This window comes from Euprymna scolopes, chromosome 13 (genome assembly GCF_053919585.1).
Source record: "Euprymna scolopes isolate OS-2025 chromosome 13, ASM5391958v1, whole genome shotgun sequence".
Taxonomy (NCBI): domain Eukaryota; kingdom Metazoa; phylum Mollusca; class Cephalopoda; order Sepiida; family Sepiolidae; genus Euprymna; species Euprymna scolopes.
In genome coordinates, this window is record NC_136494.1 from 135,754,003 (window position 1) to 135,898,181 (window position 144,179).

General features: G+C 34.2%; 2 protein-coding genes across 4 annotated transcripts; one reads left to right on the forward strand and one right to left on the reverse strand.

The window, feature by feature from the left end:
- The first annotated feature begins 395 nt into the window (after positions 1 to 395).
- Positions 396 to 1,619, forward strand: LOC145292336 (uncharacterized). The gene has a single exon (XM_080138667.1). The coding sequence runs from the start codon at positions 396 to 398 to the stop codon at positions 1,617 to 1,619; it is 1,224 nt and encodes a 407-aa protein (XP_079994793.1).
- A 29,115-nt stretch (positions 1,620 to 30,734) lies between these two features.
- LOC145292196 (lysosomal cholesterol signaling protein-like) lies at positions 30,735 to 121,261 on the reverse strand. Of its 3 annotated transcripts, none has more exons than XM_080138500.1 (15): positions 121,124 to 121,261; positions 85,234 to 85,613; positions 82,531 to 82,818; positions 75,860 to 75,974; positions 68,700 to 68,865; positions 60,763 to 60,918; positions 57,189 to 57,272; positions 46,700 to 46,908; positions 45,952 to 46,045; positions 42,594 to 42,870; positions 42,261 to 42,490; positions 36,703 to 36,801; positions 36,342 to 36,406; positions 31,768 to 31,914; positions 30,735 to 31,027 (listed from the first exon to the last, which is right to left on the reverse strand). In XM_080138500.1, exons 2-15 carry the CDS (start codon positions 85,607 to 85,609, stop codon positions 30,835 to 30,837), a joined length of 2,499 nt encoding a protein of 832 aa, XP_079994626.1. In that variant the 5' UTR covers positions 85,610 to 85,613; positions 121,124 to 121,261; the 3' UTR covers positions 30,735 to 30,834. The 3 variants fall into 3 exon arrangements, with proteins under 3 accessions (XP_079994626.1, XP_079994629.1, XP_079994630.1); XM_080138503.1 differs by lacking the exon at positions 121,124 to 121,261 and adding an exon at positions 120,896 to 121,017; XM_080138504.1 differs by lacking the exons at positions 85,234 to 85,613; positions 121,124 to 121,261 and adding an exon at positions 84,634 to 84,652.
- Between the last annotated feature and the right edge of the window lie 22,918 nt (positions 121,262 to 144,179).

Here is a 144,179-nt window from a genome sequence, read left to right on the forward strand (position 1 = left end):
TAGCAGTCTGGTCGGGCTCGTTCCTTCAACTGGCTATCATCCGTTCAATGGCTCCTATAAATCCGGCAGTATCAGAGCTAAATACATTTGATGTTTTACTGTTACATAAGCACGAGTTATCTCCCTTTGACTTAGTGACTGCCACCGTCACTCTTGACTGCAACCTCCCACTACTTGTATTAGTGGTAAACTGCTATCTATTCAGTGTTAATAAATTCTTTGTTACGTTACCATGTGAGTCTCGCCTCTGTTCATAAATGCTTCACTAACAAGTTACTAACATGGTTTTATTTGATACTCACCTGTATCAACACGTAATATAAAATGGTGTCAGAATAAAACATCGAACCGTCAAGATTCACAGCCATATATTAATATTTTCACGAAAAAAAAAAATGGAATTTTTACCACATGCAAAAGAATTGAACTTCTCTTCGGATAATCTCGGACAGGAATGGGAAACGTGGAAAAACCAATTTCAATTGTTCCTGCAAGCTACAGAGTCGAACAAGAAACCGGAGAAGGTGAAAACTTCAATATTGCTGACCTGTATAGGAAACGAGGGAAGGAAAATATATTATACGTTTAACTTTGAAAATGACGAAGAGAAGCTAAACTTAAAAAAAGTTATAGAAAAATTTGACACGCACTGCCAACCAAGAAAAAACCTGACGTTTCTCACATATCAATTTCTCACGTGCAAACAGAAAGAAGCACAGAGATTTGATGAGTACGTCACAGAATTACGGCAAAAGGCGAACAAATGTGAATTCGGCGACCTCACTGAAAGACTAATAAAAGACATTCTAATTTGTGGCGCCCATGACGGCATGTTAAGAGAAAGAATGCTTAGAGAACCTTCACTGGATCTACAAAAGGCAATACAAGCAGGCCTGAGTGCTGAAGAAACGAAGAGACACTCTAAGATAATGGCTGCATGCGAGACAGAAAGTATCTCAACAATCCGAAACCCAAAGAAAAACAAGATGTTGTCCAAAGTCATGCTCAAACGAGAATGGATTGAGACATGCACATACTGCGCTGGGTCACATCAAAAAGGAAACTGTCCAGCATATAATAAAAATTGCACAAATTGTGGCAAAAAAGGACACTTCGCTCGAGTGTGTCGAACGAAAAAGAAGAAGCTATACAATGTCGGACACAATTCAGACCACGTGGAGCAAAATCAGTTCAACATGGACGCCATATTGAAAAAAAATGTAGACGCACTACAAACTGAGAAATGGAAAGTAAAGATTCGAGGCAACGAAACACTCATCAACTTCAAAATCGATACAGCTGCTGAAGTAAACGTATTACCAACAAAAATATATAGAAATATTGAACCAAAGCCAAAATTGAATAAAACGTCTATAAAATTAACCGTCTACAACTGTACGCAAATTCCCAAGATAGGGAGCTGTGTTACACAATTACAAAATAAAAATATAAAAGTACGTTCGCATTTCATTGTGGCAAACACAAATGCAAACGCAGTAATCGGCGCGGAAACAGCGGAAGAGTTAGGACTGATAAAAAGAACTTATGAAATAAACAAGACGGACATAGAAGCATTAAAAGAAAAATATAAAGATTGCTTTGGTGACATTGGAAAATAACCAGTCACAAATCATATAACCATAAATCCGGACATAAAACCTGTCATAAATCCTCCAAGGAACATACCGTTTGGGATGAAACCAAAATTAAAAAAGGAGTTAAAAAAAATGACAAAAATGGGAATAATAAAACCCGTTGAAGAAACGACAGATTGGGTAAATTCTCTGGTAATAGTGGAGAAACCGAACGGAAAATTAAGACTATGTTTGGACCCTAGAGACCTAAACAAGGCCATAAAAAGAGAACACTACAAATTACCCACCGCCGAAGAAATATTTGCAGAAATGGAAAATCCAAAATATTTCACGAAATTAGACGCTTCAAATGGATATTGGCAAATACCCGTTGATGAAGAAAGCTCTAAGCTATTAACATTTAATTCGCCATTTGGTCGTTATTCGTTCACACGCCTGCCATATGGAATACATAGTGCCTCTGAAATTTTTCAAGCACAAGTTGCAAAAATAATAGAAGGCATACCTGGAACGAAGAACTCACAGGATGACATAATAATATGGTCAGAAACATTAGAGGACCATATAAAAACATTAGACAAGGTATTCAGTCAACTACGCAAAGCTGGATTAAAACTAAACAAAAATAAATGTGAATTTGCAACAAAGCAATTAACATATTTAGGTCATTTGATCACTGATGAAGGAATAAAACCAGACCCTTCTAAAATAAAGGCAATAACACACATGCCTCTACCCGAAAATAAAAAAGATATCCAACGATTTTTGGGAATGACCAACTACCTGTGCAAGTTCATAGCAGAGTACTCAGAGGTAACTACACCGTTGAGAGTACTGCTACACAACGATACGCTGTGGTCGTTTGACAAACCTCAAATAGAGGCTATAGAAAAACTAAAACGGATAATAACTAGCCTACCAGTTTGAAAATTTTATGATCCCAGCAAAGAAATTAAAATCACCACCGATGCCAGCAAACATGGATTGGGTGCGGTGTTACAACAGAAACATGATGAAAAATGGTTACCCGTGTCATACGCGTCACGATCGACAACCCCAGCAGAACAAAATTACTGCCCGATAGAATTGGAAACACTCAGCATAGTGTTCGCCTGCAACAAATTCCACCAATTTATCTATGGAAGAAACTTTCTCATAGAAAATGATCACAAACCATTAAGGCAAATTTTTAAAAAATCCATTACAAAGAGCCCTCCGAGAATACAAAGATTCTTACTCGCGCTTCAGAAATACGAATTTGAAGCTGATGCATTATCACGTGCATATATAACAGACAGCGAACAAGAAATATCGGATACAGAAATGGACAAATATATCCATACCATTATAAAACAATATCCAATGAGCGACCAAAAACTAAACATATACCGTGAGGAGACTGGGAAAGACCCAACACTAAAAATGCTCATGAAATATGCGACATAAACTTGGCCAGAAAAAATGGACGTGCCACCCACAATAGCACCATATATGCCAGTCCGCGATGACATATCGGTTGTGAAAGGACTAGTATTGAAAGGTACACGAATAGTGGTCCCAACCTCCCTAAGGAAGGAAGCCCTACAAAAAATCCACACTGGACATTTGGGCATAGAAAAGTGCGTTGCAAGAGCAAAAGAGGTCGTATATTGGCCTAACATAAATAATCAAATAAAAGAAATGGTTAGCACATGCACACATTGTCTAGATCACAGAAACCGACAACCGTCAGAATCACTAATACACCATGAAATACCCGTAACACCATGAACCAAAGTTGCGACAGACGTATTTTTCTTATATAGTAAAGCATATGTAGTGATAATAGACTACACGACTAGATATTTTGATATCCACAAACTTGATGACTGCAAATCAAGTACGGTAATCAATAAAATAAAAAACACCTTCACAAAATTTGGCATTCCACAAATAGTGATTAGTGACAATGGACCCGAGTACCGATCATCAGAATTTAGACAATTTGCTAAAGATTGGGATTTCAGACATATCACGACAAGTCCGAACTATCCACAGTCCAATGGCTTAGCAGAAAGAAACATTCAAACAATTAAAAGAACATTAAAGAAATCGTTTGAAAGTAGACAAGACCCATACCTAGCAATGTTAGCGTTACGGACTTCACCATTAAAAGATAAAACCCCGTCACCAGCCCAACAGTTGATGAAAAGAACGCTAAGGACAAATCTTCCAAATATCATGCACAACAAAACAATGAAAAAGCATGAAATAAATAAAAAGTCCAAAGAACTATCAGAACTAAAGAAAGACGATACTGTTCGTATTCTTTCACAAGACAAATGGAACCTAAAAGGTAAGATTGTGGAAAAATTAAAAGAGCCTCATTCATATCTAATAAAAACAGAACAAGGAAAATATGTACGGCGCAACAGACGTCATATTTTAAAAACAAAAGAAAATCAAAAGTTCAAAATCAAACACGACTATGAAAACATATTTAACCAAGAAAATAGTCAAAAACAAGTCGTATCAAAAACAAGCTCGGAAAACAAAATAATACCAAACTCCACAAAGAAAGGGAGACCAATTAAATGTCCAGTCCGATACAGAGACTAAATGAGAAAACTCTAAAAATAGAAATACTTTTATTTTTCAGTTAAAACAAAAGAAAAAAAACCGATGTTACATAAGCACGAGTTATCTCCCTTTGACTTAGTGACTGCCACTGTCACTCTTGACTGCAACCTCCTACTACTTGTATTAGTAGTAAACTGCTATCTATTCAGTGTTAATAAATTCTTTGTTACGTTACCATGTGCGTCTCGCCTCTGTTCATGGATGCTTCACTAATTCATTTTTATTTGAGGCATTTCGTGTACATTAAAAATTATGTTATCAATACACAACTTATACGTTATGATTATCGTTATTAAATATATTTCTTATTATTTCTCACAATAAAGCTGTTTTCCAAAGGAGAATTAAATATCAAAATTAAAATATAAGTGTGTGTGTGTGTGTGTGTGTGTGTGTGTGTGTGTGTGTGTTATTTCTCTTTATTCTTATTTATAAAGGATTACGTTTTCTTTTGTTTGTTTGAGTTTTTTTTTTAAGATTAAAGGGAGATTATATTTTTATGTGAGTAATCTCCCTTGGAATTCTGTTGGGGTTCGTGCCTACAGCTGACCTCGCGTAAATCCGACAATATCAGGCCTGAAGGCACTTGATGTTTGACTGTGATATGCTTTGTACAGATTATGGCTGGCCGTATATTCAAGTGTTATGTGTTATTTTTATTTGAAGTATTTCATGTTAGAAATTATGTTGTTATAGAAATATGCAAACAACGTGTCCAAATATTTACAATAAAAATTTAGAACAGAACAACACAACTGAGACGTTAGTAAGCATCGTTATTAAATATATTTCTTATTTTCTCTCAAAATAAAAGCCGTCTCTCACAAGAGAATTAAATATTGTTTGTTTGTTTGTTTGTTTGCTTGTTTGTTGTTGTTGTTGTTGTTGTTGTTGTTGTTGTTGTTCTTTTTCTTTTTCTTTTTTGAGATTATGTCCCTTTCATCTAAAATTAAGAATTACGTTTTTTATCTTTAAATATTGTAATATTAAAGATAGATAACCTTTGTATGTGGGAGTAATTTCCCTTAGCTTTTGTTTTATATTTTGTCTTATAGGGTTTTGAGGTTTGCTAAAAAAAATAATTTCAGTACTTATTTATATTGCGCCGCTACGTAAAAAATATGGCAGTTCAAAATAAAGTAACAGGAATATTTGTATATATACTTATTTATCATTAAAAAAAAAAAAAGGTAAATATAAGGACACGCTACAACAGAACACCAAGCGCTCTAATTTGGGGTTTTAATCGAGGTCGCTGACAACGAATCTGTTAATCAAACCCGTTTGTATGGTATTAACCCCTGAACCCAGGGACTATTTTCCGCCATTTTACAGTTTCCGTTTACGCTACGTGCGAACGTGCGCGGTAGCATAAACGACGGCAGTTGAGTGTGCCTTCACGTAGGAAACTGCCTTTTCACATGGTGTACGAATCTTTGTGGAACATTTAATATTACCCCCGTCTCCTCGCCTCCTCCCCCAATGTAAACAGTAAAATCTCCTAAAAATGTTAAATGGTGTTCTAATCGGTAAGTGTTGCCGTGTTACTTACGAAAAAACGGTTAATTAAACTACAGAAGCAGGAAGCACCTTTTTCTGTTTACATTGGGGGAGGAGGCGGGGATGGTGTTGGGGCGCGCACGCGCCCCAACACCACCCCCGCTTCCTTTCCAATGTAAATGGACACAGCGTCTCTATTTACTAGAGTCCCCACGGTAAATGGACACAGCGTCTCTATTTACTAGGCTCCCACGAGGGTATAGTTAGATAAAAGTCGTTTCTTAAAGTGGGGAAAATCCAGCTTCCAAAAAAATATCGAACACGCTGGATTAGGACGAAAAATAAATTACCTCAGTCTAGCAGGATCTCTTATCGTTGACTAGGGACAAAGAATGCTTTAGTTTCTCCCAACGTAAATCGCAATACCCGTGGAAATTCAACTAATGCAAGTAAAATGTAAATTATATTTTGAAAGAGGGTTATGAAAGTTACAACTTCAATTTTAAAGGGGGGGGAAATGGAAAGTATATATGTATCGCTTAATCTCTTTTTATTAAGAAAAATATATGTGAAAAACTGTGCGCTACACTAGGTGTATGTAAAATATATTAGACAGATATAAATAAAGACATTAGACGTACATAAAAATGCTAAATTCAGGAATATACTAAATATAACATTCCAATCCCTGTACAGACGTACTATGTTAAATTCGGGAATTTTTGTTAAGCGAATGTCGAATGTTCGAGACACACACAGAATTACCAGTTACCTTAACTCCTTGGTGATAGTAGTCGTCGCATCTTCTAGGTGGACGCTAAGTTACAAGTTAATCATGTGGGAAGGGAGGTAACAGAAAGAGTCAACAAGTGAGCCAGTAATATGAGTGTATTTAACCTTAACTAAGTACCGCATTGACAGAATGAGAATAAAACGGGTCTCGACATAGGAAAGGGGAAAGCATGCGTATCGTATTGTACAAAGTGAATAGTAACTTAATTTGAAAAATGTTCTGAAATGAAGGACATGAATTTGCTAAACAACGGAAGAAAATTTACAAAATGCCTTCAAATAAAAGCAGTAAACTTACAAAATGCTTCTAAATAAGGGAAAATAAATTTGGAAAATGCTTTTAAATAAAGGGGAAAAACATTCCAAACTACTTTTAATTGAAGGGGCGAAAATTTGGAAAATGACTTTAAATAACGGAAGAAATTCACAGTAGTTGAACGAATCTAAGAGACAAGTTGATAGTGTAAGGCAGCGGAGGTAACAAAGATTTCAAGAGGTTAAATTTAATTCTAACTTGAAAGAAAAAGAATTAAAACGTATCTCAATTAGAAAAGGTTACACCTAATTTTCAAAGTGTTCCAAAAAAGGGAACAAAAATTTGCTAAATGTATTTAATAGGGGAAAATAATTTGCAAAATGCTTTCAAATAAAAGTAGAAATTTCCCAAACTACTTTTACATAAAGGGACAAAAATTTGCAAAATGTTGGTAATTTACCTTGCTTCCAGATAAAATTCGACACGAAAGTAACTAGCCTGAAAAAAAGATGAAAGCATGAAATTAAAAAGGGGGGGTAAAGAATAAAACATAAAGGCCTTGTTTCACAACGAAGAAGAGATTTTATTTACAATAAAATTAGTTGCAAATGTTTCCCTTTGCATTAAATTCAAAGAACGCCAAGTAGCATATAATGAAAAAAAAATAACACTGGTTCTTATATTAAAATGTCATATCCATGAACGAACACAATATTATAATTCAAAATAGTAGTTTCTAATCACACTCTCATATGTAACAAATTTTAGGAGCGTACTCACAAATTGAAAGCCAGTCAGGTGCGTGCCTTTTTCATTTTTTCTTGATTTAAAGTCATTTTAAAAAAATATACTCCTTCCAATTACGTGCAGACTATAGCAACGTAATATAAGGTCTTTTTTTAATTACACTCCTTCCAAATACGTGCAGACCGTAGCCACGTAGATAGTTTTCAGAAGGATGCCTCGTCGCATGTCTGGGGTATTCTTGCTGGGTTTTTTTCTTTGAAGGAGGCTCCAAAATTCCTTGTCTGCGCCGGGCAATGAATCTGCATCCACTCTCCACATCGTTGGAACCAGAAAAAGAGACCGAAATTCGCGCTGGGCTCCTGACGTCATCAAGGAGCTAGCATTTCCCTTTTCTTCAAATTAAAGGGAGTTTCGTACAAACCCAAAATATACAAAACTAAGAATCATAAAAGATACAAAATACAAAAAATCAAATACAAGAACCAGAATATAAATAAATGTAAACGGGGCGGGGGGTGCACTATTATTGGTACAAAAAAATTCTAACATTAATTTACTGTTCGAAGTCAACGAACTCCGAACAACAAAACCGTGTTGACATTTTAAAAAAAGGGGGATAGGAAATCTACGAGGTGGGTTTAATTTAAGAATTAAAGTTGATTTTTTACTTCCAGCTATCATGGGATGAGATTTCATTTATAGGATGAACATCGGGAAGCATTTCGTGTACATTAAAAATTAATGATAATAAAAAAAATTATGTACGCGTTGGTCTTCCAATCTTCCATACAATGAAATCTTATACCATGACAACCGGAAATAAACAATAAACCTTGATTCTTAAATTAAACCACGAGGCACTGGCTTGACGTGAATGTCGTTCGGAGTTTGTTGATTCTTAATACTAATCCTACTTTATTTTTTGTTAAACTTTTATTCGCTTGTATTCTGCTATTGTTCATATGCACTAATATTTTCCCTGATAAATAAGTACATCCATAAGTTTTCCTGTTATTTTATTCGGAACTGTCATATTTCGCTTGTAGCTTCATATAAATCGACATTGTAATTTCTTAGCTAAATAGATTCATTTCGAATTTAACAATTTAGAATCTGTATTAATTCCCTCAAGGTTCCGTTCAAGACCCAACTCTCTTTCTAATTTTCATCAATGAAGTCCCAAATCATTCTTAGGTCATTTGTAGACATTTATGCAAATGATGTCACGATCTATGGCAACATTTTAAAGCCAGCAATGACCAATATCTTTCTGATTCTTTCTCTTCTGATCTTGAGAACGTCGTGCAATGGAGAAAAGGGTGGCTGGTTAATTTTAATGCATCAAAAACCAAGCTTCTCTCTTTTCATCATAATTGCTCTGACTCCCCTTAGGCCCCAATTAAAATGAATGGCTCTCATCTTGGAGAAGCTCCATTTCTTGGGGAAGCTCCATTTCTTGGAGAAGCTCCATTTCTTGGGGAAGCTCCATTTCTTGGAGAAGCTCCATTTCTTAGGGAAGCTCCATTTCTTGGGGAAGCTCCATTTCTTAGGGAAGCTCCATTTCTTGGAGAAGCTCCATTTCTTGGGGAAGCTCCATTTCTTGGGGAAGCTCCATTTCTTGGAGAAGCTCCATTTTTTGGGGAAGCTCCATTTCTTGGGGAAGCTCCATTTCTTAGGGAAGCTCCATTTCTTGGGGAAGCTCTATGTCTTAACAAGCTTCTGGGACTGACCTTCACTGAAATGGAACACATACATCAAATATATTGCCACGATCGCTGGAAAAATAGTTGGATCACTCTACTGTTCCAGGAGGTATCTCACTGCTGATGCAATCCTCTATCTGTATAAAAGCCAGGTACGCCCTAAAATGGACTACTGTTGACACATTTGGGCAGGAGTTGCTTAGTGCACCTTATCCAGACTTGATAGAGTTCAAAACTGGCTTCAAAACCTAATAGGTGATGCCCTTTTCTGTTCCCTGCAACTTCTTTCCTACAGAAAACACGTTGCAAGCCTGTCTATTTTATTACAAGTGCTCGACTGAACTCCAATCTATGTCCCTCCTCTTGCCGAACTTTCACAAAATAACACTTGACTATCTATAACCACTATATATGATTTCCCCCATTCTCTATCTGTGCTAGAATCTAAATGCAGATTCTATGAATAAAGCTTCTTTCCCAGAACTGCCTGTCTGTAGAACACCTGTTCCACTGACTTGCTTCCCAATTAAATACAACATAGTAGCCTTCAAATCAAACTGTAAAAAAGTTCTTGTTGAACTGTCCCCATAAATAATCAAATTCTACCCAATTCACATCATTAACGATTACTAAACTACCATCTTACATTCAGTAACCCTTATCCTCGAGTAGCCTTCAGGCCTTGATAAGTGATGACTTCTAAGTAAAAAAAAACGAAATGAAGATGCTAAATTTTGTTACATTTTGAAATTATTGTTTGTTCCTGTCTGACATTCATCCCAGATTAGTTGTATTTACTATGGAGTGGAAGGGAAGTGGATAAAAACATACTTTTTTCATGGAAATCGTTCCAGACAAGGCATGAAGCCACTTGATGTAAGGAGCTAACAAGAACTAAAGATGATTATCACAGATACCTGTTGGCCTTAGCTTTGAAAAGACTAAGGTTATAGGTACCATACTGAACCAACACTTGGTTGAACTAGCTTTCTCCAAAGGAGGAAGTTTCATGGGAATATGAAATTCACAAGCGGTCCCCATTTGCATGTATATTTCCATCAAGGGAGATGACAATACTAACTTATTGCACTTCTTGCAGTGAGACGTCGATATCAGCACTTGGTATTCATGAATAGTCTCCCACCTGGTACTGACCAGACTCAACATTGCTTAACTTTGCTGATCTAATGAGAACCGGTGTCAACGTGATTATGTCATATCAAGGCTATATATAGGAGGAAAACAGTTAACAGTTTTTGGAAAGAAGCTGCTGGAATAAAAAGTTGTTACAAAAAATAATTTCCGAACAAGAATTCAGTATCATAAGACAACATTCTCATAAACAAAATACAAATAAAAATCGAAACTCCAGTATTTTCCGAACATTCGAATGGGAAAATTAGTTAATAAAATTCCTCAAATCATTCTAACCTGCGTTTGATTTTATTTTGCTATATTTTATGTTTTCATTTCTTTTTTCTACCTTCAAACTATGAAAATAAAATTTGTTAATGAAACAGGTTTTATAAAAAAATTGCATATAACAATTTTTTCATTATTTTCGGTTGCGGATATTTTAATTCGTTCAATCCATGAATGAATTATCAAAATATTCCAGGTGTTAAACTTTTGGATCTCATAAAAAATGGCGAAAATTAGAAAAACATGTTTTGTATATTGAAAATTGTGTCTAAGAGATTTTCTTATGGGAACAGTTCTTTAACTGATGTTACCATAGCAGTGAAAAATCCATCAAGATTATGTATGAATTGTGTGATAAAAAGCCACAGATCACAGAGAGGGCATTCAGTTATGTCACGCTGGTCTGATTAAACCCTACTTTGAATGAAGGAAGGATTAACCCACTTTGCCTGTTGACATTTCATATCGTGAGGAGATAGTGGACGAAGTCAGGGATTTTATTGATTAGAATTTTCATTCGCGGAAACCTAAAAATTCTGTGATCTCCATTGCAAGCTAGAACACTTACCCTCTAAGTAAAAGTTAGAATGCTTATGTCCTGATGTTCCAAATGAAACCACCCTCATCCGTCATGATGTAGTTATGAGAAGTGCTGAACTCAGTAAGCAACATTCGAGTGAACCTGAAAAAGGTCCTAATTTGGTGGGAAGAAATAAGGTATATGATTGCGAACGGGATTACGGAACAAAGTTACAGAAATTGGACTTTGCCATGTGTGTTAGTATTCAAACTGTATGGGCCTGTAAGATTTTGCACAAATTATTATGCATGATCCTTAGAGTGGAAAACTGTATGGATCAAATCGGGAGGGTCAAATACGTCACTAAACCCGGCCTTCTAAAAGGCTTTTGTGTGCCACTAATCAACAGAGCATAGAAAATATCTGTTTTGTAACTCCCTCCCCAGGGGTAACTATCAATATAGAGTCATGGAGTTCAGGATGAAAAATTTACATTCATGTTGCTAATGAACTAATACTTACCCAGCATTGATGTCTTTTGCCGACCTTGCAATATTTAACAAAAACTGGAAAAACCACATCCTCTTTGTGGAGACTGTTTAACAGAATTAAAATTAACAACTTCACGATTTAGTGCAATATGAGTTTGGCCAGACCTTAGTAAAATACTTAACAAACGCGGTGGGATATGGTCAGGTATCGTCAGTTAATGAAATTCAAGATATTGTGCAATATCCCGTTGCATAAAATTGAACAAAAATTTCTGGAAAAATTGTCTGTATTTTTGATTTTATAGCAGAATATTATTGAAAATTCTGCCATTGTTTCCTGGGAAATAAATTATAGTGCTCATGGTCCTCAAATTGCCAAAACTTTTTCGAGATTAATTAATTTTGGATCCGGTGTTATAGACTCCAGATTTGAACCAACTATTTTCCTTTGCAATTAATGTAAGTGAGCAAGGAATTGGTGCAGTATTAACACAAGTGGATGAGAAGGGTGATCTGCACCAGGTCAGCTATTACTCATTGAAGTTCAATAAAGAAAGGAATTACACCATAATAAATAAAAATGAAGCTTTAACACTCTTATCTGGTCTACAGCACTTTGAGATGTATATCTCATCTTTAATGCGATCTACTATTAGGTATACCGACCACAACCCTGGTCTTTGTAAAGAGAAGGCCATTCCCTTGAGTCCCGTTTTCTTATGTTGATGTCACAGTGGTTAGTACTGACCAAAAGTCCTGGTATGAACTATCTTCATGAGATTTATAAAAGTTTTCTAATATTTATTTATTTATTTGAGGACTGTTATCCTCATCTTCATAGTTGTTGTTTCACCACATTTCATCCAACTCATCCTCTGGCCTTCTTCAGGTGATTAACTGTGACAGGATAGGAATCCTGAGTCTTGGAATTATCCCCAGTAATTACTGCCTTCCATAGTTGTTGTCTCACCACTTTTTGACTAACTAAACCTCTACCGCAGTGGATAGAGGTGTTGAGTCTCTACAGTTCCAGGTGAAGATAGTGTCTGAAGATAGTGGTTTCAATTTTACCCAAAGCAGGCCAGAGGTTTACTTGGCCAAAACGTGGTGAGACAACAACAACTATGGAAGGCAGTAATTACTGGGGATACAGTTATTTAAATATGGTAAAAAAAAAAGAAAGGAAGTCTCGTTTTTGACATTTAAAAAACAACTTTATTTGCGTGTATATGAAAGAAACAGGTTAGTAGCTTAAAGTGTTCTTGTGTGTAAGGATAGATTGAATATTATATCGTCTTGTTGAAGGAGAGAATAGTTCAGTGTACACGTGTTGTAGTCAATAGAAACGGGACAAAGGATTAGACAGTCCTAAGACATAGATTAGATAGGCTGGTTAACTGAGAAAGAAAGAGAAAACTATACCATGTGTTTACATGTTGCAGTGAGTAGTAGGAGTGTTCGTCTAGTCCATGTATCGATGTGAACAGTCCTGTAGCATGATAAAGAAATTGTGCGTGTACTGCATTTGGACAAAGGATTAAAGAGTACCGCAGCATGAGAAAGAAAGCCGTGTGGGAAGATAGCCATGTTGGCTTGTGGTACTCAAGTTAGTCTACGGCCAAAGGGCCCAGACAGTGTCTACTGCCAGTCAGCAGGGAGAAAGAGAGAGAACTTGTTGCCGGTTTCACGTTTTATACATTCTGTCACGTGGCTGTGAGCTGGCTTGTGACTGGACAAGCCAGGAAGATGGTAGATTTAAATCTCGGGCTGCGAGATTTCGCCCCTGCCTGTTATTGTAGTAATTTTTGACTGCTACATATAGTTACGAGACTCAGCATTTCTATCCTGTTGTGGTTACTTGCCTGAAGAAGGCCAGAGGATGAGTTGGCCAAAACATGGTGAAACAACAACTATGGAGATGAGGATAACAGTCCACAAATAAATAAATAAATACATATCTCAAAGGATTCCAATAAAAAAATAATACATAAAGTTCTCTTATGTTTTTTCCTATTGATTCTCGTGATCTGGATTATAATATTGGATTATAATAGAAATAATATCTGGAGTACTTCAAATTCTCTGTTAAATAATGCTCGTCATAAGAAAAACGATAAAATTACTAAGAAAAAATTAAAGCATTCAACAAAATTATCCAACAATGTTTTTATAAATTTGATGTTTTCTTTCTGCTTCTTTTTTAATTCATCTGTTTGAATTTCATTTATTGTATTTTTAATTTTACACTGTTTCTATTTTAAAGTAACTTATTTACCAATTTTTAAAATTTTAAACGGTTATATTAAAATGGTTAGCTCTCCAAACAGCTCCCAAATTTTATCCACAAGTTTTGTCTCATTTGCCAAGAGACGACACGGAAATTAATCCACGATTTTTAAATTGTTTCATTTTTGAGGATTTAATTTTTTGTTTTAATTTTTATTTGGCAAATAGTAATAACCAAATAATGAAATCAAATTCTTTATTAAAATTTTTGCCACTCAAACTAAGGGTTATTGGAAGAGTTAACGGAATGTATGATTTTTTTGTAAGAAAGAAATTAGTAAAAGTTTATTAATAATGGAATTTAAATATATTTCAAATTTAATAAAATAGTGATGTATCAAATTTAGAATATTGACAAAGGAATTAAATATTACAATTTAATAAAAGAAAAACAGAAAACAAATTAATATTTTCAAAATAAAAATATAAGAAATCCACAAAAATCAGACAGAAAATTCATTTATCCTGTCGCTGCTTAGTAATTCAGAAAAAAAAAAACTAGTCAATAAAATATAGCAGGAAAAACATTTCAAGATAAACTTTAAAATTTATTTTTTGTTTTCATTTTATTTTTGTAATTATTTATCGTTTGTTTTAAATTTGTTTATTTAATCACTAGCAGGAAGCACCCAATCTTGCTCGTCGTAAAATACACTTAAATATATTTTAATTCAGGTAGATTTCATATTTACTAAAACAGAACCGATTTTCTATTAAATATTACATAGATTATATAGTACTGACTTCAAAAGTTTTTTTTTAATGACTTGGATGCCATCAGCTAGAATCGAAACCAAAACATTTAGTACCCCAGCCGTATTCCTTACTATTTGAGCTAATCCGACAGATAGAAAAGAGACATTTTAAATTAAACGAATCCTAGCCATGACTAAGATTGAATTTGCAAAAGCATAAAATTAATAAAAATGTCAGCAAGTGGAAATGAAAATTTTTCATTTCAACTTACTGACATTTCAAAAAGTTATTCATATATAGAGAGAAGGATGTATACTTCCCTTCCCCAAGAAGGGTGATCTAAGCATACCAAGTAATTACAGAGGAATAACACTCACCCCAATTGTAGCAAAAATCTACAATGCCATGCTTCTCAACCGTATCCAACCAAAGATCCAAGAAGTGCTCAGGAAGAACCAGAATGGATTTAGAAAGAATCGCTCTACTACTAATCAATTTCTTACTGTAAGGGACTAATCGAAGGAGTCAACGCCAAAAACATTGAGGCAGTCATACTCTTTGTAGATTTCTCCAAAACATTCGACTCTGTACATAGAGGAAAAATGGCCAGCATATGGCATTCCAAATAAAATCATTAATGCTATTATGATGCTATATATACGAGCACATTCGAGCAATGGTCAGTTGCCAGATGGGGACACTGAATTTTTTGACATCCACATTGGGGTTGTACAAGGAGATACTCTTGCCCCTTTTCTTTTCATGCTCTGTCTTGACTGGACTTCGCACCTCTGTTGATATACACAACACGCTAGTCTTCATCCTAAATGAATCCAGAAACAGACGGCATCAATCAGCACACATAACTGATGCAGATTACGCAGACGATATTGCTTTGTTCGTGAACAATGCTGCTGATGCGCAAACACTGTTACGTCAGCTAGAAAAGTGCGCAAATAACATTGGTCTCCACATTAATGCGGATAAGACAAAGTTTATGACTTTCAATGTGACAGGAGAGATCAGGGCTCTGGTTTGAACAACACTGAAAAAAGTTGCTGAGTTTATGTATCTAGGCAGCAACATAGTTTCCACAGAGAGAGATATCGAAATTCGCATCTCAAAATCATGGGCCGCATTGGATGGACAACGTTCAGTATGGACTTCAAGGCTTACTGACAAACTGAAATGGCAGTTCTTCAGGGCAGTGGTAGAGTCTGTCTTTGTATATGTTGTTATAGCTTGGACACTTACTAAAAGATTGAAAAGAAAACACATACACCTGTATGCTATGAACAGTATTAAATATATCTTGGCAAAATCATCCCACGAAGCAGCAACTTTATGGCAACCTACCTGCCATATCTAATACCATCAGGAAGAGAGGCCTACGATTTGCCAGTCTGTCTGAGAAGCAAGCATGAATTAGTGATGTATTGCTATGGACTCTATGATACGGACGCGCAAGCAAAGGACGACCTAGATCCATGTACTTCCAGCAAATAGCACACAAACGCCAATTGTGAACCTGAAGATCTGAGGCAGCTGATGGAAACTCTGGAGAGGAAGAGTCACATTGGTCCGGGCAAGGAGCCTGTCCTGATGATGATGATGATGATGATGATACTGACATTTCTGTACGCAGTATTCATCCATCCAAACAAAGATTTTATTTGTTATAAACCATCTTTGGTATACGATTACTATTTCCTGTTAATTTCAGCGTTATATAACCAGTAGTTTAAGAGTTTATCGTAAAATAAGCACACATACATCTACTGTTTTATTTACATAGATCTCTAAATATATAATTGCTAGGTACGGGCAAAAATAGGGGGACCTAGTTTTGAAAGCCAATTTATCATAATTTTTTTGTAGGTTTCCGACTACTTTTTGATTGTATTTGAAAGATTAGAAACTAAAGTTAATTTCCAAAAGGAAAAAATATTTGTACACATGAAAAAAAAAAAGTTATGAAAATGTTTTGACGGTGAGCTAACCAATTCAGCCAAATTTTGAAGTTAAATAAATTCATTATGAAAATTCTTTAAAAGATAAATATTAGTTTTCTGTGTCTATTTCAAAAATAATTAGTAAAGTAAAGTCCTAAGATATTGAATTAAATTTAAAAAACAAAAAAAAATACCTTCTTTGTGAAAAAATAACATAATTAGCCCTCAAAAAGCAAGTAATTTACCATTCGCCAAAAACGCAACAAACTAAAATTTTGTAAACACGATTATAAGGAGGCTCAAAATTTCAGCCAATCGAAACGCTGTTTCAAAATGAAGTCATGATAGTAAAAGGAGGTAGGGGTGTCAGATTTCTTCTTTTTTTCCCCAAACGTGCATCCATACATTCCTATTCTGAACGTTTGTATCAATTTTTACCATTTTTTAATTTAATTATTTTTTATGTTCCTGTTTTTAAATTACTATTTTTTTTAATTATTGTTCGAGATCATATAAAAATTATGTTACGCCGAAAGTTTCACATTCTTGCAAGCAAGGAAATTATTAAAATCTTGCATATAAAAATTATGCAAAATCTATAATTTAAAAAAAAAAAGTAGAAATATTTTTGCTATTATATTTTTTTTTGTGTGAAAATATTAAATAAACAATGCTTATTTCAATGGCAATATCGGTAGTTCGAGAAATTCATTTTTCTTTGAGTTATATCAAATTCATTAATACGGACTTTAGGGGCTTTTTTCGTAATGTTCCTGTAAATTTTTTTTTTTTTGTTACAAATTACGATGCTTTATTTATATAAAAAAGCAAAAATAAATTCTTGCATTTTTTATTTAATACTGAAAACCATAACTTTAATAAAGGTATTTTTTATTTAAACAAAATAATACATTTTTACTCAGATTTAAATAAAAATAATTAGTTCACTATATTCCGCGATCATTATTTGATAAATACTGAAAATTTCATTAAAATTGGTTAATTTCCTGATTTTTGGTGAATTTTTAAGTAAAGAGAGGAGTCAAAATGTTTATACATTTTGAGCATCGGCATTCATTTTGTCCGTACCTAAAAATTGCAGTATTTGACTGTATTCTGTTTAAAAAGTTAAAACACATTGTAGACAACAATACTTTTTAAAAGGCTGATATTGAAACTTTAAAAAATTATAATTATCATCGCTTAACTTTGAATATTTTTATTTTAATCTAATATATAAAAGGCTATATGTCGGTCTGTCTGCCTTCATATTTTCAAACTCTATCTCCTCCGAAACTAAAAGTCACAGAGCAGCGCTAGGGGCCTCAAATGATTGGATTTTTTATGGACAATTCTTTTATGGGTCTTTAGCCGGTTAAAATAGTTTTAAAGAGGTTAAAATGGGTCTAAATTGAAAAATCATTATAGATTTTATACATTCATCTTAGTTTATTTTTAATCAGTTCATATGAGTGTCACGTTGGTACAGTGGTAACGTCACCAGCTTTGAATGCTGCAGTTTTGGTTTTGATTCTAGCTGATGGCACCCAAATGCTTTTTTTTTTACTTTTGAAATCACGACTATAATAATATATATACGAAATCTGGACAAATTAAAATATCATATTTAAGCATATTTTACGACCGGGAAAGGTCGGGCACCCCTCCTCCACCGCTAATAGTTTCTAAAAATAAATTAATTTCAGGTTGTTGATAATCAAAATAAATGAATTTTACTCTTGAAAATTGATGAAACCACATTATGTTTATGTAGTTTATATAGCAACAGCACCCAACCTATGTAGTCATTTTGAATGAATTGTTTTTTAAATGAATAATGAATAAAGTTTAGAAAATGACCTCCTGACCGTAGTTGAATGGGGACATAAATGGATGATAACATTTGATGCTAGTAGGACTAAGCTGTTCTCCTTTAAAAATTACAAGAAGCCTCTCCAACCACCGATATCCATGACAAATAACACCTTACCTGAGAATTCTTCCTTCAAACTTCTCGGCTTAACATTCACAAGCAATATGAACTGGAACAAATACATTGAGGACATTGCAAAGGCTGCTGCAAAGAAGGTGGGTTCCCTCTATTGTACTAAAAGACTACTCACACCTGAGAGTATCCTTTACCTCTACAAAACCACATTCGTCCATGCATGGAGTATTGTAGCCACATTTGGGTTAGTGCCTCTACCATTAGTCTCTCCCTCTTGGATAGGGTCTAAAAAAGAGTTTTCAATCTAATAGATCTCACTTTGTCAACTAAGCTCCAACCCCTGTTCCATCATCGCAATATTGCATCTCTGTGCCTGTTTTACAAGTATTTTTATGGAATGTGCTCTGATGAACCCATTACACTTGTGCCCCCTTGACGTACATATCGCCGACAAACCTGCTTAGTAACAAAATCACACCCCTTCATTGTTGAGGTCCCTAAATACCAGACATCTTTCTATTCTAGTAGCTTCTTCTATCGAACAATTAGACTTTGGAATTCAACTCTTGCTACCTGATTCCCTGACTGTACTGGTATGCAGTGGTTTAAATGTAAGGTAAACCAACATCTTGTTAATCTTTCCTAAGCATGGTCCCAAATGTCTAAGTGGCAATATACCTTGTTAGAGGTGAACGTGAGTAAAAAAAATGAAAAAAAAAGAAAAAAACAGAAGTAAATCAGATTGTGTTTCTTTTTTTTGATGCAATTTTAAAATCGTAGAAAACAAAAAAAAAAAAAACAAGTGAAGCATGCATGGTCCCCCGTGAGTGCACAGTGAACGAGGCATAAAAACAAAATGACAGTTCAGCATTACCCCCCCACCCACCCACCTTCACTTAGCCCCAAAAGTTCCCAGGGGATGTCAATTCCTGGTGAAAATGAACAAACGTTGCAGTTTTAGGCCTTAACATATGTAAATTTAAGTTCTGCACCATAAAAAAAAGAAATGATCAAGTCCAATTTGAGTTCTGCACCATAAAAAAAAGAAATGATCAAGTCCAATTTGAGTTCTGCACCATAAAAAAAAAGAAATGATCAAGTCCAATTTGAGTTCTGCACCATAAAAAAAAAGAAATGATCAAGTCCAATTTGAGTTCTGCACCATAAAAAAAAGAAATGATCAAGTCCAATTTGAGTTCTGCACCATAAAAAAAAGAAATGATCAAGTCCAATTTGAGTTCTGCACCATAAAAAAAAAGAAATGATCAAGTCCAATTTGAGTTCTGCACCATAAAAAAAAGAAATGATCAAGTCCAATTTGAGTTCTGCACCATAAAAAAAAAGAAATGATCAAGTCCAATTTGAGTTCTGCACCATAAAAAAAAGAAATGATCAAGTCCAATTTGAGTTCTGCACCATAAAAAAAAAGAAATGATCAAGTCCAATTTGAGTTCTGCACCATAAAAAAAAAAAGAAATGATCAAGTCCAATTTGAGTTCTGCACCATAAAAAAAAAAGAAATGATCAAGTCCAATTTCTCAAAACAGCCCCAACTGTACTCACCAAATTTAATTCTGAAGCTATTTTCCTGTAACTCTTTCCATCTTTATGTCTTGCTATGATTTCCTGGTGCATATCATTAGTCAATTCTTTTGTTTTAACCATTTTAAAACAGTAATGAAAGAGGCAACTTGTGCAGTGTCTGACAGCTGTTATCAACTGACCTGTAAGGGGACAGAACCCTGGGACACCTTCTGATTAGGTGAAATATTGTAGTAAGATTAAATGACAGCTTAAGAATGAAATTTGACGGTGTTAAATACTTTTGCATGTGAGAAATTTGATTTTTTGTTAAAAATATTTGTCAACTAAGCATATCTTCATTTCCGTTTCATTTTTAAAAAGATAATATCTGTTCAAAGATTGAGTGTAAATTTCATTTAAATTAATTTTTCTTGAGAAATACAAAAAAAAATGTACCAAATATTTTTGCTACCCACTGTATATACAATTTAGATATATGAAAGAGAGGGAGGGGGTAGATTGCACAAATTCAAAATTATAATTTATTTTTAATGGATTGTCATAGTGGAATATATTATTTCAAATGATGAAATTGGAGATTCATTTGATTGAGACTGAAGGCCTATTGTTGCGGGGCCGGTCGTCCGGGAACAATCGACTCAACGACTAATAAAGTAGACACGGGCAAAAAGTAAACAGCAAAAAGGCAAAGAAGAATGACAGACATAGGTTGTTTGGTTAAAGACAAGGGTTCGCCTTTTATTTGCGAAGGAAGTGAAAAATCGTATGATTTGGATGCTGGTTGTCCGAAAGGTAGAACATCACCGGAGGCTAAGATCTGGAGGTCTGGAACAGGACTCTAGATGTAGCGTGGTTTAAGGTTGCTCGCTGGGTCTGGACGATCGGCTGGCCATCAGGGCGATCAGGAATGGACAGTGGACACTGAGAACACAGGGGTCAGTGTTAAGGATTGGACGACACTGAGAACATAGGGTCAGTGTTAAGGAATGGACGATCGGTAAGAAGCCAGGTGCAGGTCAGGTTGAAGACCAGAGGAGCAAGGTGCATGTGAGGTTGCAGGCCGGAGGAGCGAGGTGCAGGAGTGAGCTGGAGGCACCAAGGGCTGGAAAGGCTGCAGTGCTGAGCAGGAAACTGCTGGAGTTAACTGGAAGGCTGCAGGAGTGAGCGGGAAGTTGCTGGCGTGAGCTAGAGGTGAAGTTCGCTGCTGGTGAGTCTCAGGAAGCAAGCAGTAGTGAATCGCATTAGTAGAAAAACTTATAAGCCCTGATAAGGGCTGGTTGTTTAGCCCTGATAAGGGCTGTTTGAACTGCTGCTGCTGGGAATCCTCTGACTGGTGGATTCGGTCAACATTACGTAGCGTCAGTCGTCGCACTTCAGGAGCCTTCTCCTACTCCCCAGTCCGGTCTGCCGACTGAGCTGCCTAACTGGGCTGAAACGAGCTACATTCATTTGGGAGGAGTGATATTAGTGCTGTCGCTCCCCACAAGACAAACAAACGACTCTAATTAATTCTAGAACGAAATTTATGCAATCAAAAGTAGCTTGGGAGTTTGTTGATTCCGTTTAAATTAATTTCGTCTAAAATTAAAAAGTCAATTGTTTGAATTATTGATGTTTTTGGATTCCAACGTGCATAGAGAAGCTGAGGACGGAAAGAAAGGGAAGGTTGATGTATTCGCTGAACCCGGATATGTTCATACGTTTAGCTTGCGTTAGCCTATTGTGTCCTTTGTTGAAGGGAAGGGTAGGCATAGAGAAACAGCGAGGGTGAAGAAAGAAAGAAAAATGGAGGCAGTGATTTTGAAACCACAACACTATTTTAGTGTGTGTGGGGGGGGGGTGATAGTAGTGATGTAGTTCCTAGCATGGAACATTGACCTTAATATATCTTTTTAGTTTCATAGCATCATTTTAACTATTAATGTTCGCAACTATCACGCGGGTTCTCTAAATACTTCTTTCTATTAAGAACTAGAAAAAGACTAACAACAGACTTAAACCATTCAAAAGTTTTGCCATGCTGATCTGCATGGATTTTGTTTTCTTTTCAAAAAGGAAACGCTGCATTTTTATTTCAAGCAAAATCAATTCTCATTTGCAGTCACGAAGGACGTATTTAGCAGTTAAGTTATGAATTTGTAATATTTTTCTTTTCTAGATACAAGTGCTAATATTATATTTTTTTCAGTTTTTAATCTTTATCTTTATTTCATTGTTTTATTAATTGTGTAATTGCTTTTCTTGTACAAAAATGTGTCAATTCTATCTGGCAAGTTTATTTGCAATATATATTGTTTTAATGTTTATAATAGATTTTTCTTGTCCATAAATGTTGTTTATATGTTCCAAGTTGATAGCCTAAACAGATTAGTCAATTGTATTTATTTTCAGTTTGTGAGAGGGGAATCTTTCACCATACCTTCCCTTAAACACGCCAAATGGACTCTTAGTATAATACTTTTTTTTCTTTTTAATGGAGAGTAGAAAATGCATTGTGGATGCATTATCGGCAGCGCCAGTTACTCTTGCTTCTCTTTATTTGTCACTCAGTCTTCATATTTTAATAAGTGTTTTTCTGACAAAGGGAGAAGAAAAAGCTGTATTCTAGGTTGGCAGTATTTTGTGTGAACAGCTGCCAGAGAATTCACCAAAAATCAGGAAATTAACCAATTATAATGAAATTTTCAGTATTTATCAAATAGTGATCGCGGAATATAATGAACTAATTATTTTTATTTACATCTGAGTAAAAATGTATTATTTTGTTTAAATAAAAAATACCTTTATTAAAGTTATGGTTTTCAGTATTAAATAAAAAATGCAAGAATTTATTTTTGCTTTTTTATATAAATAAAGCATCGTAATTTGTAACAAAAAAAAAAAAATTTACAGGAACATTACGAAAAAAGCCCCTAAAGTCTGTATCAATAAATTCGATATAACTCAAAGAAAAATGAAATTTCTCGAACTACCGATATTACCATTGAAATAAGCATTGTTTATTTAATATTTTCACACAAAAAAAATTATAATAGCAAAAATATTTCTACTTTTTTTTTTTCAATTACAGATTTCGCATAATTTTTATATGCAAGATTTTAATAATTTAGGGAAATAGTCTGTCCAATGCCAGTTTCGCTTAGAAATAAAATGTCTGGTTTAATCTCCTGTAATTGGGTTTCAATCTCTGGAAGGTGAGAATGTAGACCCCTGATGTTCAAGAAGGAGACATGGTAGTGGGGGTATACATTAAAAATTGCTTTCCAGGTCGGTAGTACTTTGTGAACAGTAGTCTGAGATGTTGGAAATTTTCCGTTTCTATGTCTATCCTTGTAGCCATGTCACTAGTAAGGGTGCTGGAGGTAAACGTTTTATCTGGGCTGACATTATCCACCTGATAGTCAGGAACCCGAACCTATCCTATTAGCAGGTGCAAAGTACTGGGGCTGGTGTATTACCATTTGGTGAATGGATTCTGGACCATGAAGTAGCTTCTGGTGGGGCCTCTCGATGCCATATTAGTGGGTAATTGTTACGGCTTTACCTTTCCATGATCTACAAATTCTATTTCTATTTCTCTCTTACTTTCCCTCTTTGCCCTGCTCCAGGCAAATCTGTCAACCTAGTCCACAAATCCCAAAAGTCCATCATAAAAAGTTTCAATAAAAATTACACAATTAAACCCGGATCTCCAACTTCTAATGTATACCCCCACTACCATGTCTCCTTCTTGAACATCAGGGGTCTACATTCTAACCTTCCAGAGATTGAAACCCAATTACAGGAGATTAAACCAGACATTTTATTTCTAAGCGAAACTGGCATTGGACAGACTATTTCCCTAGATGAGTTCGTAATTAAAAGATACTCTAATTTAACTTCCAAATCTGACCCCCAAGATCGCCATGGGCATGGAATATGTGCCTATATAAAAGATGGCTTCCATGTGGTAGAGACATCTCCAGAGAAGATCCTAACTTACCCTATACATGCTTCCGGGTTGCACTTGCTCAAACTACTGCGCTTATGTTTGCTCTCTATTGCCCCCACAACGGCGGAGTTACTATCTTTAAAAGTATATCTGAGAAAATTAACCACGTCGTATCTGCTTATCCTTCAACTAATATTCATGTCTGTAGAGACTTCAATGTTCACAATGTGGAATGGTTAACTAACTCTAACAAGACCGATGATGAGGAGAGGTTCTGTCATGATTTCTCCATTGCTTATGACCTCACTCAGATTGTTCACGAACCCACCCATGTGCCCGATACTAACGGCCAGTATGCAAGTCTCCTAGACCTTTTTCTCATAACTTGCCCTGAACTATGTTCAGTTTCCGTTCTATCTCCACTTGGGTTTTCTGATCACTCTGTTGTATCAATTAAGATAAAAATGAAATGTAATAAGTCCTCAGATGTACCTCTCCATCGTCCAGTATATCGATACTCTATGGCTGACTGGGATAGCTTCTGCACATTTATATCAGATCTACCTCTGCATTCCATGTTTAAAAAGGATGTGTCCTCTATAGTATCAGACCTGATGGAATGGTTAATTGTAGGTATAGACCGATTCATACCCTAAAAAAAAATTCCAGCAAAAATCTACCAGCCAGCCGTGGTGCTCTCCAGAATGTGCTTCTGCCATTGCGCACAGAAATCACTTTTTCCATTGCTCCCAACGTAATAGATGTACTGAGACTGAAGCCGCTTTCAGGACTGCCAGCAACTACTGTAAAAAAGTAATAAAGAACGCAAGAGAGTTGTATGCTCAGTCTGTCAAGTACAAAGTAGGTGAGCAGCGGCTTGGTACCCACCAGTTTTGGCAAATAGTAAACAGAATCCTGAACAGAAGCGTGTGCTCTGTCCCAACTCTCATAAATGGACCTGAGGTAATCTTGTCAGCATCAGACAAAGCCAAACTCTTTTCCAAGAACTTTGCAGCTAATTCTACCCTTTGCGACCAAGGACACCAATTCCCAATATTTCCTCCTATATCAGAAAACATGCTATGTGATATACAAATATCTGTACGTGATGTTGCCAAACTAATCAAAAACCTGGATTCCAGTAAAGCAACCGGCTCTGACGGTATTCCAATTATAGTACTCAAAAGACTCCAACTAGAACTCGCGCCCATCCTCACTAAACTGTTTAAACGTTGTCTTAAGAATTGCTTCCCATCAACCTGGAAAATCTCATCAAGATGCCCTGTATTTAAGAATTCAGGTGATCGCTCATCTCCCTCTCAGTACAGGCCAATAAGTCTCCTGTGTGTCATGAGTAAGTTGCTGGAATCGGTGTTAAATAGAGAAGTAATCAACCATCTCAGCAAAAATAACCTTCTTAGTGACACGCAATATGGTTTCTGTTCTTCTAGATCTACAGCAGATGTGCTTACAGTTATATCTCATAGGATTAGCGAATCTCTCGACAGAGGCTACCTTTCTAGAGCAATTGCTCTTGACATATAAAAGACCTTTGATAGAGTATAGCATAATGGTTTACTTCACAAGATCTCCAGCTACGGTATAGCTGGAAATGTCTTCTCAATTATTCAATTATTTCTCTCTGATAGGTTCATAAGAGTAGTGGTTGATGGGCAGAAATCCGAAGGTCACATATTAATGCTGGAGTCTCAGGGGTCCATCCTGGGCCCAACTCTCTTCCTGATCTACATTAATGATCTCCCAAATCACATCCTTACATCATTTGTAGACATTTATGCTGATGATACTACTATATATGGTAGCACATCTAAGACAGTAAACGACCAAGTTCTCTGATTCTCTCTACTCTGATCTTGAGCAAGTGGAACAATGGGGAAAGAGGTTGCTTGTTACTTTTAATGCATCTAAAACCAAGCTTTTATCTTTACATCATCAACGCTCTGATCCCCATCTGGCATCAATTGAAATGAATGGCTCTCGTCTAGGGGAGGCCTCATGTTTTGACAAGCTTCTGGGCTTGACCTTTACTCCTGATCTTAAATGGAACACATTAACTCTGTTGCCAAGGCCGCTTGAAAAATGGTGGGATCCTTTTATCGATCCAGTAAATACCTCACTGCTGATGCAATTCTTTATCTATATAAGAGTCAGGTACGTCTAAGGATGGAGTACTGTTGCCGCATCTGGGTAGGAGCTGCTAGAAAGGACTTATTCTGCCTTGATAGAGTTCAAAATAGACTTCATAGCTTCGTAGGGGATGTCCTTTTATTTTCCCTGCAACCTTTTTCTCACAGAAGAGATGTTGCGAGTTTGTCTTATTATTTTCATGGCAAGTGCTCGACTGAGCTCCAATCTATGGTCCCCCTCGCCAAACTTTCACAAGAAACACCCGTCTCGCAGAAACACTATTAATAATTTCCCCCATTTTTTATCTGTGCCTAAACCTAAACGTAGATTCCATGAATAAAGCTTCTTTCTTAGAACTGCACACCTGTGGAATTGTCTTCCGTTTTCCTGCTTTCCAGCTGACTACAATATGATTGTCTTCAAGTCTAACACAAACAAGTTTTTAATGAGCCGTTCCATATAAGTTAACAAATTTACCGAATTTCCATTATTAACGATTAGTATATTGTCCAATTTCTACGGTACAATCTTTAACCCTTATCCTCGAGTGGCCTCTTGGCCTTGATAAGTGGTGATGTCTATGTTAAAAAAAAAAAAAAAAAAAAAAGAGAAGAAAAGAAAATGAAAAGACAATATTCTTTGAGGTCAATATTTGACTCCATTGTATGTTTAAAACAAAATCCCTATTGGTAAAATTTAACCTCTTGGTAACGTTTGTTTAAAACTGTTGTAATCTTTTGAGGAGTCAGACACTTAAAAATATGGATTCAATTAAAAAAAAAAAAAAAAAACTTTCTGGATTTCATTAAAACAATTTGGATTTGAGATCATCCTGAAATTTCCAAAATGCTTTGTCAGCTGAAAGCAGCCTTTGAATTTTCTCATAAAAATAAAAGTTTGGATATATTGTTGCATTTAATGTTTTATCCCAGTTTTCAGTGATTTTTTTAAATAGATTTTCTAATAATAAAAATGGTAGCCATTGTATTTGAAAAAAAAACAACCTAAAAAATTACACTGGAAGAAAAATAGTCAACAGATTGGAAAGAAAAAAACAAGAAAAACAAACAAAATAGTGAAATTTTAAACAATTTTCTTGTTTCATTTCATATCAAGAATAAAATAAAATAATTCATTTTCCCTTTGTGGAATAAAATTTTTTGTATTATTAAATGTTTCAAGAGCAACAGAAAAGAAATGCACAAAAACTTTGAACAAAATATCATTTCCTACAGAAAAGTCTTTCCTTTGTTCGCAGTTTCAATTTCAAAAATGTTTTTGCTTCATTCATTGAATAAAGAGAAATATTTACTTTTCTTTATTTTTGTTTTCAACAAAATAAATAAACAAAAAACAATGTTCTCTTTGGCAATCTCCTCTCCAACTACTTTCTGATACATCAGAAATTTCCGACCATAAGTTTAGAGTCTTGTGAAAGTTGACTTGAAATAAAAACTGCAAACAAATGTAACTTCATAAAATTCCCAGCTCAGAAAACAGTTTTTTCTGATTGGCTCAGACACTCTACTCCTTGGCTTTCTCTCCTAAATTTTTGCTGTTGAATACCTACTCAACGTGATTAGTTGAATACATATCACTATTTTATCCAACCTGAATGGAATTTTGAGTTCATGCCTTTACCCATGGTATTAACATGAATGCTGGAAAGAAAATTCCATATGATGAACGTAAAGAAAATTTTGTACACTAAAAATTACAAATTGATCGAATAGTTTTATTTTTATAAAAAAAATAAAATTTTATGGTTAAAGTACGAGCAACGCTCCCACCATGCTATCTTTAAAACAGTCTGAAAAAAAAAACAAGGGAGATAATTGCAAATCGAGATTTTTGAATGCCATTCATAACATGAGGAGTACATTGTAAACATTCAAACTAACTTTTAAATTATTTTCTGTATAAAACTGTTCAATTAACATGATTTTTGGCATACAATATTTTCTATCTTTTTTTTTTTCACAGGTATGTACATATCATACAATTGTTTTTGCTTTTTTAAAGGGAGGGGGAGAATGTCTACTAGACACTATCCTCGAGTGTCTAAGGTCTCTCTCTATACAGGGGTTTGTCAGAATAACCTGCCATGAAAATACTTTCCCCCTCAAATAAATCCTGACTAAATATTCAAAATTACGTCGTATTCTTGGCCCATATAAGACCTCCTCAGCATAGTTAAGCCACACTGGCTAACTTACGAGGAATCGTGCATCTTCTCCAAGTGATATTATCTCAAGTAATAACACAAAGCTGGATACTCCATCAGACAAGATGAATTCTTGTTCTAAAATCCAGTAAGACCAAAAGACCACAAGAAATATATACTGTAACATATTTAAAAAGTCAATCGAGAAAAGGAAAATTAGGTTCTTAACTTCTTTACTAAGTGTTTGAGAGATATAGGAGGATTTTAATGGAATTATCTATGCATCTTATACAGAGATCAAGTGTTAAGTCCAAAAAAATGATTTCTGAGAATTTTAACTGAAGTAAAATGAAATGAAAAGAATGTGAGTGAATTCATCATGACAATGGAGCAGCCACAATGTCAACAGCCTTCATTATTTGACATTTTTTATTCAATACTTAAAAGCAATGATAAACAACTGTTTTTATTTTTAAATTCTTATTCGAGTTTATCAGCTTTTAGTTGAGTAAAAATTAGACTATTTACAAGTATCACATGCATATGTATATATACATATATATACATATATTTCAGATTCATATTTTCCAGAGGTGAAGCAAGCAATTAATTTTTAACAGTTCATACAAGAGTGCTCAATACCAAAGTAGGACATTATTTGTTTTACATAAACAATTATATATCACTACACATTCAAGTAACTAGAGACCTCTTCCTCTTCAGGTGATACTGCTAATACAAAAGTATAGTCCGTGTAGAGTCACGGACCCTACTTTAATATAAGCAGTATTACACGGAGAGGTCCCTAGTTACTTGTAACTGGCTGACCGAAACATGCTCAAGAATGCGTAGCAACATGTAAATACTTATGTAACACAAATAAAAAGTGTGTGCGTGTGTGTGTATATATATATATATATATATAAATATATATATATATATATATATATATATATATATATATGGAAAAATGAATATGGAAAGAAAAAAATTATTCATATATTCATCAAAGTTTTGTCTTTATTTCAAGACTTCCTCAGGATGATTGATTTAAAGAAATAGTATACAAGTATAACATTTGAAAATATTTGGTGCGTTTGTCTATTTCCAAATATTGAACTTATATTCTATTTTGCCAAATCAATCATCCCAAGGAAGTCTTGAAATAAAGACAAAATGTTAATGAATATATAAATAATTTTGGATTTTTTTTCTTTTTCATCACATTGGAATATTATTCCAAAATTCTTATCACCATATATTAGCCAAAAAACCTGATGTACATTAACCATTTACAAGAAATAAGATACAAAGAAAAATATCCATTGCTCACAATACAGAAGCACCCCAGCAGCATTCCTTACCGATGTAGCTATCAATAAGGCAAGAATATTAAACGACTTTAAGAAATGAATTGAATTTAGGCAGGTGCAGAAAGAAGTAAAAATATCTCAGCAAGTTGAAATCAACATTTAGGATTTCAACTTACCAATATATTTCTGTACATGTTCTTCATCCATCTTTGGTTTATGATTATTATTTCTTTGTGTTTTCAGTGTTATATGACTAGTGGTTTAAGAGTTTATTGGTTAAATATTTACATACAGACAGACAGACTCATGTATCTATATATATATATTATATACATATTATGTGTTACATTTATTATATATTATTAAAACAAACTTCTGAATAATATACTCAGTCAAAGATATGTAAACAACTTCATGAAGATTAACTAATTTGCACATTTCTTTGATAAACCAGGTTTATGGTTTCTTATTAGATATTGATTTTATTTAACTTAATTCTATTTATCCAGTTTCATTGTGCATAATTGTATAGAATTTAGGATGAAAACGTTCTAGAACATGGACCCATATATATAACTATTTAAATAAAAAAAATAGGCTTTTAATATCAATGTCAGTGAGAAAAAAAATCAATTATGTAAGTATATAGATACACACACACATATATACATATATATATAGTTGATTTTCTTTTCTCGCTCATATTGATATTAAAAACCTGATTTTTTATTTAAAAATTATTAAAACAAACTCCTTAATATACTCAGTCATGGATATGTGAACAACTATATGATGGTTAACTAATTTCCATTTCATTAATTGAGCACTCTGTTTTCATCCCTTTCTACTATATGTAAGTTTATATATATTAAAAATATGATACATAAAAAGCAAACTTTACACAGTTATCATTGATTTGAACAGGAATTTCAAATGCAAAATTAAAGCTCAATATTTATGATATTAGAGCTAAGAATGCATAAAATATCAAATACAAAATCATTTGATAATTTAATAATTTCTAATATTTTTTAGAAATATTTGTAAAAATATTTTTGTCCCCAATCTGTTATTTAATTATGAAATGAAAATATTTTGTATTTAATATTTTATATATATATATGTGTGTGTGTGTGTGTGTGCGTTATTAATGTCACAAGAAAGACACGGAAAAAATAAACCTTGTAGATATAAGTTAATATAGAATCAGGAGAAAATATACAAAGATCCTAAACTGAAATTCTTGCTGTCACAGTGGACATTCTTGATGATTTTCCCTTGAAGTAACTTTTGTCCATAATCTGACGAGTCGTCACTGTCTTCAGCCAAACCCGCATTGATAAGCCATTTACATAGTGTTTTCCCCATGAAAGCTGAATGGTAAACATTGGAACTGCACCTGAAACGATAAGAAATTATTTACTTAAAAAAATTTTTTTTTTTAATATCGAATGTAAAAATAAGTTTCGTATCATGTTTTGGAATTTTTGAGAGGAGGATTGATGATGCGGATTATCTGAATTATTTATACTACCGTTCATTTATTTGCAATGCCCCTCCACACCCTAACCACATCATCAATGATTGGTTTGCTTTTCTTTTAGAGTTTTTTCTACATAAGAGAACCGATTTGAGCTTCCTACCTGCACCTTTGTCGGCAGAGAATGCATGCAACACTTTGTATGCCATTTATTTATTACCAGAAAATAATTTGTTACAGTTTTGTCAAGAGATTATAACAAGAATTCATTAAAATTACCTGAAACAAATTGTTGCAATATTTTTGATATAACTAGAGCGTATGATTAAAGAAAATTGTATATAGACATGGGTGATAGGAACTGATCAATCAAATGGAGCCGCATTCTGCTAGTAACCAATCAGAAACCGGAATCACTCTATAAAAATATTAGATCTTTTAGAATTCCCGCACATAATTTTTCACGTCCACATAAGAAAGACCTTTGGTCTTTGCCTGCAAAATTTTAAAGTCCAAGGCTTAAACAGATCAGCTACCAACCAAAAATGCTTTTTCATCTCCAGGACTTGTACAAATTAGCTACCCATTATAAACTCCTCTGAAATTAAATACGGCTTTCAATTGAAAAGAAATAGAAAAAAAAAAAAAAAGAGACTTACCGAATATCCTTGGCGATTTCAGTCTGGCAATTGCTTTTGTGATATTTAGTAAACTGGTCGCATTTTTTATGCAAATTTTCGTTCTCTTTATTTCTCGTGTCGGTAAAAAGTGCATAACAACAGCTTATGCAACGCAATCGACGAAATCTAACAGAAAAAAGAATAAAAACACATCCATAAGTTAAACAAACATGAGGAATCTTTTAAAATGAGAGAGCAGAGACCACTAACACTTAACAATATTTTGTGCAGCTATTTGAGTAAAAGTCATAATTTTGAGATGTTTTTATGGCATATCAACCCTTTTTTTTTCATTTGGTAATGATAATTGCAATTAAAATAATAAAATGGTAAAAGGTTATATGGTTGAAAAATAAGTCATTAACTATTTTTTTACTTTCAAAAGATAAATTGTTAACTATTCTGTATTTTCATCCTACAATTTTGGTGTCATTAAGGGTCGTCACACTTCCGTCCAAACTCCCAACTACAAACTACCTACCATTTCTGAAAACAGGCTTTTTATCCAAGCCAGCACCATCTCATTTGCATATGAGTATTGAGATTTTACGTTACTTCATGAAACTTACCAGTAAATGTGGAAGCCATTGTTTTTCTTTTTTTATGCCTGTAACCAAACCTTATACCCAGGGTTTGTACCGACTTTTAAGTATTATTTACTATGTGCAGCGACCAGGTATTTTATCATGGAATTACATGCTTATTGATTATCATGGCCGACAGCACACGTTCCAATAAGCCAACCTTTAACATTCTCAAGCAGCATGAAATGGAATAAATGCATAAAAAATGAAAAATATGACTTGAGTGCCATAAGCTAGCATCGAAACCAAAACATTTAGTAATCCAGCCTTATTCATTATATATTATTATTATATATGCAATAGAGATGTATTGTATATATAAAAATGGTCTTGTCTGTGCCCGAAACAGTCGCTACCAAACTATTGTCAATTTGTGGTTTACAGATTTGAAACTTGATACATATATACTGAATTTGAACCTGTGATACAAATTCGATTTGGTTTTTAGCAGGTAAAAATAGCTGCTAAGGTATAAAAATGGAAAATTGAAACTTCACAGGCGTAATTCTACTTAAACTGCTCCTATACACATGTGCAAACATACATTTATATGTATAAGTATGTTAATTTATAAAGTTTTGATATCCATCTGTCATTAGGTCAGATGGTAACAAATAATGCTGGAGCACTAAATGTTTTGGTCTCGATTCTAGCTGATGGTACTAGTTATATTTTTTTTCATTTTTGAAACCATAACTATATATTAGGTACAATATAATAATCAATAGAATATTGATTCTATAAAAATAAATATTAAATCTGCAAAAAATTTGAATATCATATTTAAGTGTATTTTACAAACGTGTAATGCTGGGCAGGATCCTAATCTATATATATATATATATATAAATTTGTATTCCTGTCTGTTTGTTTGTTCAGAATTTGATTAATATATATAAAAGGACGGCTACTTACTCTTTCATTTATTTCTATATATAGTATGATTCTTGCAAAATATACAATTAAGAGGCCACCTAATTTGCATATTGCATTAAGGAAAATCGATTTTACTAAATAACGGTATGTTAGTTAATGTTTCTAGTGAGAGAATTGTTTTAAGTTTTCTATTTAAAATTGTTATTTAATAGACTTTAAATAACAATTTAATTGATAATATATTTAATTTAATTTGGAATTATTTCCAACATCGACTTTTTTAAAGACATAGTTATCTCCCCCTAAAATAATTTGGTAATCTCAATAAGTTTCTAGCTTGAAAAAATAATTCTGTGTAGACAGAAAAATGTTTCCGTTTTTTTTCTTTTAAACATTAAAAAAAAAAAAAAAAAAAAAAGAAACCACTTAAGAATAAACTGAAAAAATTTAATTTGTTTGTTTTTAATATTCTTGAAACCACAATACAGAAACTTTGACCACTTCGAATTCACACTTCAGCCACACTTTTAGAAACAAAAAAAGCCCCGTCCCCTCAAAAAAGCAAACTGAGAAGCCCCCACCCCCTAAAAAATAAAAAAAGCAAATCGCAAATTTCCTTTATTTACAAAATAGAAAAAAGTGAAAAAGTGCCTTTACACAAAACAAAAAAAATTATTAAATTGCCCATTATGCACGCGTTTGGCTAATTTTTTTTTTTTTTTTTTTTTTCGATCGTTCGGGCACTCACTGCTATTTTTATTGAAACAAAAGTTGTTTTGATTTATTTTTTTTAGGGGGGGGGGTTCACACGGACAACAAAAAGTGCTCAATATCCAGAGAATAGTTTCTTCTCTTTGTATCCCTTCTGCGGAAACAGGGTATCACATACTTTTGGACGATTACATTTACATGTTTTTATCCGTTCTTTTATTTTTGAAATAGTTGCCCATGATGAACATGATTAATATCCTTAGGTGTTGTTGAACGGAACTTCATGTCAACTCAGGCAATGCCGGGTATCCATGCTAGTATCCTATAAAGCTACCAGTTATTGTGTACAGAGTATTGTTGCCACATCTGGAGTGGTGCACCAACTCCCTCTTGAACAGATGCAAAAAAATAGCTGTCATATTGCCACAGTGTTGCGACTGATGAAGCAACTATACTTGTTGCTCTCCCAACATAAATAATGATGGCTCATCTGAATAGCAGCAAAATCACACCCCTCCTCCTCTATAGAGGTCCCAGATACCAGAAGATAGCTTCTTTCCCCAAACCACTTACCTTTGGAATCCCTTTCTGCTCCATTTCCTCATCTGTACCAATGTACACAAATTTAATGTAATGTGAACAAACATCTTGTTACTTAACCACACCCGAGTTGCCCCCTATCACAGTAGCTCTTGACATTGCAGTAGCAATATGCCTTGTTTGAGGTGAAAAAAAAAAACAGTGCAGAAAACAATTTCTAGTCTGCTCTGCACTAGATACCAGACTCCAACTCTGTTGCAATGTTGCACCCAATGAATTAGCAATACTTGTACTCCTCCCAAGACAAATACCCCTGACTGCTCAACTAGCAACAAAATCCCACCTCTTCTCTGTAAAGGTCCTAGATACCAGAAGATTTTCTACTTTTCTACTCTAACCACTAGCCTTTGGAATTCCCTCCCTGCTTCCTCGACCAAATGAACATGCAGAAATGTAAGTGTAATGTGAACAAAGATATTGATGCCCATCACAGTAGCCATTTAAACTCCAGTAGCAACATTTCTTGTTAGCATAAAAAAGAAAAATATTTGGTTTAACTTTTGTCTATGAATGTTTTTACGATTAATTTTACTTGTAAGCATAAATTTTGTAGAAAAACATTCTTTAAATGATGGATTCTACAGATGAAACACGGTCATGCACAATCATTCTGCCTCCGAATTAAACTGAGAGTAATAGTGACTAAGGTTACTTTGAATATCTTACACTTTTAATGAGTTCAGATTTACCTTGTCTATACAGGTGGTCAACATTTTATACACAATGTTATCATGAATAACACACTCAAGAGTTGGAAGAAATTGAATATTATAAAATGTAAAAATTAATAAAAGCTATGTATTGGTGCCATGACCAGGATAAATAGCATATGTAACATTATGGAACCTAGCTTATTTAAGGGGTTTCATGTGAATTTATAATATAGATGTAACAAACTCTTTGTAGTGTATAATGTCAATTTCATGTATGATGTTGCCCTTTATGATTATGTGTCATTGAGCATCTAGGTATACCTTTATTTTATTTTTTTTTTTTATTCATTTTCACCAAAGACCAAGTGTATCATCACTTGGAATGTAAACGGCTACTATTTGGGACCATGTCTAACAAGGGACTGAGGAAAGTTGAGCAGTAAGATATCTGTTCACATTACATTTAAGCTTCTGCAGGTTAATACAATCAGGGAAGCAGGAAACAAGGAAGAAATTGCAACATCTAACAATCTGAGGAAAGAAACTATTAGAGTAAAAGGCTTTCCTGCATCTAGTGAAGGAGTGGAATTTTGCTGCTATTTAGATTAGTCAGGAGTATGTACATTGAGGGCGCACAGATACTATACATTCATCAGAGCACATTCTATTAAAATACTTGTAAAACAGATACAGGGATGTGACATAGCAGCCATGAGACAGATGCTGTAGTTTAGCCAATAGTGTAGGACTTATTAGATTAGAGACTCTTTTTTGGACTGTCTACGAGCAGTAGTTTAGAACAGAAACAAAACTCAAAGCAAAGTTTTTTTTGCCATTTAACTTTTTCACTCATTTCTCTTTGTAGAGTGAGCTCCTCATTAGAGACCACTAGGGGACCAAAGCATAATACATACACACTTATGGAAACCAAAGAAGCTGATTTGCTGATCAACTCGGTGTATTTATAAAAACATTAATGTTTATTCTAATAATTCACTTACCAAATTCTGTAAATCAAAAACTTTTTGTTTATTATTTCATAGATTTTATTTTTATTTTTCAAAAAAAAAAAAAAAAAAAGTGGATATTAATTGGTTCTTTTAGACAAAGGGACAGTTACAAATCTTACCTTGCTACAAAAGGGCCAATCACAAATATTGCATCTAAACCAAAAATGAGGAAGAGAAGAAACCCCTGAAAAAGTTAAAAAAAAATATATATATATTAAAAAATTATAATTTAACAAAAAATAATAAGGAACACTACATGGAAACCAAAAAAACAAAAAACAAACTGCAAAAATATAAATTAATACTCCCCCCCCCCAAAGTGTTGGTATTGTTTAGTACCACACCAAACTTGGGAACTTGTATGGAATTTCAAACTTAAACTTGAAAAAGGTTGGTGATCATATCAGCCAAAACATTCAATATAACAATGAAGATGAGAATAAGATTCAAAAAGATATTTTGAATTGCAATCTGACTGACCTGTCCATTAGTTAGCACACAGTTTAAGAACACAACTTCCACATAAGCTCCAGATTTTTCTGTATCACCAGAAACTCGCCACAATGATATAAAAAAATTCTATAACAAAAAAAAAATAAATAAAAAAATAAAAAATAAATAAGAAAATTATTTGTTTTTAAAAGATACAACCATTTAGTTATGTATGCAAACAAATTTTTGGTTTGGTTTAAATAAAAAAAAAATGTTTTCAATTATTTGTTAAGCAGTGTTTTTTTTTAACAGATTTCAAATTAACATTGTTGATAGAATCTATATTATAACATTCATTATTTTTTTTTTAGATACAACTTACAAAAGAGACATAAATTTGAATTATGATGAAAATGTGAAAACAAGAAATTAGTCAAAATAAAAAAAAAATAAAAAAATGAAATGAAAGGAATTTTTTTTTCTGTCAAAAGTTACAAAACAGCAATGAAAACGTTTTACTTTCATTTATAACTTGAAAATTTATAGTTACAGAAAGTAAAACAAGAATAAAAATGGTTTTATGGTGCTCAGTAATAGGAGCACAAGTTTCTTAGGTTACTTAATTTTACTGGGCAACACAAAGACAACGGTTTGGTTGGAAAGTTTGTTTTTTTATTTTTTTTTTTAGTAAATTTGTCTTCTAAGATCTTTTAACAAAAGTGGAAAAAAAATGAAAAATTAAAAGGAGGAACACTAATCTTTGTCAGTGGGTTCTGAACAGACACCAACCTTTGCGGATTTTGACCAAAGTTAAATTAGTTATGCCATTTTGCATTATCTTCCAATCCTAAATTAACTTGACATTCTTTTTTTGTCCTCTCATATCATTTCAGAAAACTATGTCTTAAAGATTTATTACTTGGATCTTTGTTGAACCCTATAACATGCCTAATTTGACAACACTCTCTCTCTGTGAATATAAATCTTTAAATGAGTACTAGTTGATCTACTTACACTATTTTTTTTTTACTTGGGGATCACCACTCGATGATAAGGGTTAATGGCTGTAAGGTGGTAGTGGAGTTTACATGAGATTTGAAGGCTACTATGGTTTATTTAGCAAGGAAGCATACCAGCGGAACAGTGTTCCAAAGGCGGGCAGTTCTGGGAAAGAAACTTTGTTCATAGAATCTACTTTAACATTTAGGCACAGATAGAGAGTGGGGAAAATCATATATAGTGGTTTTGGGTAGTCGAATCTTTTTTGTGAAAGTTTGGCAAGGTGAGGGGGGGGGTCATAACTTGGAGTTCAGACAAGCACTTAACATGAAAATAGTCAGATCAGAGACAGGCTTGTGACATCTCTTAACACAAATTAATCTATTCACGTTTTGTTTAGTAAACTTTCTTTCCAATTCTTAAAACAGGTTGAAGTTTATTCGTATTATTTTATCAGTTAACTTTAATATTCATCGTAAGCTCCTTAAAACGTTACTAGCTTAAGTTCAGAATAAAATCACGATTTTCTTTTAACGGCTAATTTAAAAAAAAAATGTTTTGAACGCTACTAACTGAATTTCTTTCAATGCAGTTTGCAATTTGGAGACGGAATTGTTTTTGTTGAGATAAGTGATTTCAATCATGCTTTTTATTTTAGATTTAAAATATTAACAACTCCATTTTATTTCAGTATTTAATTTGTGTATTTCTGTTTTATTAAATGCTAGCTTTTTTTTTTTTTTTTTTTTTTCCTAGTACATATGTTTATTTATCTACCGAGTTGATAGCAAAAATTACGAATTATACTCATTTTTAGTTCGTGTGAGGGGAATCTAACACCATACTTTCCCTTAAACACGTCCGTTGGACTTTTAAGTACAATACTTAATAGTTTTTTTTTTTTTTTTTTTTTTAATGGAGAGTAGAAAACGCATTGTGGATGCGTTATCGGCAGCTCCTGTTACTCTCGCTTCTTCTTATTTGTCCCTCAGTCCTCATTTTTTAAATGAGTGATTTTTCGGACAAAGGGAGAAGAAAAAGCTGTTTTCTAGGTTGGCAGTATTTTTGCGAACAGTTGGCTGAGATGGCGGAAATTTTCTGTTTCTATGTCTATCCTTGTAGCCATGTCACTAGTAAGGGTGCTGAAGGTAAACGTTTTGTCTGGGCTGACGTTATCCGCCTGATAGTCAGGGACCCGAACCTTGGATTAACCACTAAGGAGGCTGTCCTATCAGCAGGTGTAAAGTACTGGGGCTGCTGTATTGCCATTTGGTGAATGGATTCTGGACCATGCAGTAGCTTCTGGTGGGGCCTCTCGATGCCATACTAGTGGGTAATTGTTACAGCTTTACCTTATCATTAGCTACAAATAAAAAAAAAAAAAAAAATTCTTCGTTTCTTTTTCTCTCTAAATTTCCCCTCTCTGTCCTGCTCTAAGTAAATCTGTCGACCTAGTCCACAAATTCCAAAATTTCATCATGACAAGTTTCAAGAAAAAATACACGATTAAACCCGGTTCTCCAACTTCCAACGTAGACCCCTACTACCATGTCTCCTTCTCCAACATCAGGGGTCTTCGTTCTAACCTTCCAGAGGTTGAAACCCAATTACAGGAGACTAAACCAGACCTTTTATTTTTAAGTGAAACTGGCATTGGACAGGCTATTTCCCTAGATGAGTTTGCAATTTCAGGATACTCTAACTTAACTTCTAAATCTGACCCCCAAGATCGCCATGGGCATGGAATATGTGCCTATATTAAAGATAGCTTTCCATGTGGGAGGGACATCTCCAGGGAAGATCCTAACTTACCCTATATGTGCTTCCGGGTTGCTTTAGCTCACACTACTGCATTTATATTTACTCTCTATCGCCCCCACAACAGCGGAGTTACTATCTTTCAAAGCATATCTGAGAAAATTGACCAAGTCCTTTCTACTTATCCTTCAGCTAACATTCACGTATGTGGAGACTTCAATGTTCACAACGTCGAATGGTTGACCCACTCAAACAAGACCGATGATGAGGGGAGGTTCTGTCATGATTTCTCCATTGCCTATGACCTCACTCAGATTGTTCAGGAACCTACCCGTGTGCCCGATAATGACGGCCAGTATGCGAGCCTACTAGACCTTTTTCTCACAACTTGCCCTGAACTATGTTCAGTTTCTGTTCTGTCGCCTCTTGGATCTTCCGACCACTCTGTTGTATCAATTAAGATAAAAATGAAATGTAATAAGTCCCCAGACGTACCTCTTCATCGTACAGTATATCGATACACTAAGGCTGACTGGGATAGCTTCCGTACATTTATATCTGATCTACCTCTGCATTCCATGTTTAAAAAGAATGTGTCCTCTATAGTATTAGACCTAACTGAATGGTTAATTGTAGGTATTGACCATTTCATACCCTCTAAAAAGTTTCAGCAAAAACCTAACAGCCAGCCATGGTTCTCTCCAGAATGTGCTGCTGCCATTGCGCACAAAAATCACTTTTTCCACTGCTTCCAACGTAATAGATGTATGGAAACTAAAGCCGTTTTCAGGACTGCCAGCAACCATTGTAAGAAAGTAATAAGGAACGCAAGAGTGTTGTATGCTCAATCTGTTAAGTCCAAAGTAGCTGAGCAGCGGCTTGGTTCCCACCAGTTTTGGCAAATAGCAAACAGAATCCTGAACAGAAGCGTGTGCTCCATCCCAACTATTATCAATGGACCTGAGGTAATCTCGTCAGCATCAGACAAAGCCAAACTCTTTGTCAAGAACTTTGCAGCTAATTCTACCCTTTGCGACCAAGACCGCCAACCCCCAATATTTCCTCCTGTATCAGAAAACACGCTATGTGATATACGTATATCTGTACGTGATGTTGCGAAGCTAATCAAAAACCTTGATTCGAGTAAAGCAACTGGCCCTGATGGTATTCCAATTATAGTACTCAAAAAACTTCAACCTGAATTAGCGCCCATACTTACAAAACTGTTTAAACGTTGTCTTAAGGAGAATAGTTTCCCATCTCCCTGGAAAATCTCATCAGTATGCCCTGTATTTAAGAATTCAGGTGATCGCTCATCCCCCTCTCAGTACAGGCCAATAAGTCTCCTATGCGTCATGAGTAAGTTGCTAGAATCTGTGTTAAATACAGAAGTAATCAAACATCTCAACAAAAATAACCTTCTTAGTGACACTCAATATGGTTTCCGTTCTGCTAGATCTACAGCAGATGTCCTTACAGTTATATCGCATAGGATTAGCAAATCTCTCGACGGTGGCAATCTTTCTAGGGCAATTGCTCTTGACATATCTAAAGCCTTTGATAGGGTATGGCATAAAGGTTTACTTCATAAGATCGCTAGCTATGGTATAGCTGGAAAAGTCTTCTCAATTATTAAATCATTTCTTTCTGATAGGTTCATAAGAGTAGTAGTTGAGAGGCAAAAATCAGAAGCTCACAGTATTAATGCTGGTGTCCCTCAGGGATCCATCCTGGGCCCAACTCTTTTCCTGATCTACATTAATGATCTTCCAAATCATATCCTTACATCATTTGTAGACATTTATGCTGACGACACTACCATTTATGGTACCACATCTAAGACAGTAAACGACCAAGTTCTCTCCAATTCTCTCTCCTCTGATCTTGAGCACGTAGTACAATGGGGAAAGAAGTGGCTGGTTACTTTTAATGCATCTAAAACCAAGCTTCTCTCTTTACATCATCAACATTCTAATCCACATTTGTCATCAATTGAAATGAATGGCTCTCGTCTTCAGGAGGCCTCAAGTTTTGACAAGCTTCTGGGCTTGACCATTACTCCTGATCTTAAATGGAACACGTATATCAAATCTGTTGCCAAGGCCGCTGGAAAAATGGTGGGATCTTTCTATCGATCCAGTAGATATCTCACTGCTGATGCTATTCTCTACCTATATAAGAGCCAGGTACGTCCAAGGATGGAATACTGTTGCCACATCTGGGCAGGAGCTGCTAGAAAGGACTTGTCCTGCCTTGATAGAGTTCAAAATAGACTTCGTAGCCTCGTAGGAGATGTCCTTTTCTCCTCCTTGCAAACTCTATCTCACAGAAGAGATGTTGCGAGTTTGTCTCTGATGTATCGTTATTTTCATAGAAAGTGTTCAACTGAGCTTCAATCTATGGTCCCCCCTCGCCAAACTTTCACAAGAAACACTCGTCTAGCTGTAAACACTATCAATGGTTTCCCCCACTCTTTATCTATGCCTAAACCTAAACGTAGATTCCATGAACAAAGCTTCTTTTTTAGAACTGCACGCCTGTGGAATTGTCTTCCGTTTTCCTGCTTTCCGGCTGACTACAATATGGTTGTGTTCAAGTCTAAAGTAAATAAGTTCTTGATGAGCCGTTCCATATAAGTTATTAAATTTACCAAATTTTCATTACTAATGATTACTATATTGACCAATTTCTACTGTACACTCTTTAACCCTTATCCTTGAGTGGCCTCTGGGCCTTGATAATGTGGTGATGCCTTTGTAAAAAAAAAAAAAAAAAAAAAAAAAAAAATGTTACTATGAAAAAACAAATGTCGAACTATGCACACAATAATGGATAACAAATGGACTCACCATACAAACAGTGAATAAAAGACAGATTATAAGGATGAGGTGTTTGGAGATTTGAGATTGTCGTGAGGTTTCATTATCAAATGGTGCATCAGTGTCTAATCCGTTTGGAGTCAAATCAGTATTGGCAAACAAAGTATCAGACTCTTCAGTATTGAGCAAATGCGCTTCACATTCGTTCAGCTGTTGTAACGTTGCATGAGAGTTTTCTAACTCTGTTCGCAAGTTCAAATCTGGAAAAATAAATTGTGTCAAATTACTATAAGGTCAAACATGCATCTGAAGGAGGGAAATTGTCTTCCTGAAATATCATGTTATGCAAACTATTTCACATACCATCGTCACTTTGATTTACATTCACAAGATTGTTTGGACTGTTGACACTGAATCCTGCAGTCGAAGCCGATTCATTCAAAGATGGAATATTCTCAGTGTCAGAATCAATGGCGACAGAGTTTGTTAAAAATCCATTATTTATCGAGGGGTTGTCTCTTGGAAGATGGCGATTTGGTGAAGATTGCGGAAACTGATCTGCCACATAACGTTGACTATAGACCAAAGAGGTTACAGTTATTATGATTGACAGGATCGTTAAAAAGAGATGTACACTAGCCTGAAAAGAGAGGTGAATAAAATATTAATTACAATATATTTTTCATGAAAACTTAGAATTGATATCAGAAAAATTATGTAACTTAAATTATATTGAAATTGCATTTCTTAAAAAACGTTTTTAAAATATTAAATTTGCAAGACATGAAAAATGTTTGAAAATTAAAATTTAAGAAATTCGATGTTCAACAAAAATAAAAATATATTAGCAAACATGTTGGTTAATATATGTTGCAGCTGAATTGAAAAGTGATTCCAACAAACACTAAAAAGCAAGTGGCTCTAATTGCTACACTCTTTCTTTGCTTCATTGGAATTTGCTTTCTCCTTCATTCTCAAAAGCAAATAAGTTTTCATAGGAACATGTTAACTCCAAGTATTTTTAACAAATGAAAATTGTTTCAAATCCCAAAAAGTAACAAGTCTATGCCAAAAGAATCAGCAGATGCATGTTTAGAAATTCCTTTAAAAACAAGGAAAAAAAAAGTCAAAAACTAAGCTTTATGGTGCTGTCTTGTAGGTTATGAGGTTAAATCACCTAAATATTGGAAATAAATTACACCATCAGAAGGAAGAAACTGTTGCTAATGGTAACCGCATCAACAGTTTGCGTTTGCATAACTATGGTAGAAGAGTACCTAGAATCCACTAGTGCAGCAAAAGTCTTACAATTGTTTAAGGATGTGCTGTCTGGCAAGGTATGAGGTTAAATCCGCTAAACATGGGAAATTAATTACATCAGACAAGGAAAAAAGAGCCTACTAATAAAAGATCTCTCATGATGTCCTTTCCTTTTTTGTGGCAGCTGAATGTGACCCTCAGAACAAAACAAAAATACTAAAAATATGGGATTTTAACAGAATAAATAAATGGATCAAATATGGTCAAAAATCCAACCCCAAGATGTAAGGGAGGACACTTGTTTTCCCAGTTTACTCCACTTACCTTTGATTCATTCTTTTTTATACAAATTGTTTAACAAGCAAGTATCAAGTATCATTTTTGAGTTTTTGGTATGGCTTAACTGAGCACTGAACCCTAGCTTTCAGACCCGTTAGACAGATGGGTTGAATTCTTAGAGTTTTTCTTAGTTTCATTTGTTTACCACCAATTATCCCTACCCAGTGCTTGTCACGAAATAGACAACAAGAAATTGAAGTGTGATGTCTTGGATCTATAAGACCACGTGCCAAAATTCTAAGTAGTTAACTGGTTATTACAATGCTGGCTTAAAGTCATCCTTTCCTAAGCACAGGTTCAAAATTCTGTTTGAGTCTTGTTTTTCTCTTCGTGGACTTTTCTATGTTTCAGCCTCATAAATAATTATAATCTGTTTATATAACATAGAAAAAAAAAAAGAAAAAGTTGTTTATAAAGTAACACTTACTCATGATGATGATGATGATGATTCTGCTTAACAGATGATTATCATCGCATCATGTTTCTTCATTGTCATGTTTCATCTCAGATTTCATAGGTGGCTTTTTAGACCAGCTGCAGATATGCATGGCATGTAGCACAAGTAACAGTTAAACATATTTTCAATTCCTGCCGATTATGTGCCGAATTGTGACCAAGTGCTTCCCACAGGATATATCTGAACACTTCATCACTGCCATCAGCATAGAACTGATGAGATCACAGAGTCACATCAGTATGTCCTTGGAATGACAAACACTTCTGAGCTTCCACATTATAGCCCAGTGACATACAATAGCAAAAGTGCCAGTAACAACTTCAGCCTCAGGTTTTATATCAGTTTCCTTTTCCTAAATGGGTTTAAGTAGACCTTATATCCCAGTTTTGAAATCAAAATGATTGTTTCTATCATAGACAATCATTCAACTCAAATGAGCCACCTGATATCTAACTGTAAGATTCTGCTGAGGGACAGCCACTATACAATGCAACACAATAGAGTGTGTACATATCTTTACCGGATCATCTGTAAAAAGTTGAGTATTTAGTGTAGCAACAAATCTTGGGAACATGTTTATCAGAAAAAACAGTTGGAAATAAGTCATACACCATTCACTATAACTATGTAATTCCTACAGCTACGTACCTAGAAAACGGAGCAATTAAACCTGACATAGTGATATGGGACAAACGGGAGAAAGCTGAAGTCAGTTTCCCTAATGATGCTGGCTTGGAGAGAGCTGAGTGGGAGGAGATAATGAAATACTAAGGTCCTCATTGTGACAAGAAAATATACTGGACTTTTAGGAAGATCTACATATGTAGAGCTTTCATAAGTAAAATTATATAAACATCAGAAAGGATCCACGTAGATCGATCTAAGTTCCAATGTTAACTGTTAAAAGGCTATTATTTAATCCCTGACAAGACATTTAACATCAAAATGTAGATCAGTCTGCTTTTTTCTGGTGTTTATATAATTTTACATGTTTGTGAAAATGTATGCCACTGTGTATATTTTATCTTTATGTATGTCAATCTTTTTTAAAACAGAAGCTCGATGTTTAAGATATAACAGCAGAGCCTATATAAATTAATAACAATTTTGCTAAAATCCAAAGTCTAATATTTTATTGATCTTACCAATCATTTATTTTTTTATAAAAAAATTCACAAATTTGTTTTATTCATGAGGTAACAACCAGAATGACAAAATAATTTGTTTTTGTTTTTTTAATATATATATATATATATATTTATATATATATATATATATATATATATATATATATATATATATTCAACTATTGGCACAAACATTAAAATGGCTTGCTTATTTATAAATACCCAAAATGCATTCTAATGGATTTAATTTTTAAAATATTTTTAAATAGGATGTTGTTTATTTTATAATGAATAGTAAATGAATTTAAAAAATATTAAGTCAATGTATTGGTAATGTGGCAGCAAGAAAAGACACGTTCAAGCTGTCTTATAATTTTATTATTTTATAGAAATAAATTATTTCATATGTACTAAATTATTTTGAGAAGAGTTTAAGAATCAAATGCCAGCATTAAGTCATATCACCCCATATATCATTAAAAAACACTAGAAATTATGTAATCGATGCATTTATAAAACACAGCGGTTCACTATTTACCTGAATTGTTCCATATTGAAAAGCCGGATCAAACACAGACAAATGGTTATCCCAGTCAAAGAAAAAGAGGATTCCGGTAAGGATTAAAGGAAACCTGAATTGAATAGAAAAAACAAAGTTTATTTAATTCATAGATTGTATTCTTTCAAATAATGTCCGCAATAAACGAAACGCCTTTGTAAGCTTCAGTCAGATTTAATTGATTCATATTCCAACTTACACCAGCTCATGTGCATAATTTTTTCAAAGGATTCCTTCTGTCTTAAGAAACAATGGATAACCTCTGAAAGGATATTTACATAAGAAGATTGTAGGCAAAAAGTGAATATAAAAGACCGCAATCAAAACATGCGATCATTAATTTTTTTTAATCACTCAGTTGTTTGAAAACTATTTACATGGCTCAGTCAGATGCTTCGTAAATAGAAACAAGCTAAGCACCCCTCTCCCACAAGTAAAAAATTTACTTTCACCATGACTAATATTTGTGCAAAATTTCAAACAAATTCAAAAATTTTTATTGAGAAAAGAACAAATGAACGATTTGGGGGTAATTTCATCCTACAGGGGGTAACCAGAGTTATCCCAAAAATCCGTTCTGACAAAATTTTACTTTCACCATAACTAATGTTTGTGCAAAATTTCAAAAAAATTTGAGTGGTTATTGAGAAAAATGTGAACAGACGAACAGGAGTGAATTACTAGGTCCAATCCCTCCTTTATCAAAGAAAGAAAATATTTCACTCACCCAATTCCAGTCAAAAGAATAGGAAAGGATTTCCTCAAAATGTCCATTCTTCTCCGTGTACGAATGACACAAATAACAAGACTGAGGAGCGAAGTCCAGCAAATGACACTCAAATTTCCAATACTGATTAAGGCAAATTCAACGCGTGATGACCAGATGAAGCTATTGTTGTTTAAATGAAAAGAAATTACTCCAACTGCACCAATCATCTGGAAAAATAAAAGAATTTTATTCATCTTTATTATATTCCAATACTGCATTCAACAATGATTGTTGCCGGGTTTTTTTTATATTTATATATTGACTATATACATTAATGACACAAATTGTATGTATAAATATTCCTAATTAATGAGATTGGATTATGTTTGAAAAAATTAAATTCTAAATGAAACTGAAAAAACAAAATCATCCAGCTCTCATCTAACTACATATTTTTCTCGCTCACTCTCAATGTTTTGAAATTGTTTTTCATGTCTTTGTGAATATAAAGAAAATGTGACTCTCTAATTTACATAGTGTTGTATACGTGTGTTTTAAAGTTTATTTCTCGTGTTTGCAAAATTGATTACCACTGCTACTGCTGATAATACAAGCGTATGTTGTCACTGTTGTTGGTGAAAGGAAATTACCACTGATACTGTAAACAAATCTAAAAGTCCTTTGTTTGTTCCTGGGCTTTCAACACTATAACCACACCTTTCAGCTTGTGCACACCGTAAGCACATATGTGAATTAAACAACAAAATAATATCAAAATATTATTACTTCTATTCTATTCACAAGGAAAATACAGAACTAAATAGATTTATTATTTTTAGTTATGCAAGAAGAATTTAATATATCACATTTCATGAATTTTCAAATGTAAATCAACATGGAACAATGAATGTTAGTGCTTGTGACAAAACATATAGGCTAGTGTTATATAGTAGTACTGCCAGGCATTGCCAAGTGACCAAGGCGATTATTATTGTTATAAAAATCTTGAGGTTATGAAATCGGACACATTCAGATGAAAATGTTTTGATAAAGAAGAATATTAGAAAATAAAACAGTTTGAGATGTTCGGAATTTGGGAAAATAGAATGCCAGCTTAATATGTATCAGGAATTTTAACTTGGTAAAATAAAATTTAGATCAAAACAACGACCGTGTTAGTGGCCTGAGTGGTGAGGGGTGCATTATAACAAACATAAAAATCAACTCAAAATCAGAATTCATCCAAATCAAGACAAGCTTTATACATGTAAAGGATATTTTCAGATAAAGTTTCATGACAATAATAAATGTTCTGGATGCTACAATAACTAAGTTTAAACTTAAGATTATAATGGGCAATTCTATTGATTAAACAGAAGCTTAGAGTTATTCCCCTTACATTATTGTTATAGTACCTATTTACAATGCCTCCCCACAGGACAGAGTTAGACACCAGGGTAGTTTCTGACGTGGAGAAAAGGTACAAAAATAAACATTGTCTCAGTCATGAAGGATTTCTCCTCCACTGAAAGAGAACAATAAATGGAAGTGCCGCATCTGAACAGATACCACACTTTGATCTTGGCCAAAAGGCCAAAGTAATGACACAAAATAATATTATATACTAGTAGCAATACACATGGCTGTTAAAACGCTTTGGATAATCACAGATTTCAAGGGGTTTCTGCTAAAATAGTCATATTTTAAAAACCAAAGCACTTTAAGTCTTCAAAATACCACCGTTTTGTTCAGAAATGGATTTACTTTCAAATGAATTAGTAAATAACATACATTATATATTTTTAGAGTTTTAAGCAAATAAAGTGATGAAAATGTGAACATCATAAAACAGCATTTTCGGTAAGTTTTTGTAACGACCCCCACCCCCTGATTTTTAAACATTCGTACCGTGCTTCTGTAAAGAATTTTTTAATGAAATTTGGAAATTAGCCAAAAGAGATGTAATTTTTAATAATTTTGAGTGTCCTAAATTCATTTGACCACTCGTTTTTTTGTTGCGTTAAAAAAAAGATTTCAAAATGGTGAGTATTGAAAATTTTGAAAAAAAATTTCTTCGGACACTCACTATTAAATAAAACAATCTTTTTACTATGTTTATTCGTTAAAAAGATGATTGGACAGTGTTTTCTCTAGTGGTATGTAGCAATTTAAAAACATAATATCCGAAAAAATCGTTATGAATTTGAATCAAGACTTCTGTAGTATTAGTGATAGTAGCTGTATCAGTAGTAGCAGCGATAACATGGTATAAACAGACGTTTTGTTTTTTTTGTTTATTTTTATTCCAAATCGATTTTTTTTTTAATTGAAAATCTTGTTATAAAAAAAATTCTTACATGTTAGAGCTATTTTGTTGTCAACCATACAAATATTTTTAAAAATTAGGTAGTAGTAAATTTTTAAATATTTTAACGAGCGAAAATGTGAAATATGATGTTTTGGTCCACGTGTATGAACGGTACACACACTTCTAATTTTCGTCCCTTAAAAAATGTTTTCAGTGAATTATTATCGAATAGAAACTAATCTACCTGATTATTAAAAAAACAAAAATAAAAAAATTAATCAATATTTAAATATTTGTAGGAGGTGCTTAGTTAAAAAAAATAACAACGGTAGGAAAGGACATGAAATGTAATTAAAAATCAAAATAACATTAATTCAATTTTTAACAATTTGTCAATTTTAGCAAAAACTTGTTTCTTTTTTTATATTTAAATAGAATTTAAATACTTGATATTTTTCCAAGCATCATGTTTTCTGTTAGAGGGACGTCACTTTTTTAAATAACATTTATTTTTTTCTGTTTGTCATAATTCTTGTAAAGTTTCACAATGGTATCAAACACCCTTAAAAAAAAAAAAACGCTTAACTCTATGTCTAATCCTAGGTACGAGTGGCAAGACTCCTCCTAAAACCTTTAGCCTTAACAATAACGCTAAGTACAAGTGGCAGAGCTCCCCACTAAACAAACTTCCCCTGTGAGCTCATATAAACGTAAAAAAAAAGCATAAAAACGTTTGAAGAAAAGTGCACATGATTAATCCCCCCCCCAAAAAAAAAAATAAATTGGTCAACTGTCCTAAAAACGCTAGGATCGTCTTGAAATGGTGAATTATTTTACATTTATGTGAAACCAACCCCCACTCTAAATTCTAAAATTGTTTTTGTTTTGTTTCTATCAAGTCTTCAGGATGTTCACACATAATTTTCCTTAGCTCTATCATTAACCTAAAGTCAGAGTGGCAACCTCCCTACCTTCTCATAATTGCACAAAGACCCTCTTAAAACCATGCATAATCGCCTTTTAGAAAAAAAAAACAAAAAAAAAAAACACCCAGGATTTATCTATCATAGGAAAAGGGGGGAGGGTAACTGCCCTAAAACGCTTGAAGGATTCAAAATGAGAAATCATTTTACATTAAATTCTAAAATAATTTTTGTTTATCTTTTATTAAAGTTTTTCAAGTTGTTCACATGCAATTGTCTATAAAGGTAGAATCACATATTTTGGAGAGGTGGTCAGATGGGGAGGGGTAACAGAAGGTATTAATCCACAATAATACCAAAGAAATATTGCAATATACTCATTTTTAACCAATCTTAGATTTCGATTTCAGTTTTTGCACATAAAAGGCACTACAACTAAACTTTGAGTTCTCTAACTTCTTTTCTTTTAATGAATATATGGCATTTTTAAGCAATCGCAGCATATTTATGTGAATTTACTGCAGATTATTTGGAAACCATTCATTTCTGGAGATTTTCAGTAACATATTCAGATTCCTTGCACAAAAATACACTTATATGGCAAATTTCATTGCTTAGTCTTGCGTTTTAACAAAGATATAGCATTTTTACTGAAAAAGTAGTGCAAAAAATGTGATAAAACGCATATGGTCTTAAAGAAGGAAAAATATCCAAACATGCAGGGCATAAAAATAGTCATAACTTCCTTGATTTTAATTGGATTTTAAAAATTTAAAAAGATTCTTTCTTAGCTTATCAAGCTCTTTCTATATATACCAATATTGAAATATTTTAAGCCATTTAAATTTTTTCATGTGTATTGCTAATACTAGCAAAACTCGTTAACCGGCGTTGCCTGGTGGGAGCATGACAGACCCAGAACAGAATTGTTAACGGACCTGCTCGAAAAAAAAATTAAACTACAGTTGTTGGTGGCCACTGGTGTCCCTGCAAATTGGCGGCCATGGCCCAAATGAAATAATATGGCTTCCACTGTCAGGCATTATTTTCCAGTGGCAGATATTGAAAGCCACTGTCTGTTATTGTCGGCACTGTTGGTTACTGGCGATTTGTGTTGGTTTGGGGTGATAACCTGCAGGTATTGACCGATTCTAAAGAAAGCATTTATTAACTATTTAGATTCAGCAAAACAGAGGAAGGTAACTGCCTTCTACCAATGACAGAATCTTTAAAGTCAGACATCGTTTTTCTTCTCGGTATACTGCATGCATATTTTTCTAAAAGCAGCTTAAGCCAATCTAAATAATAAAATACTCTACAGAAAGTAAAAGTGATAAGAAAACAAATATATGACAAATAAGTGTTTCAATAACCAATAAAATGTACGTTGAAACCTACCTGCATAATATTATTATGTTTTAACTTATTTCAAAGTATTTAATCAGTTCTAAAAAGAAAGTGTTGACATGAAAGTCACAGTTTTGTAACAGGTAATCGGTCAAGAATATAAAATTAAATTTAATCGTTAACAGGAATAAAAAATGCAAAACATAAATATAGCATCATTAAATCTTGATAATCACTCAAAAATCGAAAATTAAATATTGGTACCTGTAAAAGAAAATTTTTTTAAGGTCATTTTGGGGTGGGATGGGTGGGGGTAGTGGCGTATCTGCATTGTGTGCCTATTTACATCCCCAAACCAATGCTGTGTTTACATTTTTAGAGTGTTTAGTCCGAGCAAGGAAAGAGCAATATTTATTTAATTACATTTCCATGTGGAAGGAAAGAGCTAGCAATGCGTGCTAAAATGCCAATAATTCTGAAACCTTTTGTTAGAGCTCACTGTAGCAAAATTTGAAGGGTTCCAGTATTTAATTTTAATAATTTTGAGCGATTATTAAGACTTCAAAGGTTGGTTGGTTGTTTTTGTTTTACGACGTATCAACCTTTTTCAGGTTATTTAATGCCGAATCTAGTTATTTTGAGGAACGATTTTTAATGGAGGAGATTTGTTTTTTAAGTCGGATTCTATTTAACCCATAGTTGGGACCCTAACAGGTACTACCACTCCGGGTCAGAGTGGACCTGGGAGCAATGTTAATTAAAGTGTGGCTCCACACTCCCCGAGGCCCGCAAGGTGGGGCCTCACCATCGGATATAGTTTTAGGTCATCTCCAGGACCAAGACTTCAAAGGGGGTGTCTATGTTTTTTAGCAAAATTGCATCATGTGTACAAGTTGATTTAATGTCATATGTTTGTGCGATTATTGAGTCTTAAAAGACGTTATGTATATATTTTCTTTTACTTGTGCATTTATGTTAACATGCCGAATTGTTCAAAATAGGTTGCCAGTATTTATGTAACATTAGGATAATGTTAAGGTTACTAGTAGTTTAATTTCTGTTTTTGAGCGATTATTATGGTTGTATTTGTTTGTTTGTTGTATTTTACCATTATTGCATTCTGTATAGAAGTGGTTTTTTCTTTACAGAATCCGTTAATAATTTGTTAGGTGAAAGTATGCAATAGTTGCAAAACCGTGTCCCCTCCTCACGTTTGTAATGGATTTATTTCAGTTCGCTTCAGTAAATGCGTAAGTCCAAAAAGAATATAATGAATGTCCAAAGAGGAAAAGTATGAAGATATAAATAAAAAAATAAGTGAACATTATTCATCAAACTGCGCCATATATGTTTTATGCAAACATCATCCCCCGCTTGTAGGCAATCAGAATGAGAAAAGATAATTTTATCCTAATAAATTAGTTAATGGGTACTTCTGCAGTTTAAATCCCATCAAAACATATTAGGCAAAGGAAAAAAGTTATGTCGGGTTATGTCGTAAAAAAAATATCAAACTAACTTTCCATTCAAAAACAAAACAAAAACTATATTTGTTCACTAATTCAAAGAAACGTAAATTTTATAACCTAGAAAAAAAATAAAAAACAAAATAACAGTTGTCAATAAAAAGAAATAAAGGAAAATAGTAAAATTTAAGAATTTAATACATTAGGTTGTTTGTTTTGACAAACTTCTACAAAAAAAAAAAATAGATAAAAACAGATTCCAATAAAAAGTAACAAATAAAAACAGTAAAATGTATGAATTTATTATGGTAGGTTGTTTGTTTTGACGAACACAAAGAAAGAAGAATGTAGAAGGAACATTTCCTACTATGTTTGTGTATGTTTTAGCCTTAGCAGAGAATTCATTCACTGTTGTTATATACTGGAAATTAATTTTCTATTAACTGAAATTGATGTTGTGCAAATCATTATTTTTCATAATGACGTCACATTGTAATGTTCTGAAGTGTTCGTTTGAATGATCTAATTCTGGAATAAGAGAATTAACAGTCAACTACAGGCAACGGACTTTCACGAGGGAGACTTTATTATTTCTTGATTTTACTATGGGAAAGATAATGATATATTTATGTTTGTATGAGCCAGTTACGGGCGGTGTAAACATAGAATCTGTGGAACATGTAGACTTCCTTCTGGTGTTGATTGGTAGCGGTGGTAAGACTAAATATTTAAATGGAAAAATAGGTACCCCTTCTTTTAAAGATGTTGCGATTGTGATGGTGTTGCTCCTAGAATGTAATGTAGTATTTTATTATCATGATTGAACGTGTCTGCAAAGATGTTTGAAAGTTACATAAGATAATGGCTATTAGCCAAGCTGTATTGAATTTGTATGTGGCATCTGTTGTTGCAACCCTACAATACTTTGGTTCAGAGGGGAATTTCTGCATTCATTCTATTATATATGGAGATATAATATTTAATGCAGAAGTTCAAGTGTAATGTTAACAAGCATCTTTCTACTCATCTCCCTTCATAATGACCCTGCTAATTAAGTCCCTGATAGTAGCCCCCTGCTTCAAAGTGGCACTGTGTCTTGTTTGGATTGAAAATTGAATATAAAAAAAATAAATTAAAAAAAAAAAAATAATTGATAAACATATATTCATAGTAGGCAATTATTTTTTTTTCCACAATTACATAAGTTGGTATTATTATCAGTAATAGTAGCATTAGTACTACTATTACTGCTACTAATAATTTTTAGTGTTTATATAATTGTATAATTATTTTTAGTGTTTATGTATATAATTGTATAATTATTTTTAGTGTTTATATAATTGTATAATTATTTTTAGTGTTTATGTATATAATTGTATAATTATTTTTAGTGTTTATATAATTGTATAATTATTTTTAGTGTTTATGTATATAATTGCATAATCATTTTTAGTGTTTATGTATATAATTGCATAATTATTTTTAGTGTTTATGTATACAATTGCATAATTATTTTTAGTGTTTATGTATATAATTGCATAATTATTTTTAGTGTTTATGTATATAATTGTATAATCATTTTTAGTGTTTATGTATATAATTGCATAATTATTTTTAGTGTTTATGTATATAATTGTATAATCATTTTTAGTGTTTATGTATATAATTGCATAATTATTTTTAGTGTTTATGTATATAATTGCATAATTATTTTTAGTGTTTATGTATACAATTGCATAATTATTTTTAGTGTTTATGTATACAATTGCATAATTATTTTTAGTGTTTATGTATATAATTGTATAATCATTTTTAGTGTTTATGTATATAATTGCATAATTATTTTTAGTGTTTATGTATATAATTGCATAATTATTTTTAGTGTTTATGTATATAATTGCATAATCATTTTTAGTGTTTATGTATATAATTGCATAATTATTTTTACTGTTTATGTATATAATTGCATAATTATTTTTAGTGTTTATGTATATAATTGCATAATTATTTTTAGTGTTTATGTATATAATTGCATAATTATTTTTAGTGTTTATGTATATAATTGTATAATTATTTTTAGTGTTTATGTATATAATTGTATAATCATTTTTAGTGTTTATGTATATAATTGCATAATCATTTTTAGTGTTTATGTATATAATTGTACAATTATTGAGACTATCATCTTTTTTAATACCAATATTTTCCTGGTTGATTATAGATAAAAGCTTACTAATATATATATATATAAATTCGTATTTGTGTCTGTTTGTTTGATTGTTTGTTTGTTCACAATTTGATTAATATATACAAAACTATCCTTTCTTTACTCATTTATTTCTATATATACTGTGATTCTTGCAGACTATATAGAGTTGAGAGATCATCTCATCTGTATATTACATTAAGAAAAATCGATTTTATTAAATAGCGGTATCTTAGTTAATGTTTCTAGCAAGAGAATTGTTATAAGTGTTCTATTTAAAATTGTTATTTAATAAATTTTAAACAACAATTATATTGATAACACATTTCATTAAATTTATTTGCACTTATTATTTCAACATCGATTTTTTTTAAATCTTTTTAAGAGTTATTTGCCCTTCAGAACATAAAAAAAAATTATCACCAAATAAAATTTGGTAATCTCAATAAATTTCTAGTTTGAAAAAATAATTCCGAGTAGATAGAAAAATGTTTGGCTTTTATTGTTTTTTTAAATATTCAAACAAACAAAAGAAACACTTACGAAAAGCTGAAAAGATTTCATTCGTTTCTCTTATTCTTTAAATGGCTATACAGAAATCGGTAAATTTTTACGATGTGACCAAGCGTAAAAAAAAAATAAAGATCTGCTGCCCTCCTCTAAATACCACAATTTACACTTTTTTTTTTTCCGCGTTAATCTCATCAATTACAAACTTAACTTTCTAATCAAAAACAAGGTAAATTTTTACGTGACCCAGTGTCATTTAACCCCTAAAAAAATTGAAGACCTACTTTTTTTTTGGTCTAATACTTTTAGGCAGCCTTTATAAATAATATGAAAGAAATTTTGAAAAAAAAAGAAAATTAACATTTTAGAATGGGGGATCACTTTTCCATATATATTTAACGTAAAATGAGCACCCACTTTTTGGCCACTAAGCATTCAACAAGACATGTCACCTGTAGCATTTTTTTAAGTTTGGCGAACGAGGGGAGGGGGCAAAACATGACAAATACAATTTGTTTTTTTTTGGGGGGGGGGATTGCATTTGAAACATAAAATAACGATAAATTTAATTAATTTTTATGAGACTACTCTGTACTTTCACCTAACAATTTCATAAACAAAACGAAATATGACAAATTATATTTTTTGGAGGGGGGGGGGTTAGATTACATTAGAAACATAAAATGACGAAAAATTTCATTTAATTGTTTTTGGAATTAATTTTTGATAGATCTTCATTTTTTTTTAGGGGTTCTGCCTACTTGGCTAATTTTTTTTTGTTATCACACGGGCATCCACTGCTATTTTATTGAAACAAAAGTTGTAATGATTTATTTTTAATTATTTTTTTTAGGGGGGGAGGGCGGGGGTTCTTTCCAGTGCTCAATATCCGGAGAATAGTTTCTTCTCTTTGTATCCCTTCTGCAAAATATCTGGTGGAGAGAGTATCACATATTTCTTCTTTTTTGGGGCGATTACATTTTCATGTTTTTATCCGTTCTTTTATTTTTGGAATTGTTGTGGGGGCATCCACGTTGCCCATGATGAAAATTATTAGTATAGCAGGTGTGTTCCAAACAGAACTTCATGTCAACTCAGGCAACGCCGGGTACCCTTCCTAGTTATATATAATTTTTTTATCGAAAGCCAAAATTATATATATATATGTTTTTTTAAATCAATATTTAAAGATATTAAGCAAGCTGTTGGCTTGAGTGAGCCCTTTTCAAGTGATTTCTTTTTGTTTATCATTTTTTCCCCCTTGGAAATGTAAAATCTCCCTTTGTGGTAGTCCATCAGGATGTTAACTAGATAGTTTTAAAGTCTCCAAATACCCAATTAACGATATTTCAAAAAGTGCCATCTTTATTCTTATTACATTATCACGTAAGCCGTGTGCTTGCACTTGAAGACTTTCTATAACAAAATTTAAATACTCAATTAACGATATTTTTAAAAGTGCCATGTTTATTCTTATTATATATATTTCTTTGTCAGTCTGTGTGTCAATTCCACTTTTTCTTGGAAACTACTGTGCTGATCTGGGTGAAATTTTGTATGGATCTGTATTATTAATAGACTATTTTTTATCCTGCAATTTTTATTAGCTTTGTTTTCATATATTAATGAAGCTAATAATGAAATGATTATTTTGTGATAACATTGCGCTATGCTTGTTTTTTTTTTAAAACAACCCGGTTATCTAACAAGCACAATATTTGTAAACATTTAAAAAAGGCTTCTTAACCTGAGAAATTGTAAGGCACAAAGTCAGCTGATGTGGCATTTTTTTCCAACGACTGCTAATAATTAATACAGCAAGTACCCACACCTGAAAAAAATAAATAAAATAAATAAATAAACAAAAACAGAAAATAAATAACCATAAAAACAAAATATCAAGTTGGAACAAATGTTCTGTCCATTTTTAAAATTTTAAAATAATGAAAACTACAATATCAAATTTATGTTCCTAATTTTTTAGATGAGGATAATTTGTATTATTTGGACTCCTATTCTCATCTTGAATGTTATTCTCACAACATTTCGACTAATGTAACCTCCGACCTTTTTCAAGTGTATTTTGTCAAACTTGGGAATCTGTAAAAAATTTGGAATGAAAACTTGTATTTTACCCATGACAGTAGTTTTCTTTCAATCTGTCAGCCATTGTAAGAACTCATAGCATAACAAATAAAGGACTAAGTAATAATGGATTAAATAAAGGGTTCCATTCTAGTTTTAATGCAGGTCATATACAGATTCCTGAGTTCAACAAGACACCTGAAGAAGGTCAGAGGTTAAATCGGATGAAACATGAAAATAAGATGAGAACATTTGAATAATCCAAATAACAGAAAATATCAGATTTGTTCAATCGTTGATGCAATCCCAATTCTTCTCTTATTTCCATTTGCCAATAAGATTTTTAATTTCCCATTTATGAAAGTCCTTAACTTACATTTTCAATTCAGACTATAATTCGTTTTTTTTTCTTTTAACAATAGCAACAACAAAATGTTTGAAAAGTTATTCAAACAACAGGCAAAGACGTAAAAAAAAATCTTTGAGAAGACCTATTATCTAGAATCACAAAATTACGAGGTTCAAGGATATTCAAATTCAATATTAGAATTTAAGTATGACTCTCGCAATGGTTCTACATTTCCAGCTTATTTTTGTAGGTTTGAAACAATATTTTATGAAAAGCTGAGAACAATATTTACTGCCAAACTGATAAGTCATAAATAATGAAACAGCTGTCTGTGGATGATCATATTTATATACTAGAATATCTTTCCGGGATGAGTAAAATTAATGTTTGAAACAATACAGTTTTGCACCACCTATGTTACCTTTTTTTTTACATGGAGGTCACCACTTATCAAGGCCTGGAGGCCACTCAGGGATAAGGGTTATTGCATGTACGGTAATCAATGGGACAATATCGTAGTAATCGTTAGTAATGGAGATCTGATAAAGTGTCTTACTTAAGGGGGTGGTTCATCAGGAATTTGTTTATGTTGGACTTGAAGACATCCAAGTTGTAGTCAGGTGGGAAACAGGCAAAAAGAAGAGAGTTCCACAATCGTGCATTTCTGAGAAAGAAGCTTTGTTCATGGAATCTAAGCACAGATAAAGAGTGGGGAAAATTATTGACTAGTTTCAGCCAGACGGGTGTTTCTCATGAAAGATTGGCGAGGGGGGGACGAGAGATTGGAGCTCAGACGAGCACTTGCCATGGAAATAATGATAAAACAAAGACAGGTTCACAACGTCTCTTCTGTGGGAGAGAGAGGTTACAGGGAAGAGAAAAGGGCATCCCTCCACTAAGCTACGAAGTCTATTTTGTACTCTGTCAAGGCAAGATAGGCTGTTTTTAGCAACTCCTGCCCATATGTAGCAGCAGTACTCCATCCTTGGACGTAATTGGCTTTTATACAGATAGAGAATTGCATCAGTAGTGAGATATCTTCTGGAGTGGTAGAAGGATCCCACCATTTTCCCAGAGTCCTTGGCAACAGACCTGATGTACGTGTTCCACTTCAGATCAGGAGTAAAGATCAAACCCAAAAGCTGGTCAAAACATGGAGCCTCCCTTATGAAAATTAAAATCAAGGTAAAAATTAAAATAAAATGCTGATCTTTATGTCTAGAATCCTTATTCTAATTTCTGCCAAAATCCATTACAGGATTTTAATTCTAGAAAGTGTTTAAAATTCAAGAAGAAATTGAAATCCAGAGATTCTTGATTAATTTGTGTCTACTAAACATAAATAAAATTTAATGCATATATGCAATATTTGAAATTTTAAATAAGAAGTTATGCTCATATTATGCTCAATAAATCTATCTATATCTGGTCGGGCTTCTTGCTAGGACCAATGTGACTTTCTCTCTCGCTCTCCAGATTTCCCAGTCTTCCAACAGTTGCTTAAAATCTTCAGGATCACAGTTGACATCATTGCAATTTTTACATGGATCTAGGTTGTCCTATGCTCATGCAGCCATGCCATGAAATCCACAGCAATACATTTCTCACCAGCTCTTGCTTGCTCCTCTGGCAATGACTGGCAAATCGTAGACGTTGCTTCCTGATGGTAGTAGATATGGTAGGTAGGCTGCCATAAAGTTGCTGCTTTATGGAATGATCTTGCCAAGATATATTTAACACTGTTCATAGCATACAGGTGTATGTGCTGTCTAACTTTCTTTCCAATCTTTTGGTAAGTGTGCAGGTTGTAGCACTGTAAACAAGGACAACTTGCAGCACTGCTCAGTTTGTCAGTTAGCCTTAAAAAGTCCATACTGATCACAGCTTATCGAATGCAGCTCATGTTTTTCAAAAAGATATCTCAAAGCCAAGTAGGTCCAAGGATGGAGTACTGCTGCCATATCTGGGCAGGAGCTGCTAAAAATAGCCTATCCTGCCTTGACAGAGTACAAAATAGACTTTGTAGCCTAGTGGGGGATGCCCTTTTCTCTTCCCTGCAACCTCTCTCCCACAGAAGGGACGTTGTGAGCCTGTCTTTGTTTTATCATTACTTCCATGGGAAGTGCTCATCTGAGCTCCAATCTCTGCACCCCCCCCCCCCGCTAATCTTTCACAAAAAACACCCGTCTAGCTGAAACCACTGTCAGTAATTTTCCCCACTCTTTATCTGTGCCTAAATTAAAACGTAGATTCCATGAACAAAGCTTCTTTCTTCGAAGTGCACACCTGTGGAACTCTCTTCCATTTGCCTGTTTCCCACCTGACTACAACTTGGATGTCTTCAAGTCCAACATAAACAAGTTCCTGATGAATCGCCCCCTTAAGTAAGACACTTTATCAGATCTCCATTACTAACGATTATTACGATATTATCCCATTGATTACTGTACACGCAATAACCCTTATCCCCGAGTGGCCTCCAGGCCTTTGTAAGTGGTGACTACCATGTAAAAAAAAAAAAAAAGAATGCTCAATAAAAACATTTTCAAATATTCAAAAGAAAATGAAATTTAGGAAATATTTATTAATGTCTAATTCCTATTAATATTCCACAAGGATCGGAAATATCTGAATTTTCACAAAGACCTTAATTTGTCTTTGCAGGGAACTAATTTAAACTAATTATAGCCCACAGTATTAATCCTTATACCTAGCAGTTATGTTCCAAAATTCATAGTTATCAGTAAATTAGTTTAGCAATAAATCCTCTGCATAGAAATACATAAAAAGTTTACATACCTAACTTTATATAGAGATTAAGCTCCCTAATTATGGGTGGAGCACTCTTGTAGGTGAAACTGATAAAAATAGATGTGTAAAAACTCACACAAGCAATCAATGAAAGGATGCTGATATCAAACATGGTATCATGGATGAAATGGGTGTAATCAACAGAATGGTGACACATCATCGTTCTCATTTTCGCCGAGATGAACATGAGTGGGGCAGATAAGATGGTGCATAAAACCAATGAACTGGCAATCTGAAAGGAGGAAAAGATAAACCGCATTTGAAACTAAGCATTCAGCATAAAAAGGAGTCAATATTTAAAAACAATGTGCAGCATTCACATTCAAAAATGTTATTTCTACAGAAAAGAATCTTTTTTCTTTTATTTTTTACATAGGCATCACCACTTATGAAGGCCAAGAAGCCACTCGAGGATAAGGGTTAAAGAGTGTACAGTAGACATTGGACAATATAGTAACCGTTAGTAATGGAGATTCCATAAATTTGTTAACTTATATGGAACGGCTCATCAAAAACTTGTTTCCGTTAGACTTGAAGACAACCATATTGTAGTCAGCTGGAAAGCAGAAAAGCGGAAGACAACTCCATAGGCGTGCAGTTCTAAGAAAGAAGCTTTGTTCATGGAATCTACGTTTAGGTTTAGGTACAGATAAAGAGTGGGGGAAATTAGTGATAGTGTTTTCTGCTAGACGGGTGTTTCTTGTGAAAGTTTTCCGAGAGGGGGGGGGGGGGCATAGAACGCAGCTCAGCCGAGCACTTGCCATGAAAATAACGATAAAGCAGAGACAAACTCGCAACATCTCTTCTGTGAGAAAGAGGTTGCAGGGAAGAGAAAAGGACATCCCCCACAAGGCTACGAAGTCTATTTTGAACTCTATCAAGGAAGGATAAGTACTTTTTAGCAGCTCCTGCCCAGATGTGGCAACAGTACTCCATCCTTGGACGTACCTGGCTCTTATATAGATAGAGAATTGCATCAGCAGTGAGATATTTACTGGATTGATAGAAGGATCCCACCATTTTTCTAGCGTCTTTGGCAACGGATTTAATGTATGTGTTTCATTTAAGATCACAAGTAAAGGTCAAGCCCAAAAGCTTGTCAAAACATGAGGTCTTCCCAAGGCAGCCATTCATTTCAATTGATGCCAGATGGGGGATCAGAGCATTGATGATGTAAAGATAAAAGCTTGGTTTTAGATGCATTAAAAGTAACAAGCCACTTCTTCCCCCATTGTACCACTTGCTCAAGATCAGAGGAGAGAGAATCAGAGAGAACTTGGTCATTTACGGTCTTAGATGTGCTACCATATATAGTAGTGTCATCAGCATAGATGTCTACGAATGATGTAAGGATGTGATTTGGAAGATCATTAATATAGATCAGGAAGAGAGTTGGGCCCAGGATGGACCCCTGAGAGACTCCAGCATTAATACTGTGACCTTCTGATTTCTGCCCATCAACCACTACTCTTATGAACCTATCAGAGAGAAACGATTTAATAATTGAGAAGATATTTCCAGCTATACCGTAGCTGGAGATCTTGTGAAGTAAACCTTTATGCTATACTCTATCAAAGGTCTTTGATATGTCAAGAGCAATTGCTCTAGAAAGGTAGCCTCTGTCGAGAGATTCGCTAATCCTATGAGATATAACTGTAAGCACATCTGCTGTAGATCTAGCAGAACGGAAACCATATTGCATGTCACTAAGAAGGTTATTTTTGCCGAGATGGTTGATTACTTCTCTATTTAACACAGATTCCAGCAACTTACTCATGATGCACAGGAGACTTATTGGCCTGTAATGTGAAGGAGATGAGCGATCACCTGAATTCTTAAATACTGGGCATACTGATGAGATTTTTCAGGGTGACGGGAAGCAATTCTCCTTAAGACAACGTTTAAACAGTTTTGTAAGGATGGGTCCAAATTCTGGTTGAAGTCTTTTGAGTACTATAATTGGAATACCGTCGGGGCCGGTTGCTTTACTGGAATCAAGGTTTTTAATTAGTTTGGCAACAACACATACAGATATTTGTATATCACATAGCATGTTTTCTGATTCAGGAGGAAATATTGGAGGTTGGCAGCCTTGGTTGCAAAGGTTAGAATTAGCTGCAAAGTTCTTGGCAAAGAGTTTGGCTTTGTCTGATGCTGACGAGATTACCTCAGGTCCATTTATGAGAGTTGGGACAGAGCACACGCTTCTGTTCAGGATTCTGTTTACTATTTGCCAAAACTGGTGGGAACCAAGCCTCTGCTCAGCTACTTTAGACTTGATGGACTGAGCATATAACTCTCTTGCATTCTTTATTACTTTTTTACAGTGGTTGCTGGCAGTTCTGAAAATGGCTTTAGTCTCAGTACATCTATTACGTTGGAAGCAATGGAAAAAGTGATTTCTATGTGCAATGGCAGCAGCACATTCCAGAGAGAACCCCGGCTGGCTGTTAGGGTTTTGCTGGAATTTTTTCGAGGGTATGAAACGGTCTATACCTACAATTAACCATTCTGTCAGGTCTGATACTATAGAGGACATATCCTTTTTAAACATGGAACGCAGAAGTAGATCTGATATAAATGTGCAGAAGCCATAGAGTATCGATATACTGTACGATGGAGAGGTACATCTGGGGACTTATTACATTTCAGTTTTATCTTAACTGATACAACTGAGTGGTTGGAAGATCCAAGTGGAGACAGAACAGAAGCTGAACACAGTTCAGGGCAAGTTGTGAGAAAGAGGTCTAGGAGACTTGCATACTGCCCGTAAACAATCTGAGTGAGGTCATAAGCAATGGAGAAATCATGACAGAACCTCCCCTCATCATCGGTCTTGTTTGAGTGAGTTAACCATTCCAAATTGTGAACATTGAAGTCTCCACAGACATGAATATTAGCTGAAGAATAAGCAGATAGGATGTAGTCAATTTTCTCAGATATGCTTTTAAAGATAGTAACTTTGCTGTTGTGGGGGCGATAGAGAGCAAATATAAATGCAGTAGTTTGAGTAAGTGCAACCCGGAAGTACATATAGGGTAAATAAGGATCTTCTCTGGAGATGTCCCTACCACATGGAAAGCCGTCTTTTATATAGGCACATATTCCATGGCAATGGCGATCTTGGGGGTCGGATTTGGAAGTTAAATTAGAGTATCCTTTAATTACGAACTCATCTAGGGAAATAGTCTGTCCAATGCCAGTTTCACTTAGAAATAAAAGGTCTGGTTTAGTCTCCTGTAATTGGGTTTCAACCTCTGGAAGGTTAGAACGTAGACCCCTGATGTTAGAGAAGGAGACCTGGTAGTGGGGGGTCTACATTAGAAGTAGGAGATCCGGGTTTAATCGTATTGAGACTTTTCATGATGGTGTTTTGGGATTTGTGGACTAGGTCGACAGACATGCCTGAAGCAGGGCAGAGAGGGAAAGTAAGAGAGAAATAGAAATGAATAATTATTTTTTTTTTTTGTAGCACATGAAAAGGTAAAGCCGTAACAATTACCCACTAATATGGCATCGAGAGGCCCCACTAGAAGCTACTGCATGGTCCAAAATCCATTCACCAAATGGCAATACAGCAGCCCCAGTACTTTGCACCTGCTGATAGGACAGCCTCCTTAGTGGTTAATCCAAGGTTCGGGTTCCTGACTATCAGGTAGATAACTTCAACCCAGATAAAACATTTACCTCCAGCACCCTTACTAGTGACATGGCTACAAGGATAGACATAGAAACAGAAAATTTCCGACATCCTTGGCGGCTGTTCACGCAAAATACTGCCAACCTAGAAAATAGCTTTTTCTTCTCCCTTTGTCAGAAAAATCACTCATTAAAAATGAGGGACAAATAAAGAGAAGCGAGAGTAACGGGAGCTGCCGATAACGGATCCACAATGCATTGTCTACTCTCCATTAAAAAAAAAAAAAAAATTAAGTATTGTACTTAAAGTCCATTAGGTGTGTTTAAGAGGGGGTTAGGTGAAAGATTCGCCTCTCACCAACTGAAAATGAAAACAATTGCAAAATCTGTTATGCTATCAACTTGGAAAATATAAACATTTATAGACAAGAAAAATCTATGATAAAAGAATAAATAAATAAAATATATATTTCAAATGAAACTTGCCAGATAGATTCGGCACATCTTTCCATCAGAAAACCATTTACACAATTAATAAAACAATGAAATAAAAATAAAGATTAAAAACTGAAATAAATATAACATTAACACATGCATCTAGAAAAGAAATATTACAAAATTCCTAACTTAACTGCTATAATAAAACGTCCTTCGCGCCTGCAAATAGAAATTGATTTTGCTTGAAATAAAAATGCAGCGTTTTCATTTTTGGAAAGAAAACGGTCATCACGTGGCATAGTTCACTACTTCGATAAGCATGTTCTTTTATAAGTAGTAACGTGTCGACGGAGAGGGGGGGGGTAGAAAAAAATAAAATATCTGAAGTTAAAAAGCTTTACTATCAGTTTGTTAATTTCTGTTACATTTGAAGACTGCATATTTGGAAGCAAAATATGAAAACTGAGGTTACAAACATAAGTTTTTTTTTTAATAAAAAATATTACATTTTGTTTTCCATTTGTAAAAAAAAAAAAAAAAGAAAATGGAAATTTGTTTTATAGTTTTCGAGTAAGGGAAAATAATGAATCTGTTTATATATTTATAAAAGTGAAAATGTCTGCGTGCATACATTTCCCTACCAAAGTACTTTGTCAATTTTCGGTCTACAGACTCGAGATTTGACATAAGGGGTATTGAGATTTGGGAAAATCTTTTTAATCAGTTTTCGGCAAAAATTTGGCTGTCAAGGGGGCAAAGTTCAATGATTTGACCTTTGAAAACTCTACCAAACTCCTCTGCCAATTTTGGGTCTAAACACTTGAAATTTTAAATGTAGGTTACTTGGACATGGGTCAAACTTTTTAATTTGATTTGAGACCAAAACAATTAATGTTAAGGGTTCAAAATTAGGGTCAAAGGTTAAAAAATTGACCTCTACAGTCTCTACCAAATTACTCAGCCAATTTCTGGTCTAGACATTTGAAATTTTACTTAAAGTGTATTCAGAGATAGGGCAAGCTTTTTAATCGGTTTGGGTCGAAAATTTGATCTGTCAGGGGTCAAAGTTAAAAGATTTAACCTTTGCAGTCTCTAGCAAACTAATCCGCCAATTTTTAGTCTAAACATTTGAAATTTTACATAATGGGTATTCAGACATGCAGCAAGCATTTTAATCAGTTTTGAGGCGAAAATCTTGCTACCAAAAGATCAAAGTTGAAAGAGCTGACCTTTGCAGATTCTACCAGATTCCTCCAACAATTTTTGGTCTAAACGGACATGAGTCAAACTTTTTAATATATAAGTACATAAAGTTATGAACAGTACATGGAGATCCGAACAAAGCCGAGTTGAACTGCTAGTATATATGATATCCATTTGTATTGTTAGATTTAGACAGATTAGTATTTAATGTGAAAATGAGCACAAATTTAATCATATTCAACAATCAATTTCACATAAAGCACTCATTTTAAGTCAACAGGCTATAACTTTTGGCTGTTTTTAACAGATTAAAAGTATATATATATATATATATATATATATATAATATAAAGTTGAACGTCTGTGTGCGTCTGGTCACAAATAGGCTCCTATATGGTTGACTATTATAGAAAACTGATCACATATAATAATAGATGTATCGAGACATAGGAATGGGTATGTTTGATCTGGCATAATGATGATTCATTAAAATTGTGGGGTCTGCGTACACGCCTGGTCCACAAAGTATGGAAATAAAAATTTAAAAAAAAACGTTTACAAGTGTTTTTGATATAGATTTACAAAATAATACTTTGATAAGTATGTTTTAACTTAAATAAGGATGGTATAATAAAATTGTGGGGTCTGCGTTCACGCCTGACCTCCATAGAATGGAAATAGGCACAAACTTTAATAAAGACTTTTCATATCTATCTGTGTAAGTATACTTTGATAATTATGTTTCAGTTCGAAGAAATATGGTATAATAAAATTATGAGGTGTTTATTCGTGCCTGACCTCCATAGAATGGAAATATGTCACAAAGTTTAACAAGGTTTTTTAATGTAGATCCACAGAATATTGTGATAAGTGTTTCAGTGTGAACAGGTATGGTATAATAAATTACGGGGTTTATCTATTTTATTTTTACTTTCATCATATTTTGCTTTGATTTTGATACCCCTAAATTCAAAGCTATCTATTTACAACCCTTCTTTTTCATAACCTATCATACTTTCATAAATCAGAGTCCATTTTCTGTAGACTGTTTTTGAACCCAGTCAATGACTGATACTTTTGCTAGTATATATATATATATGGAGATAATGACGAACATATAACTTGGTTGTTCCTTATTCATCTCTCCATCTCATTGGAATATCATTTCAATTATTCTCATCATATACATATATGTATATATATACATACTAGCAGGCTGCCCACATTGACCGATAGTAAAATACACTTAAATATGATATTTTAATTTATGTAGATTTCATATTTATCATCATTACAGAGTAAATTCTCTATTTATTACTGTATATACAAGATATTACTGTATATACAAGATATTACTGTATATACAAGATATAGTGATGCCACGCACCAGATGTGGCTCAGTCATACAACATAAATATTATATTTTAATTCATGCAAATTTTGTATTTATTATGAGAGTTAATACTCTATTCATTATTACATTGTATCCAATATATAGTAGTGATTCTAAAAGTTAACAAAAAAAAAAATGACTTGGATGGCATTAGCTAAAATCAAAACCAAAACATTCAGCACTCAGGCCTTGGTCATTACCGTTCGAGCTATCATCACATGGATAAGAAAACATTAAAATTTAATGGACTTTAATATATAAATCTATGCATGTGCACAAAAGCATTTTAATCGACTGCCAATTTCCCATTTTTTTTTGCGTTTAACCCCTTAGCCACTATTTTTACTGACTGAAAAACAAATTGAAATTATTCCACATGTCCAAATCCTCTATATATCAAGTTTTAAGTCTGTAGCCCAAAAAAATGACAGATGAGTTTTGTAGAGACCATTCTTCAAACAGATAAGGTCACTTTTATATATATATATATATATATATACTAACAGGGAGACCCGACGTTACCTGGGATTCAATGATGATCAACGAATATTTCACACTCCTATATTTTTATTGTCATTGAAATCCATAAAATCGCCCAGGAGGAAGCTTCACATGCCTCCATCATGCAGTAACTTAGTCCAAAATATGTTATTCTACATTGCACTCTAAGGAACCTACTGTTTCTTTTATAAAATTATTTTATATAAACTTCTTTACAGTTAACAAAAAAAAAAAAATTAAGAAATTTACATGCAGGTTTGAACCTACAAACCACGTCATGCAAAAAAAAACAAAAAAACATAAATTCCCAAGCCTTATAAAATTCTTTGCAGGTAATGAAAAAAAATTAAGAAATTTATGTGCAGAGTTTGAACCTATAAACCATGTCATGCAAAAAAAAAAAAAAAAAAAACACACTATCAACTTACCCACAGTAGAATTTTCACGGCCAGTTGTTCTATCATTGTTGCTAAGCAACAACATGGAAAAAAATGGTTTTACTGATGATAAATAAATTAAAATAATGGTTTTGATTATCGGTAATTATCAAGGATATTCCGAGACAAAACTTAACTAGGATCACTCCCACACTTATACACTAAAGTTTGGTAAATTTTAAAGAAAATCTGTTCAGCTGTTTCGGAGTTTATAAGGAACGAACTCACACACAAAGTTGCATTTATATAATTGTAGAGATTTTCGTTGAATGCTAAAATCAGTGTATTTTATGAGTGAAGTTTGTCATAATTTTTCCTTAATAAAAAAAATAGGTTTGATATGCCAGTTATAATTCTAGGAAACTTATTCAGTACAATAACCAAAAAAGAAAAAAAACTTACAATATTTTCAACCACTGAATATTGACTTGCAAAAATAAAAACCGAAGGAGCTGTTGGAAACGTGCCGTATAGAAAACCATACATTCCAAAGGATTGCGTCTCATTAAAGGTTGAACCTGGCTGAATAGCACTGACAACTTCCCAAATTATCAACGGCAAGAAAAGACTGCAACAAGAACAAAAATTAAAGAAACACAAGAAATTAATATCTCAAACCAAAAAATTTTATTTTCATTAAATCTAAAAAGCAGCCTAGATGGGGAGTTGAGCAGCAAGAGGTTTCTTCACATTACTTTTAAATTTGACATGTTGACAGAGTCAGAGGAACAATATGCAGGAGGAAAATTCCAAGGCAAGCAGTGCAAGGAAAGAAGTTATGAGAGTAAAACATTTTCTGGCATTTAGAGATTTGTGTAGTAAAGGGGTGGAATTTTGCTGATTGTCAGATGATACAGGTGTATTTCTGTTGAAAGGGTACAAGTGCATTAAGTCTAGGGTACATTCCATGGCAGTAGTTGTAAAACAAGCATAAGGATGCAACACTGCAATGATGCAACAGGGGCTGGAGTTTGGCAGACAGTACGGGACTTATTAGCTTAGAGAACAGAGATCTTTTTTCACACTGTGTCCAAGAAGGAGAATCTTGTGATCGATGCACTGAACCATATTTAGTAACAATATTCCACGCAGGGATAAATGGTGCTTTTATAGACATATAGTATATTAGCATGCAAGAAGATTTCTAGCCCAATAAAGGGAGCCTATCTTCTTTTCAACAGATTTGTCAACATGTATGATGTAATTATTCTACTTCATATTGCTTGAGAATACCAGATTGATGAGTTTGAAGGAGTTTCTCAAGAAGGGTAACTACCAGCCATGATAATCAGTGGTTGGAAAGATTTCTTATAGTTGTTAAAGGAAAGCAGTTTTGCCTTAGTAGTATTAACTGTGGCCATCTATTTTTACCTCATTCTGCAACAGACTAGAGATAATGTCAAAACACAAAATCTAATTTTTTTAAATTGAAATGAGTTTTTTAATTTTATCTAGCAATCTTCTGTGGTCAGTTTACAGTAAAATAAATAAAAAACACATTTATGTTCTTGTGGTAGCAAAAAATAAATTCCATCACTTTGCTATCATGGTAACATTAAGTGAAATTGACACATGTATTCACATATAAAACAAAATTAAAAACTTTTCCTAGGAGCTGATTAGTAATTAAAAGAAAAATCTAAATTTTTTTTGCTTTACTTAACAAAAATTGATAAAACTTTATTAAAATTAAATTTATGGATTTTTCTGGATTATTTTTTGTTCTGTGAAACAATTTAAAATATCAAGTTGAAAAATAATGAAAATGAGAAAACAGCAAAGGGAAAAAATTTCCTCTTTGTGTCATGAGTTATCTTCCCTTGTCGAACATTATGGTACAATCTCTTGGCCTTCGAGACAAGATCAAAGTGTAGTATCTGTTCTTCAGATGCTGCACTTCTATTTCTTGTTCTCTTTCGGTGGAGGAGAAATCCTTCACGACTGAGACAATTTTTATTTTTGTACCTTTTCTCCACGTTAAAAAACGACCCTGGTGTCTAACTCTGTCCCGTGGGGAGGCATTGTAAATAGGTACTTTCACCTTCACCTGCCCCATGGCTGTTGCCAATTTGTTCATTAAATTTCCTTTTATTCATGAAATAAAGAGTTACTTCCCTTGAACTGCTATAAATTTGACATTATAGTTAGAGATGTTTTTTCTTGATATAAGCGTTGTGTGAATTTCGATTAGAATTTATAAGAAATCAACACTACAGAGAATTTTTTAAAAATAAACATTAATTTATTTAAAAATTTAAAACAACTCATAATTTGTGCATTGTATAAGAAGCCACTACAAGAGTGAGCAATAAGACATTGGGATGATGAGACAGTCGAATATGTTAAATATAATTAAAAAAAAATTATATATTTTGAAATGTATAAATTTGTGAAGTTAATCCAAATAATAAAATTATTATGCACAGTGCTTAAATGCAGTAGAACTCATCAAAAATGCATATGTATGAAAGATTGAAGTAACACATGCAGTTTGGGTGAATTCCAAAAAGCAGGAAGTTTTTAAAAGGATGCTGTGTCTCAGCAGCGTATGATTGATGCAAAGAGTTTGCTTTCCCAATTCAACAATTCTAAGCATAGAAAAAATATTTCCGAAAATCATGGGAGAGGTGTTGTTTTTTTTTACTTTCTAGACTTGTCCACACGTGTAGGACACATGGACATCAAAAAGGTGTTCTCAGTTGTTTTTATTTTTGAGATTATTAATAATTTTTGAGTGATTATTACATCAGTTGTTAGATGTCAGAGTTTTAGGAAAGCAAGACATTCAAAGTATGGAAGGTGTCCAATGGAAGGTATTCACTTGATTGCTCATCTTTGAGAAGTTTTCATGTTGTCAATTTTCTTAGCAAGATGAAATCTTCAGACTGATAATGCAAATTCCGAATGCAGTCAATACCATAGCTGCATCTAGTTTAAAATGGATAGTTGTAAGGATGATGATCAAGAATAACAAGATGAAGGTTTACGAAACCTGCATGCTCAACATCATGGGTCCTCTATTGCCACCAAGAGAAAAGAGTCAACACCTTCCACCTACACAATCTCCTAGAATCCTAGGAATCCCATCTCAAACAAGACCATCTTTGATCAGGCAGGCATTTTGCTCATCCAATAACAACTCTAATGGTTTGATTATGCCAGGTGATTGGATGGTGGGAGATCCCAAAGGATATTCTTTATGGTAAGCTTGCAATCGGCTCCAAACCTGATGGAAGACTTGTCCTATGCAAGAAGGACGTCTAGAAGCAAGACATGAGGACAGGTGACATCGATCCAACAGGCTAGGAGATCGTGGTTGAAAATGGCAGCCACATGAGCAGAGCTGTAAAAGCTTTAAGAGAATGTTATATTATGAACCTTTTTTTTTTAGAATTCAAATACACAACACATTTGGTAAGCAACAGTCCGTTTTTATTCCTCGTTGTTTCTTGGTTATGGTGGATAGAGAGAGAGTGGGAGGGCAACAGAGAGAGGGATATCGTTGTGTCCGCTTGGTTGACAAATCAAATCTCCATCTGCCAAAACCTTTTTGTGTCACCTTTTCTGTTAACTTATAAAACATCCACATAACCAGATTCCGTTTAATTGCTACATTCCTTCTCAAACAATAACAATTTTTGTTTACATTCATGAGAAATATTGAAACAATTCTGGTTTAGCTGTCATGTTTCTACATTCGCGTGCCACATTTTTATCCATATAAATACATATATGTATATACACCTATAGACATATATACACTAGCATGGCCTACTATAATAATACGGCTGTATATGTCAGACTGAGAGGCAATTTTCTAAGAGGCCATTGAAAGTAAGACAAAGGGAGGTAACTCAGAAATTGTTTTCTATTCAAACATTATTTCTGATGTTAATGCTTAGATAATTAAATAATTATTTCAAGTTTTAATATTTGAAATAATGCTTAAATGAATTCTACTTACATATTTTACTGTTATCCTGTCCAAAGTAAAATGTTCCCATTAATTAGATGCATTTTTCCCTTTTATTTCTTTATAATACACAACAAAACAAAAACAAATTCATTTTGAGTTGTCTCCCCTGACCTTTCCAATAATTTTGAATATGAAAAAAATATTTTGCTTTGACTACAACAGGTTATTTGTTTTTTAAAGATTTTATTAGAATATTTTTTTTTAAGAATATCAAAATATTTACAAAGCACATGAATATAAAGATTGGAAAGGAAATAAATTGTTTTTCACTGTTACAAAATTATCATATCCATCATTCAGCAGTTCTTTCATAAGCATTGCTTGTGCTCTCAAAGTTGTGACGAATGCTTTGCTAGTCTGTGCAGTGAAGCAAAAGTCAGAAATTTTTGACCAAGACTCGACCCAGTTAGAAAATGTTTGGTAAAAGTTGATTTTATCATCATTTGCAGTAACAGCATTATTCAAAAAATTAGGGGTAAATCTTTGTTTAGAATTAATTGGCTATAGTCCACCAGCACCATATAAATTTAAGAAAATTTGCAATGTCGGTCCGTTCTTGAAAGTAGCTTTTACAAGCAGCAGTTGTCGTCTCATGGAATACAGCAATAGCCAAATTGACACTTTGCTTATTGTCACCGGGATGTAATGCCTTGAAAGTTAGTTTTGGCGCTTTTCGTAATGTAGCATCCAAAACCCTGTCCTTGTCATATATTTTATGTATATCAGACCAAGATAAAACTCCTGACTGGGAACACAAATGAAGGTCCAAAATATTGAAATCGAAAGAAGGAAACACAAACTTGCTTTTGTTTAGTAAACTGTTTCAAATATTCTTCAACAAATGAACAATGTCAAAAAAGAAAAAAACATTTTGTTTGGAGAATCTGGATAAGTAATAAAATGTTTTTTATCTCCAAATTTGTTTAATAAAATTTTAAAGGCATTTACATTTGCAAAATTGTTGTCTGCAACAACAGTCCTTATATTAAATCCTGCATTTAAAAGCTGTACAATGCATGCAATTTTCTCCTGAGAGAGCCAGTCACCAGTAACAGTCACTTCAGGACAGACTTTAACTACAGTTGGCACTGTCTTCTTCAACCCTGAAATCATAAATATCATGATACCTTTATATAAGTTGCCAGTTTTATCAGCACCAACATACTTCCCACCATGAAACTGAGTTCCCTTTTGAAGGGACAGTTCATCCAACATCAAGATACAATCCTGAGAAAGTTTACCTTTTCCCTAGAGAGATTTTGCAGCAGTTATACATTCTATATCACCTTTTTGTATTTTTTCTAATGAAGAAAATGAAGGAAATGGTAATTGCTCAACCAGTAGTTTATATGCTTGAGAAGTATAGCGCAATAATCTGATTAGTTCAACAGAAAATGAAGGGCAACACTTCGGTTTAAAATGTTGAAATTTGTATAGTTCTTTTAGAATGGAATTTGGAGGTTCTGCTACAATGTTTTGAATATAAGAGGGGAAATTTTCCAACATGCTATACCTTGTAAGTTTTGCATTGTGACCCTTCACAAACCAATGTGGTAATGGTATTGGATTTCCATAATACTGAAGTTGAACGTGTAAATTGTTGTCAATCAAAATGCACTCTTTCAGTAATGGAAAATTTGTCTCAAAATCTATCCGAAAAATCCATACATATTTTTCGTTTTTTTTTTAAACTGAAACCAGTGGGGCAACACTTTGTTTCTTCCAAATCTTCGAAACTCATAATATCTGCTGAAAGAAAATGTGGTAGTTCATCATCTTGGTAATTTCGATCCTTTGGGGCTTTCCTCATTGTGTTTGATGTAGGTAGAAGAGATGGCTTAATATTCACTAACGGTGAATGAATTGTTGGTATTGGATGTAGGGACCAATTTAACTTATTTCTTTTCCATTTTAAAATAAATTTTTCCTCAAAATGTTTTATACATAAAACTGATTTTTTATTTGCAATCCAATCAGCACGATTTACAAATTTTGTCCATTTTTCAAACAGGTCGGGTTTGCTATGAGGAAAATGAAAAGTTGGTAGATTTTCGTGGTTTTTATAACCAGTTTTGCAGTCAAATGCAACGCATTTGTTCACCGTTTTGTTAAGCAAATTATAACAAAACTTAAATATTTAAAAAAAGATAATATATATTTTTTACCATATTTAAAACGGGTAGAAAAAATTCAACAATAGAGATCGTAAAAATGGTTGTAAGCATAAAGATCGCTTACGTCTTTGAAACAAAAAATCAAGGGAGATTACTCTATTGTACTTTTGTTCTGTAAATTAACATGAATAAAAGCGATGAAAAACATTTTATATGGATAAAAACATGTATTTTAAGAATGAAATAATATAAAAAATATTTAAATAAAAGTTTATTATTCATTATTTCAAGAATTAATATAAACTACTTTTGAGGGAAGCCTTTGAAATTTTCAACGTTGTATGCGGCTCGAGCTTACACAGTTTTCCATAATAAGAACAATGGCCTCTTAGAAATGTGGCCTCTCATGTAACATATCGGGCCGTATGTATAGTAGGCCATGATACTAGCATATTAACCTGGCTTAGACCGGACCCTTTGTGTAACAAGAAGAGGAAAAATCAGCAGTGGAGGGAGAGGATACAGAACAGATGGCAGAGAGTGCAACAAAGCTCTAGCAATCAGACACCACCTACATCTGTAGCATCTGCAACAGAGCTTATCGATACAGAATAGACTTGCTGTCACAGAAAATGCTGCAATGCACCAACTGACTAATCTAAGGCACAAAAATCCATTGTCTCCTAAGACAGGTGGATGCCACAGAAAAAGTAGAGATGCTAATAAAAGTTTTGCTCCATGATACCAAGGCATGCTTCTTAGTCTTAACAATTTTAGAGATGTGTTTTGTCCAACACAAATCACTGTTGACAGTAATACCCAGGTCGCTTTTACAAAAACTGTGGAGAAAGAAGTGGCTTACCGTTAAAGCGGCTGTGCGTTTGTGCCTGCAGAGCACAAATTGAGAATCAAGATGGCACCCGCATGCTTTTATGTGGAAAAAAGTCTCGGGGAATCTCGGAGAATCTCGTACCCTGGTTCCATAAATAACGAGGAAAGGAAAGCGGGAGGAGAGACGATTTTTAGTCACTAAAGCGAACAGATGTGTGTAAAAAAAGAGGTAGAAGTGTGATGAACGAAACAAACAACGACTCGGTTGAAAGTAGAGTTGTAACGAACACAAAAACACTGCATTATATTAATATTGTGATAGGAATATGTAGACACTAAATTTTTCTTCCCAAAATACATGAAGGTATATGAAACTGAAGATCCAATAGATGATAAAAAAAAACTAAAAAAAAAAACTCACCAAACAAGAAATGTAGACCAAAAGAAATGTCTGCCACAACAAATAAATGTAATTACATTATTTACATAAAATGCAAATAAAATTGGTAAACAAAATAGTTTTTTTAAATTTAGAACTGATAATTTTCTGGATTTCTGGAATACAGCACTCAGACAATCTAAAGTTACAAGATGCTATTGTAAGTAACGCAAAACAAAATAAACATAATAAACATACATACGTTTTAGCAAATATTAGAAGACAAGGCACAACTAATCCAAATCCATGTTGGCTTTTCGCTTTACCAACCAGATTCAAACCAAGGTAAAACAAAGCTGTAGCACTGAACGCATTACCTAAAAGAAGAAAATATGAATTAAAAAGGTCAATTCTGTAGATAATTATATAACCATACAGTATTATTCCTTTGCATACGTGTTAAAATATGGTTGGTCCTTAGGACAGACCTGGACTGAATATAAGAACGAAGGACAAGAAAATTGAATATGGTTTGAATTAGGTTTCGGAATTTTTGAGATGAGGATTCCGTGCAGATTTCAGAGTTCAACATGGCAACATACACACATGAAGAAGGTCAAAGGTTACACCAACTGAAATGTTGTGCAAATAATACAGAAGATGAGAATATTGGTCTGATTAATACAAATAATACAAAAGAATATCTCTCATCTAAAAAAATTCAGAACTGTAACGCCAGAAGATCGGAGTTTACATTAGCCAAAACATTGTGAAAATAACACAAATAAGATGAGAACGGCAATTCAAATAAGTATCAAGTATTGAAGTTAAGGAAAAGATTATGAAAATGATTCATAATAAATCATACTTCCGTATTTTGACAACAATTCAACAGTTGCGTGAGAAATTGATAGTAAGGTTAAAAGCGGGTGTGTAAGAGGATGTCAAAAACAGTATTTCTTGATATGATACATATCATAATTCTAAGATTAGAGTAATGGAAAATTGCATTAGATATTAACAGACTGGAGTTATGACTGTTACAGGAAGTTGCATTATGGGAGTAAATCCGAAGTGACACAGAGTAATGAAAAGAGAAAAGTCTTTCATTTCAACATGTTAACTGATTTCTTTTTTTTTTACAAGTTGTCACGATTTATCAAAGTTATCACTCAAGAATAAGGGTCAAAGAGTGGATGGCGGTCAGCAGTACCACAGCATAGTAATCGTTAGTGGTGAAAATTGGGTATAATTTGATTCTTTAAGGGGACGGTTCTACAGCTAGCTTGTTTACATTGGGCTTGCAGACGACCACGTTGTAATCAGCTAGAAAGCAAGCCAACAGAACAGAGTTCACCAGGTTGCCAGATCTAAGAAAGAAGCTTTGTTCATGGAATATGTGTTTAGATTTAGGTACAGTTAGAGAGTGAGAGAAATTGTTGATAGTCGTTGTAGCTAGTCGAGTGTTTTTTGTGAAAGATTAGCAAGGGTTGGGTGAAGGGCCATAGATTGGAGCTCAGATGACTTGGTTGCCTTTTTCAAAGCTTTGTTTTTTTTGTTTATCTTCCCTGCAAGCAGCATCGATAGGAATTTTATGTATAACATTGCAATGCTGCAAAAGAATAAAGGTTGTTGGAGATTTTCCTTTTACATTACAGCTAGCAGGGAAAAAAATACAGTGGCTGCAAGATCACCATACAACTTCAACGAGACAACCAGCTGGTTTTGTCATTGAAGTAGACTACAGACAAACCGTGTGGATCGAAGAACACTTCACACTATGTTACAAGAATAGGCAACAGATGGTGTCCAAATGACGGTTTTTAACTGCTTTTCACTTGCAGGAAGCTTAGACATGAAGATAGAAATAGTCCTCGTGGAGACTAAGGGCAGACTGAACATTACCTCATTCAGACTGCTTATAATTAAAAATATTAAAAAACAAAACTAAATATTGAAAAATGTTCAAGTTTAATAGTATTTATTGTATTATTTAATTAGCTTTAATATTTAAATAATTTTTATTTTTAATATATTATGTTATTTTATATAAGAATTAATTGGATTTTTCAAAATTGTATTTTTAGATTCATCTTAGTCAACTATAAAATAAGTTTCATAAACATAAAAATAATTCACACCTAAACTTTACTAATAAATGTGCATTATGAATAACATAAGCGAAATGCAATTGTTTTACGATTTAGTATTAAAAATTCTAAGTACAACATCAATAGAAAAATATTATAGAAAAAATAAGAAACAATTATAATAAAAAATGTATAGAAACAATTTCTGACATTATTTTACCTTCTTAGTAAATATAATAAATAATAGTCTTATTTTAATTATTTCTCTTGGTGGTTGTAAAAATGTGAATTAATTACAACTCAGAATATATAAATTTTTTTATTGAGTCTAAAAATATGATTGTTGCACAGTAAAATGCAATGTTTGTTATGCTGATGTTCATCAAACATAGAAAAAGAGAGGAGGGGGTTCATTAGTTCTGACTATTAAGAAACAGACCGGAGAGGATGGAGGATGATACTGTACAAAGAGAAATGAAGAAGAGGGTTAAAAACAATATACAGTAAGAGGAGATGATAGTGATGGATAGAAACTCAGTAAAAGATACGCCACTTATTAACTTAATAATATGTGGCAGATAATAGATACGCCACTTATTAACCTAATAATATGTGGCAGATGAAAAGAAAACTGGAAGAAGGAAGGGGAGTTGTGATGTGATAAACAGTGATTATTGAAAATTTTTCCCCTGTTGATAAAGGGGAGAGGAGGAGTACATCTGAATTAGTGAGTACAGAGTTCTCCCATTTCCTTTATTCATGACCAAAACAAATAAAATATGGATCAGGACTATATATTTGCCCTATCTGACTTGTTTCATTGAACAGATTTATCTTTTGCTATAAACAATTAATATTAATCAGAAATATGGCGAAGGGAGAATCTTTACTTTAAACAACAAGGCTAGTATATATGTTTGCTTTTCGGAACCCTAAACTAAAGACTTCACAGGAACTTGTATCATTCCATTTTTATTTTATTTCATATGATATTATATGATATTATATTTTATTAACAATATTTTGAACAATTCCTAATCTCATTTTTTTCACTTTCAAATTGTTTTATTTCTATTTTCATCTATTTATATATGTATTGCCATATCTCCTATTTACTGTTTCTATCTCCTTCCCTTCTTTCTCCATGTTCTTTTCTATATTTTTTCCTTTCTTCTTTTATTATTGGCTCTCTAATGATTCCCATTATTTCATAGTAGCATATATTAAAAAAAAAATAAATAAATAAATATATATATATATATATCTTATACCCCCTGTATCTACACAACTACTGAGCGAATATTACTCAATTTCCTTTACTTTCATTATTACTATTATTTTTATCTTTATCATTCTATTATTATTATTATTACTTTCTGTTACTACTATTACTATTATTATCATTATTACTATTATTATTATTACTATTATCATTCTTACTATTACTATTATTATCATTATTACTATTACTATTATCTCCCGACATGCATATTTTTATGATTTTATACCTATTCAATCTATGCCCTGTAATTCTTAACTTACTTTATTTCTTAGAGATCTTTTATAGCAAGACACATCTTAGTTACTGTGAACAACGCCCCCCCCCAATCCTCATAAAGCGTTGACATGTCAAATTCCATATGACAGCCAATAGTGATCGCTACCTTGTCTGCTTGTACTTCCCTTTTTCCATTCAGCCCTTATCTCTCTATTTCTCTTCCCCTACCGCCGCCTCCAAAGTCTTACACCCTTCCATCTTTTCTTCTTTTCCACACACTTCCTCCCTCTCTCTCTCTCCCCCCCTACTCCGATCCATGTCTGGCTGAAGTTTTTAAACTACATTTCACCCCTTTTCGATGTTTATTTAATTATTAAATCTTAAAACTTAAATGTTGTCAAATCAGAATTGAAACTCCCCACCCCTTTTTTCCCTTCTTCTAATATTGTTTTTTCAAATTCTAATAACCATTTCTGTTAAAGTATGACAAAGTTACTGGATCATAGATACGATTCGCTAACAGAAACATGTGTAACTAAGCAGATAAAATGGTAATAAAATAAAATTTATATATATATGTACACACACACATTATATATATATATATATATATATATATATATATATCAATAAAGAAAATGACGATATAAAAATATATAAAGATTTATTCATTTATTAAAAAAAAAAAAAAAAGTGATACATAAATTAGGGGTGTAGGGTAAGATCTCACTTATCCTATGCTCCTAATTGATGTACCATCCTTTTTTGAAGACTAAACTGCTTTTAAAAATGGCTAAATTTGCAGAATTTGGCTTAAAAACATTGAATAGTTCTAAAATGGATGACCAATTTACTAGAATATTACATTAGAAACTGAGCACCCTCTACAAATATTTAGATATTGACTTTTCCAACCTATTTTTTTATAATCTGGTAGACTAGTGTCCATTCGATAATCCATTGAAAAAATTGAAAAAAAGATGAAAATAAAAAAATACACAGGGTGTACCATTTCCATATGTGTCCTTTTTTTTTTTTACTATTACCTACGTATATACTACCCTTTCAATTTAACCTTATATGTTCTACCTACTTTTAATTATTATTTACCATTTGATCCTATTCCTTCATTCTTATTTCATACTAGACTACCGTGACCCGTTGGGTCAGTATGTTATATTAGCTATGGACTTAATGTATGAGCGTGACACTTGTGACGCAAAGAAAATACTTTTTGTGACATAACAGAAACATTTCTATGAAAGTATATTAAAAATGAAAAAAGAATAGAGATAGATTTCTATGAGTCGTTCTGGTTATAATTGTTTATTTAAAAAAAAAAAAAAAAAAAAAAAACTTACAGCCATTGAATTATAAGTGGTTTGCCATACTTATAGATAAATTTGCACTATTCAAATTTTGATATATCGTTTAATTTAAACGCAAAAAAAACAAAAACAATTGGGACGCTGAAAACGTACACAGTAAAACAATACGTTGTAAAATGCTCTTATGGTTGTCAAAGGTTAAAGTAGATTTATTTGTAAGAAAATTGTGTTAAAATAACTTAAACGTAATACGGAAATGAACAATGTAAAAAAAAGCAGAAAGTATTAACAATTATTTAGATAATTTTAACGTGAAAAAAAAAACAATTGGGACGCTAAAAATGTACACAGTAAAACAATACGTTGTCAAGTTGATTTATTTGTAAGAAAATTGCGACAGTATACTTGTAATACAGAATAGTTGCAAAAAATCCTCACCCTTCCCATATTTAATAATAATTTTGAAATAATAACGTTAATATTTCAGTGCGCAGATCAAATTCTGCAAAAGTAGCGATTTGTGTTTATTTGTTTACATTATTATGGGTTAATGTTTATGCACGCATGTGCAACCAGATGTCATAAACCGGAAAGTAGGTTACATCACTCATTACAAGGTCATTTGAGTTTTATAATTATATAGATTTAAATGCCATTAAGGAAGTTTTTCTATAATTTGCACTTTGAATAATTCTAGCCCTACTCTTCTGATGAGAAGCTTCAAAATGCCATGGCCTAAAGAGGGTTTTTTTTTCTTAATTTTCCCCGTCAACTTTTCCTTATTGTTCTGATGATTTAATAAAGTTATGTATAAATTTATTTCCTGATCTTTCATTTTATATTATTGTTTGCTCCTCTTAATAGTATTGAGCTTTTTTTATCTTGATAAGTTTTGCTTCGATAACAATTATATTATATATTAAGTTATGAAAATATGTTTGTAAAAATCAATACATAATATATAGCTTCTAATGAGACCTTATGTGGATACATGAAATGAGATACACACACACACACACATATATATATATAAAATGAATGAATGACAAAAGTCTATATTCCAAAGTTCATGATGTTCACCATCTTATAATTTTATTCCTTTAATTTAGTTGACATTTACAATTCTTGACAGTATCTGTTTCATCACACAAAATCAATCCCTTAATTATTATATCAATTGGTGAATCTATTTCGGACCATGTCTACAAGGGACTATGTGGGAGTGAAGAAGCAAGATGTATATTTGCATTACATTTAAACTTTTTCATGTTAGAAGTCAAGGAAGCAGGCAACAGGGAGGGAATTCCAAAGTCTAGCAGTCCAAGGGAAGAAACTATTGGAGTAGAAAGCTTTCTGGCATCTAGAAACCTCACCAGTGAAGAATGGGAATATTGTGTCTTGCCAAGTTAGCCGGGGTATGTATGTCAAAGGGGCACAAGTGCTGTGAGCTTATCCAAGCACATTCTATTAAAATATTTGTAAAACAGACACAGGGATGGGGCAAGAGTATGACCTTTGTTATTTGTGCTGCACCTATGAGATTGGAGACTCTCTTTTGGACAGAGGGACTAGTAATAGATGCACCAGCCCAGATGTGACAACAATACTCCATGCATGGCTGAATAGTAGCTTTATAGAGATATAAGATACTCTCAGATGTGAGTAATTTACTAGCATGTTATATGGAGCCCACTTTCTTTGCAGCAATGAAAAATGTGAACACATGGTTATCTACATTTTTATGATTTAACATGAGATTTCTTTTGGTTTTAAAATTTGCAACAAAATTGCACCCCTTCACTGTTGAGGTCCCTAAATGCCAGAAAGCTTTCTACCCTCGAACAGCTAAACTTTGAAATTCTCTTCCTACTGTCTGCTTCCCTGACTGTACCGATATGCAGAAGTTTAAATGTAATGTAAACCTAACATCTAGGCATCGTCTCAAATAGTAGCCTCTTATGTCTAAGAGTTTGGAGTGAATGTGAAAAAAAAAAATTTTAAATAGAACAGAACTTACCCAATTCTGTAAGGATATATTTTAATATTCCTGGCACTTTTTGGTCAAATAAAAGATTGCAAGCTATCCCCAAAATTGTCATAATCACAATGGGGTTGCGGATGACGTCTACAAGAATATGAAGACATGCCATGAATTTGCTTCGTCTTTGAGGAAGATTTTTCAAAGTTCGGGCATTGTGAACTTCCATTAGGATGAAACCAATAGGATTGAGGAATGTCAACGATATTGGAGCAAATAAATAGATGTACTTCAGATAAAGGGAATCTGGTCCATAGAGGGCCTTCACTGCAAAAGAAATAAGCTGAAATTAATTACAGAGGAAAAGAAAAATAAATACAAAATTGAACACTTATAAATATCAAGAGAGAAATATGGGACTTGTTGCGTCACCCATCGAGCTTCGGTTAGATTGTTTAAATCAGATAAAAGTGAGTTTGCAAAGCTAGTTAAATATTAAAATATTTAGACAAAAAAAGTAATTTTCTGCTCACTAAATCTCCTACCCCTTCTATCATTAGCTACGGTTAAATAGTATTACTATTTATGATGATATTCTCTTTTGATTATTCCGATCCGTTTATGTTTCGCATTTTGGAGATGAGGATTGATAATTCTGATTATTCTGATTATTCGAACTACTGTTCTCATTTGTGTCATCTGATTTCATCGAACTACTGTTCTTATCTTGAGTGTCATTTTTACAATGTTTAGGTTGATGTAACCTCTGATCTTCTACAGGTGTATCTGCAAGGACCTGAGGTGCAGTGGTTAGAGTACTTGGAAAAAAAATCAATATTAAAAGTGATATTCTCCTGAAGGTTGAAGGTTCAATTCTCATTGTAGGCGACTAAAAAATACAAATGCAAATTACTTAGCACCTCTGTCTAGTCATGGCTGAGGGAACAAGAACATGCTACCCCCGTGAAGTAAATTCGAAATTCCATCCAAATTCCAGAGTTCAACAGAAACATTTCCAAGTTCGATAAGATATACATTTAGAAGGTTGGAGGTTACATCGACCGAAACGTTGTGAAAATGACATTCAAGATGAGAACAGTAGTCCAATAAATCGAAATGATACGAATAATGAATCCCTATCTCAAAAATTCAGATATGTTTTCATATTGAGTGTTATTTTCACAACGTTTCATCAATATAATATCCAGCCTTCTTCAAGTGTATCTTCTCATCAATCAAACTCTGGAATTTGCATGAAATTTTGAACAAAACATTTTATTTAATCCACGGGGGTAGCATGCTCTCATTCCATCAGCCATGACTGGGTAGAAGTTCTAAGGAATACACAATTGTATTTTTGAGTGTCACCCACGGGCCCATGGCATATTTGATAAAGTACTTGATAATAATCAACTGTAAATTATACTGTTCTAGATGTTGAAGGTTCAATATTCAGTGCGGGCGACAAGTAAGAGATTGGCTGAATTATGATACTTAATAAAAAAGACTAAACTTTAGGTTAAAATTAAATATATTAATCTTTAAAATTTACACAGGTGTGATGTGTATACATGTCCATATACAAGGTGCCTTAAATAAAATTCCAGATTTTTTTTTGTATGAGCACTTAATAGCACACACATGAAACTTTAGTCCCCTTCGAAGTAATCTCCTCCAGCTGCAATTCACTTGTACGATTCCAACAACTTCTAGAAGGCCCCATGGAAGTTCTCTTGTATGAGCACATCAATGACCCTCGTCAGTCTCTTTCATCTCCTCAATTTTCTCATAAAGACAGCCTGTAAGGTTTTAAGCTTAGGGAATAACCAAAAGTCAAAGTGGGTGAAGTCTGGACTATAAAGAACAGGAGGAATTGTCTTGGTCAAATAGTCTGTGATAAGGATGGAGGACCCTTGGGACAAACTTTGCACAAATTGTGTGTACAGTTCCCACACTGACATCAAACTGTATTATCTCTATACACACAATGGTCCTTATCCATGAAATTCTTTATTTGGCCAATCAACTCTCATGTTCGGACTTCCCTACTCATCCCACGCCTCTCATCATCCTTTACAGACTCCCTGCTTTCCTTGAATCTCTTATGCCACTCAAAAACTAATGAAACGTTTGAATATTTACATATATCATCTGGAGATCAAGTGTTAGTGCCTAGGAAGCCCCCCCCCCACCTTGATTTCTGAGAACTTTGACTGAAAGAAAATGAGACAAAAAGGAAGATTTTATTTAAAAATTTTTTTATTTTCTGATTGTGAGATTTATTTGGAGTCCTGACGACAACATAAAAATGTCAAAGCATTGATCGATCTACCTAAACTCTTTAAAATGTTTTTATTTATTTATGTATACACACACACACACACACACACACACGCTTCAATGACATTATGAAAAATGCAGTATTAAAGTGTCAAACGGCATCAAACTAGGAAAAGAAATAAAGTATCGTCTGCTGTCCAAGCCATATACTCCAACAATCCACACTTTTGCACAATTTGTCATTTGCAACCCACACAAATAGATAATAAACAAATAAATAGACAAAGTTGTAAGAACCTCATATGTCAAATTGACAGGAGAGTCTATGATGATACACACACACACACACACACACACACACACACACACACACACACACACACACATTATTAATTTTTATTATTTCACATTAAATTTTATTGTTAAAAGAAAAAATGCAGTTAAGCACATCTGATTACTTACACATAGGATAACCGAGAGCAAAATCATTGCTTGCAGTGGTAAAAATTCCATAAATTCCAGCCGCTCCAAAGTTTATTGGTCGATAAGTGAGGAATGTGATGGTTAAAACCAAACAAAAGACAATAACTTTGGCAATTAAAATGCACGTGAGAAACTTCCAATTTACTTCAGCAAAATTAAGTTCCCACATTCCAAGAAGAACCATGGACGGCAAACATAGATTCCAAACAAACACTTTGATTCCCTCGCCATATTTGGGCTTGATCATGCCAAAACAGCCTACCAGGTAACCAGCCAGTATCACAGCAAAGCATTCGATCAACGCAGAATATAATTTATTGAGGGAACCATATTCTACAATGGTTGAGTTATTCATTGTTCTAGAAAAGAAAAAGAAAAAAAAAGATTTTTATTTTTTCACAAAAAACATAAAATCATGAAATACATTCTTATGAATGTCAAGGAGAATCTTCAGTGATGCACTACTCTCATTGCCCATTTCACATTTTATATCATATCAACTCAAGCAGCAACCATGACTTGCATCCAGATGTGTTAGACCATCTCTCTTGTGACGACACTGAAAAAAATAAATAAATGAAATACTGTGCTCGGACAATCTTCAACTTTTTATTTTAACATATCAGCAAGCATCAACCAGTGAACAAAAAAAAAAAAATAGAAAAATAGAACCTAAGTAAATGAACAGTCAGATGGGAAAAAATATGAAATAAGTATAGCCATAAAAGAAGTACAAAATATAATGATCTAGCAGGGTAATCCGGAGTTGCCCGGGTGAAGGAACAACATATAATTCATTTATTTACTTCTTTTCCAGGTTAAACCCAAAATCAAACAGTATCATACAGGTTAGACTGCTATACCTCTATTTTTTTAGCCAGTCTGAGAAATTGTCTTCAGATGGATAGGCTGTTGCATAGTCTCTTTCCATTCCAGTCAAGTGACTGGACAGTGTATGATTAGGTGGTGTGTGTCCTTAAGGGGAGGTCACTATATTTTGGGCTTGATTGGGAAGTCTATTTGTCTCCATCTGTGTTCGTTTACTGCAATCCTGCAGTGTTTTGTTCTGATCTAGTTTGCAGCTATCCACTGCTTCCTACTATTTGTAGCAAAACCTGGGAGGCACAAAGTTGGGCCTCCAATGATGTCCTCCTTTGAGAGTATTGTTTCTCCATTCCTATTTCCATATCTCAACTGGGTTGAAATTTTTTATTTTGGAGTTGTGGAAGGGCTTTCGGGACTTGAGTCTGGAAATATCTGGGACATCTTTTAAAATTTGTTAAATTGGTAAGTCCCTGGTGTCCTCCTCGACAAAATCAGATGAAGTTTTGAAAAACCAGTGAGCAAGATGAAGTGCAGTATGGTTTACAAAATATGTCTAAGCAGCCATCAGCATTGCTCAGTAGGGGTTCTTCAGATGATTAGAAATAAACTAACCCTATCGTCAGAAAAATTGTCAAGTCTGGGAAGGTGGATTTCTTGAAATTAAACAGGACCATCATCGTCATTTTGCAAGCACAGTCGAAATAATGGAGCTTGGTAAACTCCATCTTTTCATATGACTGTTAATGTGCGCACCCTACCACTACATACATCGGAAAGTAGGAAAACTGCCCTGACTTTCCATATACATACAGCACCTTGATAGTTCCAAATGGTTACCCATATGGTACTGGCCAGGCTCAATGTTACGTAACTTTGATGATCTGACAAGAACCAGTGTGTCAATCTGATTGTACCATAGAGAACCATGACAGCCCAAGAGCAACAAAGCCAATATCAGCTCGATTGTTGAGGACGTCTCAACTGGTAGAAACAACACCTACTCAAATTAAATGTTTGGGTATAATGTTATATACAAAGAGGGAAAAGGTGAAAGAAAAAATCTGTAATGTTAGGCATGATGGGATTCACTTAATGGCAGATGTACAAATAGTTGCTAGTGCGGGATATCCTTTAGCAACCGTACTACAAGCAACAGCAATGACAACAACGATTTTCAGACTATGCTTTATTTCTAAGCACTCATTGGTGCAAGCATTTAACTTTCTTTCTAGTTTGCCCAATCAAAAGCCACCTCTTAGGTGAGCCAAATACACAACCAAACTTAATAAAAGAGAGCACTAACTAGCTCCTTTCTCTTTTTGACCAAGAACCGACACAGTGAGCTAATCCATCTACATTGTTTCTCTCAACCCTCGAACTTATCTCTTTCTTGAGATACAACCAAAACACTCCCAGGTCTTTTGGGCTCTGAGCTGGACTTTGACAAAATCTAAAATTCCAACATGGCTACAGCCGACACACATGAACTAAATAACGTAACACATGTATGGTAGCTTCGTTCAGTCTTAACAGACTGGATACCCACTATAAGTTGTGCAATCTCCAACCACGTCTCCTGCATTGGCATTGTTCGATACCAGTGGCAAGTGAAGGTTCAGGATGACTTGAAACAATGTCAAGATAAATGGAGAGCATATAGAGCACCTAGAATTCCTAAATGGTCACCCATCTGGTACTAGCCAGGCTCATTGTTGCTTAACTTCAGTGATCTGATGAGAACCAGTGTGTCAATGCGATTATACTGTACATACATACGCATGCATACGTGCCTGCAGACACATGCAAACATATACACAGGCCTACATAGACACAGCTAGACTTCCACACCTGTGTACATAAAAAAAACATTCTTATATATAAACTCCTTTCCTTACAAGCAGGAAATTCATCCTAGCCTTCATATATTAACCTTTCTCTTTTCCCTACTAATCGGACATTTATTTAACACCACGTGGACTTTCTAACCTTTTGCCTTTGTCCATACTCACGAACATATTTCATTATGAACATCTTTCTCTTTCATTCTTCTTTTATTTATGTTCACAAAGACGCCTCAATAAAATTGCTTTAAACATTAGAATGAGATTTTGTTCTTTTATTCTACAACGCCACTCCCACCTGGTAGGGTACAATTAAATGGATGATGTAAGCTACTATTCTGATTCATTTCTCTAAGCACCCCCCCCTCTTCAGAGGAAAATTAAATGAAAAGGAAATAGAATCAACATGTGTCATCATATCAATTACATAGCCAGATGACTAGTATGCATCACTAAGGAAATATGACAGACAATAAGAGAAATAAGAAAAAATAATGCAACATGGAATATATCTGTCATCATGTCAGCTTTGTTTATATCATGTTGCAAAAACGTCATTCCAAGAATTTTTTATATGAACAAATGGTTTTGATTATAGTCAGCTAATGTACTTCCTAACTTACGGTGTGTCTGCTACCGGAAGCGATGACAAGGCAAATCAGTTCCTCCATTTGAAGTGATTTTATGTAAATCAAATATAAAAAAAAGACATTGAAAAATATACAATAAAAATTAACAAAATAACAAAAAGATAAAAAGGATCGAGTAAAGATTAGATACCCCGTAGCAGACGACAAAAATAAGCGAACAATTCAAGAGGCACCGTTTGTTCGACCTTGACATTGCCGTTAGTTGTTTCTAAACTTGTAAACAGGTCAAATAGCAGACATATTCGAATGTTCGCGAGCAAGATTTTTTAAAAATATATTTACAAAACTTTTTAAGATTTAGAAGTAAAAAAAATATTTACAAAACATTTTCTTTAATATTAAATATTTACAAACCTTTTAAGGATAAAAAAGAAACTTTTTTCTATTTACACAAAACTTTTTAATGTAAGTAATATAACAAACGTATTTAAACAAAATATATTTAAAGAGACCTGAGCTCCCTAAATTATATTTAAAAATATTGAAATTTATTTTCTTTTGGAAGGGGGAATTCTTTTGAAAACTATATCTCCCTCAGTATTTTCTTTTTTCTATTTTTGGGCAATTATTAAGACTCCCAAGATGTAATCCTCTCATGTTGGATATTTTTTCTTGTTCTCACATAACACTCGACACTTGTTCTTTTGAACTGAATAAACGTTTTAAAATAAGTTAAATCACTGAAAACTTAGCCAGCTAGATGGAAAATGAACACTTAGAAAAATCAATTTTGTTTTTTTAAAACCACAGTTTTCTGTAGACAATTTTTCCATGAATGAGTTTTCCAGGCATCTAAACAAAACTAATCCATTGTATTTACAATTCTTCAAAAATGAAAACAACAAAAATGGCCATAAAATCAAAATTGTGCATTTTTTTATTTACAACTTCATGTAAAATGGTTTTCTATACAGACATAAGAAAATAAATATTTTTAAAAGTTAAACCCTTCAGCTTTATAAAATGTTGCAATTTTTATCAACCTAAATTTATTTATACTTTTCATAACATGAAATATGGGGGGGGGCACCAAAAAAATATTTACTCTCATATATTTATAGAAAACTGCTTTTAAAATATAAGTTAATTTATAAATAAATAAGTGCAGCGGCCATTACATACGGCTGGAACAAATCTCTGGCAGAGACACTTTCATAGCAATCACGGTTTCAATGCCCAAGTATATTAGAACGCACAGGATTATGTCACAATTTGCCCAGCTGCACAAATGCGATAAGGAACTATGTTGCGCACCACACACAGTGATACAACAGACAGACTGGAATGTTCCAGAACACCCATATATAAGGTTTTGCCTGTAAAAATCAAATTAGTCCAGTTTTATTCCAGTTTCTTTTTTTTTTTCCTCAGAGATTGGAGCTAAAGTAACTGCCTTAGAAGGCGTTAAAATACTGTCTTGAATTTGCACGCCAAGCAAATGAATCTTAATTCTCATCATAGAAAATTACCACAGCAGACAAGAATTACTTCTTTTCGACAATGTTATTTCGAACTATTGTTTTCTTATGTGATAAACACACACACACACACACACATAATACTTACATGGTTTAATGATATTTTCCCCTCCAAAAAATAACGTGTCCTTCTGTCATAAAAATCAGTAATCTTAAACTTCATACCCTTTTCACGAGACACCCATTTAGCTAAACCCGCCTAATGAACATTCGTTACAAAAAACCTTAACGTTGGAACGATTTGAATCAATGTTTCTTAAACACAAATTATTTTATTTCAATACAGCGATCTCGAGTTCTTTGTCAAATGTCATTATTTTTCCAAAGTTGTTCACGCTTTTATTTTATATGCGTAAGGATATGGTTTGGTGGAAGCAAATCAATCATGTTAAATTTACCCTTAACAGTCCAGTGGATACTCTACTACTTTCGACTTTTAGAAATTCCTCAGTCTTAAAAATTGATTGATCCTGATTATGAATTGGTGAACGCAGACTCACCCCCTTTACCTATATATAAAAATCTGATCATTTGTTGATTTGTGCTAGATTTTTTAAACATGTATTTATGCTTCCCAAATGATCCCTACATAGGAATGTTGTTTTAAGGCATCGATAATATAAACACAAATTTAATCTCACATTTTCATTATATTCGTACGCTGAAAGAAAAAAAAAGAAAAAAAGAAAAAAGAAAAAAGAAAGAAAGAAAGAAAAAAGAAAGAAAAAAGAAAAAAGAAAGAAAAAAGAAAAAAGAAAGAAAAAAGAAAGAAAAAAGAAAGAAAAAAGAAAAAAAAGAAAAAAAAGAAAAAAAAAAGGAAAAAGAAGGAAAAAAGAAAAAAAGGAAAAAAACTTTGGTAAATTTTTACTTACTTTTCATCTTAATCACCTTTAAAATGTCAGCTTTTAAAGGTTTTCGGGTATGCTGAAACGAATATCGCATTTAAATTCTTCGCAAACAAGTAGTTTTCCAGAAATTAAGCAATCTAAGTCCTATATGTTATAAGTGATGGTCATTGTTTTATCCGTTGTTTGCTGAAAATTTAAATGCGATATTTGTTTGCAGCATACCCGAAAACATAAGCCATTTTAAAGATGATTGTTAAGGTGAAAAGTAAAAATTTACCTGACCAATTTTTTTCTTTTTAATATTACTAGTTTATTTGAAACTTCTTTTAACTGGTACAAAAGTTATGATAATATTAAATTAGCTTACAGTTATATCGTGTTGCTTATGGGTGGGGGTAAATGTTACAGTAATCTTCAATGGATTTATTTACAAAAATGCCGGCTTTATTTTTTTCCGGTCTGGGTTTTTGTATCGGTGTTGCATGTGTATGATGAAATTAGTTATAGTATTCTATTTTTAATGTTTGTTTTGCATTTATTAAAACAGTTTGACCTTCTGACAGGTTAGATAAACCAAAATATAAGGAAAATACGGGGACATATTTGGGGCTTCACCGCCTGTAAGAATGTAATTTGATTGGCTATTGAAATTGACGTAATTATTGTAAAAGAATTTAAAAAAATAAATTATTGTTAAAAAATTTAATTATTGTCTAACTGTTAATTATTTAATTATTATAAAAATATAATTATTGTAAAAGAATTTTTTAAAAGTCATTTAAGTAAAGCAATTTTAAGTAAAGCAATTCGATTAGCAATTGAAAGTTAAAAATTTTACTTTTTTTTTTAAATTAGAAAAATTCAGTAAAATCTCATTAAATCATTACTAAGCAAAAAACAATCGAAAATGCATAAGGAGGCTTAGAACAAATTGTTGATCATGTATTGTGAGAAATTCTGCAGAAATAAGCAGGCTCCTCATTGGTCGGTTTGTCCACCCACGATTTTGTTTAAACCATTCAAATTGCTTGATATGACTAACTGCCGAGGATGTACTCCTGGCGCCAAATTCATCCTTTCAGATCGCCAGATTCGACAAAGACACAGGTTGAAATGGATGTTCGAATTCTCAGTTGAGGCTTGTAGCCTTAAATCACTTTGTCTCATTGAGACGTTTTAATGCCCTAATGTGGGGCGAAATGTTATCATTTTCAAACACCAATGCCCTTATGGTGGGTGAATTATTATATTATCACACCCTGTTGTGCTCTGTGAATCAATTGGCTTTCGTCATTACAATATAATGTCTGTCAGAGATAAAATTAAGGTCTACTTTGACCTGTCATTTTTCCGCCATTTGGACAGTTATCTACAGCGGACTCCTCGACGCTACTGGACTCACACAAAAACATGTTCACATTTCAAGCTATATTACTTGCCGCATACATACGCGGCCACGTCCACACACGTACATATATTCACGTTCGCATATATACACTCACATTCACATGTAGATAAAGACACGCTAACTTCTGCGCACACGTAGCACACAAGGACGACGTCACTTCCTTTCAAAGGAAATCCACACATGCGCAAAAGACACACCTATAAAAGGAAGAGGCAAGCTGTTTCCAATCCTTTTCAAACCTGCCTTCAGAGGTGGTTGGTCGGCACACCAACCACCGCCGTTTCGGCACGCGCGTACCTCACACCACTTGCTACTATGTGGGACAAAAAGCTAACAGACCGTATGTACAGCTTTACACTCTTTCTCTCTCTACATATACAACTTGTCCCTGAGAATACCTTCGCGTAGCTGACTGCTAACATGGCGTACAGCTTAACCCACTATCTTTGTCTACACGCTGGACTATCATTCTCATTTCTACGACATTACTCACTTCTCTTCCCACGCACGAACAAACGATAGTGAGATGAACACATATTTCCTTTTTCTTTCTACACCACCAGTCTCGCAACGAACGATGGTTACACCCGCGTGGACATGAACACAGGTTATATCTAAAACATTCATTCTTTCAACAGTAAATAAACGACATTTATCTTATCCATCAATTGAGTTTTTGTTTCCTTCAATTCCATTCGCTTCATTATTTTCTTGTAACGGGATTAGGATTTATATATTCTAGTCCTCTATAACTTTCAGTATCCATCCTGGAAGATATCACTCAACTCTTCAACCTGTTGCAGCATTTCTCAAAGATGAACTATTACGTGTTTGGGGGTGTCACCAGCTCATTACGCCAGATAGCTGAAGATGACGCATCTTTTGCAACTTGGATCTTTTTGCTTTAATAAATTTTACGTTGAAGTTTAAAAGGTGAGCCCGTTGTAATTCTGATTGGTTTTCTTACATTCTGCCAGGGCAAAAACTTTGTGAGAGAAATTTTCACAGTATTAACGCCGCAAGAATTACATGACGTAAAATGTTCCCCATATATTATTATGTATCTGAAAACAATGTCATTTTAATAATGTTTGGTTTTTCTGTGTTTTGGCACTTGTTGTTACGAAGTGAGTAAGAGATCTCATTTCAATTTGTGAAGCTTTCTTTGCGAGAAAGCAACAAAATTAGCAGGAGCAGCTAATGCATCGTGGAACGTTTCGGTGGCACGTACAGCTGCTGTATACACCCACGCAATTTTCGTGATCATAAAAACTAAAACTAGTCTTGTTTTCGCCGACGTAGTTGGAAGCACAGGGATGTTGTGTTTTCAACCAATCGCATTGCAAGGAAAGAGAATGTAAAAATATTTTCCCTAACAGCCTTCACTGGGAGCTGGTCTGTCCACTATAAAAGGTGGCAAACGTGCCAAAATAAGTCAGTCGAGTCCAGAGTTGAAGTCGAATCAGCATGCTGTAATTACCGACTCTGTCGGATTTTTTTCCGACGTTATACAATCATCTTCGCACACATCATTCATCAAACTTCTACACATGGAAGCACCAACAGTGAGAATTAACATTTACCTTTCTTATTTCATTATGTTTCCTATTAGCGCCAGACTTTTCTCTCCTAAGCAGTTACAAACATTAACTTTACGCCAAAAACCTTTCCTGAACATCCTCACATCCTTACGGACTTTGAACACTTAGTTTATTTTTGTTTACGTTAAGTCTTTTTTTTTTTTTTTTTAAATAAAAGATCGAGAAATCAATCATTTAAAATTTAAACTTATATTGTTTGTCTGGTTCCTTCTACCATACGCTTATGCATAATATAACATTGTGCATTTTTGTTACCATTCTGAAATAATGACCTTATTTTGAAAGCCATTCTTAACATGAGAGGAGGGTTTTTTTATAACTGTTCTGTTTTTCTATCTAACAATTTAAAAAAAAAAAAACTATATAAAAATAGCGCGGTATCAAAAATGCATAAGCACCAAATCATTTTAAAAATTTCTGTATTTAATAAAAATCATTTTAAAAATATTGTTTTTTTTTTATATTGATTCAATTTAATTATGTCAATTTCAATATTGTTTCATTTTATTTTTTAAATTCTTTTACAATAATTACGTTAATTCAATTGCCAATCCAAATTTAATTCTTACAGGCGGTGAAGCCCCAAATATGTCCCGGTATTATCCTTACATTTTGGTTTATCTAGACTGCAAGAGGGCTAACAGTTTTAGGTTGAAAAATAAATGATTAAGTTGCGTGGAGATAATGTCGAAATCGATTTCACAAAATAAAAAATTAGATGACTGAAATAAGAATGAACCAAAAAAAAGAATAGGATTTCAGAACAAAAAGTGTAGTTTTCCACTTTAGGGACTCCCACTTTGAAAGTTTCCTCGCAGAATTCATGATCGAAGAAAAAATTTCTGCGAGAAAATGGAAACCTTTATTTTTAGTTCATCACATTGCGTCACTGACAAAAAAAAAACGAATAGTAAAATCGACACTTCTGTGGTATGCGGACCGCGGCCATTGTTAGGAAGCGATAACTCCAATTTCTACTTGGTTAAATAACACGGCAAACAAGTAACAAACAATAATCCCCCCCCCCCGAACAGTAAAATATTTGGAATCCAAAACATTTATTGTATAAAAATCTTAAAACTAGTTTCTTGTTTTGTTTTTACAACAATAAATAATGCAATAAACCTGGTGCTTTTCTAGATTAGTGGCTCCACAGAGAATTATATGGTTCATCTTTGGTTTGAGGGAAAGGGAGGGAAGATTTTGGAGCTCCAATGACCCATAATAGTCGACTTTGGTATATAAACTTACTTTTTATTACCCGTTAATTTACCCCCCCCCCCGCTGCAACGCAAATAAAACTAGCGGCAACACCATATTTTATAATAGCAGGGTTACGTGCCGTTGCCAAGAGATTTAGATAACAAAAGAAAGGATTTTAATCAATATCTTTAAAACTTTTTTTTTTTTTTTAATTAACATTTTCACCCCAAACAAGGCACGTTGCCACTTTTGTGTAGGAGGCTACTATCAGGGACATAAGCATCAGGGGGACTATGTAGGGAGTTGGGCAACAAGATGTCGGTCCACGTTACACTTGAACTTCTGCATGTCAGTACAGTTGGGGAAGCAGGGATCCGGAAGGGAATACCAAAGTCTAGTGGTTCTGGGGAAGAAACTACTGGAATAGAAGGCTCTCTTACATCTAGGGATCTTTACTGTGAAGGGGTGGGATTTAGCTGCTTGTCGGGTTTGGCGGGGGTATTTACATTGAGGGGGTAAAAGTGCTTGCAGTTCGTCAGAGCATTCACCGTTAAAGTACTTGTAGAAAAGGCAGAGGGATGCAACATTTCGTCGATGAGACAGAGGCTGAAGCTTAGGTGACAGTTCAGGACCTATCAGATTGGCGATTCTCTTTTGAACCTTGTCTAGGAGCGAGAGACTAGTGGCAGATGCACCAGCCCAAATATGACAACAATACTCCATATATGGGCAAATGGTGGCCTTACAGAGGTACAGGATACTTTCGTGCGTTAGTAGCTTTCTAGCACGGTAGAGAGAACCTACCTTCTTTGCAGCGGTCCTGGCAATACTCTCAATGTAATTGTTCGAACTCATGTTTCCTGTGAACGTTAGGCCGAGGAGTTTAAAAGATGTACTTTCAGATAAAGAGTCATTGGCCATGTTTTTTCTCGCTTTGACATTAATTTATTTTATTTAAAAAAAACGAAAAGTTTATAAAATAAAATTAGGTACAGGGCTAATCAAAAAGTGGGAGGGGGTCTACTGACATTCTTGTCACTGTACCTTAGTCATCTAATATATTTCTAGCTAGTTCTCAATCACCATAATACCACATTCACACCAGATGTCGTCCTACTTAAAATTCCCATATCAATTCTTTTTTTTTTTTGCTTTGTTTTGTTTTTATATATAACTAGCAGGGGTACCCGGCGATGCCCGGGTGTTTTGAGGTGCGTGTGGTTTTGGGTAAATAAAAAAGTTTTGGCAGGTGAGTATGAGGATCGAACCCGAACTCTTGAGGCAAAGTTGGAAATTAAAGTGTGAAAAAAAACAGTGCGATGTTAACCATTGGGCCACCGTGACATACAACAGAGACACGTCTGAATTTATTTATTTAACTATTAAAAACAGCTATCCGCAATAAAAGTTAACTCTGCTGCTTCGATTTTACCTAATTAAGAAGGTCAAATAGAAGTCACGCAGTTAACTTTTGCTGCGAGGCAGCGTTTTGGTTTGTTTACTCAAATTTTACTGTTTTTATTCCCCAACAGATGTTGGGGAGGGGGAAACCAGCTCCCAATTGTCCAGATTGAATAGCAATTGTCTGATATACAACATTGATCAAAGCTGATTGCTTCTGGACGTTTCCCGGCGCGATGCCGAGAACACCTTCGTTTGAATTAGTTTCGCTTTTTATACGAAAAAGCCCAATTAACACATGAGAAGCCAAAATAGCAATAATTTTGTAAAAGTCGATGTAAATAAATCTAGATGCGACGCGCTTTCCCAAATCCTACATATTATTATCTAGGGCCTATATAAACACTTGTAAGCGATCTTAACCTCCCCAGGAGCGTGTGCGAGAAAAGCCTTTGCGAGACATACAAAAAATGGTCACCCACATTTTGCCTGTTATATATATAGACTAGCGGGGGTACCCGGCGTTGCCCGGGTGTTTGGAGGTGTGTGTTGGTGGTGGGGTTATAGATTAAAACAACCCTGTTAAAAAAAAAAAAAACGTTGGCCAGTTGTTTGGAGGTATAAAAGAAAAAGAATAGTTTTAGTATAAAGGTAGGCTTGAACCCCGAACGTTTGACGCGGAGGTGGAAAGGAAATGGAAAAAAAACCTGCGACCTAACCATCTTTACCACGGGAACAGATGAATTGATAAGCGTGTTAAGTTGACGTTTATAAACCGAAATTAGCAGGTGCGACAACGCCAAGTTGCGTAATGTTTGACCTAGTTTTGCGCTGGAAGCCAGTTTCTGTTTTCCCCGCTACGCGACGATCAAACAATAAAAAAAAAAACACAAAAAAAAATAACATAAGGCAAACGAACGATGAAAACAGAAAAACGAATACGTGAAAAATGGCTTAAATAAGCCTGTTTCGATATTAAAATTTAAAAAATCGGTGGGTACCCGAGTGTTTTTGGGTGTCGCTAAGAATAAGCGAAGTAAAAAAAAAAAAATTTTTAAAAAGCAGAAAAAAGTGAAAAGTTTTACATTTCGGGATTGCTCCAGCACCGGGAATATTTCAAAAGACCCTTTTTGTATAATGTGTCCGATTTAGAGGGGGTGGTTAACAAAGCGGATGATCTTTTAGTGTTTGGGAAGGGTAAAAACGATGGAAGAAGCAACAATTGATCATGACCAAAAACTCAGGAAACTGTTATAGAGATGTTGTAATCGTGGGATGCGATTGAATGCTGAAAAATTGAACCTACGACAAACGTCTATATCTTTCCTGGGACACATGATTACCAGTGATGGTTTACGTCCTGATCCTGGGAAGGTAAGAGCCATAAAAGAGATGCCGTGCCCAACAGATGTGAAGGGAGTGCAACTATTGGTTGATTCGTAAATTACCTGGCAAAATTTCTACCACACATATCTGACGTGATGGCCCAATTAGAAATTTAATGACGGCAGATGTGTCATGAACATGATCCCAAATTCATGAAGAGGCTTTTGGGAAAATTAAAGAGTTAGTGAGTGAGGCACCAGTATTAAGGTATCATGACCCCAACAAATCTTTGGTCATTCAATGCGATGCAAGTGAGAAGGGCATGGGGGCTGCATTACTGCAAGAGGGTCAACCCCTAGCCTATATCAACCATGCACTGACTGACACAGAAACTCGGTATGCACAGATTGAGAAGGAACTACTAGCAGTAGTCTACGCATGTGAACGGTTTCATCAATATACGTTTGGTCGACAGATAACAGTACTAACTGATCACAGGCCACTGGAAGCGATCATGAAAAAAAGAATTGGTGAAATGCCCAAAACGACTGCAAAACATGCTGATGCAACTGTTCTACAGTTCTGTAGCATCCAGGTAAGAAAATGTTCCTTGCAGACACACTATCAAGAGCATACATCTATGGATTGGGCAGTGAATATATCGATGATGAAGATGATGTCAAGGAAGCAGAATATATTCCTGTAACAGAGAGAAGGCTACTTGAACTGCGCTCAGCCACGAAGGAACAGAAGCATGCAGCAGTTGCAGCAAGTAATTCTGGAAGGATGGCCAGAAGACAAAATACATCTTGACCCAGAGGTGAAACCATATTTTAATATGCAGAGTGAAATGCCGGTGCAAGATGGGTTAATTTTCAGAGGAAACCGGGTACTGGTCCCACTGACACAGTGGGGAGTGTTGAAAGAAAAGTTGCATTCCACACACCTGGGAGTAGAGGGATGTTGCAGAAGAGCAAGAGAATGCTTGTATTGGCCAAATATGAACAGTGACATAAGGGACTATGTTTCAAAATGCCCACGTGTAGAAAATATGAAGTAGCCAATCCGGCAGAACCATTAAGGGTCCATGAAGTTCCTGACAGACCCTGGGCGAAAGTGGGAATAGATCTCTTTAAGTTTGCAGATAGAGACTATCTCTGCACAGTTGATTACATGAGCAACTTTTGGGAGGTCGATCATCTTCTCAATACACAAGCAAAGACAGTGATAACTAAACTTAAACACCATTTTGCACGACATGGAATACCAGATCAGGTGGTAATTGATAATGGGCCTCAGTTTAATAGCCAGGAATTTTCTACCTTTGCAAAAAAGTGGTGTTTTGCACATACATTGGTCAGTCCATACAATTGCAAGGCAAATGGTAAGGTGGAATCTGCAGTAAAGATGGCAAAAAACCTATTCCAGAAAGCGATGGAAGATAAAGCTGACCCATACCTAGGAATGTTGGATCACAGCAATACGCCAGGCAGGAGTCTCTTATCACCAGCTCAGAAGCTGATGTCAAGGAGAACAAAAACACTTCTCCTAACCAGAGAGGATTTACTAAAGCCAGAATTACCCAAAAAATCTCAGAAGAATGGTGAAGCAAGACCGCAGGAGGCAAGAACATTCTATCAACCACAAAGGAAAACCACTGAAACCATTGTATCCTGGAGATGTAGTACGGATGAAGCCACACATAAATGGTCAAAAAGAGTGGAGGAAAGCAGTGGTGTGGCGGAGACTGGATGAGCGATCATACCATATAAAAGTGGATGGGGAATTATATCGATGGAATAAAGTAGATTTGAAGAAAACTGCAGAGACACCCCCACTCACATCAGTAATACACCAGCCATATGAAGTGCAGAGAGTTACCCAAGAATGCAGAGCGAGGTACAGAAGAGATATGCATCACAGAACCACCTCAGTATGAAGGTGAAATAAGAGAAAGCTTAAACCCGACCCCATCCCCAACAAAACCAAGCTCGAAAAGGTTGCGGACAACACGGTTGGGAAGAATAGTAAGAGATCCTGTGAGATTCAGGGATTTCACAACATAAGTGAAAGGGCAGAATAATCCCTGTTAGGTATGAGGGTAGTCAGCCCAATGAATGCCTAGATCACAATATTTTGTAGACTGTTTTAATTCTTAGACATTATTTGTTCTGTTTTGTCATTGAGAAAAGGGAAGATGTTGCATGAGGGACTAACAAGAGTTTTCACCACCTCAAGTTGCGCCCCTTACCGGTGTACGTTTTTGCTTTATTTACGAATGATAAAGATTCCATTATGTAAAAGCCGATTGATCGTTATGTCTTTTCTAATCCATTGACATCCTCAATAAGATAATGACACATCTACCACTCTTTCTGAATATTTGGTCTACAAAGTTGAAATTTGATATATAGAGTATTTGAGTCAGTAGCACACTTTCGATTTGGTTTTAAGCCGGCAAAAATTGTTGCTAAGGTATTAAAATTGAAAATAAAATTGACCTTGGCAGGGTAAGTCGAATAAAATAAATTTATCAACCTGAATGATGCTTTGTATGAAAATAAGAAACTATTTCTTGTTTGTAGTCATAATGAACTGATATGAAGATAAAGAATTGTAGTGTTTATATACAGCAGCAGTAAGACTACAAACAAGAGATGTTTTGTATGAAAATAAGAAACTATCATTCAGGTTGATAAATTTACTATAAATTGTATATGATACTTTTTCTGAGTGAAGCTCAGAAATTAAATAACACATTCAAATAATACTTCATGTCTCCAAAATATCTAATTATTTTTTCATATTAACTTCTTTACATTACAGTATCAAAATTCCTAACGGGCTGTAAAACCCAATGCAATCAAGTAAGGCTTTTGTTTTTCATAATTAGAATGTTTCCTTTTATATTTAAAAATAAAAGAAAACCGTATGAATCATTGCTGGTCAACAAGTATGTAAGTGTATAAGAAGGTTGTTAGCAATATAGAATATCAGGGTATCAAAGCGGTGTGACATATAGCAAACTATTGCAACTACTTTAACAGTTTATCACCTGTGGCATGAACACAGACACAAAAATAAGCCAACATGCATATAACACACAAAAAACATAATCAATCTGAGACCTAACATTTTTAACATGACATCCAGGTCACTTCTTTTTTTACATTTTACTTCTCTATCTACTTTCTTTCCTTTTTCTTTACTCTTTTCACCTCAACACGAGCAGAAACAGGCGTGACTTGCGTTCACTCCAAAATACATGCAATCGAAGAGCAAATTTCTGTCTGTACTCGAAGTAAGCTTGACTTAATTTCTCCATAAATATGAACGAACTACAATGAACAATTCAATCAATTTCTATAACTTTAATGAACAATCCAGTACTATATCTGTTTACACGTGTACATTTTTTTTCCAAAGGAGTCACCACTTATCAAGGCCCGGAGTCCACTCGAGGTTAAGGGTTAATGGGTATACATTAGTCAATGGGATTATAGCGTAGTAATCATAAGTAGTAAAAATTTTGTAAATTGAATTACTTAGGGGAACGGTTCATCAAGAACTTGTTTACGTTGGACTTGAAGACAATCAAATTGTAGTCAGCTGGAAAGCAGACTAACGGAAGACAGTTCCACAGGCATGCAGTTCTAAGAAAGAAGCTTTGTTCATGGAATCTACGTTTAGGCACAGATAAAGATAAATTATTGATAGTGGTTTTGGCTAGGCAAGTGTTTTTCATGAAAGTTTGGCGAGGGGGGGGCATAGATTAAAGCTCAGATGAGTACTTGCCATGAAAATAACGATAAAGCAGAGACAGGCTCGCAATGTTTCTTCTGTAGTTGCAGGGAAAACTAAGCCACAAAGTCTATTTTGAACTCTGTCAAGGCAGAATAAGCTGCTTCTAGCATCTTATCCTGCCCAGATGTGCAACAGTATTCCATTGTTGGCCATACCTGGCTTTTATATAAGTAGAGAATTGCATCAGGAGTGAGATATCTACTGGAGCATTAGAAGGATTCTACCATTTTTCCAGTGGCCTTGGCAACGGATTTGATGTACGTGTTTCATTTCAGATCAGGAGTAAAGGTCAAGCCCAGAAGCTTGTCAAAACATGCACACACATAACAATCCTGGGCGATGCCTGACCACACGTGTACACACACACGCTCTCGTGTTATTCTCCATTGTTTGCAAATAAATGTATTGTTGTATATATTGTAACTCGGTACTTTGTTGTCTTATTTTGACGTCTGAGTCGAGAACACATATTTATCCTCTACAGACGTATGAATAAAAACAGACGAAGAAAGGTCTTGTAGATTTTTTTATAAATTTACGTATATTTTTTATTGCTATTACACCTCAAACAAGGCACAGTGTCATTTGAATGTAAGGGACTAGTAGTTGGCACATTGTTTGCAGGGACACTATGTAGGGAGTTGAACAGCGATATGTCTGTTCACATTATACTTGAACTTCTGCATGTCAGTACAGTCAGGGAAGCATGAACCTGGGAGGGAATTCCTAAGTGTAGCAGTTTGAGGGAAGAAACAAAGAAGCTATTAGAGTAAAAGGCCTTTCGGCATCTAGCGATCTCTGTGTAGGGGTGGAATTTTGCTGCTTGCAGTTTGTGGAATATATTTATGTTAAGGGGGTACAAGGGCTTCGAGTTCATTTATTTTTTTCAAAATCAATCACACGTATATAAATTAGCAAAAACTTGCAGTTTGATATAATTGGGATGATAAATAAAATAGTAATTAAAAAATATTTTTACTTATACAGAAATTTAATCTGATTCTTTTTTTAATCCTAACAGCTTAGTACTACTTAAACCTAACGTTTTAGGTTCAGTTCAGCAAATATTGGTTTATCTGGGTAGTTATTTTTATGCATATCCGTTAGAAGCGTTGAGTGAAATTTGAAGAATAAAACATGTATAAATACATTTGAAGCCAAAACTGCAACGCAAAATTTTTTATAAAATAAACAGGTGTTTATTTTTAAAGAAATATATTTCGGAGTAAGACTCCTTTATCAGTCTTTTCTTTTTCCTCTTCCTCTACATGATGTACTGAAAGATAGTTCGATGAAGAGTCCACGTGATGTTAACTGCGGGGTTTTTATAAAGCTGGATATGTGACGCGTGGTCGCGCATTTTGAAAATCTGGGTAGTTATTTTTGTGTATATCCGTTAGAAGCATTGAGTGAAATTTGAAGAATAAAACATGTATAAATACATTTGAAGCCAAAATTGCAATGTGAAATTTTTATAAAAGGCCTTATAAAATATCAAATGTATTTATACATATTTATACGTTTTATTCTTCAAATATTGGTTTGTTTTGGTCTAAATTATGTTGAAGCTCATTCACTGTCTGCTACATTTCAGCTCAAACACAAGTCTGATTTGTCTAGTGTTCTTTTCAATTTATATTTTTACTAGTAGGGAGACCTGACGTTACCCTGGATTGAATGATAATCAATGAATGTTTCACACACCTATACTTTTACTGTCATCAAAATTGGGGGAAAAAATCACCCATTTTTCAATTAAATCGATTGATTGCCTGCTCTAGCTGGAGACTTATCGCGGTGCACCAGAAGCTTCACATATTCCCCTGCAGTGACTTAGTCCACAATAGATCCTTTCTTTGTTTTTCGATTTTTACTTCAGTTAATTTTAAAAGATCAAGAGACTCCCTCCTAACGCTAAGACTTGATTCTATTAAAATTTTAATTTATATCCAAGGGAATTTTAAGGATAGATGCTGTCTCTTTTATAGTTAATTATCAATACCATGTGGCTGCTTCCCTACTGACTATAACAGTTATATTCAAATCTAATGTAAATAAATAATCTAGCCCTACTCAAGTTCCACCATTGCTGATCATGTTGTCTCACTATTTACCTAACACTAAATCCTTATCCTTGAGTAGGCCTTAATAAGCGGTGACTCACCCACAAAATAAATAAGAAAATTTGTATTTCACTATAGCTTAACACTTAACATTTAATTACTTATGCTATTATGAAACACCGTCCTTCACGCAACATTGCAGCAAAGAGTCACTCCTTTGTAGAACAAATATATTTTAACAGTCATTCTAATACATAAGAAAATCGTTTCTTTATTGCTCCCTGCCTCAGTATAGAATGATTTACTATTACTGTTCGCCTTCTTATAAAATAACTTCCGCTTAAATCTCTAATATATAAAAGGAACTTACTGTGTGTTGGAGTCCGTTCCCTATGTATTCTGAAATGGCTTGGCCGATTTTTATGAAATTTCACACAAACGCACTTCATGTATCTGGCAGTGTTCTTAGATAGGTTTTATATCAGAATATCTTTGATAAATATCGATAATTGAAAAAGTTCTGATGAAAGAAAGAACAGGCAATTTTAACCAGAGTTAACACCTTATACAGCCTAACATCACAAGTGCATTGGAGAAGTTTTATTACCACACAAGCAGAACGGCTCGGCATATAAAATCAACAGAAGGTTCTTTAGTATGACAGCAGTGCATTCAAAATGAATGTTTCTTTTTAAAGCACAACTGAACCATGATACTTGATTTTTTCATTTTAAACTTTAATTCAAGCAATTATCACTGCACAAGCAGAAAGGTCTAGCATATAAAATTAACAGTAGGCTCTTTGATATGACAGGAGCGCATTCAAAATGAATGTTTCTGTCTAGAGAACAACTGAACCATGATATTTGACTTTTGCATTTTCAACTTTGAACATTATATAGAAAAATAATTTTATAAAATCAACAGCAGATTCTCTACAGTGCAATGTAGACTACAATGTATTATGGATTAAATCACTGCTGGGAGGCATGTGAAACTTCCTCCTGATGCACCATAATGGGTCTCGAACTAGAGCAGATAATCGATTTGATTGAAAAATGAGTGATTTCACCGATTTCAATGACAATAAAAATATGGGAGTGTGAAACATTTACTGATCATTATTCAATTCCAGGCAACGCCGACTCCCTACTAGTATTTAATAAAAATAAATTTAATATTTGAATTCTTTTCACAAAAATAAAACCTCAGCATAAACATTTTATAATTTTTTTTAAGAAATAACAAGGAATAGTACTAAAATAAAAAAATTAAATTTATATATACATATATATATATATATATATATATATATACATATATATATATATATATATATATATATATATACACACACACACACACGCACGCATATATTACATTCGCTTATTTCAACATATACAGTGAATTTTAGATCAATGTTTGGAATTTTAATTCTATAGTTTTATTGTATTATGATTATTAAAAATTTGTCATTACAATCCACTAATATTTTTACCAAAAATAAGAATATATATATACACCGTATATTTCAACGTATTAGACAACCGTCAGATAAGACTATGTACAAAATTGGAGTAAATTTTCATAAATTCCGGTTCATATATCGGTTATAGAAGACAACTGCTAAATCACAAAACCATGTTTGTTAAACCTAGGCTAGAGATTGCAACACTCGATATCTTATTAAATATTGGTTTTTAAAGATGATTTTTAAACTTTAAGGGTTGTCTTATACGCCGGAAATATATAAGTAATACAGTATATATATATATATATATATATAACAATAAAATAAAAAGCTATAGCAAACATCTAAATAACTACTTTAAACACAGTTCCTGATTTCAAAAAAAGAAAAAATTAAAAGATTCATCTGCCTTACTTTTAATGCTAGGTTTATTTATGGTGTCTTTTAAATTCAATAAAAACCCTCCTAAATTTGCTGATGAGGAGACCTTGCTTACCAAAAAACTATATATAATTGTTCTACATAACTTCATGTATACCACAATAAAAAGCACGGATTTCCGAAACGATCGTACAGATAATTGATTTTGTTGTTGTTCCTTCTTATGAAACTGATTTTTAATTTAATTAAAATTTGATTTTTAAATTTTAAAAAATTTTTAAATTTTAAATTATAAATCACATTACTTAATATATATATATATATATATATATACTAGCAGAAGTACCCGTCGTTGACTGGGTTCAAAAACAGTCTACAGAAAATGAACTGTGATCGATGAAAGTATGATAGGTTATGAAAAGGAGGGGGTTGTAAAGAGATAGGTTTTGATACTCAAAAATTTTACCCTAAGCAAAATATGATGAAAGTAAAGATAATTTTCGCGAAAATATATATTTTTTTTATATCAACTTTGTTCCCATTCGTAGCCAAGAGTGACCAACAAAATGATGTTTCCTTACAAAGAGAAAATGTTATATATATAATAATATAAATATACAAGAAATAAATGTTACCATAGTCAATAAAAGTTACTTTTATGGTAGAAAAGTTCATTGGTTTGTATTTTTAAGTAGTTTGTAAAAAAAAATTTTTTTTTAATTCATGAACCGGTTTAAAAAAAAAATCAAACTGGCAGTGACTTTGAAATGGAGAGCCCCGTTTTCAATTTGAAGGAGGGGCACCCGAGCATTCTCTGTTAACAATTTAAGAGAGTTCCGTCAACGTAAGGAATATTTATGAACATATTTTAATGTTTTCCGTTATTTAGTGCTTGAGGAATATTCGATTATGGCATGTGTAGTTTATATAAAAATTCATTTAAGTAGTTATCGCCTCAAATTTCATTTTAATTTTGGTTCACTGAAATTATTTCAAGTAAAGAGCATTAAAAACTATTTCAAAACAAAAAAAAAACATGAACTGAACTTTTATTGACTATGGTAACATTTATTTCTTGTATATTTATTTTTTGGGGTAGTCGTTTGTTGACTTTTCTGCTAAACACTCTTACTAAATAATATCGACGAAATATCGAAAAACAAAAAAGAACAAAAACAGTTTTGAAAAATAATGAACCTTTACTTACTTTAGTAAAATAATCCGAAACAGCAAAATGGAATATTAAAAAAGTAAACATGTAATTACTTTAGTTTTTTAAAGCAAAGAACCGATATAAATATGAATAAGAAGAAAATGGCGCCCTTTTTAAGCAAAACAGCTTTGTTTCAGTTTTACAGTATTGAACAGTGTAGTATTGCGCTGTCGGATTCAGGGTTGTACTATTGTAATGTAAAGAACACGCAGAAAGTGTTATAATCAACTGAATTCCTTCTAGTACACTGACAAAAAATAGCTTAAACAGATATATAAATAAAAATAAAAAGGTTATATAAATGTTTTTAAAAAGACACGTAATCACGTGAGCAGGATTATTTCCTTTTGACACGATAACAAGTAACATTCTTATTTTTTATTATTTATCTATTTATCTATTTTCGAAAGAGTGCCACATGCAAGTGGAGGAGGAAGAAAACAGAGTTATGCAAAATTTGTGTCGAGAATTGTCTAAAGTTCCGACTTTTTTTTTGGCTTTCACTTTAATAAGAACGTGAATTTATGAGGTGAATTTATTTGACACAATATGATTCAACTCAAAAAAATAAATAAAAGCTAACGTGAATTAAGATTAAAGTTAAGGTGTTATTGTGGACCCTCACCCCTTTTAATAAGCCTTGTTAAACTTTGTGACATATTTACATTCTATGGAGGTCAGGCGCGAATGAACACCCAATAATTTTATCATACCATATTTCTTCAAACTGAAACATAATTATCAAAGTATACTTACGCAAATAGATGTGAAAAGTCTTTGAAAAAGTTTGTGCCATATTTCCATGGAGTATATGCGCGAACGCAGACCCCACAATTTTATTATACCATCCCTATTTAAGTTGAAACATACTTATCAAAGTATTCTTATGTACATCTATATTAAAAACCCTTGTAAACGTTTTTTTTTCATTTTTTATTTCCATACTTTGGGGGTCAAGCGCGAACGCAGACCCCACAATTTTTATGAACCACCGTTCTGCCAGATCAAACATACCCATTCCTGATCCTCGATACATCTATCATTATACGTAATCAGTTTTTTAAAATAGTCAACTATACAGGAGCCTATTCGTGACCAGACACACAAACACGTTCAGCTTTATATTACTTATATATATGAATGCCGTTCCAAAAATAAAGCCTCCTATATTTTTAGTTCAAAAAGTTGAAAAGCAACAAAGACGGGAGTAGTACCATTAATATAAGCGATCTTTTGTGCGCAGAGATTTATTTTTCTACATAGTCACCATCATTCTCAATGCACTTTTGCTAGCGATAAACAATGACTATGCATGGGCGTCCAGAATGCATATGAGCGTTATTCCAAAAGTAAAGCCTCCTATTTTTTATAACTCAAAGAGTTGAAGAACTACAAAGATAGGAGTGGCATACTGGATTGGAACAGAAATAACAATTGACTCCGTCATTATGGAATTCTCTTTCACTAAACGAGGACTGAAGAGATAAAGTGTACTATCAGAACAGATACTACACTTGGCTCCTAGCCCATACTGGGTGTGTTATTGTTGCATGCAAGTAAATAAACCCACATTCTTTCACAAATTAAAATGACTTATGTGTTATGAAGAAACCAAAATTAATTTTGATACATTTAATTCCTTCAACGTATTGCTGTCTTCAGTTAGACGACTATGCACCGACATGAACATTTTCATGACGGTTTTCTGGGCGTTACTATTACTGGGCTGGCTTATGACAAATTGAAAGTGGGGGTTTTGTTTGTGACACTATCACTAGAAAATTGCCATCGAAGGCTAATAGGCTCCTTCAATCCAGTTTGTTTTTCTAACAGAGCCCTCCCATTCCGAGATGATTTCACCATGGCCGAGCAACTCCAGCTACCCATGTATAGCAACAATCTGAATATCTGAGGGAGGCTATTATACACACTTACCAGATTTATTTTAATAAGATTTTTTAATAATTTGTTTAGTACTTTATGGTACTGACTTTGTAATTCCAATGAGAAATCAACAATAATAATAAATGTAATAGAAAATAATACTCATATAAGTGACAATGCCTATTTAGCTTGTCAGGTGACAAGATCAAGGAAGTAAAAAGAAGAAAAAAAAACTTAAGATTGTAGATGGATAATTTATAAATATCTAGCATTAATTTGCATATGAAGGGAATAGTGTCTAAAAGGACGAATTGGAAAGGAGAGGGAGTCAAGTTTTTTACAGCTGAGAGAGAGCATAGACGTTGAGAGTTGGTGTATGGTTTAAGTTAACTGCGGCATTGGTGAGGAGTTCTAACATTTTTTTTTCCATTACAAATAAAATAATAAAAATAATGTGTAAGTTACATAGAGGCGAGAAACACATACACACAAGAAATAGTGAAATGATATTGAGACAAATTATACTGAAAACAATGTTGCATGTTTTATGTCCCCCTGATTGAAATTGGAATGTGATTTTTAAGTGTTTAAAATGTCAGCTTAAAAATAATTTCTGGTTAGAATCTAAGTTTAATAAGCAACAGTGTTCAAAGACAAACATTATTTCTTGGAGTCACCAATCTAGAAAAGAATTTGTATTATTACATAAACAAAATGGTAGCTTGCAAAAAAATAAATAAAAGTTTTTAAGGAATGGTTTTTATTTCTGAAAATTAAGCGTGAATGGTTACAAAAATAGGTCATCTGTTTTGCGATAATATTGTGTGGGTTTTGAGTGCAAACAGGCGGCTCTCGTCTGCAGAGAGAAATGAGATGTTTTGGTTTTAATTTTGGCTGATTGCACTAAAGTCATATTTTTATTTTAACTTTTGAAATCATTACTATATATTGGGTACAATATAATAATCAATAGAGCATTGGCTCAATGATAAATATGAAATCTGCATAAATTTAAATATGTTTAAGGATATTTATAGGTACAATATAATAATAGAGTATTTAATGAATATGAAATCTGCATAAATTATATATAAGCGTATTTTACGACTGGACAACACCGGGCGACATGCTAGTATACATATAAAAGTGCCTTGTCTGTCTGCGTGAAGAATGATCTCTACCAAACTACTTTGCCAATTTTGGTCTACAGACTTGAAATTTGATATATAGGGGATTTGGGCATGTGGAACAAATTCGATTTGGCTTTTAGCCGGTAAAAATAGCTGCTAAGGATTGATCATTGAAAATATTGGAACTTGGCAGGCATAAGTGAACTAAATGTGTTACTTCTATGCATGTGCAAATATACATTTCTAGGTCTAACAACATTATTTTTAAAGTGTTTATGTGCGTATGGACTTAGCTAAGATGGTAACGAATAATGCTGGGGAGCTTTAATGCTTTGGTTTTGATTCTAGCTGATGACACCCAACTGGCAGATATGTAGTTTAGTTTATCTGTAACGATGAACTAACTCTTGCATGACTAAAGGGACAGCTTTTTAGATTACATTGTTGCATAATATATTAATACATGGTTAAAATTTAAATTGATTATGAACGTGTACCTGTTTTGTTGCAGAAGTTTTAATAATTTTCAATAGTTTTATCATTTAGGCATTTAAAAAATTTTCATTTTTTTTACATGGGAGTCACCACTTATCAAGGCCCGGAGGCCACTCAGGGATAAGGGTTATTGCGTGTACAGTAATCAATGAGATAGTATTGTAGTAATTATTAGTATTGGAGATTTGATAGAGTGTCTTACTTAAGGGGGCGGTTTGTCAGGAATTTGTTTATGTTGGACTTGAATTTATTCTATTTTTTTCCTTTTGTGTAAAAAATTTAAATTTCATTTGTTTTTATTATTCTTTTCTTTATTCATAGGTTTTGTTCTTTTGTTAAGGAAAGTGATCGCCTTCGATGTTTCCGCTATTCCACTCCGATTTTTGGATTTACCTCGAGTCCGTTTATATTGGGAAGTATCTTGAAGTTTCATACAGCCCAGTATGCTTTTGATGAATGTTGAGTTGCGATGGAGAACCGATTTTATGTTGACAACCTGGTGGTAACCGAGTCTGACCCAGCAAAGCTTGTAAGGCCGTATTCTCAGGTTAGGAAGTGTTTGCAGGAAGGTGGATTTATGGTGCAGTCATGTAACTCAAACTACGACAGCCTTAGGAGTGAGGTGAGAAAAGATGGTACATTGAGTGCTCATGAGGTCAGATGGGAGATGGTGCTCGGGTACCGGTACGATCCTATTTCAGAAAAGCCCCTGTTAAGTGTAATGCGAGTGCATCTACTAAGAGGCAAATCCTTTCGGAATCAGCAAGAGTATTTGATCCTTTATCTCTTTGCTTGCCCGTGACTATAAGGAGTAGGATTTTGGTGGGAGAATTGTGGAAGCAAAGTGTGAAATGAGATGTAGAAGTCCCTCCAGAGTTTCAGTCTTCTTGGAGGAACCTTGCAGAAGACCTATCAAAATTGAGCAATATGTACTTCTACAGACATGCCCATGACGGGAATCGATCTGGAGAATTGTATCTGTTCTGTGATGCTTCTAAAGAAGCATATGGTTTTGCAGCCTACTATGTTCAGGACAACAATTCTGCATTGATTTTCGCCAAAGCATGAGTTACTCCGGTGAAGGATAAGACATTACCAACTTTAGAACTGATGGCGGTATTTCTTGCCCTGAAGTGTTTGCCCACTATCTTGGTTGGATTCAAGGGTGTCTGCCCTTCTAGGTTGTGTGTGGTAACAGACGCACAAGTAGTACTGTCATGGATTTTATCAGAAACGATGACTAGCAAAAGTATCTTTGCTAGAAACAGGCTGAAGGGTGTTTTGCTAATGAGCCTGGATTTGGAAACCAACTACAGCATCAGGCCAACCTTCAGGTATGTTTCTACCACAGAAAACCCGGCTGACTTAATCACTCGTGGATTAACAATAAGGAAGTTCCGGGACAACTTCGACTTTTGGTACCATAGCCCTTCTTGGTTGCGCAGTAGGGTCTTGAGTTGGTCGGAGCAGGAGTTGCCCTGCCTTGATGATAGGTGCCAGCAGATTGTTTGTTCGTCAACAAATTTTGCTGTGATTATGGATGAGGAGTGTACTTCGGTGATCTCCATGCGTCGGTTCTCAACGTTTACCCGTTTGTTGAGGGTAACTTCTTTGGTCTTCCGATTCATTGGCTTGATGAGGAAAAGGGAAGACAACTACAAGAAAGCCACAATTTACTTAATAAAAAGTTCTCAAAAGCAGGAATTTACTACTGAGTTGAATTACCTGCGGAATCCTATGGTAAAGTCGGCACCTAATTGGGTTCAGGCACTTGATCTTTTTCTGGATGAGGAAGGGTTGATCCACTCGCATGGATGGCTGGACAGGTCTTCTCAGTTTTCTTATGAAGTTAAGAATCCCTTGTTGCTGGGCAAGAACCATCACCTGACCCGACTTGTGATATTAGACTGCCATCTTAAATGTTCCCATCTGGGTATAGGGTCAACCTTAACGGAATGTAGATGTTGTGTCTATTGGATACCTCAAGGGAGGCAGGCAGTCAAAAATGCCCTGAATTCCTGCACAAAGTGTAAAAGATACAATTCTAAGCCGGTGCTGCCTAGTAACATGGCCAATTTACCAACCTCGTGTTGAATTTGAGGTTCCTTAAAGGAACACTGGGGTGGACTCACAGGACATTTTTGGGTGAAGGAGGGTAACAGTGAGAAAAAAATGTATCTGCTGTTGTTCACTTGTTTGAGTGCATATAGAGGTGGTGCCAGACATGAGTAAATTGTCCTTTTTTCAGGCACTAGTCAAATTTACAAATGCACATGGTGTTCCAGAGACGATTCTCAGCAACAATACACAAAACCTTTCTGTGTAGTGGAAAACTGTTTAAGCACTTGTGTCTCCTTCAGGACTAGCACGCCTAGTTTGGGTCGTGTAACATTAACTGGGAGACAATTCCACTATTTTCCCCTTGGATTGGAAGGAGTAGGTAGATTATTATACCTTCCTAACTATTGTCTCTGATATTCAGCGGGCAGTAAACAACAGGCCCCTTACTTATCAAGAGTCCACTGACAGGCAATTAATGATCATCGCACACAAAATGTTCATTAGACCCAATAAAAGCCCTGGTCTATTATTACCATTGGGAAGAGATGATCTCTCCACCGTGGTTCCTCCCAGAGAAGGTTGATTGAGACGATTGGATTACGAGATGAATGGTTGTCAAGATTTAGAGAACTGTGGTACAAAGAGTACCTCCTTGATCTTAGAGGAAGGATGCCAGGAAGATCTCAGATACCATTCCAGAATCACATTAAAAGAAATGATGTAGTCTTGGTCAAGAGCCCTTTAAAACCACGACCCTTTTGAGTGTTGGGTACTATACTTGAAGTTCTCCCAGGACAAGATGAAGTGATGAGGACGGCTCGTGTCAGACAGGACGTCCATTCGCAAAAGAATATATATCCGATAGAAATTTCACAATCTGATGATAATCTTGATGAAAGTGAACCGAATCATGCAATCATGCCGGTGCATCCTCACCTGTTGCTGCAGGTAGCAATCAAAACTAGGAATCCTCTGGTTCATCTTCGGAAGGAGATGGCACCATGGTATGTGTCCTGCCTGCAATAGACCTCCAGGGAACTAAGATATGATATGCTGCGATTCCTGTGATGAGTGGTATCATTTTGAGTGTGTTGGAATTGACTTGGCTCCACCCGCTAGACAGAACTGGTACTGCAGTGATTGTGCACCTCGACAGAGATGAAGGGGTTAACCTAGTCTATTACCTGCTCAATAGGAGGAGTCTTGGGTATGATAATAAACTACAACCGACAGCGGAGCCTTGGCTAAGGGAGAGAATGAGGGTACCCTGAACCACTGTTACCTCCAGGTGGCCCTTGACCGAGACCTAGCACCTGTTAGTCCCACTGCAGGGTCACGCAAACTTAAAGTTTTTTTTTTCTATGAAGATATATATATATATGTATGTATTTCTATGAAGATATATATGTCTATAAAATACACTTTTTTTTCATTTTGTTTTTCTTTTGTTGGGAGAGTGTAGTAAATAATACCTAACTTACCTGAATGTAGCTGCCGGAGGTGACGATGCTCTTCCAACAACCAAGAAGAACAATAGCCTTGTGGTTATTTATACTAATAGAGGAAGATAACTGTTATAAAAACCTTCCTCCTTTGTGAAGAGTAACTTCATTCTTTTTTTATGTTACTGTAGTTACAAGACCTGAGAAGAAGGTCGCGAAGAAGATTGTATTTTTTTCACAACCTCACTTCAGGTTAGCTACTCTCAGTTATAGGATTTTTTTTCAACATATTTTAAAACGCTTTTTTTTTTTTAAAGTTTGAAACACAAGTAGTGACTAGTTAACTTGGAACAACAAGAGCGCAGGCCGAAATTCTTCAGGGTTTAAATGTATTGTAATGCGGTGAAGCACAGTAGGTCCAGCAGATGAGCCTTGTTCTGACATTCAGAAAATTCAGGTTAACAACCGGTGAAGCTACCAAAAAGTAACCCTTTTGAATGAAGATGGATATAAACAATATTTTTTAAATTAATTTCTTAATTTTACTTAAAAACAAAATGTAAACATATATAAACAAAATATTTTAGAAAATAATTTAATTTTTAATAAAAATTGATTGTAAAGAATTTTTTAAAAAATAATTATTGAAAAATATTGCAAATTGTTTACATAGCTAGTTCTTTGAGATAATAGGGGCGCCTGAAACCTCCCTTCCAAAACGAAAAAAGCTTTAGTGTTTTTACTATTTTAAAGCGCTTTTTTTTTTCTTTATTTTTTAAAGTTTGAAACACAAGTAATGGCAGTCAACATTTTTTTTTTTTTTTTTTTTTTTTTTTACAAAGGCATCACCACATTATCAAGGCCCAGAGGCCACTCAAGGATAAGGGTTAAAGAGTGTACAGTAGAAGTTGGTCAATATAGTAATCATTAGTAATGAAAATTTGGTAAATTTAATAACTTATATGGAATGGCTCATCAAGAACTTATTTACGTTAGACTTGAACACAACCATATTGTAGTCAGCCGGAAAGCAGGAAAACGGAAGACAATTCCACAGGCGTGCAGTTCTAAGAAAGAAGCTTTGTTCATGGAATCTATGTTTAGGTTTAGGCACAGATAAAGAGTGGGGGAAATTATTGATAGTGTTTACAGCTAGACGAGTGTTTCTTGTGAAAGTTTGGCGAGGGGGGACCATAGATTGAAGCTCAGTTGAACACTTTCCATGAAAATAACGATACATCAGAGACAAACTCGCAACATCTCTTCTGTGAGATAGAGGTTGTAAGGAGGAGAAAAGGACATCTCCTACGAGGCTACGAAGTCTATTTTGAACTCTATCAAGGCAGGACAAGTCCTTTCTAGCAGCTCCTGCCCAGATGTGACAACAGTATTCCATCCTTGGACGTACCTGGCTCTTATAAAGATAGAGAATAGCATCAGCAGTGAGATATCTACTGGATCGATAGAAAGATCCCACCATTTTTCCAGCGGCCTTGGCAACAGATTTGATATACGTGTTCCATTTAAGATCAGGAGTAATGGTCAAGCCCAGAAGCTTGTCAAAACTTGAGGCCTCCTGAAGACGAGAGCCATTCATTTCAATTGATGACAAATGTGAATTAAAATGTTGATGATGTAAAGAGAGAAGCTTGGTTTTAGATGCATTAAAAGTAACCAGCCACTCCTTTCCCCATTGTACTACATGCTCAAGATCAGAGGAGAGAGAATTGAAGAGTACTTGCTCGTTTACTGTCTTAGATGTGGTACCATAAATGGTAGTGTCGTCAGCATAAATGTCTACAAATGATGTAAGGATATGATTTGGAAGATCATTAATGTAGATCAGGAAAAGAGTTGGGCCCAGGATGGATCCCTGAGGGACACCGGCATTAATACTGTGAGCTTCTGATTTTTGCCCCTCAACTACTACTCTTATGAACCTATCAGAAAGAAATGATTTAATAATTGAGAAGACTTTTCCAGCTATACCATAGCTAGCGATCTTATGAAGTAAACCTTTATGCCATACCCTATCAAAGGCTTTAGATATGACAAGAGCAATTGCCCTAGAAAGATTGCCACCGTCGAGAGATTTGCTAATCCTATGCGATATAACTGTAAGGACATCTGCTGTAGATCTAGCAGAACGGAAACCATATTGAGTGTCACTAAGAAGGTTATTTTTGTTGAGATGTTTGATTACTTCTGTATTTAACACAGATTCTAGCAACTTACTCATGACGCACAGGAGACTTATTGGCCTGTACTGAGAGGGGGATGAGCGCTCACCTGAATTCTTACAGGGCATACTGATGAGATTTTCCAGGGAGATGGGAAACTATTCTCCTTAAGACAACGTTTAAACAGTTTTGTAAGTATGGGCGCTAGTTCAGGTTGAAGTTTTTTGAGTACTATAATTGGAATACCATCAGGGCCAGTTGCTTTACTGGAATCAAGGTTTTTGATTAGCTTGGCAACATCACGTACAGATATACGTATATCACATAGCGTGTTTTCTGATACAGGAGAAAATATTGGGGGTTGGCGGTCTTGGTCGCAAAGGGTAGAATTAGCTGCAAAGTTCTTGACAAAGAGTTTGGCTTTGTCTGATGCTGACGAGATTACCTCAGGTCCATTGATAATAGTTGGGATGGAGCACACGCTTCTGTTCAGGATTCTGTTTGCTATTTGCCAAAACTGGTGGGAACCAAGCCGCTGCTCAGCTACTTTGGACTTAACAGATTGAGCATACAACTCTCTTGCGTTCCTTATTACTTTCTTACAATGGTTGCTGGCAGTCCTGAAAACGGCTTTAGTTTCCATACATCTATTACGTTTGAAGCAGTGGAAAAAGTGATTTCTGTGCGCAATGGCAGCAGCACATTCTGGAGAGAACCATGGCTGGCTGTTAGGTTTTTGCTGAAACTTTTTAGAGGGTAACAACAAAGGCACTGGCAGAAATTCTTCAGGGTTTAAATGTATGGTAATGCTTTTATGGTGGTTGAAAAACGTTTTTCAGTCGCCATATTACATTCTATTTACTTGCCTCCCCATGAGGGCAGAGTTAGACACAAGGCCGGTTTTTAATGTAGAGAAGCATGTATTACTAAAAAAATGAAATGGTGAAATATAAAGTTAAGCTAAAAGTTAATTTTTTTTTTAATTCAAAGAATTATAGAAAAAAAATTCCAAGAAATTTCAAACATTTATTACTATAAACATAACGAACAAATGCAAATAAAAAAAATAAATAATTGCAACCAAAGGCAAGATAAGTCAACGTAAAAAGGAAAACAGATTTTTTTAACCAGCAAAGTTCAAATCTTTGTTTGCATAAAGCAGTTCAACAAATCTTTTTTTTTTTATTTTAAAGAAATATTTTTGTAAATAAAACAGACAAAATGAGACACGCAGGACCTTCCGCTTGCAAAATATTTTTTCCTCTTAGAAACGCTTTCGCTTTCTCATAGTTTTAACAAAATTGGCTCATGCTTTCTATTGTAAGAAATTCTGCAGAAATAAGCAAGCGTTTTATTGGGCAGTTTCTCCACCCACAAAATTATTTTAACCAATCAAATTGCATGTTATAACTAACTGCCGAGAACATTCTTGGCGGCAAGATTCTCCTTTTCAGATCAGAATCCAGAAAGACTCAGGGATGGACAGACGTGGATTTTTCACTCGAATCGAGGCAGCAAAAATACTTTGCTGCTTTGAGACGTTTTAATTGCCTAAACATGGAGCAGAACATTATCGCAATATTGCAATTACCAATGCCCTTAAGTAGGGTAAATTTATATTTGCACGTTTGTGCTACAATTTAATGTCTGTCAAGACGAATTTAAGGTCTACGGTTTGACCTGCTTTGTCCACCATTGGACTAACAGCGAAGGACTCCTCGTGTATGCCCAGCTAGCAGCATCCAGCTTGGAAGTCACCTCAACATCTCCAATCTGCACATTACTTCGTCAGCGGGAATTCTACCCAGCCTTTATCGAAGATGACTATTATTCCCTTCGGGGTTGTTACCAGCCCAAAGTGGCAGATAGCTGGAGATGACACATCTTTTGCAACTTGGACCTTTTTTACTTTAATAAAATTTATGTTGAAGTCTTAAGGTGAGCTTGTTGTAATTTCTGTTTGGTTTTCTTTCATTCTGCCAGGGGCAAAAACCTTGTGAGAGAAAATCTCACACTACATCCATCATTCAAAGGGTCAATAATGGTAGAAACACCGGGTGTCACATGTCACGTGACCTAACTGTTCATATTTTTCAGAACGAGGCCTATCTGCTAGACCTACTTATCTTTGCTTCACCTTTTTTTTTTTTTTTTACTATACATTTTAAGGTAAACAAAAGTCAAAAACGTTAGTTACAGGTTACAAAATCTCCAAATTAGCTGAAACGAAATTGCTCCAGTCAAGAAAGCTCGAAAGTTTCAGTATTTTTAATCAATAGTTAATAGCACTTCTATTTTTTTTTTTTTTTTTTTTTTTTTTTACAAAGGAGTCCCCACTTATCAAGTCCCGAAGGCCACTCGAGGATAAGGGTTAATGAGTGTACAGTAGTCAATGAGATAATGTAGTAATTGTTAGAAGTAGAAATATGGTAAATAGGATTACTTAAGGGGATGGTTTAACAAGAATTTGTTTACATTGGACTTTGTGGCAAATGGAATGAGAACCCGTAGATTAAATAAAATATTACATTTAAAAATTTTCAAAGTTCGAAAAAATTCAGCTAAAGAAGATCGGTGATTACATAAGCTAAAATGGGTGCTTATTACAAATTGGCACTTAAAAATAAATACAGTAAAGTCATGTTACAGAACGTCTGAAGATGGGGTTTGTATTACAACCCACAGAGGTACGAAAGAAGTGGTTACAAAAACTAATATAGGCGGCGTACACGAGTGCTATTTCTATAATGATTTCTCCCTCAATCGAACAACGTTCAACATCGAAGCTGATGCGTATTTCGCTCGTGTACGTCGGCCCAAATATATAACAAATAAATGTTAGCAAAGGCAAGATAAGTTCATTTTCTATCTAACTGGATAAGTTTTTAGTTTGTTTGTTTTTTATTTAATGTAAAATGCTTATTCGGCTCGAAAAACAACATTGAACGCTACCGGAGAACAAGAAAAAAAAAGTTGTCAAAAAACAAATATATAACAAATAAATGTTATCAAAGGCAAGATAAGTTACTTTTCTACCAAACTGGATATATTTTTCGTGTTTTTATTCAATGTAACATGTTTATTCATCTCGAAAACCATACAGTGTTTACCGATGTATTGGAAAATTCAAGATGGCGTCTGACTCCCTCTTTAACACGGTAAGTTTGGGAAAAGGTGTTATAAATAAAAAACTGGATAAAATACTGTTAAAAACTCGCTCAATATATGTTACCGTGACATAGCTTGACATATATTCGGCGGGTTTTTAATAGAAATTTTTCTAGTTTTTTATTTATAACACCTTTTCCCAAACTTACCGGGAGTGAGGCGCCATCTTGAATTTTCCAATGCATCGGTAAACACTATGTTTTTCCAGCTGAATAAACATGTCACATTGAATAAAAACACGAAAAATATATCCAGTTACGTAGAAAAGTAACTTATTTTGCCTTTGATAACATTTATTTGTTATATATTTGTTTTTTGACAACTTTTTCGAATCTATGTGTACAGTAACAAACCTAAACAATGTAATTCTATAGGTCATCAGTAGTGGCCATTTCTGTACGCGCAAGCGCGCGCATTTTTTTTTTTTTTTTTTGCCGCGCGCGCTTGTGCGTACAGAAATGGTCAGCACTGATAACCTATAGAATTACATTGTTTAATATCTGGAAAACGACTTGTTTGCGGCAAAAATATGCGCGCGCTTACAAGTACAGAAATGGTCACCCACCACTGATAACAAGGAATTACGCGTACAGATTTTTCTTTTTGTTTTTCAAAATCCTCGTGTCTTTAAATCTGATGAAATCAGAAAAAGATGCCCCTCACTACGTGGCCAGAAAGTGGGTGCTCATTTTAAGTTAAATTTAGATGGAAAAGTGATCACCCAGTTTTTGAAAAAGTAATTTCTTCATATCATGAAAACTATTTCTCTGCGACGGAAACGGTTAGAAGATTCGTTTTTAGCACACCGAAATCTACAAAAAGAAGAAAATTCTATACGAACGTGAGACGGGTCTTAAAGTAAAATTTTACCCTTTTTTCGTACATTTATGGATTGTAATACAAACCCCGATGACATATTCCAAACATTACGTAATTTGATCAAGTAGTTTTTGTTATCATTCCAGAAAATCTCATTTTATGACTTAGCAAGAACTAGTGTTATCGGACATGATGAAATCCGATGAAATAAATAAGGGGAGGCCCAAATCGAAGTTGATAGCCTTATGTCCGATTACAGTTCAGTAATAAAATCGCAAATTTGGATTTTCTTAGTTTAAAATAAATAAATACCTCATCAATTCCGTAATTTTTAGAATATGGCATTTTCGTTATGTAACGAGTACATACATCATATAGACTTTTTTTTCTATTTTCTTTACTTTTTTGAATAAGCACCGAAAATCCCCCAAGAAATAATAAAAGAAAAATAAAATGCAGTCCGTATTCTTCATAAGCACCAAAATTAAAGCAAGATGGAGTAGTAGTTCAAATAAAACTCTTAATTTAATTTGTTTGTTTTGTTGGTATTCGTAAATCTATTACTGCGCTGAAATAATAACGTTAGGAAGCCATTCTTAACATGGGAGGGTGTTTTGTAACTATTCTGTACTTTCACCTAACAATTTTATTAACAAAAAATATTATAAAAATTGAATTTTAACTGGAAAATACTAGTTAAAAAAAAATCTCCGTAACAATAGATGCATAAACACGGTTTGTTTTTTAATATTTTGTTTTAGATTTCAAAGATATTTTATGGTAGAAAAAAACTGGGAAAAAGAAAAAAAAGAAACACGTGCCAAAAATCATATTTAAAAAAAAAAAACGGTGTTTGTTTTACAATAGACAGAGGTACAAAAAAAGGTCAAAAATTCAAATATATAACAAATAAATGTTAGCAAAGACAAGCTGTTACTCTTCTACCTACCTGGATAAGTTTTTGGTGTGTTAACCGATTTTAAAGTGTGTTTTAAGTGTGAAACGCTGAAACGCAGTGCTGTGAGCGGGGAGCGCTTCAAGCGGCCAGTTCAAACGAAAACAAAACCAAACGCCACGATTATAAGGTTAAAAGGAAATTAAAAAAAAGAAACATTAAAAAAAAATACGATATAATAAAACAAAGAAAATAAATAATACAATAAAATAAATACGTTACTTTTCTTAAACTTCAAAGTTTCCATTTAGTTGTAAAAGGACACGCCATCAGTTTGTGCGTTTCTTCGGGAGAAGGAATCATTGCGTTTGTTGAAAACTTCTCTTTCGTCGGACGGGAGACAACTGATGTGAAACTTAATATGATGACGACCTGTAAATATGGTCTATTCAAGAACTCGTTCGACTGCGAAGGTCGGATTTAATTATATATTGTTTACTTACACTGTTGATATACAACATAAAAACATTCCTCAAATAATGAGTGCTTATGTACTTGCAGCACAAGGGCAATGACCCGTTTTTAAAGAGGGTCACCGACACCGTATGATACAAAAATTAAAAGTATTATTATAAATCAGTAGTTTGGTTCTCAACTTTTTTTTACCCATGATGCACCCCTTTTCCCTTCTTTTTATCTTGGTGGACCCCTTCATAACTATTGGTCATAAGACAATCTTCTATTTTTCACTAATATAAATTTTGAGGTTTTAATAATCAAAGAAATATTATATAATCAAGCTTTATTTTTAAATGGAAACTAATTTAATGCAAATAAAGTATTCTACAATAACTATAATAATTATGATGAGTTTTGTTATGTTTTGTCTGTGGACCCCCAGAAATATTCCATGAACCCCTAGGGTCCATGTGGACCCCGGTTGAGAACCCCTGTTATAAATTAATAACATCCTCAACTAAATATAACACTCTCCCCTAGAAAAAAAAAATACGGGTGCTTGTTAAGATAGAGTCGACAGATCGATTTTTTTGTTTATGTGGTTGTAAGCAAAAAACAACAGTACTTACATAATTGTCATGTCGAAAATAGTAATATATCCAAAAATTACGAAAATTCATCAAGTAGAATAACTGCCATTGTGTTTTGAGTAAAAACAAAATCTATTGCTATAAGGCTAAAACAAAACGTTGCGAAAAGAGAGATAAGTATGTCCCCTGTATCCGAAATCTTCAAGGTGTTCAAATCCAGGGAAATTGCAATTTCCCTTCATTTTCTGTAAAAATTACCTTTGTAAGAAATTTCTTCTCTACACACCCAATTTCCTCCCTGCAGATAGCAAATGAAATTCCACAAACAAAGCCATACCTTTAAAACTTAGATTTTATTCAAGATGTATCAGAAATGAAAGATCTTTGGTTCACGGTAAGTCCTTTGCAAAAACAGTGGCTGAATTTGCTATCCATATGCATGGAGCCTTTAGTTTAATTCCTCTGTGGGAATGTTAGTTCGGGTTTCCTTTACATGGTGAACATGGTGTGAATGTTGGCGCTCAATACGGCATATTTTGGGACCTTGTGGAGAAATAGGAACAAATTCCTATAATCAAATATATCATGCCAAACATAGTAGAATATCCTCACTGGTTAGAATGAGTTCAGCAATTATGTTGTCTCTGTATTCAAAGAAATGTCCTTCGTTCACCCACTGTTTGGTGTCCAAGAAGGTAAAATCCTGGCACTCTAGACAGAGCGCCGCTGTTGTGAGTCTGCTGTTTCCCGTGTTCATTCTCAGACTGAAAAAAAAATACATGAATACAAATTGGCACCAAGACAAGATTTGGCGCATTCAAATTAAACCAATGACAGACCGGCTTACAAAGCATGTAGGCGGCCAAAAACAATATAGCGGTTGTACGTGCAAAATTTCTCACACCTTATAATTATAAATAATTTTCTACTCAATTAATTTTTGTTATTCTTTGATATATTACTATTTTCGACATGATAAGTACTGTTGTTTTTGCTTGAAACCAATTTTTTTTTAATTGATCTGTCGATTCTATTTTAACAAGCACTAAAATAACATTCTACTCTTTGGGGGCGATTTCGTGTGAACTAGCCCATTTGGCCTAATCATTAGAGCTTTTGCTGATGAACTGAGTTCAATCCTTAGTCGAGTCATACCAAAGACTAAAAGAAATGCTGCTTTACCCGTTTGCTTAACAGTAAACATCAGCACTATAATCGTAAGTGAAGTAGAGTAGTATTCGATGTAGTAGCTAATGAAAAGGGAGACTTTGGGTCACTCTTGACTATGGTCAACCACTTTATTATTATGACTAGCATTGCCCAGTCGTAAAATACGTTTACATATGATAGTTTGATTAATACAGATTTCATATTTATTATTATATTATATTGGACCTAATATACAGTAATGATTTAAAAAGTTTTAAAAAAATGATTCATGTGCCACCACTAAGAATCGAAACCAAAATGTTTAGTTTACGATTTACTTTTTCCTTTGACATTAATGCCTGAGCTCTGAAGACATGTTTGCTGCAAGGCTAAAAATGAAAACATGAATCAATAGCTATTATGTTATGCATGCATATTCATAATGTTGCCGTTCGACCTTCACCTGGCAAATTCCATTTTTTTTAATTTTCACACTTTTGCACTGATTTTCCTCGGTTAAAACCCAAATATAAAGTTCTGTATGGGTTCGAATATCCTATATATTAAGTTTCATGTTTGTAGACACAAAACTGACAGAGGAGCTTGGTAGGCTAATTTTTTAACAAATATATATATGCATACATCAATATATATATAGAAAGAGGTTTGTGTTTACTATAACTTTTTATACAAATATTATGCAGAAGTATAGATCATATAGAATATCTGCATGAATATAATTACACATAATAGTTAACTAAAGATGATCATCCCATAAGAAAACCGAAAAAACTAATAGAGAATTAATAAAAATGAATGTTTAAAAGAATATGCAAATTAGCTAGATCTTTTGCAGATGAATGCAATTCCACAACCCATATATATATATATATATATCAAATTTGTAGTTGTATTTTTTTTTTTTAAATAAACCGAAAAAAGGTCCGCCTTTTTTCTTCTTGGCCTTATGCTGCAATCAAAGACCATTGCCCTTGTGGCAATAAGTTTCTGGTCCATGTAAGGGCAACCCTATATACCCAGAGGCATTCACTACCAGCTCTCCTTTCCCTTCTCTCGAGGGAGCTAGTCCCCTCTTTCCCTTCCTCCTCCCCCCTCTCCATATTAAAAACGGCCTCATGCCTACTTTGCTCATTGGTGAAGCAAATAAATCCAATAAACAGAAAAAAAGGTTCGCCTTTTTTTTCTTCTTGGCCTTTGGGTCAAGATCTTTTTTCTGTTATCAAAGTGTAGTATCTGTTCCAGCAGATACTGCAATCAAAGTAATATGTGGGGGCAACCCCACATATCAGGCCATTGCTCTTAAGCAATCAGTTTTGGTCAATGTAGGGGATACCCTTCATACCAATTGTTACTACCCAGTTCCCTCTCGGGGGAGCTGGTTCCCCTCCTCTCACTTTCCACATTAAAAAACGGCATTGTGCCTAATTTGCTCAGTGGGGAAGCAAATAAATAACTAAATAAATAGAAAAAAGGCTTGCAGAAACTGCAATCAAAGTGATATGTGGGGGCTCCGATGCTACTCTTAAAGTAATTTGTCTCGGTAAATAGAGGGAAAACTCTCTATACTGAAACACTTATTATTTTTGGTTCTTACCAGAGTGCCCCTTTTGCCTTTTTTTTCGGTGAGCTGGTTTTCTCCCAGATGAAAAACGACCTTGTGTCACATTTTTTTTCTGTGAGGAAGTAAATAAAAACTAATAAATAGAAAAAAAGAGTTTTTTATGAATATCAATAAGAGTTTATGAATATCAATACACATTACAAAAAAAAACGAATTTATAGGAATATAGATTTTTTTTTCATGTGTTCACATTCCAAAAAACTAAACGTAAAAAAAGAAAACCAGAAAAACTTTTTTAGGTTTTAGAGTGGGAGATCTGTTTGAATAAATTTAAAGAGAATCTGTCTGGCATCGATTGAAATGAATGGCTCTTGTCTTGGGGAGGCTCCATGTTTTGACAAGCTCCTGGGCTTGACTTTTACTCCTGATATGAAATGGAACATGTACATCAAATTTGTTGCAAAGGCTGCTGGGAAAATGGTGGGGTCTTTCTATCGATCCAGTAGTTATCTCACTGCTGATGCAATTCTCTACCTATATAACAGCCAGGTACGTCCAAGGATGAAGTACTGTTGCCACATCTGGGCAAGAGCTGCTAGAAAGGCATCCTACCTTGACAGAGTTCAAAATAGATTCGTAGTCTAGTGGGGAATCCCTTTTCTCTTCCCTGCAACCTCTTTCTCTCAGAAGCGACGTTGCGAGCCTGACTCTGTTTTATCGTTATTTTCATGGCAAGTGTTCATCTGAGCTCCAATCTTGGTCCCCCCCCTCACCAAACTTTCATGAGAAACACTTTCAATAATTTTCCCTACTCTTTATCCGTGCCTAAACCTAAAAGTAGATTCCATGAACAAAGCTTTTTTCTTAGAACTGCACACCTGTGGAACTCTCTTCCATTGCCTGTTTTCCAACTGACTATAATATGGTCATCTTCAAGTCCAACATAAACAAGTTCTTGATGAGCCATCCCCTTAAGTAATCCAATTTACCACATTTCCTCTACTAACAATTACTACGTCACTGTCCCATTGACCACTGTACACTTAATAATCCTTATCCTCGAGTGACCTCTAGGCCTTGATAACTGGTGACTTCTTTGTAAAAAAAAAAGAAAAGGTGCTAAACTGAAGGAATAAATTAAAGACTATCTTTTACAATGTGATTTTATTATTTATATTAAACTATGTAGCACAATATTACTTTCTGCGTATTTATTAATACTTATTAATTCATCTCATTTTTGTTTGTTCTTTATTTAAAATATAATGGACACTGTTTTCATAGAAATGTTAATAAACTCTAATTTGGTAAATGTTATTGGTTTTTCTGTCCCAAAACTAATTTTTTATGCTATCCAGAAAAAAATATCACTTTTATCAAAATATATTTGTTAATCTTCTATATATATAAAAGCGAAAATGTGTTTATGTATGTATGTATGTATGTATGTATGTATGTATGTATGTGTGTTTGTGTGTTCGCTAAAACTTTCGACAGACACGACGAAAATTCACAAACTTGGTATCATATTGAAGCCCCATTCTTCACCCAAACAATATCAAAAAATTGGCCAAAACCGTTTCCTTTTTCCCCCCGAAATCGACAATTTTCGACAGGGGGGGGGGGTCAACAAAAACCGTCCCCTTGTGACAACGACCGGTTCTACGCATGTGTCAGATGACGTCAGGACCTGATTTATTTTAAATAGTTGAAGAACTGACTAAATTTTATGTACGTCGCATTAACTCAGTTGGTTAGCACGATGGTTCGTTATCTAAACATTTTGGGTTTGAATCGTGGTGTGAGATGTCTTTTTTTTTTTCGATTTTTTAAATTTAAATATTGAACCAGTGTTATTTAAGCCATTTTTCACGTAATGTTCGTTTTTCTGTTTTTTTTTTTTTTACTTCGCTTATCCACCCCCGACCACACACCCAAAAACACCTGAGTACCCACCGATTTTTTAAATTTTAATATCGAAACAGGCTTATTTAAGCCATTTTTCATGTGTTTTTTGTTATATTCCTAAATACTTAGGAAATAAAGACAAACGTGAGTTACACCGAGTGGTATGTGTAATGGGGTTTATTTATAATACAGAAACGTAAGGCTGCTCGCCTAAGGTAAATAGAAGTACATAGTAACAAGTATGGGAAAGAAAGTCTGATAATCAACACGTAAGACTATCCGTCTTACTGCGACTGCTTGTCTGCCGCTGTCTGCCGAACAGTCCAATATATATATACAGTTTGTAACCGGTGTATAGCCAGTTATGTTCCTTCACAACACCTCCCCCTGAAGCTGAAATCTTCCTGATTTTAGCTTAAATACCTCTTCCTTTTAGGGTCAGGGCTTAATCTCCTGGTAACTTTTCTCTTTCTTGCGCTTTTCCTTCTGGTCAGCGTTACCCGGGGTAAAGGTTTCTGTCCAGCCCGTATGGTCGGTTCAGGCGAAATATTCATTGTTTGCGGTACACACGCTGGTTTTGGTATATCAAAAATATCGCACAATGTTTCCATTGGTGTCTCTTCCACATTTGGAGACAGTCTGGGACGTATTTGATTTCTGTGTCTTTTGCAGACAAAACTTAATCCTTGGATGGTATAGACCATGCTCCCAATCCTTTTTTTGATAATACCTTCAACCCACTGATTTCGTCCATTTTGAAAATTTTTGAAATATACATTTTCACCTGGGGAGAAGCACTTGGTATTAAGGTTTTCTTTTTTGAAAACTTTCTTTTTCTCTGGTAGCAGACTATCGAAGACAGATCTTATCTTTCTTGCAAACATTAGCTCAGCCGGGGAAGAATTGACATTATTATTAGGATTTGGTGTCACCCTGTAAATTGCTAAAAATGTTTGAATACATTGTTCGTCTGTGTCCGTAGTAAGATTTTTCTTAAGTGCCCTTTTAAACGTATCTACAAATTTTTCGGCCAACCCATTCGATCGTGGATGGTACACGGGTGTTGTCATATGTAGAATATTTAGTGAGTCACAGAATTCTTTGAATTCATGAGCAGTAAATGCTGTTCCATTATCGCTCACTAAGGTTTTTGGCACTCCAAAACGGCTAAAAATTTCATTAAGCGCACTCACAGTGTTTTTTGCTGTTGGATGTCTAAACTTAAATATTTCTGGCCATTTTGAAAAAGAATCTACAATAATCAAGTAAAAATAACCATTTATAGGTCCCACATAATCAATATGCAGACGTGACCAGGGTAGGTCCGTCTTTGGCCATGGCGTCGTTTTTACTGGAGGATCTCGAGCTGCTAATTGACATCCTCTGCATGTCTTGACACATTTTTCAACTTCCTTGTCCATACCAGGCCAGTACACATATCCTCTCATAAGGGATTTCATTCTCGAAATGCCCGGATGACCTGTATGAAATTCCTTCAGAATTTTCCTCTGTAACGTTAGTGGAATTACGATCCTCTCACCATACATGAGCACATCTTCACAGATGGAAAAAGGCGTTGTTTGATCTACCTTTTTATTTTTTTTTATCCATCCCAATTGATTTTTCATTTTCTTAATGAAAATGTCATTTACTGCCTCTTTTTTTATTTTTTCGAAAGTTACCGGAAGTTCACGTATCATATTACACATTGAACTTGTACATTCACTTTCGTCTTTAAGCGCAGCAATTACCGTTTCTTCGAAACTTTCGCTTCTTTTAGGGATCAACCGTGATAATGCATCTGCGTGTCCTAACTTTTTTGAGGATACATGTTCCATCTTAAACTGATAGTTTAAGAGGGTTACAGCCCATCGCTGTAATCGATTCGCAGTATGTGTGGGAATGCCTTTCTTTGATCCAAATATGGTAAGTAGGGGTTTATGGTCGGTTTGCAAAATAAAAGATCGTCCATGGAGAAATCGATTGTACTTTGTAATTCCAAATATTATCGACAGCGCCTCTTTTTCAATTTGGCTGTAATTTTTCTCCGCTGCAACCAACGTTCTTGAAGCATGGGCGATAGCTTTTGTCCTACCATCCTCATACTTGTGAAGTAATACAGCGCCAACACCGTAATCACTGGCGTCCGTTGCTAGTATTAGTTCCTTTTCTGGATTGAAATGTGCCAATGCTAAGTCTGACAGTAGACATCTTTTGATATTTTGGAAAGCAGATTCACATTCCTTATTCCAGTTCCATTTAACACCCTTTTTCAGTAACTCGTTAAGAGGAGCTCTTAAATTATGTATGTTAGGGATGTAAATTGCATAGTATTGAACTAATCCCAAAAACGATTTTAATTTTGTCACTGAATCTGGAGCAGGCATCTTTTCAATTGCTTCAGTCCTTTGTGGATCCGGTCTTCGACCCTCTTTGTCGATTATTTGACCTAGATATTTAATTTTTTTCATAAAAAAATCGCATTTTTCTGGGCTCAATTTAAAACCAAATTCCTGTATTCTTTTGAATACTTCTTTTACATGCTTCTTATGATCTTGCAAATTTTCACTTTTAATTAGGATATCGTCAAGGTAGGCCATTGAAAATTCCAACCCTGCCAGCATCGTGTCCATAATTTGCTGGAAAATAGCAGGAGCAACCTTTAATCCAAAAGGAAGCCTCTTTAGCTTAAAAATGCCCTTATGAGTATTTATGCCTAAGTATTTGGAGCATTCATCGCTGATCTTAATTTGCAAGTAAGCATCTGAGAGGTCTATCTTAGAAAAAATTTTTCCTCCGTTAAGCTTAGAGAACAGATCTTCTGCGGACGGAAGGGGATAATTATGGTCCAATAGACAGTCATTTAAACCCGTTGAAAAATCTCCACAGACCCTTATTCTGTTATTTTTTTTCTTTACATACACGGTTGGACTTGCCCAATCTGTGTGGTTAACTTTTTCAATGACTTCCAGTTGTTGAAGTCTATCCAACTCTTTTTCGATTGCGTCCATCGCTGAAAAAGGCACATTCCTTTTAGGTTTGAATACTGGAGTGGCATTTTTCTTTAATTCAAATTTTGCCTCTGTCTTAATACAGAGTCCTAGTCCTTCGGCAAAAACATTGGGAAATTCAGTTTTCAAATCCTTCAGGAAGTCTTCCCTTTGGTTTGCTTTTTCTGCAGTTAAAACGTTACAAAACGAATTTATGGGTTTCTCCCATAATTTAAACAGGACAATCCAATCTACCCCAAACAGGCATGTATTCTTTCCTGGTACGACGTACACTTTGGATTTATGAGTCTGGTTAGCGAATGTCACTTTGCATTTTAATTCTCCCTTGAACTCTAATCTTTTGCCGCACACACTTCTCGCCGTCTTTCTGGTTTTCGTTAATTCAGGTCGACCTATCCTTTTCCATATATCTTCATTTATAATACTAATATCTGCACCGCTATCCAGAAGCAATGTAACCAGATGTCCATTTATCCGAACATCAACATATTTCCGTCTTTCGCAGCTTTTTTCTTTATTCATGCGAAGCGTATTTACATTATCGGTCCCTTGTCTTTTCTTCTGGGCACAGTATGTTCCCTTGTGACCTCTGAGACCACATTCATAACATATTTTGTTCCTAAACCAGCAGGTCTTATTGTTGTGTCTTAAACTACCACAACATTTACACTTTAGCTTTGGGTCTTTGTATCCTTTAAGGATCCTGTGTTCTTGGAACCTGGACTTTCTTGTGGTCCCTTGCCTTTTTACTTGCTGCACCTTAAAAATATTTTTCTCTTCAATGCGAGTGTTGTCTTTCTTTATGTTAATCAGACGTTGACACTCTTCAGTGACTTTTTGCAATGTTATGTTAGGATCCGCCTCCATAATTGTTAGGATCCGTGAACGTATATCTTTGTCCCTTGGTGCTGTGAGACCTTGTACAAAGATTAAACATTTAAATTGGTCTGCGGAAATTTCATTCAATTTAAATGATTCGCATAAACAGTTCACAGTGCAAGCATATTCTAGATAGTCTTCAGCTTCTGCCTTCTGAATGTTCAAACATTTGTATCTAGAGTGAAATAGGCTATCCCTTTTATCAAATATTTTCGACAAGGTACTAATTGTTTCCTCGAACGAAACCTCCTCCGGTTTTTTTGGTAGAATTAGATTTGCATACTTGGTGTTTTCATCAGTACCCAGTTTTTGTAGTAGCAGGGTAACTTTTTCCTCATCGGTCCAGTCTAAACATCTTTTCGTAAAAATTGTTTCGTATCTTCTGTAGTATGCAGGGAAAGTAACACCAGTATCCGGGGAGTAACGAAATTCCGTTAGTGAATTTGAAATACCCTCGGCAGAAAAATTAGTCTTCTTCCCGGTCGACGTTAGAATTAGCTTTTCTAAATTCTTTTGCTGTGTCGACATTTGTCGTTGTAGTATGTTTGTTTGTTCTTGTTGTGCCTCTAAAGTTTTTTGTGTTCTTTCTTGTTGTTGTTGCAGCTGTTGCTGTAGCTGTTGTTGTTGAATTTGTTGTTGTTGTTGTTGTTGCGCTAAAAATTGTTGAGTCATTTTTGTCTGTTCCTGGATGCTAAGGGCTAGAGCCTTAGTTAACTCTGCTAATTGTTCCATGTTAGCTTCTAGTACAAAAATGTCTTTTCGAATTCTACACAATAATTCCAAAGAAAAATCGTAAATTTACGTATATCGTAAATTAGTAGCAATATGCAGACACAACACGTTTCAACAAAGTTCATCCATAGTAATTCAACAGGCTTTGTAAAATAATTCTTTTTTTTTTTTTTTTTTTTTTCAACAACGTAAGTTCATACACAAAATATTTCTTACTTCCCACGACAAATAGTTCCAATTATTTATATAAAGGCAATAACAAACAATTAATTTTCCAAAAAAAAAAAATATATGGCTGCCGTTCCCACGTGGCATAAAATGGTACAATAGTCGTTGTATTTATATTTTTTCTTTCGAAACTCGTAATCCTTTAGTGTAGTTTCGAATTCAACTTGCGACCATTTTTTTTTTTTTTTTTTTTTTTTTTTTTACTTGTCAAAATAAATATAAATTCCACTTTACCTTGAACATGTTTCTATAATTTCTTGTGAGTTCTTTACGAAGAAAAATCCGTACTTTTCGCTACTTTAGGTAGGAAAAATTTTTAAATTCATTGACGCACGTGGTCAAAAATCCTTGTGTAGTTTGTTTTTTTCGTAAAACAAAAAATCCTTGCATTGTACACAGTCCTTGGTACGGTAATTTATCTCTGTTAAGAGAAAGAACATCCTTTCGTCGCCATTGTTATATTCCTAAATACTTAGGAAATAAAGACAAACGTGAGTTACACCGAGTGGTATGTGTAATGGGGTTTATTTATAATACAGAAACGTAAGGCTGCTCGCCTAAGGTAAATAGAAGTACATAGTAACAAGTATGGGGAAGAAAGTCTGATAATCAACACGTAAGACTATCCGTCTTACTGCGACTGCTTGTCTGCCGCTGTCTGCCGAACAGTCCAATATATATATACAGTTTGTAACCGGTGTATAGCCAGTTATGTTCCTTCACAACATTTTTTTTGGGGGGGGGGGTAACGTTCGTTTTCCTGTTTTCTGTTTTGTTTTTTCGATCCTTACATTTAACATCGTTCGTTTGCCTTATGTTAGTTTTCTTTGTGTTTTTTTTTCGATGTCTTGATTGACCCCCTCCCGATTAAGTTTTAACGTTCGTTTTTATGTTTTCTTTTTTTACTTCGCTTATAACAAACAAATCTGGTCATTGATCTCATTTGCTGAATAGCTATTACTTACTTACATCGTCATCATCGTAATGCTCTATGACTTCCGTGCGGGCACCTGTCAGTTTGGTTCTTACTTAAATAAATTCAAACATCTTTCAGTAACTCATTCTGGCTGGCCGAACGGTTCATGTTTTTTTCACATTTTATTTTCCAACTTCGCCTCAGGGCTTCAGGTTCGATCCTACCAACTTTTACCCCCCCCCCACGGTTTCTTTTTTATTTAAGAACACACCTCGAAACACCCGGGCAACACCGGGTGTCCCCACTAGTCTATATATATAAAAGCGAAAATGTATGTATGTATGATAGTATGTATGATAGTATGTATGTATGTGTGTTTGTGTGTCCGCTTAAAACCTTCGACAGACACGACGAAAATTCACAAACTCGGTATCATATTGAAGCACCATCATTCGCCCGAAAAATATCGAAAAATTGGCCAAAAACGTTCATTTTTTTCACCCCGAAATCGACAATTTTCAACAAAAACCGTCCCCTCGTGACAACGACTGATTTTAGGTATGCGTCATATGACGTCATGACCTGATTTACTTTAAATAGTTGGAGAACTGACTAAATTTTATGTACATCGTGTTAGCTCAGTTTGTTAGCGTGTTGGTTCGTTATCTAAACGTTTTGGGTTTGAATCGTGGTGTGAGATATCTTTTCTTTTTTTTTTTTCGATTTTTTTAAATTTAAATATTGAACCAGTGTTATGTAAGCCATTTTTCACGTAACGTTCGTTTTTCTGGGTTTTTTTTACTTCGCTTATCCACCCCCGACCACACACCCAAAAACACCCGGGTACCCACCGATTTTTTAAATTTCAATATCGAAACAGGCTTATTTAAACCATTTTTCACGTGTTCGTTTTTCTGTTTTCTTTTTTGTTTTTTCAATTTTTACATTTAACATCATTCGTTTGCCTTACGTTAGTTTTTTTTTGTTTCTTTTCGATGTTTTGATTGACCCCCCCCCAGCTTAAGTTTTAACGTTCGTTTTTATGTTTTCTTTTTTTACTTCGCTTATAACAAACAAACCTGGTCATTGATCTCATTTGCTGAATAGCTATTGCTTATGTCGTCATCGTCGTCATCGTAACGCTCTACGACTTCCGTGTGGGCACCTGTCAATTTGGTTCTTACTTAAATAAATTCAAACATCTTTCAGTAACTCATTCTCGCTGGCCAAACGGTTCATATTTTTTTTACATTTTATTTTCAAACTTCGCCTCAGGGCTTCGGGTTCGATCCTACCCCCCCCCCGGTTTCTTTTTTATTTAAGAACACACACACCTCGAAACACCCGGGCAACGCCGGGTACCCCCGCTAGTTAAATATATTTCTCATTCCGTGGAATTTCCACAGGTCCTGCTAGTTATTATTAACTTGGAAACATTTTTACCCTTTACTCCACACTGTTGAAGGAAAAATAAAAATTGAAATTCTGTTTTAAGCTTTAAAGTGGAGTTCACTTTGCTATACAGAGATAATGTAAAATAATCACCAAACATCTTGACCAGAAACCTTAAGACAGAAGGAATAACCGTAGAGATTCAACGTCTCTATCAACTGCGCCACGGGCCCCGACGAAGGCCAGAGGAAGTTGGCCGAAATGTTGTGCACCAATAAAACGATAAGATGAGACTAATAGTCCGAAATAAAAATAAAATTAACATACAATGCTCATCTCAAAAAATAAAAAAATTCCAAAAAGGAATAATATATATATATACCAATCAGTACGGACCCGACTATGGAAGATCAGATAATAAATAAATGTGGATTTATAAGATCAAAGAATCCAACCTTGATCGCCCTTCGGGGCCCATGGCGCAGTTGATAGAGACGTTGAATCTCTACGGTTCCAGATGAACATTGTCTGAAGATAGCGGTTTCAATCCCACCCAAAGCGTGCCAGAGGTAATTGGTCAAAACTGTGGTGAGACGACAACAATTACGGATGGCAGTGATGGCTGAGAATGCAGTTAGGAGATTCGAAGTTCCTATCCGTCGCGGTTACCACCTGACGAAGGCCAGAGGAAGTTGGCCGAAACGTTGTGCACCAATAAAAAAGATAAGATGAGACTAATAGTCCGAAATAAAAATAAAATTAACATACAATGCTCATCTCAAAAAATAACAAAATTCCAATAAGGAATAATATATATATATACCAATCGGTACGGACGCGACTATGGAAGATCAGATAATAAATAAATGTGGATTTATAAGATCAAAGAATCCAACCTTGATCGCCCTTCGGGGCCCGAGGCGCAGTTGATAGAGACGTTGAATCTCTACGGTTCCAGATGAACATTGTCTGAAGATAGCGGTTTCAATCCCACCCAAAGCGTGCCAGAGGTAATTGGTCAAAAATGTGGTGAGACGACAACAACTACGGATGGCAATGATGGCTGAGAATGCAGTTAGGAGATTCGAAGTTCCTATCCGTCGCGGTTACCACCTGACGAAGGTCAGAGGAAGTTGGCCGAAACGTTGTGCACCAATAAAAAGATAAGATGAGACTAATAATCCGAAATAAAAATAAAATTAACATACAATGCTCATCTCAAAAAATAAAAAAAATTCCAATAAGGAATAATATATATATATAAGGAATTAGTTCTATAGTTTTTATTTCACTTTCTCTAGATGTCCTGCAGAAGGTGGAAGTGAAATCGGCCTGTGTGGTTTCTTCTTCTACACATGTCAGCGTTCGTTCCCCACCCCCGTTAGGAGGAGGAGGAGACAACGGGAAGCCGTCCATTGTCTTCTGTGTCCAAATCAAATCTCAACGATTCAGCTAACCTGATCACATGACTCACACGCAATCAAATCAACTGATCTTTTACTTCCGGCCAACGTGTCTACACTATAACTCACCTCTTCCTCTCTCTCTCCCTCTCTCTATTCCTTAACATTCTCTCTCTCTCTCTCTCTCTCTCTATCCATTCTCTAACAAAAATAATTACATCAACAAACGGTTGCCATTTTGGAAATACAAAAATGGTTACACGTTCTGTCCTGTGGTCAAAAATTGGGTGATAATTGTACATCAAATCTATATAGTAAAGTGCCACACTTAATGTTTTCTAAGATATTGTGTAATTACATTAAAAAAAAAATATGTTCATTTTTCTCTTGACAGCATAGGGGCAAAGCAATAATTATTGTTCAGGGATTTAAGCAGAAAGAAATTGTGCAATGAATTTCATTTTCTTGGTGATCATAAACATTTATATTAAATGGTACATTTGATCACCATAAAAAAACGTATGTATGCAAATTATTCAAACACTCTGAATTTATTTATAAAGCTGAAACTGTACCTACTACCAGGAACTTAAACATTAGTAAATAAATTTGTATGTAATTAGATCTCTTTTAACTTATCATGCAAAACGTGCCCATTAACAAATACTTTTGTGTAACAAGTACAAGTCATTTATAGCGTTTATTAAGCTGAACAGGAATTTATATTCTGAGAATACGTCATGGCATGAGAAACTTGATGAGTCACTTAGTATCATATTTTACATAACAACATTAAATATGATCCGAGTTCAACAATATTTCTGCATCACATTGTGAATTTTAGATGATTTTTAAAAAAGTTTCTTCCTATTTTATTTTCTTGTATACATTCTATATGTATATTTGTTTAGCTTTTACTGTATTTTCTGTCTGTTCTCGCTTTTATCTCCATCACATTCTATACCCCCCCCCCCCGCTATAAATTTTTTTTTCTGCTTTTGACAAGAAGAATTTAGCCTGGAAATGTCATGGCCTAAATTATTCATCTTTCTGTAACGCTTAGTGACTTGATAATGCAATGAAGTTCCTATGTAGCTTTACTTTTTATCTTTTTAACTTAAAATCTACATTTATTTTGTCTTCGTAAAACATGAAATTTTTGAATTTGTATTCCAATATCAATAGTGCTTATTAATTAACAGTGGATTTTCTATTATATACACACACACACATATATATATATATATATATATATATATATATATATATATATATATAATATAAAATTCACTGTTAATTAACGTTATTTCACACGGTTAATGGTAGCCGAATTGATACGGTCTTCGCTAATCAAGCCAGAGATGTCTTGTGTTGCGGGGTTCGAATCGTTTGACTGGTATTAATCGTGACACCCTGCACTGAAGATTCCCGAAAGGATGAAACACTAGTGTTTGTAGATATGTAATTATTATAGTAAAAAAAAAAATAATTATAACAGCCCCTTTAAGAAATTTGTTTCTTATCGTTGAGCACTTTCAGTTGAATTAGTCGGTCAATTTAGCTCTTATGCATAGATCATCATATAACAATTAGATCACTGTCATACTGACGTAAAGGACATTTAAAATTAAAATGTTTAAATTCAACGTTATTTCACGCGGTTAATGGTAGCCGAATTGATACGGTCTTCGCTAATCAAGCCAGAGATGTCTTGTGTTGCGGGGTTCGAATCGTTCGACTGGTGTTAATCGTGAGATATATTATATATATATATATATATATATATATATATATATATATATATAATGTAAATTCTATGACGTGAAATGGTTAAATTTCAAATCTAGAATTTTTATTATATGCAAGACAAAGTATACATTTCAAAAAGTATACCTCCTTAACCTATAGGTTTTCGATGTCTACCCATCTCATCAGACGAGAAAATATTAGCAAATATTATAAATGGTTTATACCTAATTTGTCTAAATACAATAAACATAGAAAATCATAATTAGAAGATTTTAAAGTTTTTAAAACAGAGTAACATAGATTTCCATACCAGTAGATCCATTGCATTACACTATTCTGAAGTATATATATATATGTGTGTGTGTGTTTGTGTGTGTATATATATATATATATATATATATATATATATATATATATATGTATATATATATATGTATGTGTGTTTGTGTGTATATATATATATATATATATGAAATAAAATGGAGGTGGAAGGACCTGGATACTCAACGTTTCGCCCGATTTATGCGGGCTTCTTCAAGAGGGATGGTCATTGACGAGAGAGTCGGAGGATTGGGGCTATATATAATGATGGGGGAGAGCAGCGTGTTTTCCTTATGTAAATTAGATGTCATATATACATGTATATACATTTTATGAGAGATCTAATCTAATTTACATAAGGAAAACACGCTGCTCTCCCCCATCATTATATATAGCCCCAATCCTCCGACTCTCTCGTCAATGACCATCCCTCTTGAAGAAGCCCGCATAAATCGGGCGAAACGTTGAGTATCCAGGTCCTTCCACCTCCATTTTATTTCATATCGTCGGATTTAATCCAGCTCAACAATCATATATATATATATAAATATATATATATGTACATATAGAGATATATATATACATAAATATATATATATGTACATATATATATGTACATATATATATGCACATATATATATATATACATAAATATATATATATATATATATATATATATATATATATATATATATATATATATGTTGCTTCTAATGAAAGATTGTAGGCTGCCAAAACAAATTTTTGGGGGGAGCAAAAAAATGGCAAGCGCCCTCAACACAAGCCTAGGAAGAGGTTTAGGGACTCTACAAAGAACAATTTGAAAGTCTTACAAATCGACATAGACACATGGGAAGAACTTAGTCTGTAAAAGCCGAAGTGGCAAAAGCTTGTACGTGAAAGTTGTGATGCTCTAGAGAAAAGAAAGCAGGCCCACAGCAATCTGAAGCAAAAGCTTCGCAAAGGTTTAATTAATGGTCTTAACCATGACATACAGAGCTGGAAATGCAACACTTGTGAACGAGTGCTTTTGTCAAAAACTGGCTATGTCAACCACCTTAAGTCGCACAAAAATCCTGTTCAGGTCAACTTTGCACCTATTAGTCCGAACCAAACGATATGTTTAACATGCAGCAAAGTTTTCAAGTCTACTGCTGGTTTGGGAAGACATGTCATTGTTCATAGGAATACCCTTCAACCTCCAGAGGAAGTCAACTTGATGGAAATTGCTCAATTTGTATGTCACGTCTGCTTCAAGATGTGCAAATCGGTGGTGGGAGTGCAGAGTCATCTGAGATGGCATGGACGACAAGATTGGGAGAACTCAATGTGATGGCGATCATCTGGAAAGATGCAACAATCATCATCATTATTATATATATATACATACATATATATATATATATACATATATATATATATATGCATATATATCAATATATATATGTATATATATATATATGTATATAGATATAAATATATATATATATATATATATATATATATATATATATATATATATATATATATATATATATATGTATATATATATGTGTATGGCCTGAGTTTTTATAAAAAGGATTAGGGGTAGCAAGGACGCCATAGAGGTCACAACAAAGAATACATGACTGACTCCATATAATTAAAGACAGACGAATATTGAAGGTTGAGAACCGATTTTATTTACTACTAACAGTTTGTATTAGAAGAGGCAAAGTGTTCGTAGGATGGAATGTGATTTAACGAAGAACGGATTGTCCGATGGAGGTATTTGACAGTTTGTATTACGGTGAAATGTTCGTAGAATGTTTGCAGGTATGTACGATTTAACAAGGAATGAAGGTTCGTAAAATGTTTGTAGGTATGTATGAATTGACAAGGAATGAATGTTCGTAAACGTGACTTATCTTTTGGACGATGGATGTGGTAGGGGTCGGCCGGTCACCCTGATGCGTGTCCTGGCCTGTAACTGGAAAGCAGGTGACTTCTTTCATCAGCAGCTAGCAGCCCGGTGTCTTTGTCTTCTTTTTCCGCCTCTCTCCTCTGGTTCCCTAAAATCCCTCATTTTATAGTGGCAAACCGGCTCCCAGTGACTGTGATATTTGAGGTGTTTATTTTAGGTGCAGAGCTCTGCCATTGGTCGATAACTATTTTGTGGTTATCTTATTTTTTTCTTCGCGAGCGGAAGCGATGCGTGGAGCCATGTGCAAAAGACGATTTTTCATTATGTCTCTCATGGTGGATACGTTAACATCCGGTTTGCTGCTAATTCTCATCATTTTCCCACATGTATATATATATATATATATATATATATACGTATATTAGTCATTCACATACAGTACTGTTTTGCTGTATCACAGCTCATCAGACAGGCAACTACCTCAAGCCAGGATCGAAACCCGATCGCCCAAACGACAGTCAAGGCTTCTCACCATTATGCTATTTGGCTGCTGCTGTGCGGGTAGTGAATTAACGATGTTTTCACATCGTCTAAATGCTTAAGCTCGATTTGTTCACACAAGGAGTATCACTTAAATGCTAATCCCAACACACACACACACACACACACATGACAGAAAAAAATAGACACCCAAACAGTTTATTTCAATACACATATAATTTATAGAACAAAATCAAAAATAAATGCTCACAAATTTAATAACTTATACTTGGTTGACATTCCTTTTGTTGTTTTTAATGCTAGAACTTTTCTAGGCATGTTATTGATCAGTTGACGAATATTATAATGTGTAAAGTTCAGGCTTAAAACATTGCTTCTTTTCCTTTTTGCGAAGGTTCCAGTTTAATATGCTTGAATGGGTTTCAATTGGGTTCATATTCCGGGGCCCACTTGGCCATGGAAGTTTTATTAATCCCATTTTGGTTTAACCAATATTGTGTCGCCCTAGCAGAGTGACAAGGAGCTCCATCTTCCATAAATAAGAAGTTAACTTGGTTCATTTTACCACTTGAAAATATTGGTAGGAGTCTTTCATGTAATATTGAAACATATTTAGCAGAATTGATGTTTCCTTCACACTCCACCAGAGCTGAGCGTCCATCACTTCAAATTGCACCCCATACCATAACCAAGAAACCCCCATGTTTCAGCATTGGCTGCAGTCTTTTTAATTCAAACTTTTTCTAAGGAAGTCTCCATATCCATACCCCTTCACTGTCGGGAAATAATGCAAATCATAACTCATTAGAGAAAATGACATTGGTCCAAAATATAGGTCTCCCCATTGTCTCACGAGCCCAATCTTTCTGTCCTTGATATTAGCAGGACAAACAAGAGGTTCCCTTCTCTCAGCTCTACCATAGTAGCCCAGCTTGTGAAGATACCTGACAGCTGTTTTGGGACTGACACCAGCTTAGTTGTAATGGCAGAGGCTTTGAACTGAGGATTCTCTTCAACATTTCTTTTCACAAGACGCAAGGTTCTTTCAAATTTCAAATTTACAGCAAATTTATTATTTGGCATGATAAGGAATACAAAAATTTAAATTTTTTTCCTTAATCGATGGATTCTCAATAAATGACTCACATCACCAATAATGTTTATAGGCAGTCATAAATTTTGCTATTTATCACATAGATTGAAAAATTAAAAAAACTTGTATGAAAAGCCAAAATGTTCCATAATGTTAAATGAAGAAAAATAGATGCACAATTGTAAGATCCAAAGCAACAAAGAAAAGTGGAGAATTTTTAATGTCCAAATGTATATATATATATATATATATATATATATATATATATATATATATATATATATATATATATGAAAAATAATTGACAAAAGTCTATATTCCAAATTTCAAGATGTTGACCATCCTACCATTTATTCCTTTAAGCAAGTTTGACATATTCTTGATGGCACCTTTGTAGCGCAAAGCCATTCATTTAATTATGAAATGAATTAATTGTGCCCTTAACTCATCAGAAGAAACAGTAGTTACCAATTTTAAAAGAAAATAAATGCATATAGGCATGACTTATATTAAGTAATCCATAAAATGCAATAAGGTAAAATCTATTGTAGACTGTAATATTCCAACAGGCGTACTGTTCAAAGTATTTTTCTGAAAAGTTTATTATATAAAGCTTACTAAAAACATTCTTATACAATAAAATATATTTTTTAATTTATATATTTAAAATTACTAAAAATATTAAAATTATAATAGAATATAGGCCACTACAAGAGAGAAAAAACTCTGTAGGGTGCCATCAAATATTAAAATATAAAAATATAAAATATATATTTTATTATTTGGTGGGACCATTGTCATTCTGAAATCACTACACTTTTACATTATGTATATTGTAAAAATCTATGCTTTTCATGAAAGAGCTAGAAACTTGCTCAGTTTGCAGAATGTTTGCGTAATTATAACTAAAATAATATAAATCTCACCTGTCTGTTTAAATGTATGTATGTATGTATGTATGTATGTGCCTTTTTCGAGGTCAACGGCCAACTAGCACCGTGTATATTTGTGTGTATGCATGTGTATATTGGGGTGGAGAGGGCTCCGGTAAGCTGTGGTGAAGGCAACCTTTCTAGGAAAAGCAAATCACTGATGTAAAAAACCATAAAGTGGGAGCCCAGTACCTGCATTAAGCTGGTCTGCAGTTTAACTTGTTGCTGGCTATCTTGCTCTTGCTTGTTGCTGGATCTCAACATTTTGAACGGAGAGAGAGACTTAGCTGTCGTACAAAGCTAAGACTCTGTAACATCGTCTGTGTATAGATAATCCCTCAGGCATTTGTCTATAAAAATGGTCTTGTGGCGATGGAAAAGTTGTAACGCATGGAGGCTGTAGATGCTGGAAGTATGTAATAATTGATCTCAATGACCGTCTTCAGTATCATGCCTACTTGAGCGTGTGAATTCACCAGTAAGACTAAAAAAAAAAAAGTCATTTTTGGGCTCATAGACATTAAGTGTCTGAGGGAGTGGCACTCGTCTGACAAGACGTTACAATCATCATCATCATGTATGTCTGCCTAAAACATTCAACCGAGGCAACGGATTTTCACGAGATTGGTATCATTTTGAAGCTCGCCCTTCAGACGACAAATATGGAAAAATTGGTCAAAAACATTAATTCCTTCACGCCCATTTTTCTATAGGGAGGGTGACTTTTTTGGCCAATATTTTCGAAAGTCAGCCCCTCTTTTCGATTGTCTAGTCCTAATTTAAACCTATGTTACTTCCGGTTCAATAGCAAAGATGTCAGGAGTTTTTTTTCATGTTCTTTGCCTCTTTCGCGGTATGAGTTCGAGCCTGCCTGCCTGCCTACTACCACTTTTTTTTTTTTTTTTTTTGCTCAACACCCGGGCAACGCCGGGCACCCAGGATAGTTATAACTAAAATTCACTTTCTTATGTAAAAGGTTAAACTGATCACGACTACTCAACCTTTTCAGTGCTTAAGTGTCAATTTCAAGCGCCTTATACAATCAAATATATCAAATAAATATCGATTGGTTGCAATAGATCGATTTTCAAGATTTTCTTTTTCAATTCCATTCAAGAATACATCGTCTAAAACAGTTATTAAGTGTCTGCAATCAACTTTATCTTTATTTGAGATACCAACTTACATCTGCTCAGACCAAGGATTAAAGTTTCAAGATCATGATGTCCTGCTAGTTTTTAATCGAGTTTTGTATTTCCTGACTAAAGCTAACATCTACTAACATCTACAAATATGATGCTATTTTCATGTTATGCTGATTTATTGTGTAGAAAATTAATATTCAAACACTTATCTTTCATTTAAGACTAGCAGGGCTACTTGGCATTGCCCAGGGTAAAAGTGTAAAATATTTCTATTAAATCGTCTATATCTTTTTCCCCGGTCCCCCCACCTTTCCTCACCCTCTCTTTCTTCGCCATCCAACTCTCTGAACATACACTTTTATAGAATTCTTGATGAATAAGTCAATGTAAGGGAAATAATTCCTTTTAAAAACTTGTTGTTTCCCCTTTGTGTCTGAGGCCCCTTAAGTAAACACTTCATCAAATCTCCACACTAACGTAATGTACTTGCAATAACCCTTATCCCTGAGTGGCTTCCGGGCCTTGATAAGTGGTGATCACACTGTAAAAAAAAAAAAAAAAAAAAAAAAAAAGGTCAAAAAATGAAAATTTTAGATATTAAAAATCCAAAGCAATGCTGATCAAGAAAATGCCTACTTTATGGGTGTTTGTTTTGTATTTTTCAAGTCTTAGCTCGATATACACACACACACGCAGACAACTACCATTTATATAATAGATTTCCAAACGTTCTAAGTCAAATAATCATCTTATTTATAGATTAAATCTGGAGCTGTGAATTTTAGAAACAATATAATTTTTGTGAATTTTTTTTTAACAAAAAAATTTTTATTTAAGTTTTCATGTATAATTAACCTTACACATAAAAAATTAAGACAGTAAACAGTTAGTGCAACAAATAAAAAGCAGATGTAATTGAACAGAGTTTTTACATAGAACTGCCTGCCAGTGGAACTCTATACCATTGGTCTGCTTTTTTGCTGACTACAACATGGTCATTTTTAAGTCCAATGTAAACAAGTTGTTGAGTCATCCTCTTAAATAATCAAATTTTACCCAATTTTAATCACTACCCGTTATTAGAATGTTGTCTCACTAACATACTCACATTCATGAACCCTTATCCTTGAGTAGCCTTTGGGTCTTGATAAGTGGTGACTCCCTTGTTTAAACAAAAAACTAAATTTGGTTAATGCAACATATAATCGTCTAAAAATAATTTGTTAACAAAACGAAATAATTTTACTGATCTAAATAATTCACAAAAATAAAAATGATCGTATTATAATTTTTTTGCATTTTTGTTTTTAAGAAATGAAAATAAAAATCTTGACCGACTTAAATTGTGTAAAAACATCTCTTGAAACTTGGATATCTTTCATAAGAGTTATTTTCAAAAATCAATAAAATCAATTTTGTTAAAGTATTATTTACTTTTGGCCTAA

Bases quoted from the DNA above. Each gene is read 5' to 3' on its own strand.
- LOC145292336 (XM_080138667.1), top strand. From the start codon at position 396: ATGGAATTTTTACCACATGCAAAAGAATTGAACTTCTCTTCGGATAAT.
- LOC145292196 (XM_080138500.1), bottom strand. From the start codon at position 85,609: ATGAATAACTCAACCATTGTAGAATATGGTTCCCTCAATAAATTATAT. The intron at 60,919-68,699 runs GTAAGTTTTTTT...TCCTCCTTTCAG, and splicing joins ATTCAGTGGTTGAAAATATT to ATTGCCAGTTCATTGGTTTT. The intron at 42,491-42,593 runs GTATGTGAAATA...TTATTTTTCCAG, and splicing joins TGTAAATCAAAGTGACGATG to ATTTGAACTTGCGAACAGAG.